This window comes from Acomys minous, assembly GCF_964271855.1.
Source record: "Acomys minous genome assembly, chromosome: 17".
Lineage (NCBI taxonomy): Eukaryota > Metazoa > Chordata > Mammalia > Rodentia > Muridae > Acomys > Acomys minous.
The window spans coordinates 71,894,896-72,028,586 of NC_140500.1; the positions used below are offsets into that span (position 1 = coordinate 71,894,896).

General features: G+C 43.0%; 2 protein-coding genes across 8 annotated transcripts; one reads left to right on the forward strand and one right to left on the reverse strand.

Annotated features, from left to right (window-relative positions):
• Positions 1 to 11,100: 11,100 nt before the first annotated feature.
• On the forward strand, positions 11,101 to 56,903 carry KDM3A (lysine demethylase 3A). 6 transcript variants are annotated; one of them, XM_084766867.1, is made up of 26 exons: positions 11,101 to 11,380; positions 12,253 to 12,468; positions 19,583 to 19,738; positions 20,941 to 21,051; positions 24,429 to 24,531; positions 25,779 to 25,903; positions 26,135 to 26,207; positions 26,305 to 26,393; positions 32,704 to 32,867; positions 34,679 to 35,190; positions 37,630 to 37,849; positions 40,526 to 40,740; positions 43,642 to 43,794; positions 43,936 to 44,031; positions 44,371 to 44,498; positions 45,617 to 45,812; positions 48,507 to 48,679; positions 48,951 to 49,187; positions 50,152 to 50,323; positions 51,195 to 51,288; positions 51,800 to 51,930; positions 54,009 to 54,128; positions 54,207 to 54,346; positions 55,090 to 55,266; positions 55,348 to 55,482; positions 56,222 to 56,903. In XM_084766867.1, exons 2-26 carry the CDS (start codon positions 12,283 to 12,285, stop codon positions 56,300 to 56,302), a joined length of 3,987 nt encoding a protein of 1,328 aa, XP_084622993.1. In that variant the 5' UTR covers positions 11,101 to 11,380; positions 12,253 to 12,282; the 3' UTR covers positions 56,303 to 56,903. The 6 variants fall into 6 exon arrangements, with proteins under 6 accessions (XP_084622993.1, XP_084622992.1, XP_084622994.1 ...); XM_084766866.1 differs by lacking the exon at positions 11,101 to 11,380 and adding an exon at positions 11,423 to 11,666; XM_084766868.1 differs by lacking the exon at positions 11,101 to 11,380 and adding an exon at positions 11,658 to 11,711.
• Positions 56,904 to 64,130: 7,227 nt separating this feature from the next.
• Positions 64,131 to 108,872, reverse strand: CHMP3 (charged multivesicular body protein 3). 2 transcript variants are annotated; one of them, XM_084766911.1, is made up of 6 exons: positions 108,698 to 108,871; positions 104,010 to 104,070; positions 88,202 to 88,381; positions 70,681 to 70,802; positions 67,590 to 67,704; positions 64,131 to 65,977 (listed from the first exon to the last, which is right to left on the reverse strand). In XM_084766911.1, the coding sequence occupies exons 1-6, from the start codon at positions 108,743 to 108,745 to the stop codon at positions 65,826 to 65,828; spliced, it is 678 nt and encodes a 225-aa protein (XP_084623037.1). In that variant the 5' UTR covers positions 108,746 to 108,871; the 3' UTR covers positions 64,131 to 65,825. The 2 variants fall into 2 exon arrangements, with proteins under 2 accessions (XP_084623037.1, XP_084623038.1); XM_084766912.1 differs by lacking the exon at positions 104,010 to 104,070 and having other exon boundaries at positions 108,698 to 108,872.
• Positions 108,873 to 133,691: the final 24,819 nt, after the last annotated feature.

The window sequence follows — 133,691 nt, forward strand, 5'->3', positions numbered from 1 at the left end:
AAGTCATGTCTTGAGTTCCATTAATAAATGTTTATTGCAAGAAATGCAACACTTTGGAAACCATTTCGGTTATTATTTTTTTTTAAGATGTATTTATTTATTGTTATGTGTACAATGCTCTGCCTGCATGTACACCTGCAAGCCAGAAGAGGGCATCAGATCACATCATAGATGGTCGTGAGCCACCATGTGGCTGCTGGGAATTGAACTCAGGACCTCTGGAAGAGCAGTCAGTGCTCTTAATTGCTGAGCCATCTCTCCAGCCCCCCATTTCAGTTATTTTAAAATATGCATATAATACACACACACATGGAATTTTAAAAATTGACTACAAAGTTGTAGGTAAAAGTAGCTCTTTCTCCTTTTGGAACCCCCACCTCTGAGACAATCCTTGTGCTCAGTAGATCATCACCTTATGGAAATGGGCCATTCATCAGTAAGCATAAGTTTACTGTATCTCTTATTTTAACTTTAAAAACACAGTCTCCTTTAAAGCAGGTTGGTTTTGAGCTCATTTGTAGCTGAAGGTGACCTTGAACTGTTGATCTTACCTCCCTCTCCAAAATGCGGGTATAAAGGGAGTGCACCACCAAGCTCGGTTTATGTAGCGCTGAGAGTCAAACCTAGCCGTGGTTCAATTAGCAAGAGCACACACTGTATAAACCATGAGGACCTGAGTTTCGACCTTCCAGAACAATGTTTTGTTTTTTTAAAAAGCCAGGCACAGGGTTGTAACACTGGCTCAGTGGGTGGCAGAGACAGGAGGACGTGTTGGCTGCCAGCCTCACTCCAGGTTCAGAGAGAGACCTTGTCTCAAGGGAATAAGGCAGAGAGTGACAGAGCAGGGCACCTGACATCCTCCTCTGCTCTCAATAGCTGCTCACAGGCACGCATGTACACGCCCCACCTACACACACACACACACACACACACACACACACACTCAAATAAAATATGATAACAAGTATTCCCCCAAAGTACTAAAATAACTATTGTTGTGCACTGTGTGCAATCCTTAGGACCCACATGGTGGAAAGAAAGAACTGAATTGTTCTCTGACCTACACAGCACACACACACACACACACACACAAAGATAAACAAATAAAATAGTGTAGTTTACAGTCATTTGAAGTAATTCAAAGAGCTGAAGGCGGTGGCGTATGCCTGTAATCTTATCACTCAGGGAGGCAGAGGCAGACAGATCAACATGAATTCAAGGCCAGCCTGGTCTACAAAGCAAGTCCAGGACAGCCAAGGCTACACAGAGGAACCTTGTCTCAATAAAATAAAAAAAAAAAAAGAAAGAAAGAAAGAAAGAAAAGAAAAGAAAAAAATTCAAAGAATTCAAAGAAAGTAGGGAAAAAAATATTTCAGGTGATTCCCAGGTGCACACAGAAAAGGAACCCAGAGGAAGAAGGCCCTTGGCCCTCAGCTTCGATCTCTGTGGGAGGCCTTTGAAGGCCAACCCCAGGGAGCCAGTGCTGCCATCCTGAGTCTCAGCAGGTGGTGGCTAGCGTCCAGCAATCCACTGTGCCTTCCAGGAGGTCCCTCACCCCTGGCACTTGCCTTATTGCCGCTGCTGGATGTGTGGGAGACTGGTGGCTTTTACCTGGCTAGCCACCCTGGGGCAGTTAGGGGCTGTCAGAGAAGGTCGGAGGTGGATAGGTCCCTGCACTGGCTTAGAAGACAAGCTCACTTCCTCACTATGCTCTTCAGAATATTCCTTTCTGTGCCTCAAAATTCTGAACAGAGATGCAGGAATAAACATATCCTCCTTATGCAGGGCATGGCGGCGCACGCCTTTAATCCCAGCACTTGAGAGGCAGAGGCAGGCAAATCGATGTGAGTTTGAGGTCAGCTTGGTCTACAAAGTGAGTTCAGGACAGCCAAGACTACACAGAGAAACCCTGTCTCAAAAAGCAAAAAAAAAAAAAAAAAACCAAAAAAACAAAACAAAAAAAAAAACAAAAACAAAAAACCCCACAAACAACAACAACAAAACAAAACAAACAAAAACCCATATCTTCTTTATACATACCTTCTTTATAATGGTATTTTGAAGATTCAGTAAGTTGCAAATTGTGTAATGAGTAATCAACAATTCCTATTAACTTGCCAAGATGGAAAAGTCCATTATAACAACAACAACAACAACAAAACCAAACAAACAATTTATGGCTGGGTGGTGGCGGCACACGCCTTTAAGCACTCCCAGCACTCGGGAGGCAGAGGCAGGTGGATCGATGGGAGTTCGAGGCCAGCCTGGTCTACATAGTTAGTCCAGGACAGCCAAGATAACAGAGGAACCCTGTTTCAAAAAAAAAAAAAAGCAAAAAATATAATAAAAATGAAAAAATTTATGATTATTTTAAATTTGAGTTCTTATTACGTTGTTCAAGCTGACTTCAAATTCACAATAGGCCTTCCTGCCTCACTCAGCCTTTAATCCCAGCACTCAGGAGGCAGAGGCAGGTGGATCGCTGTGAGTTTGGAATACTGAAATTACAGGCATGAGCCATTATGCTCAGCCGTCTCCAACTTTGTCTGTACAGTATGTCCGTGGGTGCGCCTGCTGTGGAGCTGAGGGTGCGTGTGTGTTCATATGGAGGCCTGAGGCCGTCCTGAGTGTCTTCCTCCATCACTCTCCACTGAGTCATCAAGGCAGGGTCCCTGGAGCACGCCGACATAGCTTTCTCTGGGCAGTCCCTGAATCTACCCTTCAAAATCTGGACTGACAGGCAGGCCTCCATGCCCACCCAGCATTTACCCGGGGATCCACACTTAGATATCACACTTGCACAGCAAGATACAGTGTAAGAATTATCTTGAGAGAGATCTGGGGCAGATTCAGCTACCCCACTCCCCTTGGCGTACAGCCACACATTTGATATCTCACAGTACAGGGGCTCTAAAGTCAGAGTGTTGGTAGAGCTATGTTCCTTCTGGAGGCTTCAGGAGAGATTGCCTACATTCCTTCAACCTCTCTCTCTGTCTGTCTGTCTCTGTCCACTGTGTGTGTGTGTGTGTGTGTGTGTGTGTGTGTGTGTGTGTGTGATGTGTGCCTCTCTTTAGCCTCATATCTTCTGAATTTGTTCCGCTTCTGAATAAGGACCTTGTAATTATATCAGAATAATCTTATCTCAAAATCCTTAAAACCATGCCCACACAGCCCCTTTATGTATGATGATGTATGTCCACAGGTTCTGTAGAGATCTCTGGGTTTTTCTTTTCTGCCTTCCACAGCCTCTATATGGATTAGCCTGATATTCATTATAATGTGTTTAGGTTTAACATATAACACTTAATACAGACCAATTATTCTGATGAGATATATTTCTTTCTTTTTTTTTAAACTTTTTAAAAGATTTATCTATTTATTATTATGTATACAGTACTCTGCTTGCATGTACTCCTGCAAGCCAGAAGAGGGCGCCATATCACATTACAGATGGTTATGAGCAACCACGTAGTTGCTGGGAATTGAACTCAGGACCTTTGGAAGAGCAGGCGGCGCTCTTAACCACTGAGCCATCTCTCCAGCCCCTGATGAGATATATTTCAAAGGACCATGTAGTAAGTTAGACTGCTGCAGTAAAGTAGGTTTCCCAAGGGCTGTGGATATAGCTCAGTGGTAGAGTACCTCCTAGCATGCTCAAGTCCCCGAACTTGATTCTTAATGGTGCAAAGAAAGGAAGGAAGGAAGCAAGCAAAGAAGAAAAAAAGAAAGAAAGAAAAAAAGAAAGAAAGAAAGAGAATTGCCCAGATGTCTAGCATTCAAAATTGAGCCAATCCAATGATAAATAGATCCCTCAAAAAAGTCAGTGTTTTAGTTTTGTTTTGTTTTGTTATGGGGTCTGCTCAGATCCAATATAACTCAAACACTAAGTCAATACAGGTGACAAAAGTTTGCTTTAATTAAGCCACTACTGACCAATCAGGGCTGCAGCACAAACTCAGGAGCTGAACTTTGACCTTGAGCCAGAATGTTTCAGAGCTTTTAAACTTGAAAACCACAAACATATCTGCCAAGTTACAGTTACATTTTGTTTTCCCACCAATCAGGATTTAGGGATAAGGGCTTTCCTTATATGGTTCATCTATGTCAATAGATAAAATGTTACAGGCCAACCAGTCAAATCCATTTGTTCTTTCCTGGTTAGTAATAGTCATTATGTTTGGGGAACAAAAGATGAATAAAAGCCGAGTGTAGTGGCGCAGGCCTTTAATCCCAGCACTTGGGAGGCAGAGGCAGGATCACTGTGAGTTCGAGGTCAGCCTGAGAAACCCTGTCTCAAAAACAACAACAACAACAACAACAACAACAACAACAACAAAAAGATGAATAACAGAAGTTGGTTAGCTACTGGGGAGTCCCTCAGCTCCTGTAGGGCCTGGGAACTTGAACTTAGTTTCACCCTTTGATTAAAAGGTAATCTGAAAACAAAGTGGCAGTACTTAGGACAAGTTTCTTTCACTTGTTCCAAATAGTTTGTGTTGTTATGATAAAAATACCCCAAGAAAAGCAAATATATTTGGCTTATTCCAGGCTATGGCAATTTTGAGGTACACACAAAATGTATACCCTTAGGTAGATCACTCTGTCCCCTGAGATTTTCCCACACATTATTGGGCCTCAGTCTATTTACTCCCTGCACATGATGGTTTGTTTTGATTGTCAGCTTGAGGAAATATAGGATCAGTTGAAAATGGAGTCACAGCAAGGAGCTGTCTAACAGGTTATCTGGTTATACCTGTGAAGGATCCCAGGTCCATCCATCCTTGTGGGGAGAGTCAAGGCGAGAACCCGAAGCAGCTAGTCATGCACACAGTCAGAAGCAAAAGCAGAATTAATGAATACCTGCCACTATTGCTCATCTTACTTTCTCCATTCTTTCTTGTTTGTTTGTTTATTTTGTTTATTTTTCGAGAGACAAGGTTTCTCTGTGTAGCCTTGGTTGTCCTAGACTCACTTTGTAGACCAGGCTAGCCTCAAATTCACAGAGATCCACCTGCTTCTGCCTCCCAAGTGCTAGGGTGTGCCACCACGCCCGGCACTTTTCCATGTTTATACAGCCTAGGACTCAAACCTAAGGAATGGAGTCACACGCAATATCACAGGTCTTATTCTACCTCAATTAACGTAATCAAGACAATCCTGCACAAGGAATTATGCTATTAACTATTTACCTAAAATACACATAATTCAACATATAAACATGCATGTATACTTTTAATAATTTTAATGAGCTTTTCTCATCTAGGCTGATGATGTTCCCTCTGAGAGCCAAAGATCACCTAACGAAACCCCAATACCAGACAGGAGAAGTTCTCCTTTGAGCTGTTGGCCAGGGCTGTCTAAGAGACTCATAACACATATAGCCTATTGTTGTTGCCCTTGGTTGCACCCCCCCAGGTGGAAGGTAGGTTCTTCTTGATGAAGACACCATACACTTAAGAAACAGAGTGCAGAGACCCCTGAGCTGGAACTGACCTGAATGCTCCCTCCCTGAGGACTAGCTTTCGTGGTACCAGAAGGACCATATAAGGTTCCAAAGGAGGGAGGCAACCAACAATCCTACCCAGTTATGATACCTATGAACCATATCAACCACCAGCATGGCATGATCACCCTAAGGGTGCAGTATTTGCATGCATACCATCGCAGTAACCACAGTCCTCCTAACTGGACTTAAGATCTGCTCACTAGAGAAAAACTATGTCTGGTACTGGAAACCTAGCTAACTATTTAGGGCTAGCAAATTCAAGGCAGAATATCTACAGCCACTAATTTACTAAACCAGCATAATACCTAGCAATAATCTATAAACATTTGTCTTTATAAGCACAGATAAGTGTAATATTCACCACTTGTCAAGAAAATTTATCAGCCGGGCGTGGTGGTGCACACCTTTAATCCCAGCACTTGGGAGGCAGAAGCAGGTGGATCGCTGTGAGTTCAAGGCCAGCCTGGTCTACAGAGAGAGTACAGGACAGTCAAGATAATGTAGAGAAACCCTGTCTTGAAAAAGAAAGAAAGAAAGAAAGAAAGAAAGAAAGAAAGAAAGAAAATTTATCTTTGTAACAGACAGAAACTACTACAGAAAACTAGAACCAATCAAAATGGAAAGTTGTGGAGCACAGTCCCAATGGATACACCTACAAAATACTTCTATACCTAAGGCTCAGGGAATATTGTGGAAAGATTGTGAGAGCTGGAGGATCAGGGAATTTCCTGTGAGATTTTGTTTATCTAGTAACATCAGAATCAGCCGGGTGTGGTGGCGCACGCCTTTAATCCCAGCACTTGGGAGGCAGAGGCAGGTGGATCTCTGTGAGTTCAAGGCCAGCCTGGTTTACAAAGTAAGTCTAGGTCAGCCAAGGCTATACAGAGAAACCCTGTCTCAAAAACAAACAAACAAACAAAAAGTAACATCAGAATCTATCCTCATAAAGTATCGGAACATGAACAGAACAGGGGTGACACCAATTGTCCTACCAAAATGGATGGGGGAAAGTCCATGAGGCCTCAACCCTATAGAAAGAACTACAGACAGCGGAGAAGATTTGGGAGCAGGAGAGGTGGCCTTCCCCAGGGAAGAGCACACCAATTGGCTGTTGAGTGCCAAACAGTCAGCTCCGAAAACATATATGCAAGTAACATTACATAGACTCAACATATTATATTAAACATATGCATATACATACATGTGATAACAATTAGTCAAAAAAAAAAAAGAGGCCAGGAACTTGAAGGAGAGCGGAGAGTGGTAAATGGGAAGCTTGGAGGGAGAAAAGGGAGGGGTAAGTAAAACAAATGTTATTATATTGTAATCTCAAAAATAAATGTCAAAAATTGCCTACAGAAGAAATAAATCATCAAAGGGGAAAAAATCAATAAATAAAAGTAAAAAAAAAAAAGAGGTTGGGCATGGCAGTACAGGCCTTAACTGAGCTATAACCCCAGCTTCTTTCTTTATTTTTTGAACATCTGATTCCCTCAAGCACTAGAGATAGAGAATTAGGTGGGTCTGAAGATCGACCTTTCTACATAGAAAGTTCCAGGCTAGCCAGGGCTACATATGGTGGCCCTGTCCCATAAGCAAATAAACAAAATGTTACTGGGCAGGTGACAGAAAGATTAAAAGCACTGGTTGACATTTCATAGGCTCTGGGTTCAATTCCTAGCATCCACATGGTGGCTAACAACTATCTACAAACTCGGCTCTAAGGGATCCAGTGCCTCTTTTGTTCTTCTCTGACAAAGTATACATGTGATGCATAGATATATATTCAGACAAAGCACTCACAGTATTAAATAAAAGTAAATCTTCAAAGGAAGAAGCAGCTGGGGTTATAGCTCAGTTAGGAGGAATGCTTGCCCAGCATGTGAGAGGCCCTGGGTTAATGCATTGACTAGGCGTGGTGGTGTATGCCTGAAGTCCCAGCATGTGGAAGGTGGAGCAGGACCATCGGATGTTCAAGGTCATCCTCAACTGCAGAAAGTCTGAGACCAGCCTGTGCTACATGAGACCCCATTTTTTAAAAAGGAAAGAGAAATGAAAAGAAAAAGAAGTATTTTTCTTTGGCAGGTATGAAATAAAACATGTGGCTGGCCGTGGTGGTGCACGCCTTTAATCCCAGCACTTGGGAGGCAGAGGCAGGTGGATCGCTGTGGTCTACAAAGAGAGTCCAGGACAGCCAGGGCTACACAGAGAAATCCTGTTTCGAAAAACCAAAACCAAAACCAAAACCAAAACCAAAACCAAACTAAACAAACAAACAAAAACCAAACAAACAAACAAAAAAAAATGTGACAGAAAATATAAACTATTTTTGTATATGTATTAAGTAATGATGTCAAATATAGTACTTTTTCTCAAAGTGCTTTGGTAATCTGTTGGTACACCTTGAATTTTTAAAATTCTTTTTTAATACTCTGAAACTTTTCAATATATAAATCACATTCCATTTTTCCTCTTATGTATTTTCCATTTTTTGTTGTTAACTTTTTAGACAGATCACAAGTAATTCTTACCAAATCTGAACTCTTACACACAAGGCTAGTCTTGCATTCCTGATTCTTCTGCATCCATTTTCCAGGTGCTAAGAGTACTGTGTAAAAGAAGCATCATACCTAGTTCCTTTTATTTATTGTATTTACTCATTTTCCAATTGAAGTGCACTTAGATTATTTCCACTTTTCTTTTCACATCCACTGAATGTGACTTGTACAATGCTGACGACTAAACTGAAAAATATTGTCATTTTTTCCAGTTCATATCTGTTAGATGTTTTCCCAGGATACACACACACACACACACACACACACACACACACACACCTTGGTTTCTAGGATGCTCATAAAAGTTAAGCTTGTGAACATTCAATTTACTTTTCCTATTTCCACTTTTCTAAGCAGTTCTTACTAGCAGGAATGATACAGAAAATAAGAGAGGGTGATATGGGAAAGATTATTATCAAAATAAATTACATGTGAAAATATCCAAATTAAATCCAATATTTTATTATTGTTGTTGTTGTTGTTATTGTTGCTGTTTTGTTTTTTTGAGACAGGGTTTCTCTGTATAAGAGTCCTGGTTGTCCTGGACTTGCTTTGTAGACCAGGCTGGCATCAAAATCACAGAGATTCACCTGCCTCTGCCTCCCGAGTACTGGGATTAAAGGCATGTGCCACCATGCCTGGCTTACAATGATTATTTTAATAGCAACAAACATGATTTTTTCAAATAACTCTACTAAATAAAATAATTTTCAATCTGTGATGGCTATTCTCAGTTGTCAACTTGACTGTATCTGGAATGAACTACAATACAGAACTGGAGGGCACACCTGTGAATTAAATCTTGAGAAAGGAAGACAGCATACCTTTCATCTGTATCTTGTGGCTGGAAGACTCAGGTTTTTGATCCAGATCTCAAGGTATACCTTTAACCTGGGCCATACTTTCTGCTGGAGGCCTATGTGAGGGTTGTTCTTTCTTTTCTGCTTCCACTCCTATCCATTGGAGCCTACTTCTTTGGGATTCCAGCTTATTCAGAAAAACAAGCTAAAATACCCAGCCTTGTGGGACTGAGCAACAGCTAGATTCTTAGACTTTCCATTCATAGCTGGCCATTGTTGGATTAGTTGGGCTATATTCTATAAGTCATTCCAACAAAACACACACACACACACACACACAGACATGAATATATATATATATATTCATTCCATTATTTCTCTAGATAACCCTAACACATCATCTATGTTTATAAGTATAGTTGTGTCACAGTTTCTTCTGCCACTGTTATTTTTTTGTTCAGATTTGATAATAGACCTTTTTAAGTTCATAAAGTATACTGGATATCTTTCCAAATATTTTGAGTTCTGGAGACATGGATAAAATTAAAATGTTTCTTGTGTCTTAGTAGAATTTATTCCTCAGCAATTACCTTTCAAAGTAAGAGTTAGTAATGTGACTGAAATCCTCCACATCTTCCCTTTTTTAAAATCTAAGGTGCCTATTTCTGAGATAGACTCATAGTATTTACTGTGATTAAAGTTGTCAAAATTTTCTTGTAGTTTAGTACTAGTAACTTAGTTCATATTTTGTTAGAATAGTTCAATAATAATTATTTTACATCTAGACCCAATCCTTTGTTAATATAACATCCTTTTTTTATGCTTTTACTTTCAATTAGTCATACACAAATAACAATTTGGCAAATGACATACTATATATCCAACAGTGATCCCCTAAGTTTTTCTCAGTGATATGATGGTCATGATAGTTTCTGTAAGCATACTATGTTATCATTGTGATGAAATCATCTAACAATATTTTCTCAGAATATATTCCTCTTGTTAAATAATACTGTGTAACTGGGCAGTGCTGGCACACGCCTTTAATCCCAGCACTCGGGAGGCAGAGGCAGGCGGATCGCTGTGAGTTCAAGGCCAGCTTGGTCTCCAAAGTGAGTCCAGGACAGCCAAGGCTACACAGAGAAACCCTGTCTCGGAAAAAAAAAAGCCATATATAAATAATATTGTACAGAGATGCTAACGTGGTCTTATAGTACAGTATTGTAGAAACTTTACCCTAATAGTTTCAAGCTGCTTATGCTGCAATTTTCTTGTGTCAAAATTTATTTTTTTAATACTAAATAACTTTTCATGTTTATGAATAAATTTAAGCCATTCATATTTATTGTAAATACAAATGGATTTATTCCTGTCATTTTATTTTTTATCATACTTTCTTCTTTCTTTTGTTTTTTCTTGTTCCCATTTTTGCTTTCTGTTGAAGTGAATATGTTTCTTCATTCCATTTCCCACTTCTTAATGGTCCGAATACCATAAATCCAACTCAGTTAATTCTTCAGGATTATTTAAGTTTTATCATTCTAATCTCATGTATTCATACCAAATACATTTCAAAATGAGCATCTGGCACTGATTTCATTGCACATTCATTTCCTAATACATTAAAAAAAACTTTTCCTGATTTCCCATTTTCGTATTTGTAAAACGGTAAACTTCCACTCATTTTATATTATGGATTAAATGTGATGATAGTTCAAGCACCAGGCTTCCTAAAGAAGTCTTCAGTTACTCATTCCGTTTCTTCATTCAACCAAGGATACTTTGGTCCAAAACACGTAATCATCTTTTTTTTCTCCTTTGTCCTTCAAAGTCTCCTCCTCTTCCACTATCACTTTGATCATCATCAACTCCATCTACTTTAATCTCTTTGTTAGTCTCAGAACATCTTCTATCTACTTTACGTTAAAAAGAAAAACACATCCCAGATAATACTGCGTAGACTGTTGGCCTCTAGATCTAATGAGCTTCATTTTCCAGTAGACCCATGCCTTTCTTCATGGATCCTTCAAAATGGCGGACCTAGACATTCACGCTCAGCACCACGTGCGCCTGCGCCTCCGGCGGCCATTTCACCCATGAGCCCATGCTCCCGGGCCCGCCCCTCCCGGCGCATGCGCAGCAGCTCCCCGAGCCCAGTCGCTCCTCCCCCTAGCTGCGTACGCCTGAAACCGCACGTCCCAGTGCCGTCCCTCCCCCGCAGGCTGTGTGCCGCCCCCGCCCCTCTCCCGTGAGATTCCTCCGCCGAGTGGAAGGGCCGTCTTCGGTCGACAGCCTGCGCGGGTGGAGCGCGACCCAATGGGCGCTCTTGGCCCTAGGTCTCCCCATCCAGTCTTAGCTGTGAGCCCACGCGATTTTTCTGCCTGGCCTCCAAGTCGATGACCGGTTCGGCGGGACTTTTTTGCGTAGCGCGAGGCAACAAATAGAAGAATGGCGCTGCGGCGGAGGGATCCTCGGGCTGCGTCCTGCGCGCTCTGAAGGGGGTCGGCTTCGAGTCGGTGGGTGGGGGGGCGGGGTGGGAGGAGGCAGCCGAGGAATTGTTTTTTTTTCCCTCGCCCCGCCCTTCTCCGCCTTACCAATAGAAACGGACAGTTTCCTCGGATGCCCCGCCCAGCCCCCGCTGTTCGTCCAATGGGCGGTGGCAGCGGCTCCGAGGGGGCGGGCCCGGGAGGCTGTGCGTGTCTTGTGAGAGAGAGCTCTTGAAACCAAGTCGGAGCTGGAGTCGGCTGGGCGGCCGGCCTCTGTTGCGGCCGTCGCGGGTGACTCAGGGAGGCGGGAGGCGGGGTAAGCGCGCCACGGGCCTCGGCTCGGGGAGACCGCGGGAGAGAGGTGAAGGGCCCGTGCGGGCGGCCGCCGAGGCGCCCCGGTTCGCGGCGGAGGCCGGGCGGGCGGGGGTGGGGGGTGCGCCCGAGCCGGGGGGCCCGGAAGCGGGGGGCGGGGGCGCGGCAAGTGTCGAGTCCGTGAGCGAGTCCGCGGCGGCTCCGAGGCCGCCCGGGGCGGGGGCCGGCCTCCGGGACGGGCCTTCGCCACCGGGGGAGTCCTTTCTTTGCCCGGGTGAAGGGACGGACACTTAGGAGGGAGCGCTGGTGCTGCGGCGCAGTCCTCCCTTCCCTCCCTTGGCGTCCAGCTTTGAAAGGTTTGGAAAAAGCGAAAGTTGTTGGGGCGACGGGGTCACGCGGCGCTCGAGCCGGTGTTTGCGGCGGAGGAGGGAGGGGAGGGCGGGGGAGGCGCGGGTGGCAGTTCGGGGTGCGGGGTCTACCTGCGGGGGTGTCATTCCACCGGTCCCCGTGGGCGCTTCGTCTCTTCGGGCCGCCTTCGACCTCGGCCGCCCCCCATCGCATTTTTTTTTGTTTTTTTGTGCTTTTTGCAGGGAGGAGCCCTTCCTGCTGGCGTGGAAACCATGGTGCTCACGCTCGGAGAAAGTTGGCCAGTACTGGTGGGGAAGCGATTCCTCAGTCTGTCCGCAGCCGAAGGCAGCGAAGGCGGCCACGACAGCTGGGACTTGGAGCGCGTTGCTGAGTGGCCCTGGCTGTCGGGAACCATTCGAGCTGTTTCTCACACTGACGTTACCAAGAAAGATCTGAAGGTAAAAAGAAAAAAAAAATCCAAAAACAAAACACAAAATCCCTAAACAAACAAACAAACAAAATCCATCTCCTGGGGCTGGGCAATCAGAGGGTTTTCTGTTACCTTGGTAACACGACAGTCAGTCTCCCTCCCTCCCTTTTCTGAAATGGGCCACTAGAAAGTTGGTATGTGATCTGAAGGTGCAAGAAAGCTAGACCTTGAAAGTCTTTGAAATGATGTGTAGTGTCAAGGTGTGTTTGGCTCCAGGAGCCTAAGATTAATAATGGGTTTAGGATTGTTCAGACACACTTCATTAATTCAGGCTGTGGGTCCCACTGGGACTGTCTGATTATGCCCCCAATGGGAAGAGTATTGTTTATTAGTAATAAGTTAGAGAAGTGGATCATGTTTGGAATCATTCATTATCAAGGGCTAGCTTGAAAATGCTGTCAGAAAAGATGATTTGAGGTGTGGGTGTTCCTCTTTATTTCTTCATTCAGCTTTCTAAACTTTACAACATGAAAACGTATGAATGTAGGGGGAGGGGCGTAGTTGTGTTTGGTTGGTTGGGGTGGTGAGTGTGTGGTTAGTGTGGCTGGGCTGGGTTGGTGTGGATATGACCATATATGGAGGCCTTGGGTGGAGCTGTCCCACACAAGGTGTTTGGGAGCTGGTGTGGCCAGTGAATGTGTATTATGAATGACACTCTGAAACCTTTTCAGTTAGATCTTTTGAAAGGAATGAATTTTCTTTCATACAAGTCTTCGTGTGAAAAGATAGTCTGGAAGCAACCAGTGAGGAAGCCATTGTGCCAACAAAGGCTCCTTGTGCAAAAACATCTGGGGGAAAAAAAGATTTGTAACAGGCTCCAACGTGGCAGTAACTTAGAGGAAGCCTGTTAGGACAGAAACTGTTTGTACCCCACATGCTCTGGAGTCTTTACTTCACTATGCTTTTTGCCCTTTTCTTGAAAGCTACTCAAAGAAGGCAAGTTTTAGCCACTGTCAGTTCAATATTGAAGCGCTTCCTTGAGCCCTAGCCTGACAGTGTATGCCTACACCATCGTGAGTCTTCAGAGCATCGCTGCAAAAGGATATTTAAATGGTTATGCATCTCAGAGGTCCACCATGTACCTTGTGCCCATGTTGCCAAGGAAGTGTGACCATTTACGCTGCAAGCATCATGGTGGTCGCGAATGCACTCTTTTTGGTCCTTAGAGCAGGGCTTAGACTGTTCAGTCCTGTTTGGTCCCATGTTGCAGATGAAGATGCCGTGCCTAGGGAAGAAAGAGTTGTACCAGCCATGGGCACCATCCTCAGGAGTGACAACCAGAGCGTTATCCTGCAGAGGCCTCTCCCTCAGCTGTCGTGCGGCTGCTCAGGGTGGTGCCACAGTGCTGCTGCTGCTGCTGTGTAGTGTGTGAAGTGTCGTTTTTCTCCTCTACTCTGCCAAGTCAGGTTTTAGAGATAGTGATTGTGTGTGTTTGCTTTAGGCTAATAACCTACTAAAACAAGCTTTGTGTACCAGATTTGATTTCATTGTTGCTGTGGTTTTTCCGCCTGCCAACTTAGAAAAAAGTATAGTACTTTATCTGATGGGAGCAATCCTAAACTTTGTAGCACTTAGTTCTTGGGAAGTTGATAGGAGACTACATACTAACTTCCCTACGGCTCAGGTCCTGCTGGATGATGTATGCAGTGTAGAAGGTCCTTAACGTGTATTATTTTCACACACACACCCAGCCTTTGTAAGGAGCTTCACTTTCAGACAAGGCTGTGGTCCAGGCTGCATAACTAGCTACTAACTGATGATGGGTGGACGTGAATCCGTGTTGGCAGTATGTCTTCTGGGACTTGAGTTCAAGAAAATTGTTAGGATTGACTTTGCCCTACTGAGAACCTTTTTACAACCCAGTCCTTCTGGAAGGTGCGCATTCCCTAGTTGAGTAGCAAAAGTAGTTAAGTTTATAGGGCATGTTGTATTTAACAAAAATGTGTCTTAAAACTCTAGAACAAGTTGGGCATGGTGGCGCATGCCTTTAATCCCAGCACTCAGGAGGCAGAGGCAGAGGCAGGCAGATTGCTGTGAGTTCGAGGCCAGCCTGGTCTACAAAGTGAATCCAGGACAGCCAAGGCTACACAGAGAAATCCTGTCTCGAAAAACAAACAAACAAACAAAAACCAAAAACCAAAAAAAAAAAAACCAAACCCAAAAAACGAAAACAAAACTCTAGAACAAGGTTGTACTTAATGATACTAAAGCAAGAACCAAATATTTTGGATCATGATTACATCTGGGCTTAGGGATAATGAGAGTTTGAGGAGGTGTCTCTTGCTGATGGGTAACTAGGCTAAATACAAGTGAGTTTCAATTTGTATGCAACTGTCCATTTACTGTTAGTGCAAATACTAGTCTTTCTACACTTGAAGTTGGAAGAAGGATAATAAGACAGCTCAACATCCTTTCATCTAGAAAAAGACTTTGTGGCAAAGAGATTTTAAAGGTTAGAAGAGCAATACATGTAGTAGTAGATTGTGAAGAAGTTAAGGTGAAGACATTGGTAAAGTAGGTAGGACATTGTTGAATGGTTATTATGTGGCAAGTGCCATTTTGAACCCTTCTGAGATTTAAACAAGTTCAATCACTTGCTCACTCTTCTCCCCAGACCTCAGTGGGCTGTAATATTGAGGTAGAACAGGGATAGGGTACTTTATCTTACCTGCTTCTTTGTATCTAACACCTGGGACTTTGCTTGGCAGTTAGTGTGTTCAAATAGTTAGATCAGTAAATGAAGGACTTAGGAGATCATTTCCTTTCTTATGGGGAAGCAGAAATAACTTACTGATGATGAAGCAGTAGCCATTTCCTAGTTTTAAGGACTTGTTTTACCCTGCTGTTTCTACTCAAGGGCATGTTGGGAATGCCCTCTGCCTTCACATAGCCTTTGTAGGTCTTTTTGTTTTGTTTTGTTTTCTTCAAGATAGAGTTTCTCTGTATAGCCTTGGCTGTCCTGGACTCACGTTGTAGACCAGGCTGGCCTCAAACTTACAGAGATCTGCCTGCCTCTGTTTCCCAAGTGCTAGGATTACAGGCGTGCGCCACCATGCCCAACTTCCTTTGTAGGTCTTTAGCTTCCTTTACATACAATTTCTTGAGTTTTCTGCTCCTTTCTTTGCCTATCTTTAGCAATTAAGTAGTATATACCATTTCTTATTGTCAGCATTTGGGTGCTCTCTGTCCGTTCATACCACTAGAACTGGAAGATTGTGAATTCCACTGCCAGTGAAGCTATGTAAAATTAGAAACGCATGGCACAGTGCAATAAACTGGTCACCTCTTACAATTGAATGTTAAGTTGTAGGATCTCTGAGTAGCCTTACACACACACACATATATGCACACACACTGCATTAAATTTATAGAGTGGTAAAACTGCTAGTGCTTTGTGCATTGTAGAGCTACACATGGAGTCTCTGTATCATCAAAACTACACTAACCACGCCATTCTCTGTGTTCCTGCTCTGAACACGGAAACATTTTCTTGGCATTTCCAATGGTTTTATAATTAAATACTCAAGTGAGATGAGGTTAAACCAAAATTGATAGGTTTGTAGAATAGCTTGATTAGATATAACATAGCTCCATGTAGCATAAAGATTTCTCTGTTGGGAGAAAATTAGCTTGAAATATTTGGAACTGTGCAAAATCTGATCAAGATATTTGATAGACTATTAGCTACCGCTTACAAATACTCTTAGTAAAAAAGCAAATTTGGGTAGTACAGGCCATGAGCCATAGTTAAGCATAAATAGCATCTCTTTGTATGCCCATGGAAAGAACACAATAGAAACCAGGTGGATTGATGAGCTCGTACACTGTGTGAGTTACTTTAGTCATCTTTGAATATGAATACCTTCTAATAGAAATATTGGCAGCACATCTTGAGAGGAGCGAGGACTCACGTACTTAACTTGCGTCTGAGGGAGATGTTGAGCTCCCGATCCCCTTGCTTTTCTAGCACTGTGCTTGGTCTGACTGGGACCCTGAGGCGTGCTGTGCACACGCCCACCACTGAGCTGAAACCCTAGCTTCCTAAAGACATACGTGGTTTTGATAGGAAGCTAAAAAATGTTGAGAGAAAGCTTACAGTTTTAGATTATAGTATGTATTTTGTGCAAGTCATCTTTTTTTAAGCCTAAGTTAATACGAATTTTAGCCACACACAGCCTAATACTTGAAAATCACGTGTATGTGTCCAGCCTTTGGCATGTGCCCCAGGATAGCTATAAGTGCAGCCCAACAAAAAATTTTTATAAAATGTTGGACAGTTTTCAGTAGATAAGTTTTTTTTTTCTTACTCTTTTTTTTTCCCTAAGTACCTCAAATTTGAGAGAGTTGTTTGATTTGAATTAGGTGATCTAAAGCTTCACATAGTAAATGGATAATAACTGTGGTTATTAGTTAAGGATCTTAAAGGAAACCCTTCACCTGTTTCTTTTGAGTATAGATAGATGCTATAGTCATGTGGAAGACACAGTCTAACTATGAGAGTTAGCATGGAGCCTTAAACTGGGCTCGGTGGAATGTAACTTTAATTCCAATATTTGGGAGGCAAAGGCAGGCAAGTCTCTTGAGTTTAAGGCTAGCCTGGTGCATACAATTGATTTTTAGGTCAGCTAGGCCTATAGTAAGACCCTGTCCCCCAAAACAAAAATGCTCTGTCAGAAATACTTATATATTATTTTTAAATCTAAATTCAGTGAGATATATGTTAATATTTTCATTTTGAAGCTAGTAAAAGATTCATACGATTAAATTTAGGATTTATTGAGTTTTTTTTTTTTAACCCAGTGTATTTCTTTTTCTTTTGCGTATATGATATGTTATATACATGTGTGGTAGAGACCAGGGGTGGATGTTGAGTCCCTTGCTTATCACTTTCCCCTTACTTCTCTCCGAGCTTGGAACTTGCTGACTAAAGACTGTCTGCCAGCAAACCTCCAGATCCTCCTGTCTCTTCCCCCAGCACTGGAATGACAGGCACATGCTGCTGTGCTCAGCTTTTTGTGGATGCTGGGAATATAAAATCAGGTCCTCATGCTGTACATCAGATTCCCGAGTCCTCTGTTATTATACATCGTACAAAATAATGGGTCCTTAACTAGGGTTCAGGTTAGTTGGTTTCCTTTCATTCTTACATTGCTTTTGTTCATGTAAAATCATCTAAGAAAGCTTTATCAGAGCTAGGAGTCAAGCCTAGATCTTTACTTCTATACTTTATGGTTACCTCTGCTGTTCCATATTTCTGATACATAGAAAAAACAAAAACAAACCTGTCACTGAAAGTTGGCTTAACCTTAAGACTGATGTGAACAGAGTCTTCAGCTAGGAGACTGGAGAACATGGCAGTCGTTGAACATGAAGTTGGTGTTAAAAGTTGTGTGCCACTGTGTGGGTGCTGGAAACCACATCCAAGCCCTCTAAGAACAGCAAGTCCTCTTAGTGTTGAATAGACTAGCAACGCCTTAGGATTGGAGTTAGCAGTATGAGTTGGAAACTCAATTGCCTTCTATCTAGTAGACATGAGAAACAAGATAGCTCAATTCAGAGAGAAATTGTTGATTTATTCATTTTAATAATTTGGTTAGTGATTAGAAATTGTGTTCCAGTGATACAAAAGCAGACACAGACTTCGACCTGCTCGTTTATATCTCAGTCTTCCACAAATAGCCGACTGTGCATGAGTTAGGAACAGAAGGTGCACATGCTCTCCTTCTCTTCGCCACAGCAGGTGTTGACTTTGGTAAGGAAAGCTTCTTCAAAGAAAATAGTCTCCAGCTTCTAGCACATCAGTGGAAGCAAATCAACTGGTAATCTCACTGTTGAGGAGTAAGAGTCATGAGTAGATTCCATAGATAAAGATTAATTAATCCTTGAAACTCAAGAGACTGGTTTATAGGAGGAAGAATTTTAAATAAAAATAATTGCTGGGCATCGTGGCAAACACCTTTAATCCCAGTACTCAGGAGGCAGAGGCAGGGGGAATCTCTGTAAACTCGAGGCCAGCCTGGTCTAGAGAAGGGAGTCCAGGACAGCCAAAGCTACACAGAGAAGCTTTGTCCCAAAAATCAAACAACAACAACAACAAAATTGATCTTCTCCATTGCATATTACATTATTTTATTGAGATCTGTTAAAGAAGATTAAAGATCTAGATGAAATAAATGCCTTGGAGAAATACAGGGTGCTGTTAACACATTTTTAATAACCTTTTAAGATTTTATGAACAATTCATGACTCAAGGGTTACTAATAGACCTACTTTGGGACTGTAGGATTTTTTTTTGTTTTGCTTGTATGTTTTTGTTTTATCTTAATATCTTTTGATATTTTGAGACAGGGTTTCTCTGTGTAGCTTTGGCTGTCCTGGAGTTACTTTGTAGACCAGGCTGGCCTTGAATTTACAGGCCTGCCTCTGCCTCCCAGTGCTGGGATTAAAGGCGTACTCCACCACACCTGGCCATGTCTTAATATCACAAATTGTAGTAGTAGTTTCAGCCTTAAGAATCTCAGATGTGAGCCGGGCGAAACTGATGGGCTGTGGATGTAGCTCATGAATAGAATACTTGCCTAAGCTCTTCCTTAGCACTGGAAAACACACAGGACAACAACAAACCTTTAGAGATACTTATTTCTCTATGAGTAAATGAAATAGTTTTCGGCTTCTAATTCTCAGGCTGGTTTCTGGGTTGGTTGAAAGGATGTTGACAAGTTCTGATCCTGGGAACTAGAGGTGGTAGTGGAAGTAACACTGACAGAGAATTACAATGCAGTGTGGTAAGTGTTGCTTTTGGGTTTCAAATTCCTTCTAGCGGCCCAAGATCACAGTCTAATTAGCATATGTAAAACCCTTCTAGTTGCGGTTTCTTTGAGTTCTGGCCTTTTTAGAGGTCATCTTGAGGGCACTGACCCTAAGTGCTCTGGACTTCTGAATCCCATAGTAGTTTGGGAGTCAAAGTTTGGACCTTGTATGATTATCTTTAATATATTAGGCCATGGATCGGAGAGAGCAGACCTGGTATTCAAGTAGGACAATAAAAAGCCTAGGACTTAAGTTTGCTCTGTTGCGTTTAGGTGTGTGTGGAGTTTGATGGGGAGTCTTGGAGGAAGAGAAGATGGATCGACGTCTACAGCCTTCTGAGAAGAGCATTCTTAGTAGAGCATAACCTGGTTCTGGCAGAACGAAAATCGCCTGACCTTCCTGAGCGAGTTACTCAATGGCCTGCAATAGTAAGTAACACTTGCTTTTCATTGAGCTGACAAGTAGAGAGGATTTACTCCATTTTGGATGAAACAAGGGAACTGTAAGGTCCCTTTGATACAATAGTGTCATGTGTGTGATGAGTTGGAGGAGTTAGAGCCCTCAGGATTGTCTGCCTACCCTGGGAGGAGTGCGGTGGCTCTGGCAGGCCCCATGGCTTTGCAGGGCCTTATTTTCTTCACTTAGAAATCTAGATGGAGGTAATGTCAGGGTCACAACTTAGAAAGTAACAGACATACATGCACACAGAACTGTGCTTTGTTCAGATGGTCAGCATTTGAAGAAAGTTGGTAGTTGACTGCATGTGGCAAGTACGTTCTAACGGGCAGAACTGGCTGGACTCAGTGGACGTGAGGTGGAAGCGGAGTGGAAAGAGGGAACTCAGAATATTTTGGAGGTTTTTGTTTTGTTTTGTTTTTCGAGACAGGGTTTTTCTCTGTTTTAACCCTGGCTATTCTGGAACTCGCTCTGTAAGACCAGGTTGGCCTCGAACTCACAGAGATATGCCTGCCTCTGTCTCCCATGTGCTAGGAATAAAGGCGTGCACCACCATCACCTGGTAATATGTTGGAGCTTTAAAGATTCTGTAAACCCCTATAGGATTTTGCTTTACCCACATTGTAATTGTAGAGCAGAAGTCATCTGTGAATCTGGACAGGACAGGGCAGACTTTATGGGACACAAGCTGGAGCTTAAAGGAGGAAGAGTCAGGTGTGGAGTAGTTGGAGAAGCTGGGAGACAGATGGAAAACTGCCAAATTGTGTAGGGTGCTAGCAAAAGTTCAGATTTTGTCTCTAAGTGGAAAGCTACTGGATGTTTGAGCAATATAGGGCTGTGATTGTATTTTACCCTTTATGTATTTTTTCCAGCTGTTAAGAATTTTCTAAAAACATACTCTGTCTCAGAAAAACATGTACACGTTTTTTTCCACATAAGTTTTTGGGAAATCATGGATCTGTAGACCTGTGAGTTAATAACTTCCAAATGTATATCTGGTTTAAATTACTGGGTTTAAATATTGTAATCTGGTGGTAGCACAAATGTTAGGAAATCCTTGCAGTAAATAAAAACTTAATGGTTTGCCACTTTCTTCATGTGTGGAAAATTGCCAGTTCTGATGTTGATAGCAGTTACAATGACTTAACAGTTTTTTTGTTTTGTTTGTCTTTAGATGTACAAATCTCTGCTAGACAAAGCAGGCTTGGGATCTATAACTTCTGTTCGCTTCCTTGGAGACCAACAAAGTGTATTTGTTTCTAAAGAGCTCTTGAAGCCTATACAGGTAATCCACGGGCGCAGCATTTAACATACAAGTACAAGTTATCTCACTGTGAGACGTAAAGTGCTCATAGTCATTGCTCTTGTGCAGATGCCTAATAGGGAAAAAAACTTACCAAAGGTTGTTCATTCTTTCTTTCTTTCTTTCTTTTTTTTTTTTTTTTTTTTTTGTGGATATTTTTTGAGACAGGGTTTCTCTGTGTAGCCTTGGCTGGACTCCTTTGTAGACCAGGCTGTCCTCAAACTCACAGAGATCCACCTGTCTCTGCCTCCCGAGTGCTGGGATTAAAGGAATGCGCCACCACCGCCTGGCTCCAAAGTTATTTCTTGTATACATCTCTTAGTGTTAGTCTGTGGCTTTCTATGCTTTGGAATTAAAAGGACAAAGTATTACATTGATATGGTGTGTGGTATGGAAAAAGGAAGGTGATATGAAAGTGATTTTTCAAAAGTTACTGTTTATATAGGAATACATATTATCCTTATTCATGAGTCTTCTGAGTTTGCCTGCTTGTTCACATAGTTGCTCCTTGTTGTTCGTGGCCCTGTGCAGTCCTGCACAGAGCAGCATTTTTCAGTTTTCTTATGCCAGTTCCAGCTGAAGTGACACAGGGGACAGGGCAGTGTCTTCTGCATTCATTGTGTAGCTTAGTGATGCTTTTTCCCCCTGCTCCATTTTCCCCTTCTTTGCTTCTTTTCTTTGTTTCTTTCTCCCCCCTCCTCCTCTTTTTTTTTTTTTTTTAAATTTCATTATCTTAACATTTAAGCCTCTAAATGTTACAGTGCTGTCTGATGCAAGAAAGTGTTGAAGAGGGAAATGTACAGTAGATACTAAAGTTGTTTAGCCATGAGGTTCAAGATCACTGGATCAGCAGCAATATATACTAAATAAGACATATGTCTTTTGTTTTTTGTTTTCCAAGACAGGGTTTCTCTGTGTAGCCTTGGCTGTCCTGGACTCGCTTTGTAGACCAGGCCGGCCTCAAACTCACAGAGATCCGCCTGCCTCTGCCTCCTGAGTGCTGGGATTGAAGGTGTGTGCCACCACGCCCAGTAAGACCTATGTCTTGACAGACAGACATATAAGATAAAATTGTTGCATGTTGATCAGTTCATGAAAATGTGACTTTTGAGGTTCATAAAACCCCTGCATGTCTCTTCCTAGCAGTTGTTCATGTTCCCTAGTTCAGTGTTCTTAGCAATTTGGTAGTCAGTTCTCATTATCAACAGCAGTCACAGTGCGTGTCCAATCAGTTTGGAAAACTCTTCAGATCTTTTTTTACAATGATTAAGCTCTTGGATCTTGCCCATAGGTGGTTGTTAAGAATTTGTTAGAAGGCAGGGACCACTACTTTAGGAAAAAATAGTCCTGGCTTCATAATAACATTCACCTTTTAGATAGCATTTTATTAAGCTTTACTGATTTCTCTTTTCCACTTCTGCTTTGTGCTTCGGGGTCTCTTTGTTTCTGTGAATTCATTAAATGTACTTGCCAACAGGCAGTTTGGCATCAGTGGTCAACAGGATTTCTAGGCCTGTATCAGAAAGCCTAGAGCACTGGTTTTCTCTCTACTTGCATCTCACTTTCCATGTCCTGGAAAACGAGGCTGAAAATGAATATGCTGTGTAGTGTTTTAAGTATTGGAACAGGAGCATGTTTGTTCCTGAGTTGGTTTCAGATGCAGGTGCCTGTGTATGCTAGGGAAGATCAAGGGCTGTTTCCTGCTATAAGTGAAGAGTGACTTGCCCGTGAGTAAGGATCAGGGGATTTTCACTGATACGGATGTTTTTCTTTCTAAGTAATAAGAGTAGTTTTTACTGGGCGTTGCTTTCAGAATTTACATCTTTCATACGTATGTCCTGGCTTTTCAGTGGAAGTAGAATTCTTAGTTCTGTTTCTTAAGACTGAAAAATCCAGATTGAAGTTTTTATTGTTCTTAGGAAAAATGCACTGTGGGTTGTTAGCAATGTGCATGTAACTACATGTTACTATCAAGGTATAATTAATTGAAGGGGCTATTATGTGTATTTGTTACTTTTTGTTGAAAAGTGCTCAAAGTTTATTTCTTTAGGGCATCATCTTGTAGCTAGGCATTTCTCTGTAAAATGACATGTTGGAGGATGTGATCACACAGAAACTGGATGAAATTCTTGGTCTGCCTTGACGTGGAATGTGATTATCTGTGAGTAAGAAAAGGATATAGAACCAACTGACAGGTTTGTTGGGCCCTAAAGCCTTCCTAGGTGGACGAGAGTTAGTTGGCCTGGTTGGAGAGCCCTGGTCAGCTGTCTTTGTTAATACATTGTTTCACTTTGTAGTAAGAAATGGAGAATCATCTTACTTATAATAGCAATAAATACATAAGTAAAAACAACCATATCTGAGTATTTAGGGATTGACTGTGAGTATATATGGAGCTTCTAGGTTTTATCTGCTACTTGCCAAAGAAATGCATTTTTTCTAGCATGGCCCCTTACTCTGAGACCAGTTGTTTTTAGTGGGAGAAATAAGCGAGCTGTTCTTGCCTACCAAGTCACAGAGAGAAGCCTGAAGGCCTGCTTCTGGAGGGCTCTGAGTTTAGCACTTTTTTCTTCACCCTGTTAGAAGTTGGGTTTGGCAAGTCACTCCTATTGACAGTTTCTATATAAATTTATCATGATTGGGTATGCACATAAAACCAGGGAACTCTGGAATAGTGCCAAGAATGGAGTGTCTCAAAAGACGCTTCCTCTGGAGTCCTAGGCTATTCATTGAGAATTTCTGTTTATTCCTCTACTTTTTATAACAAGAAAAGTGCATTTCGAATACTAGTTATGTTAAATGAGTTTATATGAATTAAGTTTAAAAAGAATTATTTTGATGAACAGACAGTGTGCATCTGTCTCATATTTTCTGGGTTTTCCCCATCCACAGATTTTGGGATGTAGAGCATTTTTTTATTTGGGTTGGTTAGTTTGATTTGTATATTATACTCATAACTAAATTATATCATGTTGACTCCTAGTATATCTTTTAAAAATGGATTGTTTTTATCTGTGTATGCCATGTGTGTCGGTGTCCTTGGAGACCTGTAGAGGGCATTGGATCTCCCTGGAGCTGGAGCTAACTTGGGTGCTCTGGATGAGCAGCAAGTGCTTTTAACCCCTGAGCCACCTCTACAGCCAAGTCATAGGTCATCTAATGCTCCTAACTTAGGTGGTGTAACTTTAGTTTGCTGAGGACTTATAATTGTTTAGTGATTTGTGACTTTCTGACCTCTTCAGTTCACTGGAGTTGGCAGTGGTTTAGTAAAGTCAAGTGGTTAGTAAATGCTCTATAACTAATCTGATTAAACCACTCTTAACTTTAATAAACAACTCTTCCGGTCTTTGACTTTACAGGATGTAAACAGTCTTCGCCTTTCCCTTACTGATAATCAGACAGTCAGTAAAGAATTCCAAGCCTTGATCGTAAAACATCTGGATGAAAGCCATCTTTTACAAGGTGTGTAGTTGGCCTGCTGGGTCAATTCATGAGTTAGCCAATGATGGGCCTATAAGAAGTTAGGGTTTACATTTTTCACTTACTCTTCATTGAAAGAAACTTTTTTTTTTTGATGTTGTAGATTGGAAATTTCTTTTTATTTTAAAAATTGTTTGTTGGTTTGTTGCTTGCTTGCTTTTTTTTTTTTTTTTGGTTTTTTTTTTTTTTTGGTTTTTGAGACAGGGTTTCTCTGGGTAGCCTTGGCTGTCCTAGACTGGCTTTGTAGACCAGGCTGGCCTTGAACTCCCAGCAGTCCACCTGCCTCTGCCTCCTGAGTGCTGGGATTGAAGGCGTGAGTCGCCATGCCTGGCCTTTTTTTGGTTTTTCAAGACAGGGTTTCTCTGGGTAGCCTTGGCTGTCCTAGACTGGCTTTGTAGACCAAGTTGGTCTCGAACACAGCAATCCACCTGCCTCTGCCTCCCGAGTGCTGGGATTAAAGGCCAACAGATTTATTATGCTAAGTCTCCTGGAACTGTGAGAGCTCAGAGGTGGTACTTGAAAAACCCAGCTATATTTTGAGATAAAGATTTGTTGTGTTTGGAATTTTTGCTATATGAAGTTGGTAAGACTTTATTTGGGAGCCAGGCAGTGCATGCTTTTGAGCACTTGGGAGGCAAGGCAGGCAGAGCACTGAGTTTGAGGCCGGCCTGGTCTGCATAGGGAGTTCCAGGATAGCCAGGGCTACATAGAGAAATCCTTTCTCAAAACCGCTTAAAAATTTTTTTCGGGGGAGGTTGCTTAGTTTTTTGAGACAGGGTTTCTCTGTGTAGTCTTGGCTGTCTTGGACTCACTTTGTAGATTAGGCTGGCTTCGAACTCAAAAAGATCTGCCCACCTCTGCCTCCTGAGTGCTGCAATTACAGGCGGGTACTACTGCATCTGGCCAGTTTCAAATCCATTTTTTCTTTTTTTAAAAAAAGCCATTATTTGGGAATCGTTTCCTTTCTATTTGCTGTTAATCTAGTTTCTCAGTCAGCTTCATAGCCAAATGCTTTTGCTTTAGTTGTTGTTTGTTTGTTTGTTTTTTTTTTTTTTGGAGCCTTAGCAGTTCTCTCAGGGGTTCCTGTATTAGATTATTCTAAAACTACAGAGGATAGAGAGTTCAGTTTTGATGAATTGTTTGGTACTTCTTGGCCCCATAGAATATGGTAGGGTAAATATAGTGCCAGTCGTAAGAGAGAGAATCAATTTCTTTCTTTCTTTTTTAAGGTGACAAGAACCTTGTTGGTTCAGAAGTAAAAATTTATAGTTTGGATCCATCTACTCAGTGGTTTTCAGCAACTGTTGTAAATGGAAACCCAACATCAAAAACTCTTCAAGTCAACTGTGAGGAGGTAAAAACAATAATAACTGATGCCATTTTACAGGGCAGGATACTGTATAGAGCAGCTATGATCTTGATGCTAAGCCCTTTTTAAATAAAATGTTAGAATTAGAAATAAAAGGCATTGCAATTGTGAAAAGTTATTTGTATGGTGTCCAGTTGCTGTGTTAGTTGGTTTTAATTTTCAGGTATTATTCTCAACATTAAAAAAATTCCCAGTATCATTTGTTTTATTTTTAAGATTCCAGCACTGAAAATTGTTGACCCAGCACTGATTCATGTGGAAGTTATACACGATAACTTTGTGACATGTGGTAAGACACATTTATTAAACCTTTCTTCTCCTTCATCTCTTTCTTCTCACATTAAGGGAAAGAAGGAAGCCTATTTACCTGCTGTTCTGTATTGTAGGCAATTCTACAAGAATCGGAGCTGCAAAACGCAAGTCTTCTGAAAATAACGGAAGTTTGGTTTCTAAGCAAGCAAAATCTTGCTCTGAGGTAACTGTTTTATTTTTGTCACTGTGAGAGTTTAACATTGCATGACTGGTCTCTAATAGTGACATAGCCGTTGGTTCCATTCTTCTCTGCTGTCTTGTCTGTTGTTTAAGTTCCAGGTCTTGGCTATAATTTCTATACTCAAGCAGATGGAGATAATATAAATTTCTGGTTCACTAATTTGGGGCTTTAAAAGTTTCTTTTCTTTCTTTTCTTTTTTGTTTTTAGTTATTCAGTTAAAATTCTCAGTATGTGACAGTTCTACCATTAGAAGTGATTCTGAAGGAAATTGAACTTTATAGTTAAATTAGAAACCTGCCTGGCTTGAGAGGAAGGGAAGAACCTTAGGATTGTGAGAAGGTTTTGAAATAGGACCCATAGCCTCATGATAATGCTAACTTGCATTGGTTATTTGTGAATAAGTGTATGGATGTATTAGCTTTTGGAATAAATGACTGATTAATTTTTGGCTCAGAAAAAAAGGAACTGACTTTTATGAGTGTTATGTGACTTCAGGTGATTGATTACTTCTCTTCTGAAATACTATTTGGGCTGTTTGTTATTTTGTCATTATGACCTGTTACAGGACGAATACATTTGACAGTTTAGGGATCCATATGCATATTGTTACATGAGTAATTTCCCATTATGTAGCACATATGCATCTGTGTTGGGATTAGGATGTTCTGGGTTAGAGTTTAGAATTCTAAAATTGATAAGAATGATACCAAGCAGACTGCTTACGGCATTTAAGCAAGACCCTTGAACATTAGGGGAATAAGGCAAGGAAAAATAGCACGAGTGAGTCAGTGGATGCGTCTAGCTAGCCTTGTGGATCAAGGGCAGAGTAGACAACAGGATCAGGTAGAACCAAAGCAAGTATTGTGCTACAGAAGCTCAAGAGACTGTAGTCGGGGAGTCTGGTGGCATTTCCTGCACCCTTTGCCTATGTTTAGACAAGAACTTTGACACATCACCTAAAGGTTTCTGAATCAAGATGATAAAAACTTTTCCTTGCAAATGTCTATCTAGGCTTAAACCTTCCTAGTGGGGGCTCAGATTATTCAGGAAAGAATGAAGAGGTCATTGTAGAAATTAATTAGGAATTAATATTATTTCTCTTCATTTAATTTCAAATATACCCATCCAGGAAACCAGAAAGATGGTGCCCTAGCTTTCTGGAGGACAAGAGAACGGAAACACCTTTAGAGGCAGAAGGGATGCTTTCGTTTAAGTTGAATATGTGGTGTGATTTGGGAGGCAGTGGCAGTGGAAACATGGCACTGGTTAGGTTGATGGTGTTAGCTACTGTAAGTGGTCGTGAGGTGAGGCAGTAGCCTTAGAAGATAGCATTAATTTGGCTTGGTGGAAGACTAGGTGTTCGGGCAGAGGAAGTAGAATAGTTGATACAGTGAGTGGACTGAGTAATTTGAATGTTGCACCATGGAACTCAGCAGTTCGAATTTACCAAGCTCAAGCAGCCGGGCCTGGTGGTGCATGCCTTAATCCCAGCACTTCGGAGGCAGAGGCTGGTGGATCCCTCTGAGTTCAAGGTCAGCCTGGTCTACAAAGTGAGTCCAGGGCAACCAAGGCTACACAGAGAAACCCTGTCTGAAAAACCAAAGCTTAACTGATATGGTCAGGTGGTAATGTGTAGTACCTGTGTAGTTTCTTAGTATAGGCTGTGTCTCAGCTGGTTATAGAGATCCTTACTCTAGAAGGAAATGGATAATAAGTCTTTCAGGAAGAAGTACTAAGGGACGATACAGAAAAAAAAATGATTGTAGTGCATCTTAGGATTAAGCTCAGAGAGGACCTTGCCAAGTAATTCAGTGTTAGAAGCTACATAAAAGTGGGTAGAATTATAACCGGTCAGATTCTGATTTTGGAGGAATTGTTAACATGTTGTTATGGAAGTACGTAAAGGCCATAGAGAATGCATAGAGATTGCATCAGCTCAAACAGTTAGAAGTGTGATGAAAATGAGAATTGTAGTTGGGGAAGGGGCTAGGGAATGGTATGCCTTCTTTGGACACTGGAAAACTCGTCCTGATAGGCTGACAGAATTGGCATCGTGGAGACCTCCTGGGGTTGTCAGTTCTTCAGAGTATGGAAAAAGCAGTTAAACCTGGTACACAGATATGTTTAAGAGGCACATGTAAGATGTGCTGATACATAGTGATCCTCTGCCCCACTCCCTCTGGTAGGGAAAGAAGCAAGACTGAATCTTTGAGTATGTCTGTACTGTCTCTTCATGCTTAATAAGTTTGTGTGCTCTTGAACTGATGGTTGGGCACAGTAGAAACTTTAAAAATTAAGCCCTGACTTTGGCCTGGATATAGTTTATTAACCTCTACATGGAAAAATGAGAAATGACACTCCATAAATAAAGTATTAGTTTTCACTGGACACTTTTGTAGTCCCAGTTACTTAGAAGTCTGAGGCAGGAGGATCACTGGAGCTTGGATTGTAGAATGATATGCTCATTGGATATCTGCATTAGGTTTGTCATCAATATGGGTGACCTAATGGGAGCAGGGGACTAATAGAAAAATAAAGGACATTGAAACTACAGATTTTTAGCTGGGCGTGGTGGTGCACGCCTTTAATCAGTCCCAGCACTCGGGAGGCAGAGGCTGGTGGATTGCTGTGAGTTCCAGGCCAGCCTGGTCTACAAAGTGACTACAGGACAGCCACGGCTACACAGAGAAGCCCTGTCTCGAAAAGAGAGAGAGAAAGAAAGAAAGTATAGATTTTTACCTGAGTATTAGAAGCTTTAGGAGTCTGGCGCCATTACTTTAATATTTATGATTAGTCAAGAAAAGTATAGTGAAGCAAAGAGAGATAGCCATTCCTCTGGCTTTTATGGTATCACTGAGGCCTGGTGCAGAATGTCTCTTTTGAAACTAAAAGATCACTCTCTCTTGTATCCTCCTTGATTCCTGGAGAATATTTTCCCATATCAGTATTATTTTATATTCTGGATGATTTTATAATTGAGAAGGTTTTGGAAACCCTGGCCTGACCTAGATTTTAGGAGAATTGAAGAGGGAAGGCAGGTACTGTAAATGTGAGTGACAGGTGAGTACAGTAACACACTTGGCACCATTCCCCCGAACCTGTACTTCCCAAATGCACTGCACTGGCACATGTTTTCTTTCAGGGTAGTCTTTGGAGGACAGGAGTTTGGGTAGGTGAGACATTTGGCTGTAGTGTGGTTAAGAGAAACATGTTTGCCAGTGACATCTGGCTCCTTGAAGGTCTTCTCTGCCTAGCAGACTATTCCTCAGAGTTATGACACTGCTTGGTTAACTGGGACAGTCTGCTGAAGAGTGTGAGCCAGCAGTGACCTTTTTAGAGTACTGCCGTACACTCAATTATATTATCTCCGTCTGCTGGCAGGGAGGAACTATTGCCATGACTGGTATAGAAGACCTTCAGGGAAAACTCTTCAGGTAAGAAGAAACTTTGACCTTTGTCAAGTCAGAGGCCAGTGCAGAAGTGTGTGCGTGAAGATGGGTTTGGGATCAGAAGTCCTGCCCCTGTTGAGTTGAGTCTTAGGCAGGGTATGGAGAGGTATTCTTCAGTTTCTTAAAGAAAAAGCACTGTCGGTTACTGCTGACTCTGTTACAGGGTGACATAAGTGAGAACATTTGCACAAGATTTTATTGTTGTAAGAGAGCTTCTCTCAGATTGATTTGCCTGTGTTCCAAGTACTGTAGTAAATGCTACCGTCACTGTATAAATAGGGACAGTAGCTAAGAGGTGCCAAAAACTTGATTGCAAACCAAGGTTGGACATCAGAATCCAGTGATTTTAATCCACTGTGCTACTGTTGTTACTCTTCCCCCAAATCTTTTCCTTTTTGTGGTGAATCATCATTATAAAAACTGCAGATTCTTTCTTTTTCCCCTCACTCCGTTTCCCCCTCCAATGAATACTACCTTAATACTGTGTGGCAGATTCTGATCTACTGTGGTGAGCATTACTACTGCCTGTCTTTTAAAGTAACTTCTAACACTTAGCGATCGCTACTTAAGAATATGAACTGCTACTGTGCCTGTCACACATCATTCCACCGGTGTAACTGATCATTGCTTTCTGTCTGGCCTGATGAGTTCAGACGGGATAAAGGAACGGACCTATGCCCCAAGTGTACATTGTGAGGATGCTGGCGACAGCTAAGTGAAAGAGACTTTAACGCCGGCCACACGCCTTTAATCCCAGTGCTCGGTAGGCAGAGGCAGGCAGATCTCTGTGAGTTCGAGGCCAGCCTGGTCTACAAAGAGAGTCCAGGACAGCCGGGGCTACACAGAGAGACCCTGTCTCAACAAAACAAAACAAAACGAGACTTTACAGGAGCTATGGGAAAGGAAGGAAATGGGGCTGTAATAGAACTAAGGAATGGCTGCTAGGACACTTATTTTGCAGTGAGTAATCTGAAATTCTGAGGACTAGCACTTTAGCCAGTTTATGGGTAAGAAAATAGAACCAGCCAGCCACCAAGAACTTAAGGCAGAAGAGATACAAGTACAAAACCCAGACTAGAAAAGGCTTAGGATGAAGAGCAGCCAGTTCAGTTGAAATACTGTGTTCAGTGAGATGGGAGTGGTAGTTGGCAGAAGACTGGACTACAGGGTGTTCTTGCGGGCAGTGCGGAGGTAGTCGTCCTTAATGTCTTAGAATTCTGGGTCTGCGGTGGGTAGGGGCATCAGGATTACGCTTAGCAAGAATGGAGGGCAGTCAGGCCAGCCTGGGAGAAATGCAGTAGTGTATCACGGAAATGGAAATGTTCAGCGGATACTTTGAAAATGGAGGCATGATTAATTGATTTATTGATTGGCTGTGGGAAATGGGGATGATAGGGAGTTTCTTGAACTAAGATAGATGGATATTGTACAGAGTAAAACTATAAAACTATACTATAGTTTACAACCTAAAGTTTGAAGTATGTTGGTTTTGGAGTATAATTTAAGGAGAAGTATTTGTACATCAGCTCCAGATGTATAAAAAAAAAAAAAAGAGGAGGTGGCAGATGGAAGAGACACTTGATAAAAATGAACTTTGAATAAGCATTTGTAATGAATTGATAATCAGTTTTTGGAGACTACTGATTTAATGAGGGATTATCAAAGAACTGTATTAAAGTATAGTCAAGCACCTTTTAGAGATAAACCCAAATGATTTCTTCATTTGAGAGAGTAGGATACAAAGTCGAGTGTTCCAAGAGTGTAGTCAACCCCCTGCCCAAACAACCAGGACAGAAGCAATAGGCAAACAGTGTGTAACCAAAGTTGAGTTGACAAAAAGAATGTCAGAAGTAATCAGTTTAGTACTTAAACATTATTTGAAACAATGTCAGAACTTTGATAATTAAAATTTTCTTAATTGGGTTCCTTAAGTTTTTATTCTGTGTTAGAAAGTCTTTTCAAGGCTGCCAGAGTCAATGAGGAAGTGGTTTGTCAGTAGACAGCATGGTTACAGGTGACTCTTTCTAGGTTTGGGTTTGGTGAAGTACAGAGGGTGTGGTAGTATGACATAACTGGGAAAGGCGCGGACTGACTGTAGCCGTACAGAAGTTGTCTGGATTTTATATGTTTTTTTTTTTCCCTCATGGTAGGACATTTTATTTCTGTGGCTAATATAAATATGTGGATCCAGTAGTTTTATTTTTGCAAAAGTAAAATTATGTAGAAAGGGAAGGGGGAGAGATGTCCCGGATTTTTCCCATAGGCCAGTCATGATTTAATATTTTTTCCAGCTTGGGGTGACCTTTGTGATTTGATGAGCCACATAAGAACAAGAACTGTGTCCTCAATCTTTATTGCATTGCCAAGGCTTATCGTGATACCCAGTAGGTTCCATTGCCTACAAGAGTCCTATGTGGTCTGGCCTCCTGCCAATCTACGCAGTAAGTGCGTGGCGGGCACTCAAGTCATGTCCCGATGATTGCATGTGAAGCAGCTACCATTGAAGCTGTCACTTAAAAGTTCACCTCTATCCATTGCATTACTAAAGCAATTGCCACATCTCTCTTCCTCATACAGCGGCAGAGTTCTGGAAAAGATCAGCTATAATCTTATAGGATCACTTAAATTTTGTGAAAAATTGAGTAATTTATTTACAGCTATCAGATAAGAGTCCTTGGTGTTTGATTTATCTCTTTGTTTATTCTGCTAGTCTTTATTTTGCAATGGTATCGTGCTTGCTTACTTGCTTAATATTAAAGGAAATTACCTTTAATTTCATTAACATATCATCATTTCCCACTAGGGACTTTTTATTTAATGTCTCTTGGTTTGGTATCTTTTAGGCCTCCCCCAGTATGGGTCCTGTACAGTCTGTTCCCACCGCAGTGTTTAAGGAGATCCTGCTTGGTTGTACTGCAGCCACTCCATCTAGCAAGGACCCAAGACAGCAAAACACTCCCCAGGCAGCCAACTCTCCACCTAACATTGGAGCAAAACTTCCTCAAGGGTGAGTAGTGTTTTGTTCAGGGTATTCAGTCACAGAAGTAAATTATTTTATTCATGTTCAACATTTCTGTCTCTGGTTTTTCAGGGGTGTTTTCATACAGGCTCCTCAGGAGCGATTGATAAGGGCCTTCAGAGGTGGAAGTATTAAAGGCACCCAGAACAGACATAGGGTTGGTTAAAATAGGTGTCTACTTCAGAGAAAAAGGGAGTAAGTTGGTTGTATATGGGAGACTCAGGTCAGTGGGGGTGTGGAGAGGGTGGCATGGCTGCAGTGAGGGTTAGCCTAATATGCACTGGACCCCAGTTATAGGTCAAAACACGGCTGTGGAGGAGAGTCTGAGAGTACATACCTGGAAGCAGTAGCTGTGCCTGTCAGCTCACAGGTGAAGGCAACAGTGTGACGTTTAGAATTTGAAAGTCGACGGAGGGAGGGGTCTCTTGTGAGGGAGTGCTGGCTTGTGCAGGTGATACAGACTTGAAGATATAGGTCAGAGAGACTTTAATGTAGAAAAGTCAGTTTGGAAGACAACTCTAAAAAATGTAAAGAATGGCAGAACACATTGGTTCACTAGGAGAAAAGTGGGTGGTGGCCTGGGATGGAGCTTGGGGAATAGTGACGTAGCTATCAAATGCAGCAGTGTTGGCATGTGGACAGGTGTACACATACACAAAGATACACATATATGTGCTACCATGCATGCAGATGCATGGAGGGTGGCATAGTAGGAAGTTTAGTGCTATCTAAACAAAGATTTCTAATGTAAATGAGAACTACTTCTCCAAGATGAAATCCTGGATTAGAAACAACAACAACAAAAATAAAATAAAATGAAAGTAAAATTAAAAAAAATAAAAGCTTTGTGGTTGGCCAGCAAAGAACTCTAGTATGAGTTCCCTAGTAAGAAAGAAGTAGTGGGAGAGGCCAGGAGAGGTGGCACAGCAGTTAAGAGCGCTTGTTCTTGTAGAAGTCCTGGGCTCAATTCCCAGCACCCACATGGTGGTTCAGAACCATCCATAACTCCAATTCCAAGGGATTCATTGCCCTCCAGCCTTCAAAAGCTCCAAGAACACAGGTGGTGCACACACAAACATTCAGGCAACACACACATAAAATCAATAAATCTAGCAAAAACAATAACATTGAATAAATGAATAGAAATTCAAGGAATTAGCTTGTCCTGTTTGCTTTGTGTCCTGGCCATTCATGGTGGCTTGTTGCTCATGGCAGGCTGCTGGTGGTTTGCAGTATTAAATTTATGTTTCATATTTGAAAGGACGTCTAATGTTTCTGATATACATACAAACTTTAAAGCTTTTATTTTGGTACATCTGCCTGCCTTGAGATTGAGTTTTCAAGTTGGTAAGCAAGAATTCTTTTTTCTCCTTAAAATTTAAATAAAATTTGTTTTGTTATATAAGAGTCTTTAACACAGGATTTTCTGAGATAGAAAAGAAGAGATTAGGTAATTGGCCTTGTGTAGACTTCTAATTTGACACGTTAAAAACTGCTTTATGACTTTCCTGGTTCCACATGATACTGTTTGTTTTGAGGGAAAGCTAAGATTCATTATGCTGTAAGAAGTGGCTTGAGCAAGCAGGGAGCGTGTAGATCAGCTTTTTCCTGAGTGTGTAAGGTACTTTTTCAGAGCCATGGATGCATGGGTCTCAATTCACAGAAACCTTTCAAAATTTTCTATTTTAACAATTTCCCTTTTTCTTTTATGCTGGTTGCCATAGCAGCAAACTGAATTGTTGTAGTGTGATAAGAGATAAGAGAGGCTTGGTGCTACTTTTCCCTACTGTGTTTTTCAGATGCCATAAGCAGAGTTTACCAGAAGAACATTCTTCCTGTCTAAACACAGAACCCGACGTCCTGAGAACAAAATCAGATGTCTGCAAAGCAGGATTGCTCTCCTCACAGTCTGCTCAGGTTGGAGCTGGAGACCTGAAAACCCTGAGGGAGCCCAGAGGCAGCTGTGTCCAGCCTAAAACACACACTGACCAGGACAGCAGGCTGCAGTCTGCTTCACAGCCGGTCGCTGGCCTGCCAAAGGAGTGCTTGCCAGCAAAGAATTCTTCTAAGGCAGAGCTGGACACTGCCACTACTCCTGAACTGCAGAAGCATCTAGAACATGCAGCCTCCACATCTGATGATCTTTCAGATAAGCCAGAAGTGAAAGCAGGTGTCAGTAGCCTTAATAGTTGTGCAGAAAAGAAGGTCGAACCTTCAAATTTAGGTTGCCAGTCACAGAAATTAAAGGAAACTTCAGTAAAAGTAGATAATGAAACCTGTTGTACAAGAAGCAGTAATAAAACCCAGACTCGTAAGTGTTTCAAAATCTTAATTGGTAAATGATATTTTTCTTCCCTTGTGATAAAAATATGAGAATGACTGTAGAAACAAGTTCATAGAAGCCATGTTGTACAAATGAATTCTTTTCACCCTGTGGGTTAGTATACATTTCTATTAACATTTTAATGCATGTAAGGATTCTGTACATGCATTTACCTTGTGACTTAAAATGGTCAGATGATTCCTAATTTTTGCTTGTAAGAAAAAAAAAATTTTTTTTTTTTTTTAAGCAAAAAGGATTACTTTTGTCCTCAGACTGTTGCTGACTTTGTAGAATCCGGGTTGGGTGGTAGCTACGGGGCTTTGTGCTCACACGGGTAGTTCATAGTTCATGTGTGTTGGGGGAGTCTGAGACGGTGATGGAAACACTGAGCACAGTTGTTAAGGGTAGATCTCAATATGCTTAGTTTTCAAACTAAGTGTTCTTGGTGCAGATAAGATGGTATACCATGGTTCACACTAACAAGTTGAATATTCCTAATCTAGAAGTGCTTAACTATTTTAAAATTACAAACTCTTTGAGCCACCAACAAGATACCACAAGCAGAAAATCCTACTCCTGAGCTCAAGTGATGGCATTGTAGTCACAGTGCAGGCACACATAACACACTTGAATTGTCTTTGTTCTTGGGTCCCACCCCCAAGGTATTTCAATTAAGTATGTGCAATAATCCAAGTCCCAAACCAGCCGATAGACAGCGCTTCTGCTCTCAAACATTGGGGAATGAATTACTCACGTTAAGCCGTCACTCCATTCTAATTAGGGCAGTAAGCAGAAGTGCTGTTATCAGGATTACAAGACTGAATAAAATTTTGCATAAAATAAATAAATAAAATAAAAGTTTACATAAAATTAATTGCATGAAATTCATACTTTTTCTTAGGAATTATGTAACTCCAAAGAGAAAGTGAATATTCATAACCATATATATGTTCTGTTTATTCTTTTTGAGTCATCAGTCCTCACAGCCAGTTTTTGAAGCAAGTCATTTTAGTTTAGCTCTGTGAAGAGCTAGTGAAAATGCTAGTTGAGTAAACACATGACAGTACCTGAATGAGTTCTGGAGCCCAGCGTCACCTCACTGCGGTGCGGCTGCCCCTTGTCTGGCCTGGCACGTGCTGCCACTCGGATCTCTGGGCTGTGTCCCCTACAGTTGCTGGTGGATACAGAAAGACGCTGGAAAAGGATTCTGTTTCCTTGCTCCACTTAGGGGCTAAACACAGCAAAAGCCACCTAGAATCAAGTACCTGGCTTTCTGTTCTATTTGACACCTCAGAAATGGACTTTGGCACTTTTCTCTAGGCTGTGGCCTGAGAGATTACTCTCCTTACTGAGCTTCATTTGGACAGATTAATTTGCTAATCTGTAGCTACTTCCTCTTTTAAGCCAGCTTATATAAAATCACTTTGGACTTCACCTACCTGTAATATGTGGAAGCCTGGTCCAGATGTCAAACAATGGTGCCTTTCAATATCTTGAGTAATTAAAATTATATCACTGTGCTACTATGTTTCCATCACTCTTAATAAAAATGTTCACTGGGTGGAGGGCTGAAAGCCTTGTTCAGCATTTTATAGTGTGCTTTTGTTTTGGGTCTATTTTTGTCTAAGAACCCACCCACTCCAATTCCATTTGGACACCTAGGCAAAATCTGTACTGTGAGATGCTCCCTTGGGCTCTTGGTTATGGATAACTCCCTCCTGCACTGTTCGGGTGGACACAGGAATTGAATCTCTTCGCTGTGACATCTCTACCTTCTCTCTCTCCCTCTAGAATCTACATTACTATTTCCTTTATAAATCTCTTACCAATTACCACTTAAGACATAGAACCTGAGTTAGCGTCTTGATTTTAGCCAGTGCTCTTAATTCTAAAAGGAGGTTGTGTGTGCGGCAAGTGTAAGGCGTGTTGAGAGAGGTAAATGGTGCCTTTGGAAGGCATTTGAAAAACAGCTCTTATTTTATAGACCCAACAGGAGAACAATTGCGTTTTTACTTAGAATAGCTTCTGCTAAGGGTGTTTTAAGAAAAATACCTTAAGCTAGTTTCTTTTTGAGCATGAAAACCACCAAGGCTGCCATTTTCAGAGGCAGGCAATGCCTGCGCTGAGTGTGACTTGGAAGAGCTTTTCTAGCGCTGGGAGGACACAGATACACTCACTTGCATCCAAATGGAGATTTATTTTCTTTCTTTCTTTCTTTCTTTCTTTCTTTCTTTCTTTCTTTCTTTCTTTCTTTCCAAAGGGAGCAAAATTTTACTCTGCTATTCTGAAAATGGAGAGAAGTGTCCTTTCTTTGGGAATGTTGACTTTCTCTCTCTTTCTCTTTTTTTTCTTAAATTAGAATTCAGTCAAATGTTGTAGTTGTATTCAGAAACTTGAGGTTTCATTTCCTTTCTCTTACTTTCCTAGCCCCAGCCCGGAAGTCAGTTTTGACAGACCCAGATAAGCTCAAGAAGCTTCAGCAGAGCGGAGAGCCCTTTGTTCAGGACGACTCCTGCATTAACATCTCCTGCATTAACATCGTGGCGCAGCTGCCCAAGTGTCGAGAGTGTCGCTTAGACAGCCTTCGGAAGGATAAGGAGCCGCAGAAGGACTCGCCTGTCTTCTGCCGCTTCTTTCACTTCAGGAGGTGAGGTATTTGTGAGGAAAGACTGAGGAAATCTGGGCTCTGTTTGCATACTTCTTCTCCTATGGACAGGCCATCTAGAATATACAAACTGTATTTTTACTATGTGTTTGGCAATCTAGACCTTTCTGTATTTTATTCTTTTGTGTGTGTATGTGTGTTTTCGAGACAGGGTTTCTCTGTATAGTCTTGACTGTCCTGGAGTCGCTTCGTAGACCAAGCTGGCTTATGTGGTGCTGGGAATAGAATCCAGGACAAACTAAATAAGCACGCTACGAACTGAGCTAAATCCCCAGCCCCAGTTATCTCCCCCCACCCCCCAAAAAGAGAAAAAAACCTCAAAACCTGTTAAAAGTACAAACTTAGCCGGGTATGGTGACACATGCCTATAACTCCAGGACTGGGAAGCAGAGGCAGGTGGATCTCTTGAGTTGGAGGCCAGCCTGGTCTACAGAGGGAGTCCAGGACACCCAAGGCTACACAGAAAAACCCTGTCTCAAAAAAAGAAAAATGCAACAAACTTTTCAGATAATTATAGAAAAATGTTGAAGTTTCTGGAAAATCACAGGTAACTTCTCTTCATAATGCATTTTAAGTGTTTGGTCAGAAAGTCTGACTGGGCACAGCAAGTTGGTGTGTTGCATAGACTGTTTGGAGTAGTCAGCAGAGCATAAGGAGTGTCCTGGTCATGTCCATCATGTTCTCCAAATACTTCCTGTATTGTATGTATTAGAACTATAAGGGCAGTTTGTCTGAGTTTGCCACACCTCTGACTACTCTGAAGGGATGTCTAGCAGTGCCATTGCCGGGCCAGGTGTGTGTTCAAGCTGCTCTGCCAAAGGGCCCCCTGCAGGAAGGTGCGCTGGTGCCCACTGCAAGGCCAGGCATGCCTCTGTGCTCCTCAGCCGGCGTGCAGAGGCATGCCTATAATTTCTTGTTTTCGTTCATTCAGATGTGTTCACATTATGTAATTTGTTGACTTTTCTCCTTGTATGTTACCTCTGTTTTGTTCCACTCCTATTTAAATTTAATTAATTACTAGGTAGTGCTCCAGGGAGATAAAGTAGACACGTTCACTGTTTACTTTGATGAACCCTAGAGTGACCAGAAGAAATGAGTCATTAATAAACTGATAGAAAAAGTAAACAAAAAGAAATAAAATTGCTGTTGCTTTTCCTAAGCCAGTATGTTAATGATTAAAAATAGTTTACAGTATTTCACTAGAATGACACAAGCTTTATTACAGAAATGTCCAAAAATCAATTGCCCTAGGAGTATAGATCAGTATCTGTTTATGCTTTAAGTCTTAAATGTCTTCTTAACCTTCACTCCTACTCTACCAGTATTATCTTGCCTTTTCCATTATCATTTAGTCACTGTACAAGCATATGAATTCACGGTGACCTTTTCATACATGGGAAATATACTCTGTTTATCTCCTGATTAGTCCCTCGAGTCCCCCCTTCTTTAGTCCCTCCTACTTCACAAAGAGCCCCTCTTCTTTGATGTCTTTTTCAAATTTAGGGCGAGAAAACTTGGTGATACAGTTCATTGTGCTCTCTCCACTTTATTCAAATCCTTTTGTCCATAATGAAGCAGCTTTGTTTTCTGTTTTGTTGAGACAGGAATGAACGGTGTTGTGGGTGTAAATGAAGGTTAGATAGCATAGCCTCTCAGGCACTGTGTGGTTAGCTAGTTTTCATTATAAGCAAGCGGTGCTTTAGTCTCTTCTTGTTGTCTTTGTCTTTTGTTTTGTTTTGGTTGTTTTTTGAGACAGGGTTTCTCTGTGTAGCCTTGGCTGTACTGGACTTGCTTTGTAGACCAGGCTGGCCTCGAACTCGCAGTGATCCACTAGCCTCTATCTCCCGAGTGCTGGGATTAAAGGGGTGCACCACCATGCCCGGCCTGTGTCTTTGTCTTTTAATGCAGTTTAAAATACAATTTTAAATGTAAGTTGACAATTATTGCTGAGCTGGATACAGGTCTTTTAGATACTAAAATATTAGGAGTGCATTCTGAGAGTGTGTTCAGCCTGCAAGTCTGTTTCTTAGGTTCTGAACTCTATCTTAACATTTCCTTTTGAAAGTCTTAGGAGTTCACACTGTAATGTATCTCCAGAGTACCTATGGACAGCAGACACCTTCAAATCTGCAAGGTCCTCAGATCTAATCAGATACCTTTCACCTTTCAGTGGTTGTTGGTTAACTTTTTATTTGTTAATGTCTTTGCTATTAAGATCCAATTTTAGTAGGTGGAGATTATCTCTGGAGACTACATGATAACTTTGTTTAAGTACAGAATAGACATCTCTCTCATATGCTCTAATAGCTAGCTTGCCTTTTTAAGAGGGAAACAGTGATTATTGTTTTGGTTTGTTTTACTTAATTTTTTAAATCTTTCCCAAGTCACTAACAAGTAATTGGTGCCATTAGCCATGGGGGAGAACAGAAAACCAGGAGGGACTTTGTTAGTTGAAATAGTATTTAAGTGGTAATTAGAAGTTACACATCAGTTTTGTGAGCGTGGAGGTGGTGGCCCATGCCTTTAATCCCAGAACTCGGGAGGCAGAGGCAGGTAGATCGCTGTGAGTTTGAGGACAGCCAAGGCTACACGGCGAAACCCTGTCTCAAGAAACAAAAACAAAACAAAAATCAATTTTGTTTGTTTTCCCACTTTTAGGTTACAGTTCAACAAACATGGTGTGTTGCGGGTAGAAGGCTTCTTAACACCAAACAAGTACGACAGTGAAGCGATTGGCTTGTGGCTGCCTTTGACCAAAAATGTTGTGGGGACTGATTTGGACACAGCAAAGTATATCCTGGCCAACATTGGAGACCACTTCTGTCAAATGGTGATTTCTGAGAAGGAAGCTATGTCAACTATTGAGCCACACAGTAAGAGCATCTCTTAGGGGGTAGGATGTTTGAGTCCAACTTGATTTTTGTTACTCTGTGATACCTAAGTCCCAGTTGAACGGATTTTATTTTCATCAGAAGCCTAGGTGGATGGTATAATGAATTTGCCATCCTCCTTTTATGGCGGGAGTCTTCTGAGCTGTTCTCACTGTGGAGTTTGTTGTGGCACAGTTCAAAGCAGTAGTAGCATTCCGTTTTGTTCTGAAAGGTCAATGTGAGGTGTTAGTGGCATCTGCACAGCTTCACCGGATGTATTGGCTCACCAGAAGGGGATGAGACCTCAGGTTGGTTACAACAGAAGATTCTTAATTCCCAGTACATTTTAAAGACAGGAAGAGTGGATAAGTATACTCTAAGTCTCCGGAGTCTCACTCTGCAGGGCTAGGTCCTAGGCCGGAGAGTAGAGCCAGCTCAGATGGAGTCAGTTCTTCCACATGCTGGTTTGGAGGGACAGCTGCAGCTGTGTAAGGCTGTGCTCCACTCTAGAGGAGCACTGTTGTCACTAACAGGAAGCCTGGTAAGCTTGGTGACATATAAGAACTGGACCATAACTTTGTCTTGTCTCAAGGTAGGGTGTCTATAAGAATACAGTTTTCTCCCTGTCTACATGCTCTGGAGAAATGAGATGATCAAGCCAGAAGCACCATGGGACTCCTGTCATATTTCCTTCAGTCATTTTATCTTCCCCAAGTGACTAAAAGACAGCATTGATGTCTTTCCATTCTTTTAGTGTCTTTATCATTTTGGATTTTGAATAACCAAATATGTTGGGATGGCAGCGTCTGTACCAGTCTTAAGAATTTTGATTGTACTTGCCAAACACTGTTGATAATTGTGGATCCTGTTATTTTTTCCATGGGACTTGAAAAGTGTTATTGTATGTCTATGAATGGTTTTGCCTACATACATGCAAGTGTACTACATACATGCCTGGTGCTCATGGAGGCCAGAACACATCAGCCCTGGGACTCTATTACAGATGGTGCAGGCCTTGCCTCTGTGTGGTGCTGGGAACAAGGTTCTCCACAAAAGCAGAACGTACTCTTTTGTTTGTTTGTTTGTTTGTTTGGCTGGAGAGACGGCCGTGCATGCTGGGAACTGAACTCTTATATTTTTGAATGTGACCTAGCCGATAATGGCCGAACCATCGCCCTAGCCTACAGAAAGTGCTCTTAACCGAAGAGGCTAAGCCATTCTCCAGACCTCCGTCTTAGATGTAAGCAGTAGAGTCCAGATGTGTGCCTGGGGCTGCTGGAGTTACTTGGAAGGGAGGAACAACTTTAGAATTATGCTTTTTATCTGCATGCTCAAAGGTCGGAGGTCTATTAAACTTTTCCTCCGTGCTCTGTGTAGGATAAGTGATGCAGATTTCCCATGTATACTGATGGGTTTCTCTTAACATTCTTACATTGCTGTTACTGCAGTCTACATCTGACTGCAATGCCTAGATAGACTCCTGTCTGAAATGTATTACTTGCTTCCCTCCTGATTTATCCAACCCGCTTTAGATTCTGAGCAAGTGATAATGTTTTGTTTGATTTTTTTTGTTTGTTTGTTTTTGCTTGTTGCTTCTTGTGTTTTGTTTTCCTGGAAAGAATAAAATATATAGGGAGTTGTCTTTTTCAAGAGTATAATGAAGGAATTCTCTTGTGAACACTTACATATAGTAGACCTTTCTTGGTTTTGTGATTCTCTTTACTCCTGTTTTTTATGTAACAACCTGGCTGCATTAGAGAAGGAAATGAAATACCATGAGTGATAATGAAAGCCCCCACCCTACAGGAAGGCTTAGCCAGCCCTTAACCCCAGTTCTCATAGCTGTCCTTCTCTAGTAAATAGCGGCTAGGAGGTCTAAATATTTTCTAACAAAATAGTCAATCCAAACAAACCAGGACAAAGCTCATAAGACCTTATAAAATGTCTCAAGCTCTTGATACTGTGCCTGGCCTGCTTCTTTCTCAGTAGTTGGAATGGGTCAATGTAAACTGAAATGTCATTTCGGATGTGTTCAGGTTAAAGAGTTAATTCACCACAGACTGAGTTATGAAAAAATACATGTCTCTGTAGAAAAGTCAAGAATGCAGCTGAATTTGGTTCAGCAACATTGGGCCCCCTGCCATTCAGACCAATGTTCCCCCTTGTTCCTACCCCTGGAAGCTTTCTGGTACTTGACGTGGCCACCTTATTAGATACTCGCTCTTTGGTGGTGGGGGTGGGAGTTGTTCCAGTTGGTGTGTGGCCCTGAAACCCCTTCCTTCAGTCAATCTGGTCTTGGCTCCTGGAATGGAAAATGTGGCTTTGTAGAGTCCTGGGTTGTTTCTTATCTGCTGGGTATTTGGGTAGTGTGGGTCAGTCCTGTGTACCATTTTTGGCCCTGGCACCATCAAGTTTCTAACTGACAAGTGAAGGAAATGGCCTTGGTATACTGTGTCTCACAGTAACTTCATATGCTGCTCCCTTCAGGATTTTTCAATGGGTTTTCAGTCTTTGTGAATTGAGGGCGTCTGTGAATAATGCTGATTATTGGTTTGTAATTTGATACATTTTCTCCTCTTGGAGAAAGCATAGCCATACAGCCATGAGATTCTAAAAGAATTTGTGAGGTTGGAACTGTGGGATACCTGTGGCTGCTTAAGCACAACGTAGCTTCTTCCAGCAGGAAGAGCAATGTCTGAATATGTCCAGGTGCAAATAGGCCTGAGTGGGTGACGCCAGCATACTTGGACAGGCTACAGGAGAGCTTTATGGGGCAGCAGCATCTGTGGTGAAGTTGAACAGACCAGCTGGGAACTCTAGGCACAGGGAGGTTTTATACCCCCACCTATGTTTGGCTTCAGAAACCTTCTACCTCAGGACTAAATGGCGTATTGATTTTTGCAGGGCAGGTTGCTTGGAAGCGAGCTGTCAAGGGAGTTAGAGAAATGTGTGATGTGTGTGACACAACCATTTTCAACCTTCACTGGGTGTGCCCTCGGTGTGGGTTTGGAGTGTGTGTGGATTGCTACCGGATGAAGAGGAAGAATTGCCAACAGGGTGAGTGAGAACTGATTTGAGTCTCCTCCAGCCCCTGAAACACTGGATTTAAGTGTTTGGTTGGTTTGTGGTTGATGGTTTCTAGAGCACTGGGGCTCTGACGTTCATGGAAAGCAGTCACCACAAGTCCATTGTTTGCAGGTGCTGCCTACAAGACTTTCTCTTGGATAAGGTGTGTGAAGAGTCAGATACATGAGCCTGAGAACCTGATGCCCACACAGATTATCCCTGGCAAAGGTATCGCCTGTGGGGCCGGGACCTCCCCCTCCCGCAACATGTCTTGGGTATCTCACAAGGGCTCTAGTTTGGTTTTACTTTATGTATTCTGATTACCTGGTGACTCTTAGTATTGTCCTAAAAACACTCAAGAGACGTGTTAAATAATGTCCCTGTGCTTTTTAAGCTCCCTGGGACAGCTTTGTAGAAGGAAATAAAGTGTGTATTTGGAAGGTGGGACAAAAAGGGATGAGAAGAAACATGACGCTGAGAAAGGCGTTGCTGTGGGAAAGTCGTCGTCTGCTCCGTTGAGAGCATGAACGGTGCCTGTCTGCAGCACTTCTCTGTCCTCTGTTTCAGCCCTCTACGATGTTGGAGACATTGTGCATTCTGTTAGAGCAAAATGGGGTATAAAGGCCAATTGTCCCTGCTCCAACAGGCAGTTCAAGCTCTTCTCAAAGCCAGCCTTAAAGGAAGACCTGAAACAGGTATTGCTGCCAAGGCTCACTTCAGCAACCCCCTTTCACTCTTCATGTTACTTTGCGTACTTTATCTGTGACTTCTTACGTTTTACAGTTTTGTTTCTTAAAAGCAAAAACAGAAAGCTTAAATTCTTAAATTTCTGTATTTTACCTATAAAATATCAGAGGAGTTCAAGGAATTCTTGAAAATGAGCCCTTCTGAGCTGGGTGTGGTGGCGCACGCCTTTAATCCCAGCAGAGGCAGGCTGATCGTCGTGGTCCACAAAGCTAGTTCAGGACAGCCAGGGCTTCACAGAGAAACCCTGTCTCGAAAAACAAAACAAGAGAGGGGGAGGCGGGGGAGGGAGGGAGAGAGAAACATGAGAATAAATGAGCCCTTCTCTGCCCAATACTTGGTTCCCACACACCTCTTCCTGGTGGGCTCCTTCCCATCACACCCATTCCTAAGCCTCCTGTCCGCCTCATCCAGTAGCCATTAGCCTACATTGTGTGCAGGAATCCAACTCTTGGGGGTTTTGTTTTTTAGTTTTTCAAGACAGGGTTTCTCTGTATAGCTTTGGCTGTCTTGGACTGCCTTTGTAAACCAGGCTGGCCCCAAGCCCACAGGAGATACTTCTGCTTCTGTCTCCCCAAGTGCTGGGATTACAGGCGTGAGCCCCGAACCCGACCTCTTATGAATTTTCTAAAGCTGTAGCATGGGCTTAGGCAAGTTGTGGTAAACTGGGCTGGCTTCAAACTCAGACAGAGATCACTTAACCTGGCCTCTCTCGTGCCAGGATGAAAGGCCTGGTGAACTTGAATCAGTCATTTTAAAGCCACTTGGTAGATGGGGCCATAGGGATATATGCAAGCCTGGCTGGTGAGTGAGGACAATACCAAAATATTTGTTACCGTATCTTGTGTTTTCACTAGTAAATACTTGAAAGCTAAAAATGAAAATCTCTGTCTTGTTCTTGTTGTTGTGTGTTATTACCAGAGGACTATTACAGTTATGGTAGCTGGGGCTATTACGTGACTTTGTGTCAGCTAGGTATTTCTTACTGGCAGGCTGTGAGGGAAGAACCTTTAAGAAAAGGAAAATGTCAGTCTTCAGCTTACACCTAATTCTCCTTTTACACTTGTAGACATCCTTACCTGGAGAAAAAACAACTCTCGGGACCATGCTGCAGCAGAGTTCCCCTGGGTTGGAGCCAGCAGCTATGGGTGGGGAGGTAGCCTGCAAGCCGGCCAGCAGTGTGAGGCCTGCCTGTCCAGCTAACACGTCACCATTAAACTGGCTGGCCGACCTTACCAGTGGGAATGTCAACAAGGAAAATAAGGGTAAGTGTTCCCACCTTCCTGAGTACTTGAGCCATTTCCAGAAAGGCTTAGCATCTGAAATGGCTGTGTGAGCAGGACTAGGAATGCGGCAAGATGGGAAGTGTCCCCTGCGGCCATCCAAGTACACAGCACCAGTAAGCCTGCTGAAGTATGGCTCCCCAGACAGGAGCTTGGCCTCCTCATAGAGCTTAGGCGGAGCTGAAACCATGTTTAGCACGAATGGCGTGGTGCTGAGACTTCATTAGTACTGTTTACAGTGCACATGTATAGTAGATCCCTTCCTGCCCTACCAGTCCTGTTTCTACTTTCTTTAAATGACTTTTTGTTCTGTGTCCTACAGAGTTTAACTAGGATCATCTATATAATCGTTGGTTTGGAACTAGCTGTTAGAAACCTGCGGGCTCTCCAGTGGGTGCTCCACTGAGTACTGTGCCTCACTTTCTCGCAGAATCTTTTAGTTCACCAGTGACTGCCAGTGCCCTCTGAACCCATAGCTAATTGTTGCGTGGGCCGTACCAGTACCAGTAGCAGGCATAGGCTGTGTGGGGCTTAGACTGCATTTCGTAGGCCTCCTTGGTATTTTCTGGTTCTATATTCCTTGTGCTCCCTCTTCCTTCTGTGTTCCTGAGCCTGGAGTCAGGCTTACTGCAGTGTCGTCCACTTCCTGCTGTCCTGCCTGTCCTCAGTGTGCTCTCTTTTCTTGCGTCCTGTCTTAGAACAGCTGGACTTTGGGATCGGATAAAGTTAGACAAGAATTTAGGTCATTTTGCTTTCTTCAAAGAGAAAAATTGCAACTTAGTTCTTTCATGCAGACATCTTAGGTTTTGTTTTGAATCATTTAATCTGCGTGGGAGGCAGTCTTCGGTGGATCTCTGTGAGTTTGAAGCCAGCCTGGTCTGCAGAGTTGAGTTCTAGGATAGTCAGGGCTACATGGAGAAACCTTGTCTGGAAAAAACAAACTAAGCCAGGCGTGTAGTGCATGCCTGTAGACCCAGCACTCGGGAGGCAGAGGCAGGTGGATCTCTGTGAGTGTGAGGTTAGCCGGGTCTACAAAGTAAGTCCAGGACAGCTAAGGCTACAGAAATCCTGACTTGAAAATCCAAAAAAGAAAAAAAGAGAAGAAAAGAAAAAGCAAACAAAAAATTGAAACAAAACTAAAATCTGAATCAGATTTGAAACCATAAAGGATTTGTATGAATGACCATACGCAAATAATTAAATGAAATTGAGCATCTAAAATTTGAAGATGAAAGTCATGTAATGAGATGTAGAAAACTGTGTTGGTTATCATCTATAATTTTTATAAAATCTTGAAATTAAGAGTAGGAGATGGTATTAAGGGTGGGGACAGGGTTATCCAGTCTAGTCTTCATTCTTAGGCTTAGTTGATCCTTTATCAGCCTCCTAAGTAGCAAGGACACAGGTGGACATCACTAACTACTACACTTGGTTTGGCTTGACTCATTGTGATTTTTTTTTTTTTTTTTTCGAGACAGGGTTTCTCTGTGTAGCCTTGCCTGACCTGGACTCGCTTTGTAGACCAGGCTGGCCTGGAACTGATAGTGATCTGATCCCCCTGCCTCTATCCCTGCCCCCCCCCACCCCCCACCCCAGTGCTGGGATTAAAGGTATGTGCCACCATGCCCGACCAAGGTGAAATTGTTTTAAGAGATTCCTTCTGACCCAACCTGCAGGGTTCGACTAAAACTCGGGAGGAAGTTCACCTGTTGAGAATGCAAGACACAAGGAAGGAGAGCAAGTCTGATTGATCAAACTCTCAAACTTTATTAGTCAGGCAGCAGCTTTTATAATTCAGAAGGCAGGGAAGCATATTGCTATAGCAACCCAGCTGCAGGCTTTTCTCAAAACATAGGGAATTCCAGGCAGGGTCATAATGTCCTGCCACACAGGGTATCTGGCTCCCTCTTTGTCTAGTCTAACTGCTAAACCATAACAGGGTCCATCTCTATCTGTCTTTAGTCTAACTGCTGACCCACAACAGGGTCAGCTAGTTTCTGGTGAAAAGCAAGTTCTGGGAAAAACAGAGACTTAAAGGTGCAGACTTGGACAAGATGGCTGAACATTGGCCATATGGCCTTTTGTCCCCAACATCCTTCTGTACTTGGGAGTAAGATGATGGTTCTTATTTGTTTTAAGCATTCTAGAAGAGTCCTGACCAGTGTGAAAGGCCATACACAATAAAAAGTAAAACAAAACAAAACAAACCATTTTGGTGTTAGAGAGATGTCACGGGTTCAGAGTGATTGCTGCTTTTCCAGAGGACCTGGGTTCGATTCCTCCCATTCATGTGGCAATTCACAACTCTTGTAATTTTAGTTTTAGTGGCTCTTACACCCTCTTTGGCCCTCCATGGACAGGCAGAACAGCTATATCTATAAAATGTAAAATAAAAGAACCACCATACCATTTTCTGGTTTCACCTGAGTATTTGATGCTGAGATTTTTTTTTTTTTTCTTTTGAGACAGGGTTTCTTTGTGTAGCCTTGGCTGCCCTGGACTTTCTCTGTAAACCAGGATACTGAGAATTCTTAACCTAACACACCATTAGTGGTTTTCCTTGTAGATTTTTTTGATTTTAGGAGAGGAAAGCTATACCATGAAGTCAATCTGCTCATAGAAACTAACAAGGAATTTGCCTTGAATGTACATCTGAATGTTTTGATTTTGATTTAGAGAAACAGCCGGCTATGCCAACTTTAAAGAATGAAATCAAATGCCTTCCACCACTGCCCCCTCTGAGCAAGTCCAGCACGGCCCTCCACACTTTTAATAGCACAATTTTGACACCTGTAAGCAACAATAATTCTGGTTTCCTTCGAAATCTCTTGAATTCCTCCACAGGAAAGGTATGTGCTTGTTTTATTGTTTGTCCCTTATGAAGTAGAGAGGATGACATGAGCCATGTGTGCTCATGTGTGTTCATAGGGATGGGCGCTTTACTTTGTTTTTCTGGTTTCCACTTTCTGAAACCCAGGTGGGTGACTTGAGGCCTTTGCTTTGGTTCTCTGGTTTGGTCTCTTGTAGACAGGTGATGTGTGCTCATCGTACCACAATAGAGAGTTTTTTTAAACAGTAGAGAATGACATATCTAAGATTTGTGTTCTTTATCAAATTCAGACAGAAAGTGGACTGAAAAACACACCCAAAATCCTTGATGACATCTTTGCCTCTTTGGTGCAAAGCAAGACTTCTTCTGATTTATCCAAGAGGCCTCAAGGACTGACAATCAAGCCTAGTATCCTTGGCTTTGACACTCCTCATTACTGGCTGTGTGATAACCGCCTACTGTGTTTGCAAGATCCCAACAATAAGAGCAATTGGAATGTGTTTCGGGAGTGTTGGAAACAAGGGCAGGTAATACAGGCTCTACTCCTCTCTGCTCTTTGGCAGACTTCTGGCAGTCCCATCCCTTTTTTTTTTTCACTTTCCCTCCCTGCTGGTGGCTGTTTTCTATCTTCCTCCCTGTTTTTGTATTTGTTCGGGGTGGATGTAATTAGAACTGGGTGTGGCTGTGTCTTAATTGGTATAAACTGACTCAACTGCTTTCTTGCCCATACAGAATTTGAGTGCTTTGAGGCAGCTATTTCTTGGGGTTTGATGAGAGAGATAGGCCTGAGTTATCCTGTGTGATCACCCTCAACAGAGCAAGTGAATGTGACTAAGACACTGGGATTTGAGGGATTTGACAAAATGCAGTTTTAAAAAAAAATCACATCCCACTTTCATGGATTAAAACCTGTGCTGGGGGCTAAGAACACTTGCTGCTCTTGGCAGAGGGCCTGCGTTGGTCCCCATGTTTGGCTTGCAACCGTCTGTATCTCCATTTCTAGTATATCTGACACCATCTTCTAGCCTCCAAGTGCACCTGAACACAAATGGCAAGACATGAACACAGGCACACAGGTATAAATAAAAACAAATCTTATTTTTAAAAAGACAGAAAAACCCCTGTGCTCTGAAGGCAGTTCTGCATGGGTCACAGCCATATGGTGTCATCTTGAAATCTGTGTCATCTTCTATGGTACCTGCTATCGGGGGCAGCACTGTTGGCTCCTCAGTTGTGCTTGGTCATTCACAGTGTTCATGGCCTTACGAGTAACACTTGTTGGCGTCTGTGTCATTTTTATAAATCACTAGCCTGGTGCTGTGCCTTGGAGGGCATCAGAAGTAGCAGATGAGTAAGGGGAGGGTATAGCCACTGTGGAGGCTCAGGGAAACTGTCATGTGGAGGCTCAGAGAAACTGGAATGAGGACCAGCTGCTTGAAGAAGGACCAGTCTGGTAGTGGTCAGTCTTATATCTCCTCCTCCTTCCTTTAGCCAGTGATGGTGTCGGGAGTACATCATAAATTAAACGCTGAACTCTGGAAACCCGAATCCTTCAGGAAAGAGTTTGGTGAGCAGGAAGTGGATTTAGTCAATTGTAGGACCAATGAAATCATCACAGGAGCCACAGTAGGAGACTTCTGGGACGGATTTGAAGATGTTCCAAGTATGTATTACAGATTACTCAAGGGTTTGAGGCTGTGTAAAGAGGGGAGCAGGAGCCTAACAATTTAAGACTTCAAAATTAGCTGTGCCCCCCCTCTCTCTTTCTTTCTTAAGCAAGTTTATGATTTTGAGCTAACATACCAGGCTGCTGCTGCTATTGCTGCTATTATGAGAGGGTAGTTGTGACTACCCTTGACATGTGTAGTCCAGAGGACAGGGCATAGAGAAGGGGCCACTGACTCTTCTTCTTTTGAGGAAGAACCTGGGCAGAGCTGGAGGTGGTCTCAGCCTCTTTCCAAACAAAGCAAGTCGGTTTCTGTTTCATACAAACCTTAGAAGATTGGGTTTGAGCCCCTGAACGATTGATGCTGAGGGAAAGGGTGTAGTTGGGATGGCGCCGGACTTTAACAACACTGTGAAAAAGGCAAAGTCTTGGGGACAAGTTTTGTATGTTTAAAGACAGGAACCCAATAGATCATAACTAACAGTCTTTATCTTTTGTCTCCAAGGTACAGCTTTATTTCTTGATGCCATAAAAATAAGAGCTGGCAAGCCAAGCAGAGTGGCATATGCCTGTAACCCCAGTACTTGGGGAGGCAGAGGCAGGTAGATCTCTGTCAGTTTGAGGCCAGCCTGGTCTGCAGAGTGAGCCCAGGACAGCCAAGTTACACAGAGAAACCCTGTCTTGGGGATAGGGGGTGGAGCTGGCAACTGGAAGCAAAGAGATTGCAAAGTTGTGTTTCTATGCCAAGTGGATTTATTTAATTATGAAAACTTTTATAAAAAATACTTCATTTGTATTATGGTATTAGCTAACTTTTGTATGTGTGTGAATTATGAATAACAATTCTTTCATTCTGGTTAATCTCCAGACCGTTTGAAAAACGAAAAAGAGAAAGAACCAATGGTGTTGAAACTTAAGGACTGGCCACCAGGAGAGGACTTTAGAGATATGATGCCTTCAAGGTATGCTTTCAGATGAGGTTGAGCTAAATCTGCCCTTCACTTGGCCAGTATAAAGTCTCTCAGGTAACTAGAAATTTTTTAAGGAAGGAAAAGACAGCTTCATGGTTTTATTGGTTCTGACGTTTTTACATTATGTCTGTACCCTTAGGAGATGTGTATATTTCTTAAGGTCTGGCTAATGAATGGTCTGCACATTGAATGTGGAAGTGCCCTGCCCCGGAGACGTGCAGACTGGTTTTCAAGCAGTTCTGGGATCAGACACACCAGAGTGAAGTGTCATCCCTGAGTCTAGTTGCCCTCAGCAAGCACGTCTCAGCATTGTCGCCTGACACATTCCAGATCATTTGGACACAGCTGTGTGGCACAGGGCGCAGCTTGAGATACGAAGGCTAGCCATCTGTGTCTTGGAGTCTCAGACTTGCTCTTTTTTGCATAGAAGGAACAAAAGAAATCCTAGAGTACTAGAGTAGAAAAGCAAGCTTGCTTTGCAAAAATTGTTTTCTTGTTGTAGATTTGATGATCTGATGGCCAACATTCCACTGCCAGAGTACACCAGGCGAGACGGCAAACTGAACCTGGCCTCTAGACTGCCAAACTACTTTGTCCGGCCAGACCTGGGCCCCAAGATGTACAATGCTTATGGTAAGGAAATGTCTGATGGATAAAACAAAGTGTGTGAAAGAATGATAGAGATAGAAAAATGCTGGGCCTGCCTTTGTTCTTGCACAGGTCTCTATTTCTTGTTGACGTGTATAGGTATTTTCTTTCCATAGCAGTTTTAAGGCAGATTGCAGTTTTATGTTTTGTCTTATAAACCTAACTATAATTGCAGAAGCTTTACAATGTGTGGTCATTTCAATTTTGGTGGATATCTAGGTCAGGTTGTTTTTTTTTTTTTTTTTTTTTTTTTTTTTAGCATTTTCAATATTTGTATTTAAGATTTACTACTTGCCACGCATGGTGGCTCACACCTTTAATCCTAGCACTCGGGAGGTAGAAGCAGGCGAACCTTTTTGAGTTTGAGGCCAGCCTGATCTATAAAGAGAGTGCCAGAACAGGCAGGGCTATTATACAGAGAAACCCTCTCTCAGGAAAAAAAAAAGCATAAATGCAATGTTTCCCACTGACATTACACAGTATGTGTATGCTCTGCAGAAGCTGTGACACTATAGAAAAAAAGAAATGAGTATCTGAGGTTCAGTATCAGTTTCTGGCTTGTTAGCAGCAGATAGGGCTGTTCTTTCTAGATACCAAGAGGTGGCAGCGTCTGCAAATGCTTTTCTTGGGGGAAAAAAGTTGTCCTTAATCCCAGCATTTGGGAGGCAGTGGCAGGCAGATCAGGCCAGCCTGGTCCACAGAGTGAGTTTCAGGATAGCCAGGGCCACACAGAGAAATGCCTCCTCGAAAAACACAGAAAAAACTTTGGGAATCCTGATGAGTTGATGATTTTGTTGTAGGGGTTGTTGTGTGACCCTGCTTCCATCTGAATTGAGGTTTCCTCAATTTAGAGTCTGTTGTTTCAGCATAGTAACGTATGGCTGGAATTGGGTGGTTGGAGTAGGGATCAGTTTGCCTTGTTTTGTTGCAGTGTGCTGGTTACAATAGCCCACAGTCCCAGCTACTGTTCTCTTTGGGTGCTCTTCTTCCCAGCTTTACCCCCACCCCAGTCTCTTGTCCTTAATCATAATTTTTGGGGGTCTATGCTTGTCATCATTTTAAAATTTTATTAATACATTTTTGGAGGGCTAGAGAGATGGCTCAGTGGTTAGGAGTGGTGTTGCTCTTCCAGAGGACATGGACCAGTTCCCAGCAACTCTGTCAGCAGCTCTAGAGGATCTCATAACCCCTGACCTCTTTGGGCACATGCACACAAACCCAAAACATAAAATATTTCTTATATATTAATTTTCTGTTTATAGCCTTCTCTTAAACTTCATGCTAATCAGAATCTGACTTTTAAAATATCCTTTCATGTGTTCATACTTAACTCTTTCATTCATCTTTTTTTGGCATGTTAATTGCATTTTAAACCCATGTTTTATACTTTCTACTGGAGAAATACCTGTTAAACTCATTGAAAACTTAAGTGCAGAGGCTCATATGCTCACCATCCAGTGTAAACTTGTTAGCTGTTTATTATGATTGCTTCATTGTATCTTCTCTTTTTAAAGCACATCTTAATTCCATGATTTGAACCAAATATCCAGGGCTTTTCCTTGGGCTGGTATTTCAGCAAGGTGGGAACAAAGTAAAGTGTAGCTGAGTTCTAGGGTCCTAGGTTGGCACATAAAACTACCATCCCTTAGGTTTAGCCTCCCTCAGATAGCAGCCACCAGCAAGCCAGAGATGAATCTGTCTCCAGACAGTACTGCCCTTTTTCAGAGGCTGCCAGGCCTGTGCCTGCTATGCTTAGTCTCCTGCCTAGTACAAGAGGGAGACTGCTGGTGTCAGTAGTGGCAGGTTGGCCACTGAGCAAGGGGAGCCTTCTCCTGTGGATAAACTGCACACTGGAGGGGACTCCATGCACTGGACAGTGTTCCCTCATGCTGAGTGGAGCTGCCTGGGGTTATAGTGTGTGGAAGCAACTACCAGTGGACTCCTTGAGTGACCTCAGCTGATGTCTTTTATCCCTAAGCCTTCATTGGTTATGAAGCCACAGCTTGAACCATAGCTGCTTCTGAAAACATCCTTTGGTACACATAGGCATCTTATTTTTACAGGATTGATTACTCCAGAAGATCGGAAATACGGGACCACAAATCTTCACTTAGACGTATCTGACGCAGCTAATGTCATGGTTTATGTGGGAATTCCCAAAGGACAGTGTGAGCAGGAAGAAGGTAGGGCCTGAAACATGGAAGCTGGGCTCACTGTCTGTGCCAGGGTCTGCACTTCACACTCACTTCCTCTTGTTCTAGAAGTCCTTAGAACCATCCAAGATGGAGATTCTGATGAACTTACAATCAAGCGATTTATTGAAGGAAAAGAGAAACCAGGAGCCCTCTGGCATATATATGCTGCTAAAGACACAGAGAAGATAAGAGAATTCCTTAAAAAGGTGTGCTGCTTACCCTGTGCCATGTGAGGAGAACATAAGAATAGCAATACTATAAATTACCACATGGTGCAAACCCTCTATCAATTCAGTGGTTGCTAAGAAACAGAGATTCTAAAAAGGGAGGCCTTGTCTTCAGTTTTGTTTTTATTATAATGCACTTGGAGATTTTGCCTTCAGTTGAGTTTGATCATCATTTTTGCACTTTTTAAAATACTGCCTTGAAAACGTGAGCATTTCATTAGTTCATGTATCAGTCTTTGGCCCTAAGTTCTCATGTTCTGAATAACAAGTTTGTTCTCACGTGGTGAGAGACCCCGCTTGTCATTTAGGGGAGCAGGAGCTGGAAGGACTCCCTTTTCTCTGTAGTTGCAGGACATTATGTGGAGGTTCTCACTACGGGCTGTCTCTTTAAACTTGCTCAGTGTTGAGGCCGCTGGTTACAACCCAGGCAGGTTTGACTGACATTCTTTAGTCATACCTGAGTCACAGGATTCCTAGCCCATTTGTTGTTGAATTGGACCTAAAATCTTGTCCAAGAAAGCATACAGAGTGTAGGAAATGCTAGCAGGCAGGCCAGGTTTTGTGATTCTCTCAAACCTTTCTGGCTAATGAGCCTGAGTGCTATTTCTGTCAGTGGGAACATAACTTGAAGTGGGTCTGATGTTTATTGGCTGATTGTGTTTTGAGAAGGGAAATTGGTTTTGGCATTTGCTAAGTCACATGCTGTTTTTAATGTATTGTAGGTATCAGAAGAACAGGGTCAAGAAAACCCTGCAGACCACGATCCTATTCATGATCAGAGTTGGTATTTAGACCGATCGCTAAGAAAGCGCCTTTATCAAGAGTATGGAGTTCAAGGCTGGGCTATTGTACAATTTCTTGGGGATGTGGTGTTTATCCCAGCAGGAGCTCCACATCAGGTCAGAACCAGTTACTAATTCCTGTTGATTGCCTTTCTGCTGTGGCCTTGTGGCTTGTTACAGATGTGGCTTGTTTTCCAGGTTCATAACTTATACAGCTGTATCAAAGTGGCTGAAGACTTTGTGTCTCCAGAGCATGTTAAACATTGCTTCTGGCTTACTCAGGAGTTCCGTCATCTGTCACAGACTCATACCAACCATGAAGACAAATTGCAGGTAAAAATAGCACCAGTTCCTGGCATTTACTGCCTATGGTTTTATGACCCATTAGTGACCTTATAAAGAGAGCTAATGTATTTGGCCATGTCACAGTTGGAATAGTGAACTAGCTTTTTTTCTAGTCCTGCCATGCACTTGAGTGGCAAAGCTACAAGCCCAGAGAAAGCCTCACACCCTGTTCTTATTGCTTAGGCAGAAATGAATAGATTTTTTTGGTCCCTGGCTTTCTTAGCCTGCAGCCAGGGGCCTGGAACACAGTGCCTGGCCTTAGTGCTGCAGTGCTCTTGTCGTGTGATGGAGCAGGACTGAGTAAACTGAACATTGGGATCAGAAGGGAGTGTTGTTTTCAGAGACTTTGGGTTTATGTTCACACTGCAGTCCCAGCTTCTCTAGTCCAGGGCTGAAGGCCGCTCTGAGCCACACACAAAGATCAGAACGCAAACCAAACTAACAGTGAGCCAAGGCATGGTGCTCCAAGTTTGAAAATTACAGTAGTTGTTAAAGTCTGATATAACACCGTGTACTCACCTTGGCTAGAACCGGTAAGGGAAGTGCTTTGTAAGTTCTCCAGAGAAGGTGGTATGTGTGTGACACACTGGTCTCCAGGAGCTAGAAGCCGTTGCATTAACATGTTGAGTATTGACTTAAATTCTGAGAGAAATTAAAGTTGATGTGTATGGTTAAGTTGTTGTTACTGAGGGATTTAATGACGCAGTCATGTCTTCCTTTTCTCTAGGTGAAGAATGTTATCTATCATGCAGTGAAGGATGCAGTAGCTATGCTGAAAGCCAGTGAGTGCAGTTTGGGCAAACCGTGACTCCTCTCTGCACATTGGAGACGAATTATTGGCAGCTGATCAAACTCTTCAGGCAGGATTCCTGTGGACTTTGAGATTTCATGTTACCTCATCTTCTTTTTTAAAGTACACCCGCCTTGTGAGGGTACTGTCTCTAATGTATATTTCTAGTGTTTATAGACACTAAGTGTGTATATGTAGTAATTATTTACAGACCACGCATCCTTATACTGTGACTTCACCTAGTGCAGATCTTCTATCGAACTGAAGACCTGTTGGCTCTGAAACAATACTTGCAGTTATTCCCCAGCTGTTGGTTTGGACAGCTCATTCAAATGGGTTTTTAACTACTAGGGATCACTGCAAAGTTTAATTGGATTTTATTTTATTTCAAGTCCGTTGGAGCACCCTCCCCCACCCACTAGGGTCCAGAAGAGCAGTGGAGGAAGTGACAGCTAATGGTGCAGTTCTAAATGTACTTCCTAGGACTGGCATTATATAGCAGAATTAACTACTGTATAATTCTTGGGGTTAACCATCTTTAGCTAATAGAATTTTAATTTAAACGAAGCTTTGCTAATTTTAAGTGGTAAGCATTTTGCATTAAAATATTCATATAATATTTTGGCTTGGTTCACAGGCTTTCATTCTTTTAGAAAATGTAAGTTAAAAATATTGGTACAGGAACCTTTCTTAAAAGCAAAGGAACTAGATAGTCATCATTTCATTTTGACCAATTGAAACCCAAATGGTGACTGGTAACAGCTTCTGAACAGTAAGAGGCTAAAATACATTCTGTCTTCATGGTCCTGTGTGTACACTGTTGGAAGGGTTCGGGCAGTCGCACCTAAAGTCCTCATCTCAGAAGGGGCAGCACTGATAAGGAAGGTGCCTTTCTGTGGTCCACGCCTGGGCTGCGGTCACTCTAGAAGGAATGTATTGATTGGTGCTAAGCAGACAAGGCTGTGTTACCCTGTGGGCTGCATGGAAGGTGAGTGATGAATTTCTAAGTCTATAGGCAACATTTTCTGAGGATTTCTTAAAGGCTCCTTTATAGATGTGGATCTAGAATGCCCGCTGTTGCCTGGGCAGTCGTGTGGGGAAGCCACCTTCAAGACCAGAGCTATTTCTTAATCACAAAGAGCTACGAAAGGCAAGAACTTTCATATCCTCATACACACCTGAATAAGTTGTAAGAGATTATCAGAATGACCAGGTTTGGGAAAAGGCTGCATATAACTTTAAAGTGAAGCAGCGTGGTTGCAGTTAGAAATTCAATGTGAGAGGCAGGGAGATAGCGTGGCGGTTACATAAAGGTGCTTCTCAGAACCCATGTTAGAGTAGGAGGGAAACCAGCTCCACACATGCTGTATAAATTAAAACAGTAACAACAAACTTCTGTGAGCCAGATCACCGGGGAAAGATATCTAATACGGAAGACACAGAAGAATGTTTAGTGACAGAACCTGTTGATGTTGGCAAAAACCTGGACATGGCAGTCTGTATCTGTGGCCCCAAGTTCACTGACATACTCATGACAAAAAGTCATTCTACAAACTGGATATATGAAATTCTCCAAATAGATGAACAGAAAGCACTTGTTCTCGTAGAAGACCCACAGAGCTGCTTGCAGCTGTGCAGTGACATTTCTTTCAGCCCCCACAGGCGTCTGCATGCACATGCAGAGAAAACACTCAGCACATAAAATAATTTTTAAAAACTTTTTAAGCAAAGTTTTTAAATTTAAAAACAAAGTGGTAAGAGACTGAATGAAGAAGATACCCAATAATTACATAGCTCTCACACATGAAGGAACATCTACTTTACACAAAATAAATATAACCTTAAAATGGAAACGGTTCCCAGTGATGCCCCAAAGTTGGAAAAGTAGTAGCCATTCTGTAGAAACCAGTCTCAAATGCTATTAACATATGACAGAAGGCATCAATTAAAAAAAAAACAGTGAAAGGTATTTTCAACTGATACATAAAAGTGCAACTCATGAATACGATTCAGTTAAAAGAGTATTTAGAATTTATAATATAAATTAGCCAGGTTCTCCACAGAAATAGGACAGAATATATCAACTAAAGGGAGATTTATCATCAACAATGGCTGTTTTGAACTGTGACAGAAAGGCTGGGAATCTAGTGTGTTTTCATCCACAAGGCTGGGTGCCTCTGCAGTCACGAGCTGGAGCTGGAGTCTAGAGAATTCCTGGAGAGTTGCTGGTCTTCAGTTTCCGTTGAGATACCAAAGAAGTTGGATGTAATACTGACTTAAGCAAGAGTGACGCCACGTACTCAAAAGAGCAAAGCCGCTTTCTACATCCTTTTTGTTTGGGCTGCCACCAGAAGGTGTGACTCAGATTTAGGGGTGAGCCTTCCTGTTTCAAGTAATCGTAATTAAGGAAGTCCCTCACAGGCCAGTCCAGCAACTTAGGTTTTAGTTGACATCAGCTGTTACAAGATTAGCCATCACAGACATATGAGAAGACTAACTCTGTCAAACTTCCCCAAATAATAATAATAATAATAATAATAATAATAATAATAATAATAATAATAATAATAATAATAATAATAATAATAATACTACAATAATGAATATTTAAAATAATGAGAGGATAATGCTGGGTGCAGTGGGGCACGCTTTTGATCCCAGCACTTTGAGGAGGTAGGTGGATCTCTGTAAATTCAAGGGCAGCCTGGTCTGCATAGTTCCAGGACAGCCAGAGCTACACCGTGAGACCCTGTCTTGGGAAATTAAAAAAATAAACTAAAACAAATGTGTTCTTTGCAAAAATGAAAATCGTTAAATCTCTGAAGACTTTAAACCATGAGGTTGAGAGATGCTGGGGACAGTCTGGTAGCCGAGCTTGCCCTGGGAGAGGCCCTGGGCTTCCCAGCTCAGGAGCCTGCAATACAGTTGCTGTGTGTGGATTTTCCTTCTGGCCCAACCCATTACAGTGGCTCAGGACAGGGACTTGCTGATGTGGATGAAAATGGAGCTACTGACGCAGAAATCTAAAGACTTAGAAGCCACTAAGGTCTCTGAACTGAGACTGCTTGTAGAACACAGCTGAAAATTAGAATCCATACAGACCTAAACCCTTTTACTTAGTTATGTAGAAATGTTTAAAGAAATCACCCAGAAAGATAAAGTCATCCTAAACCCCCACCCTCCAAGTGCTGGGATTAAATGTGAGCCATCACACCTGTTCATCTTCTATTGGCGGATGCTGTATTCTCCAAGTGGGTACTTTATAAAGGAAACGGTTATTCAGCTCAGTTTTGAGGACTGATGCCATGGATGCCTGGTAAAGGTTTCCATGGGAGATGGCAGCCATGACAGTACTGTGTGGAAGAAAGGGAGAATAGCGAGAAAGACATTAACAAAGCAGACAGACTTCTCAAAAGCTCCACAAAAAGTATAAAAAGGAAATTACAAGTTAATACTACTGAGTGTGTGTGCTAAGTCAGAATATAGACAAGTTCAAATGCAACAAGATGTTAAAAATGGGATGAAAGGAGCCAGGTGTGGTGGCACACGCCTGTAATCCCAGCACTCACAAGTTAGAGAGAGGCAGGCCTGGACTACAAAATGAGTCCAGGACATCCAAGGCTACACAGAGAAACTGTCTTCAAAAACAAAACAAAACAAAAAAAGGGGAGGGGGGAGAAGATAGAAAAACTAAGACATGCAAGACCACAAGACCAGGTTAATATCAGAATATCCACATAAACCAGTAAACTGTTTGTTTCTGAGACAGTTTCTCTGTCAACCCTGACCATCCAGGAAATTGCTCTGTAGCCCAGTCTGGCCCTGAACTCAGAGAGATCCACCTGCCTTAGCCTCCCAAGTGCTGGAACTAAAAGTTGTGTGTCACCACTGCCCAGCTTTACACATTCTTCTTGAGACAAACTACAGTTGAGGCTGAACATAGACTGTTGTTAATCTCTCTCTCTCTCTCTCTCTCTCTCTCTCTCTCTCTCTCTCTCTCTCTCTCTCTCTCTCACTTGGTGAGATAGGTCAGTGGATGTAGCATTATTATTATTATTAATTATTATTATTAAAATTAAACTATTTGGGTTTCTTATACCTCTGCCTCCTTCCAACCTGTGTCCTCCCTAATGCTAGGTAGGAGACAGGTTAGTGGGGAGAGGGGGCACTGAGATCTTTTTAAACTTTGCTGCTGATTAGGGTTGTTGGGTTTGGGTTCCTTGGGACAAGTCCAATTTTCCTAGTCAGGATATCTTCTACTTCTCATCAAACCGTAATAGCAACCAACCGCCGCCGCCGCCACTGCCGCCGCCGCCTTCTTGGGAACAGGCCTCCCGTCTCTGGGTTCTGGCATTTATTCCCTCTGTAGCTGTGCTAGTGCACAAGACAATCATAGTTAATGGCTATAGACAAACTGAAACAGCCCCAGATCCCACACCTGGGTTTAAAACAAAAACATGCCGGGCGGTGGCTCACGCCTTTAATCCCAGCACTCGGGAGGCAGAGACAGGTGGATCTCTGTGAGTTTGAGGCCAGCCTGGTCTACAAAGTGAGTCCAAAACAGCCAGGACTACACAGAGAAACCCTGTCTCAAAAAAACCAGCCAAACAAAACATAACTGGGTTGGTTCTTTTTGTTTGTTTGTTTAAACAAAGTTCTCACTACAAGTGGGTAACCAAACCTGACAACCTCAATTCAATTCTTGGAACCCATTGGTGGGTGGAGAAAGCCAAGTCCTGCAAGCTATCCACTGACTTTCATATGTGCCCACACAAAATAAATGTTAAACTCCAAGTCAGAACCTGTAACAGTGTTTGCTGCTTTGAACAAAAGTATACAAGTGGCAATACATGTAGTATTGTGCAGTAAACACTATTTCTTTTTCATCACTCCATACAGAAGCTCTGTACTACCCCAGTCTTGAGACATAGTCTCTCCATGTACCTCTGGCTGTCATGGAACTTGCTAGGCAGATTGCAGTGGCCTTGGACTGAGGTGCACCTCTGGAGTGCTGCGGCTAAAGGTGTATGCGTCTGGCCCAGTCCTGTTCAGGCTGGTACATTCCTCCCTTTTCTTCCCCTCTGCCCAAGTTACGTGTCATTTCAGCCCAAGAACTTGACATTTCTTACACAGGACATGCAGAAGTACCAAACCTTTATCTTTTTTTCCAGGAAATGTTTAGCTTCTCCTTTATTCTGAAAGGACTTACTGAACAGGGTTTTTTCACCCCTTCCCCCCCCCCCCATTTTTTGTATTTAAACACCCCAAAAGTGTTACCCTACTGTCTCCTGGCCACAGTGGTTTGTGATCAGAAAATATGTGTAAATCTTAACGAAGATCCCTTTACCTAAGTCATTTCTATTTGGGTTTAGAGATTCTTTTTCTTTGGAGGCTTCTGTTACATGTCCCAGTATAAGTCCCTAAGAGTTTGGCCTGCTTTTTGGAATAGCACCCCAAAGCCAGTGAAGAGCAGATGACATGTCACCAGTGGACCGATGCAGGGGCAGCTACTGAAAGGCCACAATGCCAAATCCTCTTTAAATTACCAGTTTATGCTCTAAAACCACAAGGTGGGGTGGGCAAGCAAGCAAGAGTTGTCAGGTTGTTAAGGGCAATGACCCACTGGGCTATTTCTCCAGGTCAGTCTGCTCTAGGTAGCAAGAGAAGCCATGCTTGGTAAGAGGCAGAACAAGCTGTGCTGTAAGCAAATCGCTAAATATACCAGCAAGTCAGTATCTGATAATTGGTCTTTTCTACCCTACTCTTTCAACACTGTGACTCTGCTTCCAGAATGAGCTTTTTCTCACTTGGGAAGGTTTCTGGCATTCTCTCCAAATACTGCCTCTATTGAGGCTGCCATCTGTAATGCTGAGCTCAAGGGGCTCACACTCTATGACTTGTCTTCATTGTCTTTTAAGCAAATACATGAGAACAGAAAACAGGATAGTAAGTTTTTGAAGTCTTTTTCATCTGCCTGTGTGACAGAGGAGGCACCTCTGGCATGAGACACAGCCTGGGGCAGAGGTCAGGGAAGGGCATGACTACCTGCTTAGGCTGAACAGTGCGAGCACTTTGGGCTGGAGAGCAGATGCTTCAGAGTATACGTTAGAAAGTGAGTGGGCTGGGGGTATACAGTGGTAAAGTGCCCTTGGATGAAATCATTTTATCAGACAACAGTGGGTCCTGATGGGATGGCAGAAAAGCCATCTACTTTAAGCTGTGCCTAGTTTAAGCACCTGGGATAGAGGGACAGGTTGCAGATATAAACTCTGGCAATGCCACCTAAGCATATGAGAGAAAAAGGAATGTATGGCAGACAGCTAAAAGTGCTCTGCATAGTGTGGAAACGGGGATGTGAAAACATTGACCTGTTCACTGAGTGTCAGTGTCCTCTACCTGGCTAAAGTTTGATTGTGAGCATACCGAAGTCCCCACGGATATGGGCAGGCTAACGCCAGTGTCTCTGTAACAAACTCACTACAAGCATTGTGGCATCACTGCAATACATCAGTTCTTCCCAACAGAATCTGTAGATTCAATCCAATCCCAGTAAAAACTAGCAAATTGATTTTTGAATCTCAGTAAATTAATTCTAAAGTTTATATGAGGAGGCAAGAGACCCAGAATGACCAGCACAACTTAAAGAATACCAGGCATTGTGGTGCATACCTTCAATCCCAGCATTCTAGAAGCCTAGGGGAAGATGGGCTTCTTTCAGTTTGGGCCAGCCTGGTTTACACAAGTTGTAGGCCAGAGGGCTACATGGTGAGACCCTGTCTCAAGTCAAAGGGTGATGTGACCTAGAATTACTGTAATGCTGCTTTTGTCATCAAGACACTTGTTTTCTTTTGTGGCCTGGGAACTGGATCTTTTGTGGCTAGGTAACTGCTCCACTGAGCCACACCACCAGGATTTGTTTAGCTGACTGGCTTGTTTGAGTCAGGGTCAGTTATGTAACCCAGGCAATCCTTCTGTCTTTGCCTCCCAAGTGCCAGGGTGGTGTGTGTCTGATCTTAGAGTGGAAGAACAGACCACAGGACAGGGAGCCCAGAAGTAGATCCACACAATACAGTTGATTGGTTTGGGCAACAAACAAATACAGCATGTGTTATGTATATCATTTGAGACCCCACACAAGACAAAAATCAATCCAAAGGAGGAAGGACACCTCAGCCCACTCTGAGCGCGGGCTGGGGCTGCCTTTTCCCTTTCATTCCCCCTATGCTCCCAACAACAGCAGGCAGATCTTCCACTGTGGTCCTTCTCTCTAGAAATGCCCAGTGGTGTCTCTCAATCCAAGTACATAGGATAACCATCATATATGTGTACACACACACACACACACACACACACACACACACACACACACACACAGAAAACAAAACTTACAATACAGACTTTAACATCCTTCATAAAAAATAACTGATACTGGAGTATAGACTTCAATATAAAACACAGCATAGGGCCAGTAAGTTGGCTCAATGAAAACCAGGCTTACCTCAAGCCTGACCATATGAGTCCAATCCCTGGACCCCACATGGTGGAAAGGGATCCAACTGCTGCAGGCTGTCTCTGACCTCCACATGCACACTGTGATGCACACATCCCAGCACAATAAACCCATGGAACTAAAACAGGACACATTACCAGGTAACATAATTTTAAATGACCCTAGATTGGTGCAATTGCGAGTGTGTGTGTTTTCATATACATGTGTGTATTTGTATGTGTTGGTGTTTGTGGACGGAACCAAGGACTTTGTGCATGCCAGGCCAGTACTATACAACTGAGCTACATTTCTAGGAGTGATTTTTTTTTTTAAACACCAAAGGCATAATATACAAAATAATTGAGAAGCAGGGTTTTATTAACAGTAAAAAACTTCAGCTTTGAGAAACTCAACAATGAGAGAACAGACCAGAGAATAGGATAAAATCTGATAGATGATTGATCCAAAATATGTAAGAGGACCTTAAAATTGAGTAATCAGAAAACAAACAATCTGGTTTATAAAATGAGACACCAACAACTAAGAAATACAGGTGGCAAGCTGGGCGGGATGGTAGAGCAGAGGTCATGAGTTCAAGGCCACTATTTCAACATTTTCAAACAAGATACAGAGAAGGCAAGTATAAAAACAGATACCCAGCACACTTCACAGGGATTACAGATTGAGACAAGGTACCAGCACAACAGAAACCCCTCATCACAAATGCTGCCCAGGACACACAAGGGCAGAACTCTCCCTCCTGGGAAGTGGACAGGATGTGCTCTGCAGGGCTGGCTTAGCCTCTTTCAGTACAGATGTGTGCTGACCACATGATCCTGTGGCCGTGCTCCCTGGTATCCGCAGGCACAGCTAGAAAATAGAATGCTGCTCAAGAGCCGAACAGTCAAGTCATGAGCCCACAGAGGAAACGCAAATGCCTGTCACTACGTGAGGGAAGACACTGAGAGGCTGGAAAAGCAAAGCCCACGGAGACAGGAAGCAGGCCAGCAGGCCAGCGATGCCAAGGGATTAGAGAGGAAGGGATGAACCGCACATAGGGTTGTTTGGGGTAGCAAAGCCATTCTTTACCACGATGGTGGGCACAGGCCACTGTACTTCAGCAAACAGTGATTCTCATCTGAGGACTGAGACCATGCAGAGCTGAAAGCCTTTCAAACTGTCACACCCAGTGCTAGGTGGGTTATTTCTCAATGCATCTAAAGCATGCCCAGTGCGCATGTTTCAGTGTATAACCCTAACCTCTCATGGGTCAGCTCCTGGTGTTCACGGTTACCTGTCTTCAAGACACTTAGCTCCACGCAGCGATGACGTGTGAATAGTCCTGATCCCAAAGCTGTCCACTCTGCATGACGCTTACAGTGAGGAAGGACTGACAGCTGAAGAGCTACCCATGTACACACCAGTGCGCGATACGGTCGCCCAGCCAACACGTGCATTATAACACCTGCTGGGTAAACAGATGGCAAAACGCACAGGAGTGGCTCCCACCCCCGTCTGTGCCAACCAGGAGCAGCAGCAGCTCCTGAGCAGAAGGCACTTCTGCTGAGCTCCCATGTCCGGATGCCCGGAGACGGCACTTCCTCTTTCCAGGGCCAATACTGAGTCGATCTGGGAGATCAACACCTCGAGTTCACTGCATGTCACATTTACAATGAGATCAAGAGCTAAAGCAGAAGTTTATTGACATCCACTCATATAGTATTTTATACATACACACCAGCACAGTCCTCAGCAGTCCATCTGCTCTTCTCAGATTGTTTGATGAGAGAATGGGTTTCTTTGCCCTCCCCGTGGAAGACACTTCTGCTACTTCTGCTCTTAAAAATAATGCATTGGATCACCCCACCTTCATAAAAACAATCCTTAAATCCTCTGCAGACAGTGAAGATGTCCTAGCATAGACCCCTCTCCAAAATGTAATGCTTCACAACAGAGGTGTAGTGCAAGAGATACAGGAAACGGTGACTCCCCAGAGGCTGTGCCCATACCTAAGGGAGGACACCAGAGAGCTGAGACCCCCACTGGGTGGCCCTAGCTTCGGAGTGTGGCCAGCCGGGACTGCATGGCCTCCAGGTCTTCTTCATCCTCATCCTCCTCTCCTTCTTCTGAGGCAGCCATCGCTCCTGCAGGTTCAGGCTCAGGAAGGGCGTCGGTTACTTTACTGGGTGCTTTGCCCAAGGCTCCTGAAGGGAGAAGGAACAGCTTAAAACCCGCTGTTTAAGGAACAAGGCCCCTGCTTTTCCAGCCCCTTGTCACTGCTGCACCAAGGCAGTGCAGCTGTGGTCCAGGGAGACCGGCTTACTCAACACGACACACCTCAGCTGAGAGAGAGAACAGCGGGTGACCCTCCTCCTGCCTCACACTTCCAAGTAGCTAGTACTACAGAAGTAATACCAATTCTATGCCCCAAAATCATAAAAGTTTTAATTTCTAGAATATTGGACATGGTGGTGCATACTTGAGTCCACATGCTTGGGTGCAGAAGTGTCATTCTAACTCAGGATTTTGGGGCCATCAAGGGCAAAATAGACCCCCATCTCAAAAAAAAAATTTTTAAAAGTCATAATTTTGAAGTCCCTAAGTCCTACTGGAAATCTAGTATTTATTTTCTCTGAATAAAGTTTAAATGTTGAACCCAGACTAGGTGGCACAGGCCTATAATCTCAGCTAACTGGGAAGATGAGACAGGAGGATAGAAATCAAGGTTTATCCAGGCTAGAGAGAGTTCAAGGCCAGCATGAGCAACTTAATGCACCCCTTCCTCAAAATAAAGGCCAGGCATATAGCTCAGCAGTACAGTGCTTGTTTCATGTGTTTGAGGCCCCAGGCTCAATCCCTGGTGCCACAGAAAACAAAGCCAAACAGCCACATTGTTAGCCAGGAGTCGGGGTGCACACCTGCAGTGCAGTACTAGCCAGCCTCTGAGGACTCTGCCTCCACAGGAAGCAAGAAGAGTATTTTAGGTCACTGCCGACTATAAAGCTAGATACTTCAAACACCAAAAGGTTGCAAATAAGTAAATAAACAGGAAAACCTAAACTACTTCCAAATTTTCATAAAATATTTTCTCAAATATCTTTTCTCCCAACAATTTAAAACAAATAATAATTAAATTCCACCATTTTATTAAGCATAAAACTCAGAAAACTCCAAAATTAAAAATAAAAGTTATAAAGTACTCAGAAATATCTATTCTTATTAATACCTACATTTAACAAAGACATGTTTTACACTGCAGTCCGGTCAAATTCCTAACAGCTGTTTTCTTTTTTAATATTTTATTTAGTTTTTAACCTATGTGCATTGGTATGAAAGTGTCAGATCTTGGAGTTACAGACAGTTGTGAGCTGCCATGTGGGTGCTGGGAATTGGACCCGGGTCCTTTGGAAGAGCAGGCAGTGCTCTTAACCACTGAGCCATCTCTCCAGCAGCTGTTTTCATTGTAAAAATTTCATTGTAAGCCGGGCATGGTGGCGCACGCCTTTAATCCCAGCACTCGGGAGGCAGAGGCAGGCGGATCACTGTGAGTTCGAGGCCAGCCTGGACTACAAAAGCGAGTCTAGGTCAGCCAAGGCTACACAGAGAAACCTTGTCTTGAAAAACCGGAAAAAAAAAAATTTCATTGTAAAAATCCTTCGTTTCTTGAAAACTGGTTATACAGCTTTACTGTACTTTTTCCTCAAGAAATATTTTGCACACTCCAAATGCAGACACAGCCATTGCTGGCTGACTGTGGGAGGAAAGTGTGTGGGGTGGGGTGGGGTGAGGTGGGGTGGAGGGCTCTCCTGGTCATACCTGCTGTGATTTCAAAGAGGATTCTGTCGATCTCCATTTCTGCTGCTTCTTCCATTTCTTCCTGATCATCCATGCTTTCAAATGTGTCCTCCAACATCTCCTCTATGATTCCAGCCTAAACAGAGAACAAAATGTCACCTCCCTCAATGGCACATTCGTTCCCACCAACACCCCTAGACAGCACCCAGAGAAAGTTCTAGTATCTCTGAGCTTAGTCCATCTTTCCCAGGTGACAAATGAGGCAGGTAGCTGGACAATGGCCTCTTTGCAGTCAAAATCCAAAAGGAAAGAGCGCTCTAAATCCGCAGGAGGATTGGAGAGTGCAGCCGCTGTGGCAGCTCCTGCACAACGCAGACTACACAGCAGTTCCCGGGGACCCCTAACCAGGACAAGCAAGTGCCCTAAGACTGCAAATACGACCTGAAATACAGGATGAAAGCTGGCTGGAGCCATGAGCAGGGACGGAATCCAGCTACTGCTCAAAACCATCCCAGCATGTCAGGTCACAGCTGCAGGAGTAAGGTTAATCTGGGGGTGGAGGGGTGGGTATTGAGTGTCAAATCAATCACCAATGCTTGATGGCTTCCGCTTAAGGGAAGCCCAGGGTTTCTGACCTACAAAGCAAAGCCAGTCACTTTACTGGCAGCCTATGCCTGGCAGCCTGGTAGTAAGCTTTCTTTTTTAGAAAGTGCGAGGAGCTGGGGAGACGGTACCCAGCACCTGGGGAGGGAGGGTGCTGCAGCAGCAGCAGGGTGACCTCTGAAGCTAACTGGCTAACCAACCTTACCAGACTGACAAGCTTCAAGTTCAGTGAGATTCTGTCTCAAAAAAGGAAGACACCTGACATCAACCTCCGCGTCCACACACACATCCATACAAATGTGTGTGTCACCGTGCAACAGTGCTCATCCATGCACACACACAACTTTTAAAAAGAAGAAAATAGCAAGGGACCATTATGAGGCACAAACGGCTCTCCGATGCCCTGCAACTGTCCTGTTTAACAGTGTCCCTAACTCTGGGTGAGGCCATTCAGTGTCTGTTAGCACAGCAAGGTCAGAAAAGCACCCTCTCCCATCAGAAAGGGGCCCCAAACAAGCAGCCAGAGAAGGGAACCCTAATAGCCTTGCAAAACAGAGAGGCACAGCTCCTCTGCACAGCCTGGAACAGGGAGCTGTGATGGCTCTAGCCCTTACTGCTGTCCCAGCAAAACACCCACTTCCCAGTCTTTGTGCTTCCAGTCCCCTGAGGTGACTCTCCGTGACATGGATCTGGCTAGTACCCAGCCCAGTTTTAGCCACTTTCCCAACCCAAATGACTAAACGCATATTCATGGTCACTGAGGTAGAGCCCTACAGCTGGCTGGAGGAGGTGGCTTCCATGCTGGAGTCTACTGCGCGATAAACAGCACTTTGGAAGCTGCAGCCTGAGGACTGAGTGTAGCCTGGGCTGCACAGCACGTTTTAGGACAGCCTCAGCAACTACAGTCAAATTCTGTCTAAAACAAAACAAAACCCCACAGACTAAGCAAAACCAAAACTCATCCAAAAAAGAGGATCAGAAAATAGTTGTTAATTGGTTAAGAGAACTTAGCAGAATCCAAATGGTAAGAGCCCCTCTCATTGTGGAGAGAGAAGTCAGCCGTCCGCAGCCATTCATCACATTCCTGGCCTCTGCCGCAGAGCCAGGCACTGGGGACAAACGCAATGCCTAAGTCCCTGCTCTGTCAGCACTGGGTCACCATGGGCAGCCTCAATACGCACCTAGCATGCATCACTACTAGCGTTAGTCCCAATGTACAAGCTTCCTCCAAACCAAACTTTCAGTGCTTACAAACCATTGTGAAAAAGAGTTCGGAGGTTTGTTTTAATAAACTCATTGTCTCGTATCTTGGTGGCTACCTAAGTTCAAACGTGCAGGCCTGGCTGGCCTAACTCCAGACCGCTCCATCATTGCCCCCTGCACGCATGGCGACCTCGAGCCTGGGAGCCGAGGACACAGCCTCCTGACTAGTCCCTGCTGACTGCTACGGCTCAGACATCTTTCTAAAGGCGAGGCCCTGAGCTTTAATTTTTTCCTGTCTGTTCTTCAGTCCCTCCATGGCCCTCTGCCTGCCCCAGTGGCCACAATGGTCACAGAAACATCCCAGGTGGTGTGAAGAGACCCACACTCAGGAATTTGAGTTGTATACTCTTGGCTGTCAAAGCACAGGTCTCAAGTACGAAACAGCACTCCTACAAGATGCCAGCTCAGATGATGAGGGCAGACACACCTGGCCTCCAGTTCCAGACTTGCTTATATGCTAAAAGACCCTGCCTGGGTTGCCTGGCAGCTTCAAGACTCAATGCCCTGTGTAAAACAGCTACTACAGCAGAGCACCTGGAGGACAAAATAGGCCAAAATGTCTATTACTTGTGGCTCAGTAACAATGCCCTCCACTCATCCCCGCCCTGTCTGGATATTCCCGTCACATCCTTCTCCTGAGCATGGCAGGCACCTACTACTTCCCGTTTGGTTCTCAGATTCTCCCTTTTGTACTTAAAAAAAGCCATCAGCCTGCAAGCCAGATGTGGGGCTCCCAAACAAAGAATCTGGCCCATCGTTACCTGTCTCAATGCTGTCTGGGGCTGCGTTCACACTGACAATGGGGAGTGGGTACAAGAATGAACACAAAGCCTAACACAACGTGTTAGCCAACACTGTAGAAAACGTAATCACCTTCCTTGCCAGCTCCACCAATACCCTCATGACAGACCGTGAAGTTAATGTTTCTGTGTCTTCCCTCCGGCTGGAACCCACAGACCCCAACACTGGATGTTCCCAGTCTGGAGATCTGGGCGTGTTTGTGCTTCCTCTCAACACTTACAGTCCCACCAGCCTCTGCTGTGCTGTGCACAAAAGTGGTTTCAATCAGATAACATCTGCTCCTCTTCTCAAACACTTCTCGACAGACAGACAGACAGACAGACAGACAGACAGACAGACAGACAGAGACACACACACACACACACACACACACACACACACACACACACACACATACTCAGAGGACCTCAGTGGTCTGGAAAGAAAGCAGAACTAGCCCAGTCACCTTCATCATCTCTTTGGACAGCTCCCGCATGGTGGCCTGGATTTCTGGAATCTTCACAAGACTCTGCATAGCCTTCATCACTTCTGTGCTCTTCTGCAGGGAACCGGCTACTCTTAGGACCGCTGAAAAGGAAAGGCTGCATCACCAGGACTATCCAGACACAGAGTGGAGAGCGCCCAGCTCAGGGCTCGTGCACGGAGGTGGCCTGTCAAACTTACTGCCATACCTTTACGATACATTACTGTCTTAGACATCATGTTTTGAAACTGGACAGTTTTATGTCATCTTGACACAAGCTAGTCACCTGAGAGGAGGGAATCTCAACAAAATGCCTCAGCTGGGTGGTGGTAGCGCACGCCTTTGATCCCAGAACTCATGAGGCGGAGGCAGGCAGATCTCTTGTCAGTTCAAGGCCAGTCTCGTCTATAGAGACAGTTCCAGGACAGCCGGGGCTACACAGAGAAATCCTGTCTCAGGTGAGGGGAGCCTCCGTAAGACTGGGCTATATGAAAGCCTGTAGGACACTTTCTTCATTAGTGATTGATGAGAGAGGGCCCAGCCCACTGTGGGTGATGCCATCCCTAGGCTGGTGGCCCTAGGTTCTATAAGAAAACAGGCTAAGCAAGCCAAGCCGGGGAGAGAGCTAGTAAGCAGCACACCTCCACAGCTTCTCCACTAGCTGCTGCCTCCACGTTCCTGCCCTGCTTGAATTCCTATCCTGACTTCCTTAAATGGTGAACTATGATGTGGAATCCTAAGCTGAATAAATCCTTTCCTCTCCGACTTGCTTTTGGCTGTAGTGTTTCATCACAGCAACAGAAACCCAACCTGAGACACTGGATATTACGGGGTGAACTCTGAGCATTAACATCAATGGGCCACTGTGGAGAGTGGCCTAACGGCTGCAGCTGACCATCAGGGAGGGAGACTTAGGATGACACTGGGAACAAGTCACAGATGAAAGGCAGGACCACAGTGGGAAACAGAAGGTTCCAGCTGCCCAAGCAGAGTCTCCCACCCGCCTGAAGATGGACTGTGTCTGCTCTGTGAGCAGCCTATTGCTGCTGGTCCTCAGAAAAGTGAGATGAACAGAGGTAGAGTAAGTTATGTGGGTCAACACTGGGCTACAGCTCCTTGCTAGGGAAAAGCCTTCTGTGATCTAACACTGTGCACATCTTTCCAAGAAACTGTCATAGAAACAAATGACCATTTCCCTCTCTGTGTCCATTGTTAACACATCAAGTAACAAGTGAGCAACCCTGCCAGTGTGTTATGGAATCTCATGAAATTTAAAGTTCCTAGAACCACTCACTTACTAGATAGAAAGCAAGCTGTTCACCGACACTGACACACACTTCTCCTGTACTGCAGTATCTGGTTAAGCCAGGAGGCACTGAAAATTTAATTTTGGCAGAATCCAGACCCTAGGAAGCTTTCTTATCTAACAGAAAATAGGAGTGAGCAGGAAAACGCGTGTCTAACACACACTGGGCAGCGTGTGACTTTCCTAGATAAGGACGTGTGCTAGTGCAGAGCACTTCATGTCTCACCCGCTGGGATAGAAACGGCTAACGCTCATCTATGACAAGCAGCATAGGATGGATGTGTGTGGCTGACATAAGGCACAGAGCACCTGTGCAGTAGCAGGCTATGAAAAGACAGGTATCAGGAACACTGAAGCTGCTGTGTAGGCGGTGCGGCAGGTGAGAGCATCTGAGTTCTAATCCCCAGATCCCGCGTAAGGAGTGGAGCACACCTGAAACGTGCTGTGGGTGGAGACAGGAGGACACCTGGGCTTGGTGGCCACCAGCCTAGCTCCAGGGTCAGAGGGCATACCAGCTAGTTTGTGTCAGAGTGTGACACAGACTGGAGTCAACTGACAGGAAGAAGCCCTCAGTTGAGGAAAAGCTTTCATGGACTCCAGCCCTATGCATTTTCTCAATTGCTGACCAGTGGGGGAGGGCACAGCCCCCTGTGGCTGGAGCCATGCCTGGGCTGGCGGTCCTGGCTTCTATAAGAAAGCAGGCTGCCGAAGTCAGGGGAAACAGGCCAGTAAGCAGTGCCCCTCCATGGCTTCTCCAGGACAGTGCTGTTTGAGCTCCTGGCCTGACTTCCTTCACTGAGCATTGTAAGAGTGTGGAAGTGTAAGCTGACTAAACCCTTTCCTCCCCAGCTTGCTTTTGGTCACGGTGTTTGCTGCAGCAATAGAAACTCCAAGGCAAGAGACCCTGTTTCAAAGGGATAGGTGAGATGTGACAGAGCAGGACACCCAACCTCCTCCTCTGGCCGCTGCTCACCCACAGGTGTGCGCACCTGCACACATGTGCACGCGCGCTCACATATATACCCAAGTACACACCCACAGGTGTGCGCACCTGTACACATGTGCACGCGCGCTCACATATATACCCAAGTACACACCCACAGGTGTGCGCACCTGCACACAGGTGCACGCACGCTCACATATATACCCAAGTACACACCCACAGGTGTGCGCACCTGCACACAGGTGCACGCACGCTCACATATATACCCAAGTACACACCCACAGGTGTGCGCACCTGCACACATGTGCACGTACACTCACATATATACCCAAATACACAAAAATAAAGAAAATGCCGAAGTCATCATTGCTTATTGTTAAAATGCACACAAAGGGGGAAAAGTAAAAGGTGAATCCCGTGTGGTTCTGTGAATTATAAAACATGGTGTCTTTATTGCTGCAATTTACTTTGCAGCATGGAGTTCAGCAGCACTTACGCCCATGATTGTTGGTGTTGAAATGTAAGGAAGTGGAAGATGTAGCTGAGCTGGTTCAGGCAATGGGGCTGGGTGAGGTGATGGAACCTCAGTGAGAGCCATGGGCTGCACGGGCGGGCACTGCTGGCCTCACAAAGCAAATTAGTTCTCAGGGTCAGTTAGTGTAACAAGAGCAGGCCTGGCCCCTGAGCCTCTCCCTGGGACTTTCCTGACATGTGCTGCTTTTAGGAAGCCACTCACCATGAGGCCTTCCCAGAGGCCAAAATGATGGGAGTTTCCAAACACCTCACCTGCAAGCTACATGAACCACTTTATGAAGTGCCCACCTCAGATATTTTGTTATAGAAATAGAAAATGGACTAAGACATGTATAAAAATGATGTGACTAAGGCCACAGAACCTGAGGCTACATGGGTGTGCCATCAAGCCGTAATGGCCTGAGACTCACACATGACTAAGTCCCATGAGTTCTCCTCTGACCTCCACATGTGTGCAAAGACACATGCATACGCATGTGTATACAAACTAACAATATTTTTTAAAATTACAATGAATAGAAACACTGAATAATTTTTTGAGAAAGTTGTAATTATGTGGTTATAAGGAAAAGAAGAAAGTTAATGTAGCAGGGAGGGAAAAGATAAGAGATGAGCTTAGAAATAAAACCTAAAAGGACAACTTCAAAACCACAGTAGATTGGAAAAGGTGCTTTCTTCGTTTGTGTTTAATTATGTTGATATGTGTGTGTGCGTGCGTGTGAGTGATGGTGTCTGGCATCTGTGGAGGCCGGAAGAGAGGATCAGATCTGCCACTTGCCACCTTGGAGAACACTCAGCTTCATTTTTATTTAGAGCAGACTCTGGCTTGTTCTCGATGCGCATGCTGCACAGCATGCAGCAGCTAACAGTCCAAGTTCCAAACCCAGCACTCCAGAGCACAGGCAGAGTGCTGGGCGCGAGTCTAAGGCAAGCCTGGCTCACACGGCGAGTTCCAGGCCACTACCTGCCGCGTCTCTCAGGAGAGCTGGGTTTTGTTGTAGTGCTGGGATGGAACGAGAGCCTTGACCATGCCAGACAGGCAGCAATAATGATTTACATCTCCAGTCCAGAGCACATGTGTAGAAGGAGGCAGGGCTCTCCTTCCGGTGGCTCTGAGGATGAGCTCAGGGCACCAAGCTTGTGCAGCACGCACTGATGGCTGGTGAACAGTTGGGAGCACTGAGGCACAAGCTATTTATTGGAAGTGCGTACCAGCACCCCTGCAGGGTCTTGAAACCCGGGAGACAGTAGGTTCCTAGACACATTTATGACCTACCAAGAAGATTCAATCAGTAATGAAGTGTCTTTCACTACAGAAACCCACAGGACCAGGCAGTTTAACTCCTAAGTTCTACTAAAGAGTTAGGTGAGTGAACTGTTTTCAAAGTTCCATAAAATTAAAGTGACTAAGTCCAAACACATTTTTTAAGGCTAGCATTATCCAGATAATACAGTCAGGCTAGGGCACTACACAAAAACTGTAAGCTTATCTCACTAGTGAGCAGAAATACAAGATTTCTCAACAAATACTGTAAATCAAAGTCAAGCATACATGAGCTAGAGGAGAAGAGAGGAAAAAGTAAGGCGAGGTGATTATTAATGAAGTCCCTCACCCTGATCAAGTGGAATTTATCCTTGGGATGCAAAGATATTTCAGTATATACGAAATAATATGACACCATGGTAGTAAAACAGATGGTAAAAGTGGACTTACGTCAGTGGATGGAGATGAGCACACCCTTCCACAGTAAGAAACAAGACAAACAAAAAGCTGGAAGAGATTCAGTAGAGGGGACACATCTCTAATAAAGTCCTGTATGCAGGAAACGGAGAGGGCAGGCGGGGAGCTTCGTGCTGCCAGGCTAGGGCTCTGCTCCTGAGCTAGAGCTCCAGCACAGTAAGTACTTCCTTTGAGGGGTTTTGGTTTTGCTTTGTTTTTACTCATAGACAGGGTCTTACTATATAGCTCACACTGGCCCAGAACTCACTCTCCACAGAGGGCAATCCTCCTGTCTTAGCCCCCAGGCGCTAGGGCTATAAGCATGAGCCCCATGCCCGTTTACTACTCTTCAGCACAGTACTGAGATCCTAGCCATGCATCTACTCAAGGGAGAGAAAGAAATGTATCCCAACAGGAAATAAAGAAATGAAATTTCTGTACACTGATGTCATCATCTTAAAAAAAAAAAGATTTATTATTTATACAACATTCTGCCTGCATGTATGCCCACAGGCCCTAAGAGGGCACCAGACCTCATTATAGACAGTCGTGAGTCACCATGTGGTTGCTCGGAATTGAACTCAGGACCTTTGGAAGAACAGCCAGTGCTCTCAACCATCTCTCCAGCCCCCTGATGTCATGATCTTATGCTGAGAAATTATTAACTTAAAAAAAACCCTATTAGAATTAATGAATTCAGTAAACTTGATGGATAAAAGAAAAATCATAAAAATCAGTAGCAGCTCTTTCTCTTTGCTTCCTGTCTTTCAGCCAATATTTTATCTCACCTAACGCTCACAGCAACAGGGCCAAGTATCCAAGGATGAAAACCTCTAGAACTGTGACTCAAAATATACATCCTAGTAAAACAATGTTGTTTCTACATAAATAATGAACTACCCAGAACAGAGCCAGGCTACAAAGGAAGACTGTCTTGTTAGGGCTACTGTTGCTGTGATGAAACACCATGATCAGAGGCGACCTGCTGAGGAGAGGGTTTGCTTGGGTTACATATCCTGAGTCACAGTCTGCTAAGGGAAGCCAACACAGGAGCTCAGGCAGGGCAGGAACCTGAGGGAGAAGCTGGCGGACAAGCTGTGGAGGAATGGTATTTACCGGCTGATCCTCATGGCTCAGGACGCTTTCTCATGGAGCCCAGGAGCGCCAGCCCAGGGACAGAACCCATCGCGGCCTGGGCCCTTCTCCATTAATCACTAGTTAAGAAAATGCCTCACAGGCTTGCCCAGTCTTATGAAGGCATTTTCTTAATTGAGATTCCCTCCTCTTAGATGACATTAGCTTGAGTCAAGTTTGCCAGGAGCTGTGCAGGGTTGGCAAAAGCAGGCAGGTGAGCTTCCTGGAGGCAGCCATCGTGTCTTTGCATGGCCTACACTGGGTGTATTCTGAGTAAAGGCGAGGCGCTTGGAAACTTGCCCCAGAACAGCGTCCTGCTGCTGCTGTGCTGCTGCTGTGCTGCTTTCTGTGCTGTCTCTCTCAAATCTCTGACATGGCGTGGAGAGGCTGCACAACCTATGCATGACGTGATCACAGATACTACCTGCTCTGGCCGAGCAGGCCTCCTGCAGAGTTAATACAAGGATGTGTCTTCTTGAAATGATATTGTGTAGACAAATTAATGGTTCCACAATTCCTGATAATGATTTTGTAGGACTTCTGATTTGACACAAGAATTCCAAGCACCCCTTTGCAGCACAAGAAAGCTGTGAACCTCCAGATGCCAAGTACATAAATCACACTAGAGAGAGGGACAGACAGGTCTGTGACAGATTTATGGTTTAAGATTAGCAGTTCACCCTGGGTTAAGTCCTGGTATGCACCATAAAGATAATTATTAATGCTTTAAACTCTTAACAAACCCAGAAATAATGGGCAGCTAAGGAATGTCTAATTAAATACAAATCTTGATGGCAGAATATATAAATTGTTTCATTTTAACTCTTTATACCTTGTAAACCTTTGTCATTGTGAACTTACTCTGAACCTATGTAGGAGACACATAGGTAAGAAATGTTTAGTTTTAACAGAAAAACATGTAATCTATAATCCTGCTTTGTAACAAATTTTATGATAATTGCTTTTATGGCTATGAAAGTAATTCTGCTTCTGATGTAAAGACTTTATCTCAAGATGGTATAAATAAAGGCTAAAAACAAAAAATAAACGCTGGAAGTTAGAGGTTGAAGCTGTTCAGCTTTTCCATCCAGCCAGTTGTATATAAGTCGGCACGTTTGTCTGACTGTCTGTACGCATGTAGGCTGGAGGTTGGAATCCACTGGGATCTACTCCATCCAGATGTGTATATATGTATATATCTGTGTTCTAACTGCTAAGTTGCCCATATGTATATATGCATTTATACCTGTAGGTCTGCATGAATGTGCATGTGTGATGGGGATCCCTTGTCTATTTGTTGAATGAATGTGTATCTGTGAATGGACGAGAATCTTCTTTTTCCTTTCTCTTTCCCAGGGAGTTAATAAACCCGGAGCCCACGCCAGCCAATTTCTTTGAAGTGAAAGAGCTCAGGATTGTTCCTTTGGCCTAAACTGCTCTTGCAGCTGTCAGGTGAGAGATTAGCTTGAGAAAGCAGCCCTGGCCCAGGGGAGCAAGTGACCATGAATGCTTAGTCCACGGTTCAAGCCCTGCTCTCTCTTTCCCATCGCCAACAGAGGTTACGAGACTTGTTTCAGAGTTTCTCAACTGCTTGCTACAGGGGAAGGCTACTTGTTCTCACCTAAGTCCACCTACCTCAGTTTCTCCCCTGGACCCGTCTGCCAAAGCTGGACTTTGATACAGATTGACATAAAAGTAGCCAGCACAGACTCCATCTCAAGCAATAAGAAAAACATGGTAAAGTGGTATAAAGGTTCTTAAAAAAACATGAAGAGCACGTGACCTAATAACCCACTCCCAGCTATATATTAAAATAAGTGAAATGAAAATGTCAAAACAAAAACAAAAAAAACCCCTGAAATTCCCATGTTCACTGCAGCCTTACAATAATCAAGACACAGAAACAAATTTACATGCTCATCAAAAAATGCGTGGATAAAGAAATTACAAACTTGTCTGGTTTGAATCTGAACCTCCACCCCAGCACCTATCTGCTTGGCTCAGTCTGAAATGCTCGGTGCCCAGTAGCGTCACCATTTGCAGTTAGTTACCTGGAAACTGTGAGGAGTGAGGCCTGCCTGACGGGAGTGGTGACTAAGAGGTCCTCTGCAGGCCAGGTCCAGCCCTGGCTTCTGTCTCGCGCTCTGAAACCTTTCTCTTTTGATGTGTTTTGCCTCGTCCTCCCTGCCTTCATGAACTGAAAAGTCTCAAAGAGTCAACACAAACCTGTCACCCACAGAGCGGGCATCCTGGTGGGAGTGGCACCCAGCTAACGCAGCGCACGCAGCCTCAGGGAGGACACGGATGGGAAACACAACACCAGTTCAGTACGGTGGACCCGGGAAACATGACACACACGCCATCTACACGTACAGAAGGTGGAAGCGCACAAGTAGAGAACAGTGGTTCCATCTAAAGGTTTACGGAAGACGCCAGGCAGGAGGGACTTTGAAGGGGATAAACGGAGCTGCTGACCAAGGGTAGCAAGTGTCACAGTCAGGAGGAATCACTTTTGAAATGTACTGCACAGTAGGGTGACAATAATGAATAATAACATGTATTTCAAAGTAACATGGAGTGGGGCCAGGGGCCCGGCTCAGTGGCAGAGGGCCTGCCCAGCACAGCATGGGATTCAATCTTCAGCGCTGTAACACTGTTAAAAGGCCAGGCAAGAGAGATGAGGAAGAGCTACTGGCCTAGCAGAGCAAAACTACACTTTATCCTGCAAATATGTGTAACTATGGTCTGCCAATCAGACAATAAATAAATGCATGCCAAGTACATGGGAAAGTATTTTTTTTGAGGTTCTGGACTCACACACACACACACACGTGTGTGTGTGTGTGTGTGTGTGTGTGTGTAAAATAAAATAATGTTAGACTAAGATCAAAATACTGCGGGATGGTATTCTAGAAGGAAGTATGGTGAAGAAGGGGCTGTGGCCCCCACAGGTAAGATTCTGCCAGGAGTGCAGGCATGCTGCATTTCAGAGAAGACAAAGAACTACACTGCGACATGTGCTGACAGAGCTGTGACTACCCAGGAAACAGACAAAGCTGCACCTATTTCAAAACCACACAGGAGCTAGAGAAGCTCAGCTCCCAGGACAGCCCATGCCAGAAGTGCAGGCACAATGACGCAGCCATCTTCCACTCAGTCCTCTCCCCAAGGCCAAGGAGACCATGAGCATGTAGCATATGTGCTTTATCCTATGATGTCACCCCAGCTGGACAGAGAGTCCCCATCCTCCTCTCCTGTAACAACCGCCAGGTTCTGTATATAGAAAATGTAGGGAGTCAGCTTTGGTGCCTTCTTCTGGCACGCAGGCACACATACAGGCAGAACACCACATAAATAATAAATAAATAATAAATATTTTTTTAAAAAGGGAGAGAATATGGGGCTGATGGCAAAACAAGGTATGAACACTTCATTTTATATATTTGTTATATTTTTAAATAATAAAGCCACACTCTAGGTACTTAGATATGTGCAACTGTTCTCTAACCTTTGTTAGGAGGTACATTTAAAACTCATGCATTATAACCTATGTCAGAGCTTTCTCCATTTTAAAAGATGAACATTATTTTGAATGCCCGTGGTATATATCTTCAAGTACGTGCACTGTGTATGCCCTGAATACAGGAAGAAGTCAGAAGACACTGGGTTTTGTCTCAATTGCTATTCACTGTATTTTTTTGACACAGGGTCTCTCACTGAGCATGACTCTTAGTGTTTTGGTCAGGTTGGCTGGCCAGGGATCTCTGGGATCTCTGTCTAACCCCTCCACCCTATGCTAGGGTGACAGGAATTAGTGGCCATGGTCAGCTATTTGATGGGTGCTGGGAATTCACGCTCATGTCCTCTTGTTTGTACAGCAAGCACTTTTACCCACTGAGCCATCTCCCCAGCCCCAAGGCGGAATAATATTTTAACGTGTATAAAACATTATTTATCTCTCCATCTACCAATGGGCACTTACACTGCCTCCAGCCCTTGGCTATTAGGAATTACTAGGGCCATAATAGTGCACGATCTGTTTGTGCCCCTGCTTCTAATTCTCCAGGATACACCAGAAGCAGGACTGCCAGATCATATGCTAATTCCACTCCTGCCCCACCTTTGAACCTCTTCCTTAACTCTTGCCTCTAATCAAAACATGCTCATCATCGTCTTTTTCTGCAAGCAGCTGCTGTCAGAAAGCTGTTGCTTGCCAAGTACCTGATCATGACAATATATTAATAGCTGGCAAGGTTTAGCGTCACCCACCTGGGGACAGCTACATTTAACAGGAGACCATCTTACGGTCAGTCTTCAGAGCAGCCACAGGCTGGGGCCACAGCTGCCTGGCAGTGCTGGGGAGCCCTGACGCCTTCCTTGTCTCCACCCCTAGAATGGAGACTCCCCGCTGCTCCCTCCTCAGGTTTGCTCCTGTTACCCTCAGCTGTATCAAATCTCCAACAAACAACACTCACTCCAGCACAGTCACTGATGTCACAGAGCTAGGCTGGTCAGTTCCAAGGAAGCCTTTCTGTTGTGGAGGCATGGTTTTCTTCTGAGCTCTGTGTCCCTCATTAGTGGCTCTGTGGGGCTCCAAAGCTCCCTCCCTCCTGCTGGTGTACCCCTCACTTAGGCTTTTCACTCTGCATCCGCATTCATTCTTCCACTCGCACACTGATTCAGACCCTCCTTCCATTCCATTTCCTCAAAGGCCCTAAGGCCTCCATCTCTGGCATCACCCTGTTCCTGCGGTCTGTGCCGGCAAAATGAAGTTAAACATCTCTTAACCTAACTCTGAGAACTGACTTCAACCTTCCTTTCCAGCCCTACTTTCCAACTTTCTCCCTAGTGCACTCCTGTCAAACTGTCTTCCTGAACCCAGCTTGAACTACTGCAGCTGCCTGCACAGTTACTCCTTCCACTCATACCCGCCAGCCTCCCCAAAACACCTCGCCCCTCACCTCCCACATCCCTTTATCTGCTCTGTCACTCTAGCATGCTTCACTCTGAGCTGGTCTTTAACACCCGGTCTCCCAACAGCTGCAAGAACAATGTTCTGCACTTCACTGCCCATCCTTTCCAGGCACCTCTGCTCCATATCCCTAACCCCTGGGTCCTCCTTCAGTGTTGCAAGCATCCCGCTCTCTCTGACCCAGGCCTTACACATACAGTCCTCTGAGTTTGGAGGCGCCCACCACAACATGATAACCTGACTCCATCCCTGGGATCCGCATGGCAGAACTGACTCCCAAAAGTTGTCTTCTGACCTTCACAGGTGTGTTGTGGCATGCATGTTCCCCCAATACATGCACAGTAAGTAAATATATTAAAAAGTAAATGTAGTACTACTTCTTGCTGCTGTTTAAGGAAAGAGGACTGAACAGATGGCTCAGCAGTTAAGAGAGTTAAGAGCACTTGCTGCTCTTGAAGAGGACATGGATTTGGTCCCTTACAGCTACACAGCAGTTCACAATTGTCTTAACTCTAGTTAAGACACCACATCAGATACCCTCCTCTGGCCGCCATGGCATGAGGTACGCCATGGTGCACTCACAACACACAGGCAAGCAAAACACTCGTGCATATAATAAATCTTTCTTTTAAAAAAAGGAAAGGAAAGGAAGGAATATAGGAAGAAAGAATGAATCTTGCTTTCTAGTCCATCTGCATGGAAAGACCAAGTAGGGACACTCATGAAGCCAACCCTTAACCAGCCCAAGCCACTCTCCCGCTCGGCCGTCCACTTGTTTGTTTGTTTGTTTGTGACAGGGTCTCTCTATGTAGTCGTGTCTGTCCTGGGACTCTATGAAACCAGGCTGACCTCAAATTCACAGAGATCTTCCTGCCTCTGCTTCCTAAGCGCTGGGATAAAAGGGCTGCACCACCACAGATCTGAATATAATTATCTTCAAAATTAAAAATAAAAAAATGAAAGAAAATTAAAAGATCAGTCTGAAAAATCCAACAAATAACTAAAATCACTTGCTTTCAGAAGCAAAGACAATAAAAAGGAAACATACAAAAGAAATTGAAAGGTTCAAGTTCCCAAATGAAAATAACCACCCAGGAACAGCTACGGAACTCCTCCCCTGAGGACCCGTGGAGAACAGACGCAATGGTGTCTTAGGTTGCCAGAGGGAATGCAGGAACTAGGCTAGGACACGGTCAAGCAAACCAGCAGGAACGACATACACCTACTACTCTATCGGGCTACTTACTACATCTAATTTTGCAGAACCTCACATTTTACCATAATAAAGAACTGAAAAGTACACAATTCAGAAAGACGCAACACACTGTACTCTTCAGAGCAAGTGAAACTGCCCCGCCAGCCCCTCAGCTGGAGCACATTTCCTGATATCCTGACCCGCTTATACTCCTTTACACACTTGCACAAACACATACTCGATATACGCTCAGAGTACACTGCACACACACTGCCCACGGCCTTGCTTTCTTATGAAAATGGCGTCCCTAGCGTCCTCCTGTTGGCTGAGTACCACATCAAGGTGGAACATGCCATAATTTATCACTTCAGTTCCTCATGGAAGAAAAACAAACTGCTTTCTGTTCCCTGTTAGCAACGTCTTTCCAGTGCTAGCTTTAAATATATGCATTTTACTGAGTAAATTTTTCTGTTTACAAATATGTACAATTACAAAATGAATGCAAAACAAATGAAACATCAAAAAAGTTCAAAACCAAACAAGTTTACATTAATGACAAAAACTTTACATAATGCGTCACTGAAACTGTTACTTAAAATGTGGTGATATTATGGGCAAACACTGAAGAGTCATGTGTCTACACAAGGTCTTGTATGTCTGACAACACTTTTTCTCTATTAACACTAATGACATCCCAATTTGGATCCCTTCTCTAACAGATGTCTGGGAAACTATATTCTGCCTTTGACTCTCCTTTAGGAATCTATACTTTATCTATAGATAGTTGCACTCAATGGGACTTACTTGGCAAAGCCATCTACACAGTGTCTCAGCTCCATTTTTTCTTTCTAATTGTTGCTGTTTTAAAAGAGGATCTTACTATGTAGCCCTAGCTGACCTGGAACTGGCTATGTAGACCAGGTAGCCTCCAACTCACTGGCATCCACCTGCCTCTGCCTCTGAAGTGCAGAAACTAAAGGTGTGCATCACCATGCCTGGCCTGGACGTTACTCTCTCCACATTGCACTGCCATGGTTAAATTTGGTACCAAGTCAGAAATGCAAATAAGGAAGTTAAAAATCTCATGAAAGTAAATGATTATAACATGACCCATAGACACGTATGTCACGTTTATAAGCAATAATGAAAGATGACTTAAAATTTTGTTAATTCTTAAAGAAAAATCCAAGAAAAAGAATATATTCTTTTACTCCTTTGAAAAATTTGCCAGAATGAAAATGGCTGGCCTTGCTGGGAGTGGTGGCACAGACCTTTGATCCCAGCACTGGAAAGCAGAGGCAGGCAGAGCTCTGTGAGTGCAAGGCCAGCCTGGTCTACACAGTGAGTTCCAGGACAGCCAAAGCTACATTTTGAAACTCAAAAGCAGCAACAAAAGAAAGAAAGAAAGAAAGAAAACAAAATGGTTGGCCCTGAATTCACTGACTTGTCTCTACCTCCCAACTTCTGAGATTTACAAGCATTATGCCATTGTGCCAACTAACAATTCCTATAAACAAATACTTTGGTGCTTGAGAGCATGCTTCGATATTAAAAGAAATATTCAAATTCTGATATGATCAAAATGACTTTCAAGTTTTTTGAATCAATTATTAATTACACGGAAATGAGTAAACACAAACTTCAAGTGATCTTTTGTCAGTTTTGTTTGGGAAGTCATGTTCCATATGAGTCTACTTTAGGGTTGCTATACCTTAAAAATGTATTTATTTTGTGTAGGGAGGTGCAGGGGAGGCAAGCATGCATGCTGTGTGTTGGATGATGGAGGAGTGTGGGCCCGTGTCTGTAGGCCAAGGAGACAGGTGAGTGTACTTCCCGCCCCTCCCAACCGCCCCCCCCCCAACTGGCAACAACCCTCAGGCCCCAAATGTGTTAAAAGGCTAGTTCCTTGCAGGGACACTTCCAAAGCACAGACCCTAAACCACACAAAAGGTGTCTCATTGAAGAAATAGGTATCAAAGCTGCCCTGGAGACAAACCCTGGGAGGTGTCCTCGTCCTGTGTCCTGCAATTTAGTTACCCTTGGTTTAAATACCCAAAGATCTGGAGTGGGGGCGAGCATGCCCCGTTTCTCCTTCTGTAGTTCCAGTTTTTTGTCTTTCTTTCATCACTAAGCTTAGGGAATTAAAATCTAGCTCTTTGACTCCTGTCTTTATTTTACCTAAGTGCGGTTGGTTGGTTGGTTATCTGGCCTTTTACAAGTGTCAGAGGCTCCCCACACCCCTCCCCAAGGGGCATGGACTCCCACTGTTTCAACCCTGGCTAAGCAAGCTGGCTGCCTTGCACTCCCTCAAGCTGGGGGATCTGGCCAGAAAGCTCCCTTCCTGCCCAGGAGGCCTTCTTTGTGACTGGTTTTTGGGACAGAGCCTTTCTCAGCTAGCCTCCAGAAGGCTGAAGAAAACTCTGTGACCAGATTCTCAGCCTAGCCTCCCAGAGAGAGGAACTCACAGAGGATAATTTGCAGAAGTCAACTGTCTCCTTCTACCATGTGGGTGGGTCCTGGGGATCAAGTTTTTCCTTTTGGCCAGGCGGTGGCGGCACACACCTTCAATCACATCACTTGGGAGGCAGAAGCAGGCAGATCACTGTGAGTTCGAGGCCAGCCTGGTCTACAAAGTGAGTCCAGGACAGCCAAGGCTACACAGAGAGACCTTGTGTCAAAACAAAACAAAATAAAACAAAACAAACAAATACAAAAACCCAAAAAACTTTTCCTTTTGACTTTGTAGGGAACAATTTTGAATTTGTTCAGAAACAGTAATGTCTTATGCTGCATTTATCAACCTTTCCCTTTGTAAGATTTTATAGTTGACTCTGAAAACATTTTTCCATTTCATCTTCTTATAAATGTTAAACATACTTTCTTCTTGTGCTTTTGTGAATTTATTTTTTAATCTTCTTTGTTTGTTTGTTTGTTTGGTTGGTTGGTTTTTTCCAAGACAGTGTTTCACTGTGTACCTCTGGCTGTCCTGGACCCCCTTTGCAGACTAGGCTGGCCTTGAACCCACAGAGATCCCGCCTGCCTCTGCCTCCCAAGTGCTGAGATTAAAGGTGTGTGCCACCACCTTCCGGCTTATCTTTATTTTCAATATTTAGTCCACTCAGAAATTATTTTTGTATAAAGTATAGATTCCTAAAGCATATTCAAGTACAGAATATAATTTCCCAGATACCTATAGGTAAGGGGTCTAACTGAGATACCAAATACTCTGCATGTGCTGAGGGCTTCCTGAGATTCAGGAGTTCTAAGATCAAATGTGGATGTGGGAAAGAAGAAGAAAAAGGAAAATAGGGAAAAGGCTATAAAAGCTAGCTGGAAAAAAAAAACCCTAATAAACAGGACCGGAGAGATGGTTCAATGGTTAAGAACAACCACTGCTCTTGAAAAACTCTCATCAGTTAGGGAACAACCGTCTCTAACGCCAGCTCCAAGGGGACCAGAAACCCTCCACTGGTCTTTGCCAGTGCCCACAAACATGTGCACACACACATACACATGAAGAAAAATAAAATAAAAACAGGCTGGAGATGTGGCTCAGTGGTGTGATTGTAGAGGACCTAGGTTTGATTCTCAGTACCCACAGGGCAGCTAACATATGGGGCACAGACGTAGATGCAGGCAAAACACTCATACACATAAAGAAAAACCAAATAAATAAACATTTTAAAAATATATAAAGAAGTCTGTAAAAAGTGAACTAATAAAGGATTCTGCTACATGTTTACTATTAAGAGTATATACAAACACAACTACATACTACAGAGAAACAGTCACTAGCATCTGAACCTGCTTGTGCGTGTGCTCTTCACAGATGCTACACGACCAGACACTCTTTTATAACCCATGGGTTGGATAGGCAAGGTATCGGTTCTAGTAGGAGGACACAGTGTATGCATTAGAAATACATGTATGGGGGCTGCAGAGATGGCTCAGTGGTTAAGAGCACTGTCTGTTCTTCCAGAGGATCTGGGTTCAATTCCCAGCACCCACATGGCAGCCCACAACCATCTGCAACTCCAGTTCCAGGGGATACCCGACCCTCACACAGACAACACCGCAATGCAGATGAAATCAAACAAACAAACACATGACTGTTGGGTATGGTGGTCCATGCCTTTAATTCCAGCATTCAGGAAACAGAGGCAAATGGATCTTTGTGAGTTCTAGGCCAACTAGTGCTATATATTGAAACTCAAAAATACTAAACAAACAAGCAAGGAATAAGGATATAGCTCAGTGGTATATCACTTGCCTAACCAGTATAAGGTTCAATGTTCAGTTCCTAGCACTGTTTAAAAAATTAAAAATAGCCAAACAAGTTAATTTCATTAGAAATTACTTAGAAGAGTTATAAGGAAACTGGGCTTGGCAGCACAGGCTTTTAATCTCAGCACTTGACAGGCAGATCTCTGTGAGTTTGAAGCCAGTCTGGTCTATAAAGAGAGTTCTGGGACAGCCAGGGTGTGCGCAGAGAAACCCCGTCTTGAGGGAAAAAGAGAAAAAGAGTTGTAAGAAAAAATAGTTTTTGGTTTTGTTTTGTTTTTTGAGACAGGGTTTCTCTGTATAGCCTTGGCTGTCTTAGACTCACTTTGTAGACCAGGCTGGTCTCGAACTCACAGTGATCCACCTGCTTCAGTCTCCCGAGTACTGGGATTTACAGTGTGCGCTGCCACACCCAGCTAGTAATAAGGAAATTCATGGCATGGTCATGTGTTGAGAGAAGCTTTAGAAAAGGCTTTAAAACCAACTTCAGTGGCCCATGCCTGTAATCCCAGAACTTGGGAGGCAGAGGCAGGAGGATGGCTGTGAGTTTGAGGCCAGCCTGGTCTACAAAGTGAGTCTAGGACAGCCAAGTCTACACAGAGAAACCCTGTCTCAAAAATCCAAACAAAAACAAACCAAAAAAAAAAAAAGAAAGAAAAAAAGGAAGGAAGGAAGGAAGGAAGGAAAGGGTTTACTATGTGCCTCACTGAGACCTGTAGGACAAGGACCAATCACTTCAAGAGAAGGGCTCTGTGTACACGCAGCGAGGTCATCAAATGTGAAGGTTCTTAGATAAGAACAAGCTGGTCCCGTCCCAGGGACAGAAAGAGCAGGTACAGATGGATGGATGCAGAGAAGAACGGAGATGAGGGAAGAGTATACAGGTCTACAAGATCAAACAGAACCTGAACTTTAAAGCCATAGTATTTTAAATAGAATACTCAAGCACATGTTCATTTTATGAAGAACATTCAAGCATCAGTTGGAGTATGGACTACAGCTGAACATACACATTCAATTGTTCTAACTTCTAAAAGAAGATTTCTAGCCAGGTGCTGGTGGCGCACGCCTTTAATCCCAGCACTTGGCAGGCAGAGGTAGGTGGATCTCTGTGAGTTCAAGTCCAGCCTGGTCTACAAGAGTCCAGGACAGGCAAGGCTCCACACAGAGAAACCCTGTCTTGAAAAACAAAAACAAAAAAACAAGGCAAAACAAAAAAACAAAGCAAAACAACAAAAAAACAAGATTTCTATGTAGATTCATTATTTCAAGACCCCTGCCAAAAATGTAAGAAAATAATAGTAACAATTATATTTTACATTTATAGAGTACCCTAGTTAGGACAATGTAAGGAAACCAGTGTTGACAGTAACAATGACAGCAGCATTACTGGGGTACGGAAGGTACCTGGGCCTTACCCAGCTGGTTCTTCATGCCCATGAGCACAGAGTTCATGTGTGCTTTGGATGCATAGAGCTTGCTCACAGCCTTCCTTGACCTGATCATCTCCTTGGCCAGAACCACACAGACTTCCTTTTGGCCCTTCTTGGCTGCATCTTTCACAGACCGTTTTACTTTCTCTTCTTCTCTTTGGATATCTAAATTTAGAACAGAATATCAATACTTGTTGCTCAATCTTGAGACCAGAGTTCAGACCCAGGATCCACAGCAGGGGGCTCACATTGCCTCTAACTCCAGCTGCAAGGAATCTGAAACCTTCTTCTGGCTGCTTTGGCCACCCACATACATGTATGCAAACACACATACACACACACACGCACGCACGCACACACACGGGAAAATTAGGTTTGGTAGCACTCAAACTATTTTTATTATAATCTAAATGTATCTGTAAGTAGAAAATTATCAGAGGATATAAATTAAGTAAAAATAATATAAAGTATCTATTATTTCCTGAAAGGAGACTAACACAGTTTGACAATAAACAGAAATATAATCCTATTGTACTTGAGAATCTTTAAGAACCTTCTGTGAGCCGGCTCTAACACTGCTTGGTACCTATTTATACTAAGGTGCTTTAGCATGATGTACATGCATCCCAGGGCTTATTCTGACAATCAGTATGCAGCTTTCTTACAGGTATGAGAGTACAGTCTCTGAACAGTTGTTGAAAACCTACAAGTTAAGGAAAAACCTGAACACGTTAAAGCATTGTATCAACATCAACTAGAGTTTAGACATGTCTATTATTATAAGCTTTATAACCAGTAAAAACTTTTGAATTTTAAAAGCTGCGGCAAAATATGCAAAACCCAATTTATCACCTTAGCCATTCATAATTCTACACCTAAACAGTGCTCTGGGCAGCAGGGTGTTCTTCCACGACAGGGTCTTGAGAGGGAGGATCAGGAGGCACTGCACAAGCTATGTCTTACGCCAACCAAGCTTATTAAAAGTACAGCATCTTATATTCTATTTTAAGGGGAGAAACGAAAGAGTCCGCAGAAACTACAATACACTGGACTAAGTAGGCAAGAAGCTAATCAAACAGTGTTGCCTACAGGGAACATGGGTATCTCAAGGACACTAAAAACTGAGCATACATGGCTTGGAAAAGATAACCACAGCCGCTTGATGTGGGAAGAGTTGGTTTGTCAGGATCTGAAACCAAAGCTCCCTCAAGCGCCCCCACAGTGTAGGTGTTCTCCCTCCTGTAGGCCTCCCCTGACAGACTGGCCCAACAAACTTAAGGCTGGGTCAGGACATGCTATACAGGTGCGGGTCAATCAACCACCCTCTTTCTTCAAAGTGAGCAACTCTAAATTAGGGGAGGGAAACTCTTGAGAGACTTCAAAAACTCCAACCCTTGAGGAGAAACTGGATTTTTTTGGCTTCCTAAATGGCACCTCAGCTTTGCAGAAGGTCTTTCTCCGTGTGTCTGTCTGCTGCTCTCTGCAGTGTTTGGAATTCCTCCACTGCTGCCTGTCACCCTCCAGATTTCTTCGGCATTTTAATTCTTTAACTGGCAGAGAAAATGAACATGATTGAGATCCCTAGATTGTAAGATTGGAAGGGCATTCGACTTCATTTTGGGAGAGAAATACCACAGGAATACCTAGTTTTGTATTGGGAAAAGGTTGGAAAAAGAGATTTCTACACTGGGCACCACACAGTGGCAACTTACTGTCTAACACTATGGAGACTTGAAGGACATTCAAGTCATTTTCAGGGTTTACGTACAGTGGTACACACCTGTACACCTGCACTCACAAGCCAGAGGTAGAAGAATCACGATTCTTAATCAGCTTGGGCTAACTTACCCCCAAAAAAAGTTGTCTGGAAAAATCCAGGTGTAGTTGTTTTGTATGTTGTGAAAATTAGAAAGGGTGTATGAAGGACCCCTACATTCTCCATCTTCAGACTGTCCTGAAACCCTGGGGTCAAGAAGCACCATTTTCATTTCTGTTTCCTAAGATTGTTAACAAACACAAAGAGAGAAACAGGAAATCTTATATTCTAAGGTAAGTCTCACATGGCCAGGAGGTAGTCATTTGAAGACGGTATTGAATTTGACTTCTTAGTACTGTATTAAGTACTTTTACATACTGTTTACAAGGTTTAATGAGAGAATATTTTGTGTATTATATGAACGTATTTCCTGTCAATTAAAAAACCTATGGCCAATGGACTAGGTAGAATAGGTGAGACATCCGGCAGGCAGAAAGGATGCTGGGATGGAGCCAGGTGCAGGAGATTAGTGAGGAGGGCAAACACGGTACCCGAGCACAGGTAACCAGCCACATGGCAGAATGTAGATTAGTGTAAATGGGTTATTTTAAGTTATGAGCTAGTCAAAGAAGACTATGGCCTAGGTGTGAGTAAATAATATTTTGAGTCTCATGAGTCTTTGTTCTGGGAGTTTGGGGCTGGGAGGAAAAAAACCACTACAACAATCTTTGGCTTTGATTTAAAGATATGACGGCTTACCAAATGAGTCAGGAAGTCTTCTATGCATTTTTATAAGTTCAAGAACTGGTATTAGCACTTCCTTGAATTCATCAGTGAAGCCTTAGATTATTTTCTGGTTGAAATATTCTTTGATCATTGACTCAATGATCAAAGTTGACTGAGACTTGATTTAGGGGAACATATAGTCTATCTGGAGAATGTTCCATGCACACCTGAAGAAAATGAACATTCTGCTGTTGGTGGCAGTTCTGTATATGTCTAAATAAATGTAACTGGTCTCTTCCAAACACTGAAGTCTCCAATTATTACTGAAATCCTACTAATTCCTTCTATTCTTTTTTCCTTTTATACTTTAAGGATATATAGTTAGATGGAAAATGTATACGATGAGGTAGAAATTATATTAGAACTTTTATTAACATAATATGCTCTTTGTCTGAGGAAGCTTTTGTTTTAAAGTTTGGTTTACCTGACACTGGTACAGTTACATCCATTCTCTTGGTTAACACTGTGATGCAGTATCTTTTTCTATTCTTTCACTCTCCATCTATTTGTGTGTTTGGATTTAAAGTGAGTTTCCTATAGACAACATACAGTTAAAGTGTGATCTTCAACACATTCTGACAATCTCTTTTGATTAGAGAGTTTAGCCCTGTTATATTTAAAGATAAATTAAATTCAACACCCAGCCTACCTCAAAGAGGATGATGAGCATCAAAGAACCTCCTTATGGAGATGGCTTCAAATGGACAAACAAGCCACTGGGCAAAATGTCCTCATTTCTACCACAGACAGAATTCTGCCTAAAAATGGGCAAGCTTGGATGCAGGCAGAGTTGACGACCAAACTCTGCCAAGACAGGATAAGCAAGTCCTCAATAGCTCCTGCCTCACAAATATGTCTGTCAGATATATTGGGCCAGAAGGCTAAAGATGATGCTCCAAAGTTATAGAGAGTTTTGGGTGACTATTCAGGTAGAAAACTGTCTCTGTCATCATCCCATTTGGAAAGTTACTAACCTGTACTCCCGGCATACTCAGGTAATCAAGTTTATTCCTTCCCAAGTCTCTGATGGAGTTGAAGACCAGGTAGCTTAGTTTTACAATGAAGCTTAGTTGTTTAGGGCTTAAGATGTTTTTGGGTTTAGATAGATGTTTTAAGTTGATAATGACAAGATGTGATGGAGGCTGATTTACATTCAGAATTTTAGACACACCAAGATAGGAAAGATGTTTCCCTCAAGACTGTCAAATACAAATAGCCAAAACACTAAGAATGCAACATTTATATAATTCCTGATTGTGTCATGGTTCTTCTTGCTATAGGTAGTTTATTGTATATATGTTTTTAATAATATAAATGTATATGTAAAAATAAAAGTGTTTAATTAAAAAATAAAAATTAATTAATTAAATCAAGACATTGGATTCATGCCTATAATACCAACCCTCTGGAGGCAGAAGTCAGATAGGCAAGCATATGGAAAATTTAGCAAGCTGAGTCTCTACTTTGCTTGGGCTATGCACATACAGATCCTTCTCCTAACAAAGCACCTAGCAACCTAGGACCCTTATCTGCATCAAGCTGCACAAACACCTGGTTCCAAACAGTAGAGTCTCACCTCCTTAGCAAGCTTTAATAACTCTGCTTCTGTGAACAGCTTCCATTCAAATATGTTCCAGAATCTCGCTGGCACTGAAGGCATGGTCCAGAACTAGTTTTGGGTGCAAGAATAGTAAGACAAACTGCCTACTAACTGAACTTTTAGGAAAAAATTTCATGCCTACGTATGTTCGGTATGAATATAATTAAAGACCAGCTGCATCACAGGCTATATACGATACCATTGAACTATTTGTGCTAATATCATATATTTCTGCATGTTACATGCCACAATGCATATTATAAACAATTTTAATAGAAATAATGAAAGGAAGAAAGCACTGATTATTTGCATATTACTATATTAAAAATGCTTTATTTTTTGTGTATATCTAGGTTTGTATTTGGCATGATATTCCTTTTGTCCACAATTGTTTTCTTTTCTTTTTTTTAAGATTTATGTATTTATTATGCAATGTTCTGCCTGCATATATGCCTGTGCACCAAAAGAAGGAACCAGATCTCATTACAGATGTTTATGAGCCACCATGTGGTTGCTGGGAATTGAACTCAGGACCTCTAGAACAGCCAGTGCTCTTGACCTCTGGGCCACTTCTCCAACTCTGGCCCACACTTTCTAAGGATTTATTTATATTTACATATATGTGTGCTTGCCTACTGAGTTTATGTGCATGTGCAGGTACTTGTGGAGGAGAGAACAGCACATCAGATCCTGGAGTTAGTGTTATTGCCCAATGTAGATGCTGAGACCCTGTCTCGGGCCCTGTGGGCGCAGTAAGTGCTGTTAGTCTCTGAGCCATTTCTCTAGCCTCAGCCTAGTTTCTTTAGCATTTCTTACTCTGGCAAGAGGGTCAGCTTTTACTTAAAAATATTTAACTTCAATTTTATCTTTATTTTTGCATGCTATTTTCTCTGGATAGAGATTGATGGATTGATTGATTTTGTATTTTCAAAACAGGAGCTTCTTTGTGCAAACTCCACTGTGCTGGAACTGTGCTGTGACCTGGCTGGCCCCGACCTCAGAAACAAGCCTGCCCTGCCTTCCAAGTGCTGGGATTAAGGTGGTTCTTCACAAGCACCACCCAGCTTAAATACAGAAATTCAGGATAAAACTTTCTCTTCTACCATAAGAAAGATGTTCTGATTTACATTATTTCTGGTAACTTTTAGTCATTCTTACTGTCTTCTATGTTTATTTATGTAACGCTGTTAGAGGCTGAACCCAGAGCCGCACACACCTCAGGCAGATGCTCTGCCACTGTTTCCTATAACCAATGTGCCTCTTTTTAGGCTGTCTCTCCTATGCCTCAGTAAACTAAACATGCTGTGGCTCAATGATGTTTTCTCTAATTGATTCAGCTTTGGGTTACTTATTTATAACCTTACTAAAAATAGTGAGCTACAATTTCATCTGATCTCCTGACTCTTCTGATACTCAAATTATACATATCAAACCACTTAACATCACTCTGCAGGTCACAGTAGCTCTGTTGGTTTTGTTGTCTTTTTTTATTTTTCTAGTAATATAGTTTGTGCTATTATCTTCAATTTCTCCAGTCTTACTTTTTATAGTGTCTAATCTGTTGTTTTATCCATTTAGTGAAGTTTTGCTTTATCATAGGAGTTTTATTTTCTTTTTTGCTTATGGCTTTAAAAATTTTTTTAAACAGTTTTTCTCTTGAAATACTTTTTTTTTAAACATCAGAATAGGAGCTTTCCCTCCCTCTTCTCCTCTTAGTCCCTCTTTCTCTTCCCCAATGCCCCCCTCGCTTTCTTCTCAGAGGAGAGACGTCCCGTGGATGCCAACCTTCCTTGGCATATCAAGTAGGACTGGTACATCTTCTGCTATTAAGGTAGCCAGTTCGGGGAAGTCCAGTTAGGGTAAAGGAATCCAAAGGCAGGCAACAAAATCAGAGACAGGTGCTGCTCCTGCTGTTAGAGGTCCCACAAGAGGACCAAGCTCTACATGTGTGAGAGGCCTAGATCCATCCCATAAATGTTCTCTGATTGGTGGTTCAGTCTCTATGAGCCCCTATGGGTCTAGGCTTGTAGGTTTTCTTGTAGTGTCCTTGACCTTCCTGGCTCTTTCAATCCTTCCTCCCCCTCTTCCATAAGATACCCTGAGTGCCGCCTAATATTTGGATGTGGTCTCTGTGTGTTTTCATCAGCTGCTGGGTGAAGCCACTCAGATGACTCATGTTAGTCTCCTGTCTGTAAGTATAGCAGAATATTATTAATAGTAGTCAGAAGTGGCATGTGACTCAAGGTGGGCCAGTCATTGGTTGGCTGGGTTGAAGGTTTTGTGTGTAGGTTAATGTCCTCCTCCCCCACTGGAAGTCCCAAATGGATATAAGAGGTGGCCACTTCAGGCTCCATATCCCCTGCTGCTAGGAGTCTCAGCAAGGGTCACTGTTGGGGGCCATGCAGGAGGAACAGCAAAGCCCTAGAACTCAAATACAGCCCACTAGTTAGCAAACCCATGATGGGTGTGTCTTGGCGAGGCATAACCCTGAGAACTGCGTGTCCTGAGGACTTTATGCTGTTATGGAACATAGCTGCTTGTTACCCTTGCGGTCCTTATGATCCCCCTAATATGTGGATTGTGTGAGCACTATAAAGGGGGCTTCCAGCCCCTCACTGGGCAGTACCACTGGCATACTCAATCTCTTTCAGGCATTGCTGCTGGAGCAGATTAATGATTCAACCACCACCCTTGAAAAGAACCTGCAGAAGTAGATCCCTAACAGTGACCCTTAGAAAGAATTTGGAAAAACAGATTGTTCAAGGTTACGTAAAGACGTTTTTGCTACTGGTTCTGAAGCAGAAAATCTTAGGGAACAATCTGAAGTTAAGAAAAAGTACACTCAGGCTAGAGAGATGGCTCGGAGGTTAAAAACAGTTTGCTCTTCCAGAGGTGCCGAGTTCAATTCCCAGGAACCGGATGGTGGCTCACAACCATCTGTACTGAGATCTGGTGCCCTCTTCTGGCAGGCAAGCACACATGCAGGCAGAAGAGTGTATACATAATAAACAAATAAATCTTAAAAAAAAAAAAGAAAGAAAAAGAAAAAAGTACACTTAATAGTAAAGCTAGGGACCTTTTGAGGTTGGTGACCAAAGACAATACGTCACAACTAGCTGACGTGACTCTCTCACTGAAGCTGAACTTCAAGGTGACAATTTGTTATACTTATTTTTGCCTTCAGCTTCCTGATGATTTAATAGAAATTATTAATAAGTAGATGAACACTTTTAGGATTTAAAGTAAAAATTGATGATTATTTTATATAGCAGTTTAGATTTGTGCTTCTTTTAAGATCTTTATAAGATTACTTTTTAAGATCATTGATTCTTTCTTTGGAACCGCAAATTGTGGCCCGCCAGTTATGAAAAGCTGGCTTATACTCTGTTAATACATAAACAGTTGCTTAGTTACAAATGTGTGTGGGTTCTTGGAAATAATTTGTTTCTCACCCATAATATATAAAACATTTGATCATGTGAAAGTATTGAGGAACATGTTTTTCTCACTTATACTTACTGTAATTATTCACTTAAAGAAAAACAGAATGTAACCATATAGTGATTTTTGTACTGCTTGAAAGATCTTGGGAGGATATATAAGCTGTGAGAGAAATAAGAAAGTTGTTGGAACTCTCTCTTCAGAGTTTGTTCCATCCACCAAAGTATGTAAGCTGGTTGGGTTGGAACTCACGCTTTGGACTCCATCCACCAAGGTGTGTGTGTGTGTGTGTGTGTGTGTGTGCGCGCGCGCGCGTGCGTGTGCGCACGCGCGTGTAAATGTGTAAAGTAAGAGAAACCTGAAAGAGGAAGCTTGTTGGAAGATACCTGCTGGACTCTGCCTTATTTCATCAAGTGGGGTGTGTGTGTGCATGTGTGTATCTGTGGGTTTTGTCTCTCCTTCTTTTTTAGGTGCTTTGCTACGCTCAATGGAAGCCCCCACTAGGAGCCATCAGCTCTAGTCCCAGCTTGCCACACCAGTGGAAGCCATATCAGTTCCAGCTTAGAAGGTACCCTCAGAGGAAGTCTGCAGGGTCACCAGCAGCCACAGGATCCATGCCTTGCCTTAGTTTCCCCAGTTGATGTTGAAGTTGGACTTAATTATTCCTCAATATTCTGGCACCTGAACAGCAGTTCCTCAATAGGTCACCCCCACCCAACTTCCATTCTCACTCCCACCCCACTCTCGTCACCCTCCCCCACCCCTCTCCCATGCTGTTCCCTTCCTCCATCTACTTCAGATGTCTACTTTCTGAGTAAGATTCTCTTAGTCTCCCTTGGGCCTCCTTGCTTCTTAGAGTCTTTGAGTCTGTGTACTGTAGTGTGGTTATCTCATATTATGTGGCTAATATCCACTTACAAGTGAGGACATATGTTATCTTAATAAGTTTGGATTACCTCACTCAGGATGTTATTTTCTAGTTCCATCCAAATTTATCTAGCCTGCAAATTTCAAGATTTCCTTGTTTTAATAGCCGAGTACCACAGTTTCTTTATCCAGTCTTCAGTTGAGGGACATCTAGGTTGTTTCCAGATTCTAGCTATTATGAATAAAACTGCTATGAACATAGTTGAGCAAGAGTCCTTCTGACATAATAAAGCATCTTTTGGATATCTGCCCAGCAGTGGTATAGCTGGGTCTTTAGGTACACTATCCCCAATTTTCTGAGAAATGGCCAGATTGATTTGCAAAGTGATTGTACAAGTTTGCACTCCCACCAGCAATGGAGGAGTGTTCCCCTTGCTCTACATCTTCACCAGCATGTGTTGTCACTTGAGTTTTTGATGTTAGCCATTCTGACAGGTAGAAGATGGAAACTCAGATTATTTTGATTTGCATTTCCCTGATGACTAAGGATGTTAAACATTTCATTAAGTGCTTCTTGGCTTAGACATTCCTCAGTTTGAGAATTCTCGCTTTAGCTCTGTACCCTACTTTTTAATTGGGTTATTTGGTTTGTTGGTGCTTAATTTCTTTTGTTGTTGTTGTTTTGTTTTGTTTTTCAAAACAGGGTTTCTCTGTATAGTAGCTCTGGCTGTCCTAGACTGGCTTTGTAGGGCAGGAAGGTCTCCAACTCACAGACATCTGCCTGCCTCTGCCTCCCAAGTGCTGGGATTAAAGGCGAGCACCACTATACCTGGCTAAGTGTTTATTTCTTGAGTCCTTTATATATTTTGGTTATTACCCTATGTCAGATGTAGGGCTGGTGAGGATCTTTTCCCATTCTGTAGGCTACCATTTTGTCCTACTGACAGTGTCTTTGCCTTACAGAGGCTTTTCAGTTTCCTAAGGTCCCACTTATTGATTGTTGATGTACTGCCTGGGCTGTAGGTGTTCTGTTCAGGAAGCTGTCTCCTGTGCCAATGTTCATTTCCTCTTCTATTAGATTTAATGTATCCAGTTTTAAATTGGGGTCTTTGATCCACATGGGTTTTAGTTTTGTGCAGGGTAATAAATATGGATCTATTTGCATTCTTCTACATGTAGACCAGCTTAGATCAGTTAGACCAGCACCATTTGTTGAAGACGCTCTTTTACCCATTGTATGGTTTTGACTTCTTTGTAAAAAAAAAAAAATCAGGTGTCTGTAGGTGTGTGGGTTTATTTCTAGGTCTTTGATTTGATCCCACTGATCAACCTGTATATTTTGATGTCAATGCCATGCAGTTTTTATTACTATTGCTCTATTATGCTCTTTAAAATCAGGGATGATGATAACTCTAAAGGTTCTTTTATTGTACAGGGGATTGTTTTAGATATTCTGGGTTTTTCCCTCATAGGAAGTTGAGAATTGTTCTTCCCAGGTCTATTAAGAATTGTGTTAAAATTTTCATGTGACTTGCACTATATCTGTAGATTGCTTTTGGGAAGATGGCCATTTTTACTATGTTAATTCTAGTGATACATGAGCATGGGAGATCTTTTCATCTTCTGGTATCTTCTTCGGATTTATTTATAGACTTGAAGTTCTTATCATACATGTCTTTCACTTGCTTGGTTAGAATTAAACCAAGATATTTTCTATTATTTGTAGCTATTGTGAAGGGTGTTGTTTCCCTAATTTTTTTCTCAGAGCATTTATTGTTTGCATAAAGAAGAGCTACTGATTTTAGTTAATTTTGTATCTAGCCACTTAGCTGAAGATGTTTATCAGCCATAGGAGGAATGGTGGAATTTTGGGGGTCACTTATGTATACTATCATATCATCTGCAATTAGTGATACTTTGACTTCTTTCTTGATCTCTTTGTCTTTTGCTCTAGCTAGAACTTCAAGTACTATACTGAAGAGCTAAGGAGACAGTGGACAGCCTTGTCTTTGTTTTAATTTCAGTGGAATTGCTTTAAGTTTCTCTCATTTAATTTGATGTTGGCTATAGGCTTGTTGTATATTGCCTTTATTGTATTTAGGTATGTGCTTTGTATCCCCAATCTCTCCAAAACTTTTAATATGAAGGGGCATTGGATTTTGTTAAAGGCTTTTTCAGCATCTAATGAGATGATAGTGTGAGTTTTTTTCCCCCTTCAGTTTGTTTATATGGTGGATTACATGGATGGATTTTGAACGCTGAAACACCCCTGCATCCCTGGGATGAAGCATATTTGGTAATGGTGGATGCTTTTGATGTCTTCTTAGATTGGATTTGGGAGTATTTTATTGAGTATTTTTGCATCAATGTTCATAAAGGAAATTGGTCTATAATTCTTTCTTTGTTGAGTCTTTGTGTGGTCTAGGTATCGGGGTTGACTGTGGCTTCACAGAATGAGTTTGGCAATGTTCTTTCTGTTTCTATATTGTAGAATAGTTTGAGTACTATTGGTATTAGCTCTTTGTTGAAAGTCTGATAGAATTCTGTTCTAAAACCATCTGACCCTGGGCTTGTTTTTTGTTGTTGTTGTGGCTGTTGTTGGCAGCCTTTTAATGACTGCTTCTATTTCATTAGAGTTTATACAACTATTTAAATTGTTTACCTGATCTTGATTTAACTTTGGTAAGTGGTATCTATCAATAAAATCAGCCGTTTCCTTTAGATTTTTCCAATTTTGTGGAATATAGGCTTTTGAAATAAGACCTAATGATTCTTTGGATTCCCTCAGTTTCTGAAGTTATGTCCCCCTTTTTACTTCTGATTTTGTTAACTGGATATTCTTGCTCTTCCTTTTAGTTAATTTGACTAAGGGTTTGTCTATCTTGTTAATTTTCTCAAAGAACTAGCTCTTGGTTTCATAGATTCTTCGTATTGTTTTCTTTGTTTCTAATTCATTGATTTCAGCTTTGACTGTTGACTTTCAGTTTGACTATTTGCTGCCATCTACTCCTCTTGTGTATGTTTGCTTCTTTTTGCTCTAGAGTGTCAGGTATGCTCTTTAACTGCTAGTATAACAACTCTCCAGTTTCTTTTTCAAAGCACTTAGTGCTATGAACTTTCCTCTTAGCTCTGCCTTCATTGTGTCCCTAAGTTTGGGTATATTGTGCATTCATTTTCCTTGAATTCTAAAAAGTCTTTAATTTATTTCTTCCTTGAGGATAGAGTTGTTCAGCTCCCATGAGTTTGTAGGACTCCTGTTGTTTCTGTTGTTGTTGAAGTCCAGCTTTAATCTATGGTGGTCTGATTAAGATATAGGGAGTTATTTCAATTTTCATGTATCTGTTGAGATTTGCTTTGAGTCTGAGTATATGGTCAATTTTGGAGGTCCCCTGAGGTGCTGAGAAGAAGGTATATTCTTTTGTGTTTGGGTGAAATGTTCTGTAAATATGTTAGGTCCATCTGCACATGATCCCCTTCTTTTGGTTTTGCTGGTGTGAATTTATTTCCTGTGTTTTCTTGGCTGTAGATGTAATCTCTTTATGTTAAGAGTTTTCCTTCTAGTATCCTCTATAGGACTGGATTTGTGGAAAGACAATGCTTAAATTCGGTTTTGTCATGGAATATCTTTTCTTCATCTATGTTGATTGACAGTTTTGCAGGATATAGTAGTCTAGGCTGGCATCTGCGGTCTCTTAGAGAGAGACATTTGCCCAGGCTCTTCTGGCTTTTAAAGTCACTGTGAGAAGTCTAGCCTAATAGGTCTGTCTTTATATGTTATTTGGACTTCTCTTGAAGCTTTTATTCCTTCTTTGTTCTACACATTTAATGTTTTGATTATTATGTGGCAGGATGATTTTCTTTTTTGGTCTAATCTATTTGGCGTTTTATAAGCTTTCTGTACATTTATAATCATCTCTTTCTACAGAGTAGGGGAAATCTTGATATTTTCTGGGCCTTTGAGTTAGAAATCTCCTTCCTCTATTCCTATTAATCTTATGTTCTAAATTCTTTAACATATTTTCTATCCCCCTTTTTACTTAACTGCTTTTTTGGTTGTTTTGTTTTGGGGTTTTGTTGTTTTTATTGTTGCTGTTGTTGGGGGGCATTGTTTTTTGTTTGGATTTAAAAAAAATTTCTACTGTCTAATTTATTTTACACATGTGGGCCATTTTCCTACTTCCCTGCAGTGGCCTTTTCACTTACCACTAAGAATGCCTCCTTGTTAGGTGTCATAACTTTGTAGTTCTTTAAAGAGCATTAAGCTTTATTTTGACTAGCAGCTAAGTCACTTGCGGATCAACTTTAAAACCTGTTCATAAGCTTTCCCCATAAATATCTCTTTATTCTACCCTTAGTACTAAATGTGGCCCTTCTCCAGTCTGTATTGAGTGTCCAAGATTTTAACAAAATGTCTTTACAGTGCTTGCAAAATTAAACCATCTCCAAACCCTTTTTAGCTTTGGGAACCGTTCAGCTTAAAATTTCCTGGTATTTGTTCGGTTCCTATTAATTATTCTTTGTCAGTCTCTGCAGATGTCACTCTAAGTAAGCACATAGCAGTATTTAGCCACAGACTCAGGCCTGTGGAGATACATGGAGTTCTTCCCCGGTTACATTCCTCTTCTCTTCCTTATCCTGATCTCCAAGTCTTCAGTTCAGTAAGACCATCATGGGTTTTTCTTTCTTTCTTTCTTTCTTTCTGGAATCCTTTCAATGTGCCACATTCAATAAAATATCTCAAGCAGAAAAACAGGGCTATGAGGGTTCTCTTTGTTTCTTCTGTCAGTGCACACACACAGTCATTTGTCCAGTGTGGAAAGCAGTTGTTTCATATTGACTTGTTCAAACTTTCATTTACAATTAAGTAGAAGTGTAAGACCAAAATCAACTATCACAGCTGGGAGTAGATTCTCATCTCTAGTGCATTTTTTAAAGTTGTGATACTGTAATCCTGGGATACTTTTCTGGTATTACTATTTTCTACTTGTGAAAGTGATTTTAAAAAAATATCCTTGCTAGGCGTGGTGGCACACGCCTTTAATCCCAGCACTTGGGAGGCAGAGGCATATGGATCTCAAGTTCGAGGCCAGCTTGGTCTACAAAGAGAGTTCCAGGACAGCCAGGGCTATTATACAGAGAAACCCTGTCATGAAAAGTAAAACAGACAAAAAAAAAATCCTCCAAGGAGGAAGAGGATGGTAGAACCCCTATCACATAATAGTAGAGATAAAGGACTATTGGAGGCTAAAGATGTAAGAAAGGATAGGGAAGGACAGGAAAGAAGCAGAGTGCAGCTGATTAGCCAAAACTAAGGCTACAAAAACCCTATGGAAGCTTTGTAAGCTAACTAAAAATTAATTCTTAAGGAGGTGAAATTCAGATAGCCCGCATGGATGGACAATACTTCTCCCAGAAGATATGGGATTAGTAAATAAAAATCTCAGTGCCTGGCTTGCTTGTAGCAACAGGGAGACCCCAGAAGCACTATATCTAACACAGGCTATTGCCATTGCCTTTTCACAGTCCACCAGAACTAAATAGTAAGTCTCTACTACTGAGGCAGGACGTATTTTTGCTACAAGACATAGAAGAATCAAGCTAGAAGTGACCTGAAAACTTCCTCTCCTCTGGCTAGCTTCACAGTGCTGGAAAGTGCTATACAGGCCCCTATAGGGTAGGAAGGAAGCCATCAATATTATTATTCAGCAGTAAATCCTACTATAATACTGACCTGCCAAGCAAGACATATTCACTAGTTTAATAATGGCACAGATACTGGAGTAACCAATAGCTTTTTGGTTGGATTTGACATCTGCATAAGAAGGAATTCATTTCTGATACTTTAAACCTGGGCAAATAACTACGGCTTAGGATGTCTAGGCTCTACAGGGTAACCTACTACTGATGGCTTGCTAAATAGTTATGTTACTAGATTACTGCTGCCCTCTACCTTGTAACTGGGACTCAAAACTGGTCAAAGTGCTAAAAATAAATGACTCTTAAGTGCTCAGACCTAAATGGGACAGCTATAGCAACATCCTAGCCAAAGTTCAGAGAACATTTCAGAAAAAGGGGTGGAAAGAGCGTAAGCATGTGGAGGAGTACCATGAAATATTCTCTTCTGGACATGACACAGCATTGCATACATGAACTCACTACAGCTATGGGTACCGACACAAGATCAGGCCAACAAACCAATCAACGTTTCAACAAACAGTGTGGGAGGCCGCGCTCACATTCGCCATCACAAGATGGCGCTGACATCCTGTGTCCCATGCTAACAAACAACTAATCTGCGCATGTGCGAAGGGATTTTCCACTCGTTGTGCTCTGCCTCTCCCGTGGCGTCATCTCGCCCGATGAGCAACAGCCAATCAGGGACTGACACATCCTAAGCGGAGGACAGTTTCCTATATAAGGGATGGGTTTCTGCTGTTTGGGGTCTCCATTTTACTTGTTGTAAGCTTATGCTCTCCCTCTCAAGATGCATTAAAGCTTTACTGCAGAAGGATCCTGTGTGTGTGTGCAGCGTCGTTCTTGCTGGCGAGACGGTAACGCTAGCCACAAAACAGCACTAACTGGACTCCATGGATTACAGGGCAGAGGGTTGTAGGTATGAATATGAAGTGGGAGAAGAGACCATGGATTGCCTGAGGGGAATGGGAGGGTAACCTGGGCTTGGATATAATCAAGATGCATTGCTTATATGTATAAAATTGACAAAAATAAATAATTTTATACTAAAAAACTTAGTTTCAGCACTACCATTTCTTGGCCACTCACCTTAATTTCAAATGAAACTAAAAAAAAAAAAAAGTAACTTTTATTTAGAAATATATTGTTCCCAATTAAAGTTATATTAAAGCATGCAGACAGTAGAGATAATGGGATTGTATTGTTTTCTTATGCACAAATTATTTAATTAAAACTCCATAAAAGCTGGGCCTGGCGGCACACACCTTTAATCCCAACACTCGGGAAGCAGAGACAGGCAGATCACTGTGGGTTCGAGGCCAGCCTGGTCTACAGAGTGAGTCCAGGACAGCCAAGGCTACACAGAGAAACCCTGTCTCGAACAACAAACAAACAAAAAACCCAATTCCATAAAAGAGTTTTGTTTGCAAGCACCAAGAGCTTTCTTTTGCTCTTACAATTTCATCTGTTTTAACCATTATCCTTTTTTTTCTGAGTATAAAATTAGAAAACAAAATAATATGAACATCTACACATAATTATTATGGGAATAAACTGTGTCTTTTAAAGTATAGGTAAGTTTACTTTGATGCACTGAAATGAAATATAGCATTAGAGTATAGAATAGAAGACATAAAGTAATAATTTACCTCTTATTTGCCTGTCAACAACTCTCATTTCCTTTCTGATCTTCAATGACCATTCATTGACCTACAGACAATTTTAAATAGGGAATTATCAGAGAAGCAAGCACTCTCAGTCAATTTTGTACATTCTTACAAATTCTATTAATTCTGCATTGAATTTAGACACATTTTTTTGTTTTTTAATTTTTAAGAAAGACCTCTATAGAGACTTTGGTTGGTTTGGTTTTTCACGACAGGTTTCTCTGTGTCACCTTGGCTGTCCTAGAACTCACTCTGTAGTCCAGGCTGGCCTCAGACTCACAGAGATTCACCTGCCTGTGCCTCCCTAATGTTGGGATTAAAGGTATGCACCACCATTGCCCAGAACTAGGACTTTTTTTTGAACCAACTCTTTTATTCACAGTACACAGGAACTGCAAACTGTTTAAAGCAGGGAAGAAAAACATTCTATAGAAGACTCTTTGTGTATACTAGTGCTTTTCACATGGTGTGTGGGCAAAGACAAAGAACATCAGAAGATTTTCACCTATTACACATAATTATTTTAAAATCTACTCTGCCTGTGTATTGAGAACTTATCTTTACGTGTTACTTTTCTTCCTATCTGGTTACAATCTCTGAGGCACTCAATAGCCAACTGGAAACACCGGTATGGATAACTCTTCTAGCCCATTCTCATGCAAGTGAACTCTTTTCCTAGTTTTTTCAAAAGTACTGAAGAAAAACCTGAAGTGACATCTGATGGGTCATTAAATTTCTGTTTATATTAAATTTATATTAAATTTCTGTGTGATTTTGGCACATGAGTCAGAAAAGCTGACATTCCCACTTCAATGCCCTTCCATTACCAACTATTTAGTGAGAGGTTTTTCAGGAGTTAAGTTTAATTTTAAAATTCTATATTAATTCTACAGGAATAGGATACTAAACCCTATAATGTTCATCCACAGGTACACAAACTGAACTGCATTTAAAATTCCTTTCATTGGAAGGTGTAGTTCCATCACATTTCAAGTTTAACATTTACCAAAATCTGCAAAGTATTTACAAAAACAATCCCACTGAAAAAACGTTTCAGTACTTAAAGGCCAGACATGACTTATAACCCCCAAGCAGGGGTACAGAATCCCCAATGTTCACTGGCCAAGCCAACCTAGCCAAAATGTGAGCTTCATGTTGAATGATCTTTTAGGTTTAGTCCCAGGAGAATAAGGCACAAAGTGGTAGTACAGGATCCCTGATATCTTCTTCCCGCAAATGTACAGGCGTGACATCTACTTACTCACACATACAAATAAAAAACACAAAACTATAAGGTAATACAAATTTTAAATAATCAGGCTGGATTTATGTGCACGCTAAGTAAAATTCATATAATATACAACTAATCATGTTAAAATATATAATTGATGGTGAAATTTGTTGTCAATCCTTAAAACCTTTTCATCACCTTGGAACACCGTACACATCTTAAATAATCTTGTATCTCCCCATCCACCAATAATTTGCTTTCTGTCTTTACAGAACTGGTTATTTTAAATATTTAATATAATGTGTGACCTCTGGTTCCAGATTCTTTCACTTCATAGCATGTATTCAAGGCTCACTGATGTAGTGGCATGTATGAGTATGCTATCTTTTTTATGTCTTTCTTTCAACCTATCGTAAGCATATACCACAAATTTGTTTCTCTCTTTATCTGTCGATGGCCACTTGAGTTTGCCACTACCTTTCGGCTATTGCTAATATTTATGTGTAAATTTTAAAAAGACCTATTTAAGTCATATGGTGGTGGCACATGCCTTTAATCCCATCACTTGCGAGGCAGAGTCAGGTGGATCTCTGTGAGTTTAGAGGCTAGCCTGGTCTACAGAGGGAGTTCCAGGACAGCCAGGGCTACACAGAGAAACTCAGTCTTTTGTTTTGTTTTGTTTTGTTTTTTTGAGAAACTCAGTCTTAAAAAAACAAAACAGCGAGGGGTGTGGTGGCACTCGCCTTTAATCCTAGCACTTGGGAAGCAGAGGCAGGTGGACTGCTGTGAGTTCGAGGCCAGTCTGGTCTACAAAACAAGTCTAGGACAGCCAAGCCTACACAGAGAAACCCTGTCTGGAAAAATCAAACCAAACCAAACAATTCAACAGCACTGGGGCAGCTCAAATGACACTTAGCATATTTCTTTAGGGTTAAGAGACACAATTCAAGATCAGGAGCGCGATAAAATGCATCAAACAAGTTTCATAACAGTAATGAACGGTACAGCAGAGAAAATTTAAAACAGATAGAAAGAAATTTCAACAAGTATTTACTTAAGTTGCAACAGTATTTTAAAAACACGTCAAGCACACATGCAGGCAGAACATCTTTTTAAAAAACCAAATCAAAGGTGAAATCAAATAAGTGAAAGAGAATGTAAGGAATTCAGTAATAAAGTCTTAAAATCAATTTTTAAGTTAGACTATGCTGTGAAAACCATAAGGAACCTACAGAAAATTTCCGACCAATAAGATAAGTGCTTTATTCAAATTTATTCACTAAGTCTATTATATGCCAGACACAAATGAAGTGAAGGGAACTGAAACCAGCAAGAAGGCATCACCTACAACCAGTGCTGAGACAAATGACACGCAGAAAACAACTGTCCAAATCCCTGTCCCACCAATCCCTGGAGCTAACTCCTGGTGGACTGAAAATACAAGTGTGAAATGAAAACTTATTACACCAGTGACAACTGTTAGACTAGAGATGCAGCTCAGGGGTGGAAGGCTTGCCTGGCTACAGGGGGGAGGGGCCGAGCAGGGGGGAATGTCCCAGCTAGCGTCACCCCCTACTCCTCGCAGGAGCCTATCCTGTGGTAGGTCTCCAGCTTGTCTCAGATGCCCCGCCCGTGGTTTCTCCTGCAGCAAGCCCTGTCTCCCCACCCCCAGAACACACCTTCTTGATCAAGAATAAAGTTTGCCTTGTCCAGACACAGCAAGCTGCAGCTGGGGTGGTAGTCTGTGGTTTCCACCGAGAACATATTCTTTTTTTTTTTTTTTTTTTTTTTTAAGAACATATTCTTAACATCGTGACCTAGTACGAAGTTCACACTTTCCTTGTGAGGCACTCTGACTAAAATTGTTTAACTTGGACTTCATCAAGTTTACATCCAACTTCCATTTCGCAGAAAATGGCACAGAGGAAAAAGTGAGCACAAGACATGGTCAGACCAGGCAGAATGCTGAACAGCCAACTCTAAAGTCTTTACTTTTACAACTTTTATTTTTTAAGGCAGGAATTAAAATTTTAAAACGAATGAATGTATGATCATGTCTCAGAAACTCTACAACACCCAGACTACTTCTTAAAATCTTTGTTTTCTGAGTCGCTGTCCAATCTGGCCTCTAACTCTTGCCTTCAGGAATATTCCTTCCCAAACCACCCAAGTAGTTGGACTACGAGCACACCCCGCTGCACCTCTTAAAACTTTTTTTATTGGGCTGGAGAGATGACTCGGAGGTTGAGAGCGCTAACTGTTCATCCGGAGGTCCTGTGTTCAGTTCCCAGCAACCACATGGTGGCTCACAACCATCTATGATGATATCTGGTGCCCTCTTGTGGTCTGCAGGTGTACATGCAGGCAGAACACTGTATACATAATAAATACATTTTTAAAAACTTTTCTTATTAAGGGCATTCATCGATTTTACTGCCGATTTTGTGATATATTATACTCCCCCCCCCTTTTTTTTCCCGAGGCAGGGTTTCTTTGTATAGCCTTGTCTATCCTGGAGTCACTTTGTAGACCAGGCTGGTCTCGAACACGGGAGATCCTGATTCAGTAGGTACGGAACGGGACCCCACAAGTCCAACATGCTCGGATGCTTGCACTGCTATTGCGGCTGCTGGCGGTCTATGTAACAAGGCTGCTGCGTAAAGAGCGCACCTCCACCACCACTATGAGCTCAAACTTTACAACTTTTTATTTGTTTCTTTGTCTAGGACAGGGTTTCTCTGTGCAGCCTTGGCTGAGACTTTACATCTTTTAAGGGTCAATTTCTGCAATGTCTTCTTACGCGACAGGTGAGAACGTGGCTCGGACAAGTCTCGGAGGTCACAGTGCCGAGACGTATTAAAGTAGTACTCAAAACTGATTCTTGGTTCCCAGAATAACACAATGTGTATAGGCAGATCTAAGAATGCGGAGCAGGATCAGAACTACTGTCGGTAGCAATCAGCTTCTGGAATAAACAGAAGTCGGGCTTCCCTGCACTGAGCGGTGACCGAGTAAGGAACCTGCCTGGCAGGTGCCTGGACCTTCTGGAGTTCCTGACCCCGCTCAACGCGCACACACCCTTCCGGTCTGGAGCAGGTCCCCCGGGTGGTCTGCAGAACGGCGTAGGGGCGGGGACTGCGTGAGAGAAAGGTTCCGGGCGGCCCGTACCACCGCGCACAGGGGAGAGTGGCTTCTCCGGGCCGGCTGTGTCGCGCCTCAGAGCCTTGGGGACGAGGCCGAGGCGCCCTTACCCGGACCTACGCACCCTGGCCGGGCGCCAGTCAGCGAGGGTGCGCTCGTCCCCACAGCCCGATCCTAAACTCTTCCCTCGGCCCCTCCGCGAGTGGAAGGCCCCGGAAATGGAAACCAGCCCGAGAGCGCAGGCAAGCCGTTCCCACCTCCGCTGCCCAGCGCGTAGCTTCCCCGGTTGCTGACCTACCAGCTCTTTGGGAGGCTTCTCCTGGGTTTTTCCGAACAGCCCCATCATGGACCGAACTCCTCTTACCGCTTCCGACTTTCCCGTTCCCTGCGCCCAGGCAGGTCGCGGGCAGCCGCCTGGGCGGGGCTGAGGGGAAGGGAATCCAGACGCCCTGAAAAGGGCGCGGCGGCAGCAGAGGTTGTACGCATGCGCGCTGCGCAGGCGCAGAGTTGAGCAGGGAGGGGTTCTACAGTCCTGGTGACCCCATTGCGCATGTTAAGTGTGGTTATGTGAAGTGTAGCAGTGACTATATTTATTGACGATACCCGAAATCTGTCAGTTATTCCAGAAATGTGTATCTCCACGTTGTCACGTTTATTTACAACCACTTCCCAGATGTTGGTGGGCGGCTTCCTCTTTGTGTCCTGGAGGCACCTCACAGGCTGCAAACCTGCCCTCTTAGCACCGACTCAGAAACTTGACCTTCGTCTTTCCCCTTTTTAGGAAGTCTTAAAAGTTCTAGCAGAGATCTTATGCTGAAGTCTTAGGAGAAGAGTGCATAGGCATCACAGATTATAACACTCCTTTCACTTCTAAGATTAACGTTAAGCAGACCTACAGGACTCAGAGTTGAAGATAACTTCTAAAGCGAAGGTAACAAAAGACCTCCATTCTGCCCCTATTAAAGAAATGGACTCAGACAAGGAACTATGCAAGGGAACTTGGGCCCCCTGGAAGAGCAGGAAGCGCTCCTAACTGATGAGCCACTTCTCCAGGCTCGCCTAAAAAAAAAAAAAAAAAAAGGAAAGGGGGAAATCTTTAAAATCCTATTTTATTCACTGAAACTTTAATGATTAAAAAAAAACAAAACATTGTTCTCTAACAGAACAGAGGCAACCTGGGGCCAAGATCTATTTCCTCTGTGAAGGGACCAGTTAGTGTATCTTATAGTTAAATCTGCATATGTTCTAACTTTAGTATCATAGCTTCCTGTAACGTGCCAACGTGAGGAGGAAAACAGACACCTCCCGTTTTGCCAAACTTTTTTTTTTTTTTCTGAGACAGAGTCTCTCTGTGTAGCCTTGGCTGTCCTGAACTCACTTTGTAGACCAGGCTGGCCTCGAACTCACAGCGATCCGCCTGCCTCTGCCTCCCTAGTGCTGGGATTAAAGGCATGGGCCACCATGCCTGGCTTGTTTGAAGATTTCTTACATGAATATGAATATAACGTTTTGTTCAAACTTATTCCTCCAACTCCTTCCTTGGCCTTTACTGATTTTTGTCTCCCAATTTCTTTTAAAATACAAAAGAACTAAGCTGTCAGGTTTATGGGCCCAACTGCAATCCACTTTCTCCATTTTAATTTTCACTTCCACAGGGATGGGCACCAGATAGCAACAGAAAGTCTTTTGTGCCCTTCAGGTGGATGTGGAGTTCTTTCTGGGCCTTGGCCTTGCTTGTGTTGTGTCAGTGGTCCCTTGGTTTGTTCTGAATTGCTTGGATACCCTGTCATTCTGGTTTCAGAGCACTTGTTTTTTTGTTTTGTTTTGTTTTTGTTTTTGTTTGTGTTGGTTTGGTTTTTCATGACAGGGTTTCTCTGTGTAGCCTTGGCTGTCCTGGACTCACTTCGTAGACCAGGCTGGCCTCGAACTCACAGTGATCCACCTGCCTTTGCCTCCCGAGTGCTGGGATTAAAGGTGTGTGCCACCACCGCCCGGCAGAGCACTTGTTTATTTGCTAGCACTTTGGCCTTTTCCTCCTGCCACTCCTCCAACAACTAATTCTACTTGCTTATAGCAAACCTGCCTCTTCTACTTTACAAAGTCTATCAGTGCTGCTCAGCAAGTCACTAAAGAAAGAGGCAATTGTTCCCTCCAGCCAACAAGGGCATGGGCCAGATGCATCTCCCCAGCACATGCAGTAGCCTCCAAGAGAAGCCTAGACCAACGAGTTCCAACTCTGATTAAAGGGACCATGTCAGCTCATCTGGGAGGACACACGCAGGCATGACTACAGTGTCTGCAGCCCCTCCGTGTTCCAGTAACTCTACAGAGAAATCTGAGACACAGTGGAAAGAGCTAACCTTGGGGTGAGACCCACCTGAGCTATTCTCACAATCTGTACAGAAATCTCATAAAAAAAAATTCAGGTCAGTCCGATTAGCATAAAGGATTTTAATTTTCAGGAAAGAAAAAAATATACTAAAATGAGAAGTGGAAATTCAAAGAAAGGAAATATTTGGATAAAAGCTGACATTTGGTACTCTGGTGGGGGGGGGTCGTTTACATTTGATTGTTACATTAATTTAAAGCAATTGTTTTAAAAAGTTGAGGAGTGAGAGAACACGTGATAGTCTCTCCCGATTTCTTTTCACTCTAAGCTGGGAGTCCTAGGCAATAGAACTAAATACAGGCAGACAGGCTGCACTAAGGAGAATCTAAAAGCATCCACAAGAGGAAATGGTGGGATGCTAAATATAAGAGATTCATAGCAGAAATCTGGGAAACGGTCAAATCGTAGCCCTAGTAAAGGACAAGAAATTAATGAGACAAAATTATACAATGTGTCAAACCTTAAAATTGCTTTCACAATTTTCTCATTATTCGGTATAATTGAAATGTTTAAGTCTAGTTTCTAAACTGGAAAAAAAAGTATTTTAAATCTTACCCCCAAAATTCTTATTTTTAGTCCATTAAATTTTTATGTTTATTTAGTGTGGTGTGTGTGTGTGTGTGTGTGTGTGTGTGTGTGTGTGTGTGTGTATGCTCATGGGCTAGCTCTTCACTTTGTTGCTTCCTTTATTGTGAAGAAGCTCTTTTCATTGTATGCAAGTCATTTGCCAACATTTACATTGTTCTGCGTCTCCTTTAGTTCTTTACATGTTTTCATCAATGTCAATATTTATAGCTCTATGATTCTATAGAAAAATATATAATAACCTAATTATTTCCCTGCTGTATACCATTATTTCCATTTTTACATGACTAAATACTGTTAAAAAGGTAGAGACTGCTGAAATTTTAAAATGTACTACATTTTCTTTGAGGGCTTCAACATAGGATCACTGTTACAGGTATTTTTTGGAACAGAGGTAGCCTGAACATGTATGTGCATTGCACTATTTTGAACTCCTATAACTAGTGCTTGAGATGCCTTCTTCCCTGAATCCTTGCTGACAATGAATAGAATCAGTGTTTGTTAATCTGGGGCTGGAGGGATGGCTCAGTGGTTCAGAGCACTGACTGCTCTTCTAGAGGACCCAGGTTTTATTCCCAGCTCCCACATGGTGGTCCCAGGGGATCTGATGCCCTCTCCTGGCCTCTGGGATACCAAGCATGTGTGCACAAAATAGATACAAGCAAAACACCCATTTCAATAAAATAAAAATAAATAAAGCCTCAAAAAGCATTTCAAGATTTGCTAACCCATGAACATAACTATTATTTTGTCTCTTTATATTTTTAAATTAGTATATGTGCATTTTACAGAACAGTGAGCTTCAGTGTTATTTTCTCATGTGAATGGACCACAAGAGTTGTTCCTGTTCCCCCGCTGTCCTTTCTTGCCTTCTCTGCCTCAAATGCTTCCTTTCCGACTGAGAGGACTCTGGCCAGCTCAAACGTGGCAAGCTTGTCCTCTGGCAGGTCTTGTCCTTCTACCCCATTCCCTCTGCCTGCCTAAAACCCATTAGATTACATCTCTACAGCAGTCCATCAAGGTCCAGCTGTCCAAGCATTGACGTGTAGCAATCAAAAGCCCCCTTTGGCTCACCTAACTAACATACCCAATCAAAATTCAACATCTCATCCTAACACAGGGCTTCTTTTTGAACCTTTATAAATGGCCGTTTTCCTATGGGCCATGTCTGTCTCCTTTCTATCCAGAGGCAGTCTCTTGTCCCACTCTCAGACAAATACCCCTTCTGCCTCTCCCTTGTTCCCTTCCCCTTGTCCTTTGCCCTATGTCTCCTGTCTTTGTCTCTTGTCCTTGCCTTCTGTCCCTCCGTCTCCCTAGTGCTGAGAACTTGGTCTTACGGGTCCCAAGCCAATACTTTCCCTAACACACCTACCCTTGGATAGTCTCACATGAAAGTAGTTTCATGTCATGTGAGAGTGTAGCGAGAGAGAGAGACAGAGACAGAGACACAGAGAGACAGAGGGGGGGGAGAGAGAGGGAGAGAGATTGTGATACTTGTGTTTCAGAATCTGTTTTTTGGTCCTTTTGAGATGGGATTGCTTGGTTTTGGTTTGTTTGTGTTTGCTTAAGATGAAGATTTAAAATTTGATACATTTTCCCAGCAGATGATTTAATTTTCTTTATATCTTTATGGCTGGGTAAACTATACTGAGCATCTATACCACATTTTCTTTGTCCGCTAGTCTATTGGTGGACATCTAGACTGACTCTGTACACTAGCTGTTTGAATATTGCTACAATATATATTAACACAAGCATCTCTGTGGTACGATGGCTTAGATTCTTTATATATGTAATGGTGCTGGATCTGTGGCACTTGTATGTTTACTTTCTATGGTTTCTCAATACTGACTTCAGTAGTGGATGCTCTGTTTCTTCCCCAGCTCTGTGGATGTGCGCGTTCCCTGGCTGCAGCCATGACAGAGGGCCTTCCCAGCCATAATCTCAGTGTTGTTTTAATTTGCAATTCATTAATGTCCAAGGATGTTGGCATTTTTCTCCCATGTGAGAACTCAGTGTTCAATTCATTTGCCCGTGTGTTTTGTTTTGCTTGGTTTGGTGTGTGTGTTTAATTTTTGAATTCCTGTTTTTGTTTGTTTGTTGAGATAGTCTCACTAATCATGGCTGGCCTAGAACTCACAGAGGTTTGCCTGCCTCTGCCTTCCCATTACTTGGATTTAAGGCTGTTGTCACCATGCCTGAACTAATTTTTTGAGTTCTTTATATATTCTTGTGTAAAATGACCAAGATTTCTCCCATTGTGTAGGCTGTAACTTCCGTCTGCGTCTCCTATGTTATACAAAAGCTTTTTCATTTCATGGTAATTTCATTTGTCAGCTATTGCAATTATTTCCTGGGTGGTTGGAGTCCTTTTCCGAAAGATTTCTCTGAGTGTTTTGAAATGTTTTTTGTATATTTTCTTCTAGAAGTTTCAAAATTTCAAGTCGTATGATAAGGTCCTTGATCCATTTTGAATTGGATTTTGTGCAAGGCAAGAGATAGGGATCTCGTTTCATTCTTCTGCTTGTGGCTATCCCGTTTCTCAGAACTGTTTGTTGATAATAGATGAACTTTTAACCCAGCATGCTTTGGGCGCCAGGTAACCATATGTGTGTGTATGCACCCTTCTGCATCCTCTATTGAAGTCATTGCTCTGTGTGCGTGGTTTTGTCCCAGGGCAAGGCTGTTTTAATTCGTAGGCACCTGTAGTGCGATTTGATTTTTTGCTTTGTTTTGTTTTTTGTCTTTTTTGAGACAGGGTTTCTCTGTGTAGCCTTGGCTGTCCTGGACTCGCTTTGTAGACCAGGCTGGCCTCGAACTCACAGCAATCTGCCTGCTGGGATTAAAGGTGTGGGCCATTTGAAATTCTGTAGCAAACACTTCTAGCTTTGCTCTTTTTATTCAGAATAGCTTTGACTAATTCAGTGTGAGTTTGATGCTGGATAACAGTCTCCTCCAAGTTTGAAACATTCCATCCTGATTAAAAAGTAAACAACTTTAATAGGCAGGTTAAACGATTCAGTATAGCTTCAGGAAGTCCCTGAATCTGACCAGATTCACTAAGCAGCTCCTTGCCGGAGAAAGCTGTAAAAGCTGCACAGACTTTCACTGTGAAAACTTTGTGATGAGAAGAGCTACTTGGAAGAAGCAGAAACCAGCCAAGCTAACTAGAAGAGGTTGAGACCAACTTGGCCACCTGGAGAGGACACTGTGCTACCTGTTGCGCTGTAGGCTGTGCGTTGGCCTCCACGTTCTCGGCTTTATGTGCTGTCACCAGTGCTAGGGTGGGCTCTGGTAATGCAGCAGTCTTTGAGTCATTGCTTTGCCTGGCTGCCTTACAGTTTCAGAAGGATTGTCCATGGCCATCATGGTGGGCAGCATGGCAGGACACAGACAGGCATGGGGCTGGAGTGGCACCTGAGAGCTCATACCTCACCTTCAAGTTGTAGGCAGAGAGTAAGCTAGATGGGGCCTACTGTGGACTTTGTAACCTCAGAGTCTACCCCAGGGACACACTTCCTCCAACAAGGTTACACTTCTTAATCCTTCCCAAACAGTTTACACTAAGTGGAGAGTAAGCACTCACCCATGCGCCTATGGGGATTACTCTCATTCAAACCACCACAGAGTGCTTTCTAGGTGTTTGACTTTTAAAGCCACTGTGAATTGGAACTTTTTCCCCTAAGATATTTCTCAGTATGTTTGTTATTGTTATAGAAAAAAATGTACCAATTTTTTGGATGCTCATTTTGTATCCTTTTGTATTTCCGAAAGTGTTACCTAGATATAAAGTCTTTAAAGTCTCTTAAGTATAAGATGCTATCATCAGCAAATAGGGATACTTTGACTCTTTTCTTACTTGTGTCCATTTCTGTTGCTTTTATGTCACTGCCTAAGTCTTCAAGTGCCATATGTAGTAAGAACAGACAAAATCATTCTTTGCTGCTGTCTTCAGATGATAAGGCTTTCACCTTTCTCCCATTTAGTATAATACTAGCCACAGGTTTGTCCTAGTTAGCCTTCATTGTGTTCCTGATTTCTTCAGGACTTTTATTATGAAGAGACACTAACCTTTGCCTAAGGCAACCTCTATATCAGTTGAGATGACCATGTGACCTTTAGCCCCCAGTCTATTTCTGCGCTCTCTTACCCTAACTGATTTGCATTAGTTGAAGTTTTCTGGTATCCCTGGAATAAAAGCAACTTGATCTTGGCACATGACCCCTTTAATGTGTTGTTGAATTTGACTTGCAAGTATCTTCTGGGGCAATAGTACATCTATGTTCATCAGGGAAGTTGGCCTATAATTTTCCTTTTTGTTTTGTCCGTATCCGGATTTGTTTCCAGGGTAGCACTGTCTTTGTAGAATGAATTCAGTAATAATCATGCTCTTTCTGTCTTAGGAAATAGGGAGAAGGGTGAATGTTAATTTTTCTTTAAAGGCCAAACAGAATCCAGCACTGAGTCCATCTGGCCTTGGGCTTATCTTAGTTGGGGAGTTCTTACTTATTGCTTCCGTGTTCTCATTCATTGTAAACTGATTTAAGTTGTTCACATCCTCTTGATTTAATGCTGCTCGTGTGCTTGGGAATTTTCCCAGTCTGGACATTGTAGTTGTCTGCGGGGAGCACACACGTGCTCAGCATAGTCTCTAGGGAATGACCTGCTGGACTTCCTTTTCTTTCTCGGATTTTGATGCTGTGTGTTTGTGTGGGGGAAGGATGTGCATGTGTGTGCACATGCCTGGGGAGGCCAGAAGAGGGTGCCAGACTTGCTGGAGCCAGAGTTACAGCTCTCCAATGTGGGTGCTGGGCATGAAACTCAGGTCAGGGCAATGTGTGCGCTTAGCCACTGAGACATCCTCCAACACAAACCCTCTGGATTTCCTTGCTGTATTGCGTCCTGTTTTATTTGTTATTTTATCAGTTTGGACCTTCTTTATCACTTTTGGCTATTTTGGACACAGATTTTTTTTAATCTTGCCCATGTTTTCAGAGAACTAGTTCTTTGCTTCTCTGATTTCCTGTACTGTTTTCTTATTCTCCACTTCCTCATTTTCTGCCCTGATGTTTAGTGTTTCTTCGCATTTCCTGCTTCTAAATTTAACTTGTTTGGGTTTTCCTAAGACTTTGAGGCACATCATTAAGCCATTTCTTTGCATCCTAGTTCTATGAATTCTAAAAATCTCTCCTGTGTGTTCTGTGTGATCAGTCAAGATGTATTGTTCTGTGTTTTGATAGTTTCTTTTAGTAGTGATTTCTAATTGTAAAGAACTCAACTTAAGTATGTGCATGTCTGTGTGTCTGTGTCTGTGCACACGAGAACAAGTTCCCTTGGAAGCCAGAGTAAGGCGGCAGATTACTCAGAGCTGGAGTCAGAGGCCTTTGTAAGCTGCCAAGATGGATGCTGGGAACCAAACTCAGGCCCTCTGCAGGAGCAGTGCATACTCTTAGCTGCTAGTGGTTCAGTATCAAACCCTGGACAAGCAGCTGGGGTGCCTATTTAACATGTCAAAAGGGACCTGCTTCTAGGTTCTCCCAGCATCCCTCAGTCCCTACCTGTTACAGGGCAAGGCTGGCATACCCCACCCTCTACTCTGAACTCTCCACCAAGGTGATGGGCTACCCTTCCCCCAGAGGTTCCTCCCTATATAACCTAGACATTTGGGTTACCTGCTCCTTTTGTACCTTTGGCCTCCTGGCTGCTGTACTTGGTTCAGGGTCATGACCACTCTGGTCATCTCCCAGATGTGTCTGCCTCTGGCTATTGGGAAGAGAATGTAACCTTGCCTTAGTCTGGGCCCAAGGTGAAAACAGTCTTGGGATGCTTGACTTTGTCTCTAGATAGACTCAGAAAAAGAGGAAGGATCAGCCCAAGACAAAAGGCAGGGGCTGGCAATTCAGGGCAGGGTATTGTATTGCCAAAAGGAGGGAGAGGGAGAGAGAGACAGACAGACAGACACAGACACAGACACAGACACAGACAGCAAGAGACATTGGGGACCCGGGAACCGGAGAGAGAAATCGGAGGTTCGGGCGCATGGCTCGGGAAGTTGGAGGATTTGGCAGCAGTGGCGGTGGGTCCACGATGGTGCGGCTTCTTCTGTCAGATAGATGATCTGCTAGACTCCAGAAAATTATGCCAGAGGAATTACACCTCAGAACTGATACCCAGAAAGTTTCATTCTTTTTTCTTTCTTTCTTCCTTTCTTTCTTTCTTTCTTTCTTTCTTTCTTTTTCCTTCCTGTTTTTTTGTTTTGTTTTGTTTTTGAGACAGGGTTTCTCTGTGTAGCCTTGACTATCCTGGACTTACTTTGTAGACCAGGCTGGCCTCGAACTCACAGCGATCCGCCTGCCTCTGCCTCCAGAGTACTGGGATTAAAGGCATGCGCCACCACGCCTGGCTCGGAAGGTTTCATTCTTATTCTCCTTAATCTCTTTTCCTTCCTCTTTAGGGTACTCGGGTTGTAAGGAAGATACATGCCTTTAATAAATAAATAAATAAAGTAGAATCATTAAGGAATTGGAGCTAACAGGCTATGTCTCCCTTATATCTATAATAAACTGTTTCCTCCACCTTACTGTTCCTTTTTATTCTTCTTTTTTTAATTCACTCAGCAATTTCTCCAGCCTTGATTTCTAGTTTTATCTCAATATCTGGTAAGATACAACATATCCCTTCATTTTGATGTTGTTGTTAAGACTTGTTTTGTGGCCTGAAATGTGATTTATTTGAAAGAAAGTTTCATGGGATGCTGAGAAGAGCATGGACCCTGCACTGTTGGATGAAATATTCTATGCATGTCTGTTAAACCTGTTTGATTTATAGGGCACTTTAACATTTCTCTATTGGTGTTTTTAAAAAGGTGTGCGCGCACGCACACACACACACACACGCACATGTGCCCACAGAGGCCAGAAGACGACACTGGGCCTTTTGGTGTTAGAGGTTATAAGTATTTGTGAACAACCAAAAATGGGTGCAGGGATCTGAATTCTGGTCCTCTGGTAGAGCAGTAGGTGTTCTTAACAACTTAATAATCTTTCCAGCCCCTCACTGTCAGTTGTCTTCCATCTCATCCTAGCAGTCTAGAAATGTTATTTACAGTTTCATTTGTCCCCGTTTGCTAGTCTTTTGCTCACTCATTGGCCACTTGAACGTCTTCACTGCTCTGCCTCTTCATGCCACCCCCTTCTCTGTGGAGTTGCCTGCTTCCTTCCCTTCCTTCTATTTTCTTATTTTTAATGGGAAGGGGGTGGATTTTAAAAATGAGCTCTATGGGGCTGGAGAGATGGTTCATCAGTTAAGAGCACTGACTGCCCTTCCAACGACCTGGGTTCATTTCCCAGCACTGAGATGATGGCCCATGGCCGTCTGTGACTGCAGTTCCAGGGGATCCTACGCCCTCTTCTGGCCTCTGTGGGCCCCAGACATGCGCGTGCTGCACAGACATACATGCAAACAAAACACCCACACACATAAAATAAAGACAAGTCAATCCTGAAATAAAACGAAATCTGAGGAACTGTTGTATTTTCTTTCACTTCCATATTTATTTGTTTTGTATGTATGTGTAGGCATGTGTACAGTACAAGACATCTGTGGAGGTCAGAGGACAACTTGCAGGAGTTGGCTCTCTCCTTTCTTCATGTGGTACCTGGTGGTTGTATTCAATTGCAGGGCTTGGAGGTGTTCGGGATGGTCCAGTGCTCTGTGTATTCAAATGCAGGACTCTGGGCCTGAGATCTGGTTGCAGTCAGGATGAAGGCCTTTGCTTCCCAAGTATCTCTGGTTGGTTGATTAAAAAGCTGGACAGCCTGTAGCTGGGCAGAAGAGATAGGTAGGTAAGACTGTCTTGGGGTCTTAGGTAGGGACCACAAGAGGGAGGAAGGAGAGAAGAGAGAGAGAGGAGAAACTGACCTGATGGAGCAGAAATGGCACAGACAGGATAAACACGGCTGGGAGACAGTAAGACCAGTGTAGATAGAGGATTAATGAAAATGCACATCTGCCCAGTTATTGAGCTTGGAGTTTATTAATAAATGTAATACGTCAATGGAAAGATACAAATGAGGAGATAACAAGTGAGATATAATCTGAATAAATTATTTAAATTTTAAAAAATTAATACATCTCTGTGTCATTTATTTGGGAGCTAGAGCATGTGATTAGAAAACACCCCCCCAAATATACATTTTCACCATGAAGGTAAGTGCCTTTACCTACTGAGAGATCTCATCAGCCCAGAAAGTCTTGTTCTTTTGAAACAGGGTGTCTCTTTGTACCCCTGGCTGACCTGACACCTGTTATGTATACCAGGCTGACCTGGCACCTGTTATGTACACCAGGCTGACCTGGCACTTGTTATGTACACCAGGCTGGCCTGGCACTTATTATGTACACCGGGCTGGCCTGGCACTTGTTATGTACACCAGGCTGGCCTGGCACTTATTATGTACACCAGGCTGGCCTGGCACTTGTTATGTACACCGGGGTGGCCTGGCACTTGTTATGTACACCAGGCTGGCCTCCAACGCACAGTTCTGCCTGCCTCTCCCTCCCTAGTGCTTGAATTAAAGATGTGCACCACCACACCCATTTAAAGAAAAAATATAGCCCTTTCTTCTTTTTTTCAGGAATAAGCCATTTTCTAAAATAAATAAATGAATAAATAACCATAAGCCAATAATGTTCCAAGCAAGATATCGACTCATATGTACCAGGCATTCCTATGGGCTTCAGGAAAATGACAATGAACTCCCCCCAAATCCTCATTTAACCTAGTGAGAAAAAGTAGTAAACAGCCACAACAAACAGAATGTACGACATTCTAGACTAAAAAAACAAACAAAACCTATAAGAACCGTAAGGAATTGGAAATTGGGGCCACCAAGATGGTGCAGTGGGCACTTGTTGCCAAATCTCATGACCTGAGTTCAATCCCCAGGATCCACATGCCCGGAGAAATCCTATTACTGCAAGTTGTCCTGTGACCTCCACACCTACGTTATAATGCATGTGCGTGTGAGAGCACACACACGCTAATGTAAATAAAGAGGGAACAAAGGAAATCAGTGACTGTCTCCCGGGCAGTTGGTATACAGCCTGAGACCTACCGCCTATGCTAGCAGAGAGATGAAGGGTGTCCCAGCCAGAGGAACAGCCTTGCAACTTTTTGACGTTTCAGATGCTAAAGCCACATTTCTGTTGGTCATCAAGAGCAGAGAGGGCAGAAAAAGGCTGAATTTAGAACTTGGCTCTCTATGGAATGGAGAGACTGCAAGACTAATGGAGAGCCAGGAGCACAGCAGCACAGCTGCTCACTGACAACAGGAAGGAGACCTCGCAGCTTCCTTCTTGGGGTCTTCGGGTCCCCCTTTGATAACACATACTCTCCTCTCAGGCCCTGATATTGGCTCCATTCCTAGCTATGGCTGTGGCTGTAGTCTGTCCAGCTTACATGCACTTCCGGAAGCATGCCAGGTGTCCTTCCTACTAAGGCTCAGCCATCTAAGGGGCGGGAAGAACTAAGTGAGCAGACATCTGAGCTCTTTTCCTCCCGCCAAACACAGCACGAGCTCAGCGGGCTCTCTCTCCCCCGCCATATGCTCCTGCAGACACTCAGTCACACGCCTTTGCAAAGGCTTTCTATGCACTTCCCTCTTGTTCCCTGTAAATATTAGAAATAGATGAGTACCTCGGATTCAAGGCATACGTCTAGGCCTATGCTTTTCACCCTTCTCTGAGTTTGACATGAAAATGGAGAAAATACAAAGTAACAAGAATCATTTTCCCTTTGCTTTCCCAGCTTGGCTTTGCTCCTTTTGTAAGACACTCATCTTAGGAGCCTCTTGGCCATGGTCTCCCTGTTTATGACTTAGACTGTTAAATGAAATGTTTGGACAAGAAACCTCAATCAGCTGGGCGTGGTGGCACACACCTTTAATCCCAGCACTTGGGAGGCAGAGGCAGGTGGATTGCTGTGAAATTGAGGCCAGCCTGGTCCACAAAGCAAGTCTAGGGCAGCCAAGGCTACATAGAGAAACCCTGTCTCGAAAAACCAAAAAGAAAAAAAAAAACACACAAAAACAAAACAAAAAACCACAGTCCAACTGCTAGTAGGAATTTTTGGGTAATAAAAACCAAAATATACCTTGTAGATTTCCTTCTAATGCATGTTAAATATAACCCAATTTCAGGAAGTAGAATTTTCTTAGATGACATATAATAATGTTGAAATGGATTTATCTTTGTTCATTTTTTACATTTATTTACTTATGTGTGTGTGTGTGTGTGTGTGCACATAGGAGGCAGGGAGCCTGTGCCATGGCATGCATGTACAGGTCAGAGACCAACTCTCAGGAGTCAGTTCTTCCACATGTAGATGCTGGGGATGAGCACAGTCTTGGCAGAAGCATCTTTATCCCTGAGCATCTCGCTGGGCCCAGGATTATCTTTATTTCTGACCAGTTTTCAGGTCTAAAGGCTGTGTCTCAAGAGACCTGGACTCATTTCCTGAGCATTTTCAGCCTCCTACCACCAATATCATAAGGACCACTTAGATAATTATTTTTAATGTCCTTTTTATTAGTGTAAAAAGAAATAGATGTTAATACAGCATTTTCAAACTCAATTTGTTTTTGTTGTTTTTCTTCTCCATTTCCGTCCTTCCCTTATGCCCTCTTACCTCAGCCATTATCTATTTTATTGATGGACACACTTGACTGAGTGCATTTCCTCGCTAATGTGAATAAAGCAGTAATAACTATGGGTGTGCAAGTTGAGTCTTTTGGGCATATTCCCAGGAGGGCTTAGCTAGGTCATATGCTACTTCTATTTTTAATTTTTTTGAGGAAAACTCTATACTGATTTTTCACAATGACTGACCTAGCTTGGATTCCCACTAGCAGAGAATAAGAAAAGCTTCTCTTTCCCCAAATTCTGTTCTCACTTCCTTTTTTTTTTTTTTTTTTTTTTTTTTTTGGCTTTTTGGCTTTTTGGCTTTTTGGCTTTTTGGCTTTTTTGAAAGAGGGTCTCACTGTGTAGCCCTTGCTATCCTCTAATTCACTTTGTAGACCAGGCTGTCTTAGGATACACTGTGTGAAGGCGTGTCTCTGTATTCAATTGTTGATTGATAAACCAGCAGAGAGCTGAGTACTAGCAGGATCTTGGTGGATCTTGGTATCGGCCCATCACTGGTCTTCCATTTTGTAATTATTCATTCTTCCTCGGTTGCCTATTAGATTTAATAAAGAGCTGATGGTCAATATCTGGGCAGGAAATGGAGGACAGAACACACACACACACACACACACACACACACACAGAGAGAGAGAGAGAGAGAGAGAGAGAGAGAGAGAGAGAGAGACTGAGACTCTGGGAGAAGAAGGCAAGAGAGCTGATTGACCAGAGAACAGGGAAGAGAATGGATAACCATCAAGAGGAAGTAGAAGCTAGCACATGGTGGGATGGGCTAGCCACATGGTGGGACGTGGTGACAGTCCAGGTAAGCTAGGGCAGCTGCGAGGCTGCCCTAAGCTTTAAAATATTTAAAAAAAAAAAAACCCTCTGTGTTGGGGTTTGGTCTGGTTGTTGCCCAAATGAGCAGACTCATGTATCCCAAACTGTTTGTAAACTTGCCTAAGAATTTATTCCTGTTTGACCAACAAAAAGCCAACCTGGCCAGGGCAAATGGGATAGGTGTGGCTAAGGTTTCCAGGCTGGCCGGACAGAGAGGTTCTTGGGAAAGGAAGGGGTGGGAGACCGGATGAGGATCGGAGAGAGCGGAGAAAGAGAAAGGAAGGAAGGAGGCTGGTGCCATGGGTTAGGTGGAGGAGAAGCACATGACCGGTGTGGATGAGGAATTCAGCTCAGACAAAGAACATTAGCAAGTATTTGGGATTATGGATGGAAGGTATCTCAGTAGAAAACAGAATATCAGCTCCAGCATGGTAGGTAGTTTAGAGGATTAATATCTGCCCTGCCCCAGGTGGACCAAGGCTATTTTAAAAAACAACAGGTATCTGTGTCTTCATTGACTGCTAGCAGATTAGAAAATACTGTCGTAATAATAAATAGCCTAATAATAAACATTTATTAGATCCTACTTTAAATTAACCACAATACTTCTCTGTCATTATTTATACTGCTGGTGGGTCCGAAAGCTCCTCAAACTCACAGAGATCTGCCTGCCTCTGCCTCCCAAGCGCTGGGATTAAAGACATGCGCCACCAGGCCTGACTCACTAACCCATTTTTAATTGTTGGTTTTGTTCTTGGTGTTTAACTTTTACAATTCTGTATATAGTCTACATATCAGCCCCTTATCTGAGGAAGAGACTGTTTTCTCCTTCTGTAAGCGACTTGCCCTGCTGACGATTCCCTTCATCACGCAGGGACCACACAGCCCACTTGTTGGTTCTCGGGACTATCCCACGGTTAGCTCTGGCCAGTCTCTATAACGGGAAGTGCATTCCCTGTCTTTCTCTAGCAGGTTACAGACTTTCGTGGGAATTTGCTTGTTTGTTTGTTTGTTTGTTTGTAGGTTTTTTATCGTTTTGCTTTTGTTTTGTTTGAGAGAGGGTTTCTCTTTATAGTCCTGGCTGTCCTGGAACTCCTTCTGTAGACCAGGCTAGCCCCGAACTCACAGAGATCTACAGGCCTCTGCCTCCCAGGTGGTGGGATTAAAGAGTTTCATGTTTTAAATTAAAGTGCTTGATCAGTTTTGAACTGGTTTTTGTGCAAGGTGAGAGATGTGGAACTAATTTCATCCTCCTTCATTTAGACATCTAGTTCTGGCACTATCTGCTGAATAATCTGTGTTTCTATTCAGTATAGGGTTTTGATGCCTTTCTCAAAATTAAGGTGGCCTTAGTTGTGTGGGTTTATTTATAGGTCAGCTATCCTACTGGTCTACTACCTGTCTGTTTTTTAGTTAATGCTGTCTTAGTTAGGGTTATTGTTGCTGTGATGAAACATCATGGCCAAAGCAAATTGGGGAGGAAAGGGTTTATTTCATATCATTGCTCATCATCAAAGGAGGTCAGGAGAGGATCTAACACATGGCTGGAAGCTGGAGGCAGGAGCCCCATGCAGGGGCCACGGAGGGAGGGTGCTGCTTACTGGCTTGCTCCCCATGGCTTGCTCAGACTGTTTTCTTAGAGAACTCAGGACCACCAGCCTATGAGTGGCACCACCCACAATGGGCCCTCCTCCGTCAATAACTAATTAAGAAAATGTCTTTTTTTTTTTTACAGGCTTTACCACCTGGGCCAACTCAACTGTGTTGCGCAGGCAAGGCACAGGGCCCACTCTTGAGTGCTACAGATGGTGAGAGGCAGGGTCACTCTCCGGCTCTCATATTTTTGGGGCCAGCTCCCCCCCCCACAAACACAGGACTACAGGTGGTGAGGAGCAAGGTGAGGAAGGGCATCATTCCTGTGGCCATGCGACCTCATGGCAGACAAGTGGCTGGACCAGCTCCTGCTTCCTGTCATCCAGGGGGATGTCTCTGATAAGCCAGTAAATTGCTTTCAGTGAAATCCCAGACCTGTCTGCTGTCTGCTTTTCTTCAGTCTTAACACCCTGGCCTGGGTCTGACTCACTGGTTTTGTTTTTTTGTTTTGTTTTGTTTTGGGTTTTTTTTTGTTGTTGTTGTTTTGTTTTGTTTTTTTGAGACAGGTTCTGTCTGTGTAGCCTTGGCTGTCCTGGTCTCGCTTTATAGACCAGGGTGGCCTCGAACTCACAGCGATCTACCTGCCTCTGCCTCCCGAGTGCTGGGACTAAAGGCGTGTGCTACCACACCCGGTCAGGCCTGACTCACTGGAATTGAGTCATTCAGGAAAACTTTCTCCAAATGAAAGATGATGAAAATAAAGATAGGCTTGAGAAAACCTAACGAGATACCAAAAGAATCCCGCAAAACACAGATCAATACTGAAAGAACACACTATAAAAATAGTAACAATGATCTCAAAGCAAGCTCCGTGCTTATGCTCTTGACTAACTTCACCGCCCCACTAGAAACCTCTTCTTACTCTTCTTCTCCAGATAGAGTTCTATTAGTGGCTGGGGCGTCAGCATCTGAATTTTGGGAGATAAAACTCAGTCTATAATCTCCACTAACTCAGATGGAAATGTTGATAAATTAGGAAGACACTTATTTGATCAAGTGTAGAATACCTACTTGATCTGTCCTATCTTGTACACTGCAAACAGGAAGTTACCACAGATGAAACTCAGCACAGTGTATGACCACAGCTCCATAGGCTTAGAAATCAGCAACCCGTGTAGTGGCGCACACCTTTAATCCCAGCACTCGGGAGGCAGAGGCAGGTGGATCTCTGTGAGTTCGAGGCCAGCCTGGTCTACAAAGTGAGTCCAGGACAGCCAAGGCTACACAGAGAGACCCTGTCTTGAAAAATAAAACAAAAAAGAAAAAACAAAAAGAAATCAGCAACCCAGGCTAACTGTGTACACCTAATCTGAAGATTCGAAATTCCAGGTTACCCTTTGTTACACAGAGTGACTTAGAGACCACCCTGTCTCAAACAAACAAACAAACAAACAAACAAACAAACCAAACCAGTCAGAAAGAGAAACCAATGAAGACCCAGGCATTGTGACACATGCCTGCAATCTTAGCTCTGGGGAGGCTGAGGCAGGAGAATTCTGATATGAGGTCAGCTTAGCTACATGGAGAGACTGTTTAAACAAAACCAGACAAGACGGACACCCCTCCTCCGCTCAAAGAAATCAGTGATTAAAAAGAGAAAACAAAATGGAAATGTAAGAACCTGTTTCCAAACTACTGCAGCCCCACCGCTTAGCCACAGGGGGTGGGTGCCAACACCCCTGAATGGGCGTAATGTGGATGGAGAAAACACTACACATTCTGTTTTTTAACCTATCCACTCATCTGTGGTTTCTCTTCCTACACTATTTTCAGTCATCTGTGGCCAATGGCAATCTGAAAATGTCACATGGAATATTCTAGAAGCAAACAGATCAATGTTTTAAGTTTCACACTATTCGGAGTACAGTGATGAGGCCGCGCACCATCCCGCCTGGAGTGGGAATTGTCCTTCTGTCCAGTCTCTCCACATGGCAAATGTCACATATCGTCTTGGTGACCAGCTTGTCATAGGCGAGGTTAATCTTAAGCAACATTTATTTACGGAGGAATGGCCGCCAGGGTAAGAGCCTTGATGCTATGGGTTGGTGCTGCCCTAAGCCTAGGACACAAGGGTCTCTCTGCAGCAGTCAACAGCTAATGCAAAGACTGGTACAGGTACAAGTAGTGAGAACAGGCGTCCGTTGAGTGACTGTGGGGAGGCGCAGGCGATGCCCTAAATGGGACATGTACTACAGCCCCTCCAGCAAGGCTCAAAAGCAGCAGAGTCCAGGGGAAAGTATGTTAAGAGCCAGAGGATGGAGAAGAGCGCTGTGAAGTGCTGTCTTCTGGACATCATATGGCCATTGTGCCCATGAGCTCACTGTAGCTGCGCAAAATCCAGTCAGCATTCAGCAGTCAGCGTTCTAGCGGACAGAACTAGTTAGACCCAAAGGGAGGATGCAAACAGGGGAGGGGAATGTATCGGAGGTGCGAAAGGAGGAAGTTTGGGGTGCTTATAATCATGTTGTATTGCTTACATATGTGGAATTGACAAAGAACAAATAAAAGATGTTTAATTTTTTTAAAATAGTGGAGATGCCAAAAATGTTTCCTACAAATAATTATTGTTAATCACTTCCTGTACCTGATTTATAAATTAAAATGTATCATAAATATGTATGGAAAAATCAGTGAGCACTGGGTTTGGTATTTTCTGAGGCTTCAAGTATCTGATGGGTCTCGTAATAATGAGTTAAGGAAAAAAAAATCAGTGTTTACCAACATTGGGCATAGGAAAATGCCATAATGCAGAAATCTGACTCTACGCAAATATAAACATGGAAACCAAAGTCATATACAAGAATATTCATAGCAGCATCGTGTGTCACCACCAAGCACTAGGAAGAAGCTATATGTCACTCAGGGTGGAAAACATAACTAAATTGTGGCACATTCGTACAAAATACAGACATCTGCCAAGTAATGACACGTCAGCCAATGACAGATCACATAAATGATGATGTGCCTATGAAATTACACTGCCTAGTAATCTTTCAGCCATGTTAGTTTGTACAAACACACTGTGAAATCACCTAATGGTATTTATAAAAATGATTCCTCCCCTTCCTTAAAAAAAAATGCTTTGAGGATTTCATTATGCAGTCCTGGCTGGCCTAGAATACACTATGTAGACCATGCTGTCCCTAAACTCACAGACACCCCCGTGTCTCTGCCTCCTAAGTGCTGCCACCATGCTCAGTAAAGTGTGTGTGTGTGTGTGTGTGTGTGTGTGTGTGTGTTGTGTGCACATGTGTGTAGGCACGCACATGCATGTATTAACTTTTATTAGTTTTTACATGTATGGGTATTTTGCTTGCCAACACTTCTGTGTACAACATGCATCCCTGTTGTTCTCTGTGCTCACAGAGGCTAGAAAAGGATGTCAGATCTCCTGGAAGTGGATTTACAGACAATAGTGAGCCACCATGTGGGTGCTGAGAATCGAACTCAGGTCCTCTGGAAGAACAACCAGTACTCTTAACCCCTGTACCAACTCTCAAGTCCCAATACGTATATTTTTAATCTGAGCATGGTTTACTGGTTATTACTTTTAATAATCTTGTTTGTGATCCTGCTCTAGGAAGGGAGTATAATGTCTGTGTGTAATTGCTGTGTGGGGCAGTCACTAGTTATCTATGCTGAAATTCTTCATTTAGTCAACAAGAGACATGTCAAATCTAGGTAGCAATCTAGTTACATGAATGGTTTGACTTTGTAATAAATTAAAATTTTAGCCAGGTGTGGTGGCACAGGCCTTTAATCCCAGCATTTGGGAGGCAGAGACAGGCAGATCTCTGTGAGTTCGAGGCCAGCCTGGTCTGCAAAGGGAGTTCAGGACAGCCAAAGCTACACAGAGAAATCCTGTCTCAAAACAACAACAAAACAAAAAACAAAAACACAAATTTAAATGTGCACATTTAATATATTTTTAAATTTTATTTTTAGTTGTGTGTATGTTTGTGTCTATATGTGGGTTTGTACATGTTAGTGCAGGTGCCTACAAAAGCCAGAAGAGGGTGTTGATCTCCCGGAGCTGAATTTAGAGGGTTGACATGAATGCTGGGAATGGAACTTGGGTCTTCTGACAGAGCAGTATAAACTTGTAAGCGCTGAGCCACTGCCGTCTCTCCAGCTTCCTGTTGCTACTTTTATGGAAACACATTGCCTTTCAAAGGAATTACTAAAGAAAGAAAATGACCATATGCTCCTTTGCTTCTTTGCAGAGGTGGGGCAATGGTGTGGGGTGTGGCTTTGATGTTTGTGCGGGGGGTGGGGCAATGGTGTGGGGTGTGGCTTTGATGTTTGTGCGGGGGGTGGGGCAATGGTGTGGGGTGTGGCTTTGATGTTTGTGCGGGGGGTGGGGCAATGGTGTGGGGTGTGGCTTTGATGTTTGTGCGGGGGGGTGGGGCAATGGTGTGGGGTGTGGTTTTGATGTTTGTGGGTGTCTGTACAGGTGGTTTGAATGAGAGTGATCCTCATACAGCTGGTAGACTGTTCGGGAAGGATTAGGAGATATAGCCCTGTTGCAGGAGCTCTGTCAGGGCGGGGGGATGGGGGGTGGGGTGGGCTTTGAGGTTTCAGAAGCCCATGAGTGACTCAGACTGCTATCTCTCTGCCCGAGCTTTTGTGGATAACATGTAAGTTCTCAGCTACGGTCCTAGTGCCGTGCCTGCCTGCCTGTCGCCATACTCTCCGCCTGTTCGTCGCAGACTACTTGCCTTTTCCGGGAAGGCCCTGTGTATTCTAGTCCAGCTGGCCCATGAGCTTCCGAACTATAGGGATGCTGAGATTACAAATGTGTGTGTGCCACTGCATCTGGCTTTTATGTTTTTACCCACCAAGTCTAGTGGTCTCCTGGCCTAGTATTTCCCTTTGCTGTCTGGAAATGGTTAAATAAAGAGGGGGAAAATACTATTTGTTCCAGCCCTCTTTTTTTTTAAAAAATATTTTATTAATTTATTCATATTACATCTCAATGGTTATCCCATCCCTTGTATCCTCCCATTCCTCCCTCCCTCCTGTTTTCCTCCTACTCCCCTCCCCTATGACTGTGACTGAGGGGACCTCCTCCCCCTGTATATGCTCATAGGGTATCAAGTCTCTTCTTGGTAGCCTGCTATCCTTCCTCTGAGTGCCACCAGGCCTCCCCATCCAGGGGACGTGGTCAAATATGGGGCACCAGAGTTCATGTGAAAGTCAGACCCGACTCTCCACTCAACTGTGAAGAATGTCCTGTCCGTTGGCTAGATCTGGGTAGGGTTTGAAGTTTACTGCCCGTATTGTCCTTGATTGGTGCCATAGTTTGAGCAGGACCCCTGGACCCAAATCAGCCTATCATAGTGTTCTTCTTGTAGGTTTCTAGGACCTTCTGGGTCTTTCTATTTCCCCATTCTCCCACACTTCTCTCATCTAAAGTACTAATAGGATGTCCTCCCCTCTGTCCCACTTTCCTGGTAAGTGAAGACTTTCATGGGACATGCCCCTTGGCCTAGTGTCCAGATATAAGTGAGTATATACCATTTGACTCTTTCTGCTTCTGGGTGAACTCACTCATTATAAGCATTTCTAGTTCAATCCATTTGTCCACAAATTTTGGGAATTCCTTGTTTTTAATAGCTGAGTAGTATTCCATAGTGTAAATGTACCAGTTTCTTTATCCATTTTTCTACTGAGGGACACTTAGGCTGTTTCCATATTCTGGCTATTATGAATAATGCTGCTATGAACATGGTTGAGCATATGTCCCTGTTGTGTGGTGGAACATTTTTCCAGCCCTCTTTTTAGCTGATGAATATATAGGACAGAGCATATAAAACCCTTCCCACTTCCCACCTATAGTTCTGCCTCTGGGAATATTCCTTTAGGAAACACTCGAGCTGCGCTCAGATTGTGCATTCTCAGATGAAGAATGTAATCTATACTTAACACCACCTCTGGGGCGAATTGAACAGATACTGTCTGGATGGGTTCATTTGCTCCACCCTCACTTAGGGTAAAGGAATGCAAGTCAAGGGGTTTCTGTGGGCTTTTCTAGTCCTTAGAAAACCAATATGTCTTTTCTCTGTATAACTCCATCTGGTATTGTGCTAAAAATTGCTTTTGCTTTGGCATATTACTCTTCTTCTTCTGCACAGCCAGGAAAACACAGCAGGGACCATAAATCCACCCTCACCCAGTGTCAGCCAGAACCTGCAGCCTGGAGTGAGAAGCTGCTCCCGCGGCTCCCGCGGCTCCCGCGGCTCCCGCGGCTCCTGCTCCCTCTCCTGGGGGTAGATGTTCAGGGGGAGGGGATGGGTTTGATGCTGAACGCCCAGGAATGAAGGTCCCGGTGACATAGCTGCTGGTTTAATATGTGATGGAAATGTATTTCCAAGAGAGATTACAGCCGGACTGGGTTTTTCCAAAGATGAATGGCGTTATCTTCCTTCCCAAACACAGTGGCATGGCAAGTATCCACCGTCAGCACCGAGGCTGCTCTGGTACCGGCTAACCCCGTGCTTCTCTCTGAGTCCTTGGCGGGTGGAACATTTATAAATGTTGTAAGGGTACGGGTGCCAGGTTTAACAAGGCCATCAGTAATCTAAATTAAGGCAGAAAGACTGGACTGAGTGACCACCACATGATTCTGATGATTTTAAGTAGGACAACATATAAGAATCACACACACCCGTTTTCTAACCCCTTGTCAAACAATATTAGGTGGAGTCTAAATAAAGCAGCATCCACCGAGATGGGTCACAGAGCACCACATTCAGTCCTAAGAAATGATTTGAACAACACAGTTTTAAAAGCCTAGGATATGACTATTCAGTATTTTAAGAGGTTTCTCCTACCCAAGAATCTGTCAACAAAGACAGGAATCAGCTTGGTGGGTTTTTTTCCCCCAGAAACCTACTGTTTGGCCACTTGGCTCAGGAGTTAAGTAAAAACAAACCAGAGTGTGTGGAAGACAAATACCAGCCTCCTCTACATGCCATGTTCTGGGTGTTCTTTACTGTTGAACATCCCACCAGTCGGTCTTTCTGAAAAAAAAAAAATCAGAAAGCTCCAAGTAAGCTACCCATGCAAAAATGTCACCAGTCCCTGAATTGTCAACTAAGAGAAAACATTCTGAAAATACGCCTCCAAATCAAAGAGCTTGCAGAATTTTGTAATAGCTACAATGCTGATACTCTGTAGACACTGTTAGGAAAGTCAGTTTTGGTGCCTGTAGGAATTAACCCAGGCCCTTGTACATATCAGGCAGAAGAGCTTTGTACCTCTGAGCTAAGTCTCTAGCCCAAATTCTCAGTTGTTTCTGCAACGAGTTTACTTCTGAGAGAGTGAACATGACAGAAGAATCCACAAACAAGCTAGAAAGGTACAATTCTACCTAGACGCCACCAGCGTTTACAGGTGCAGAGTGGGTTGAGACATTCTTTTGACCATAAAGGGAGAACACGCATGCAAACCGTAGCCGCACCATCCTGGACTTGAGCCCCGAGGACATGTAGATCTGAAAGCTGTGTCCCAGACTCGTTATTTCAACCGTCCTGAATTCGTGGCTGTCGCACATCAGAACTTTGTCTACTCCAATCCTGCAGAGGATACTATGAAGGGAAACGTTCCCCACTCCAGCTGGAACCCAGGGCCTGGTGCGTTCTGTCACCGAGTTACAGTCCCAGCCTGAAATGACCTGACACATATGAAATATAAACTTAGGTCAGAAGAGAGGAAGACTTTTGAAAAGATTGCCTGTACCAACATATAGTCATTGACAACCAAGAACAGACACAGAATAATTACAACCCACACGATGGGCAGCTGAGGTGGCTCAGCACGTGAAGGCGCCTGCCATGAGGCCTGGATATGAGTTGGAATCCGAAGGAGCCACATGGTAGGAGAAGAGACCCGAATCCTGTGCGTTGTCCTAGGACTCCAGGAGTGCCATGGCAAGCATCCTGCCCCTCCCCGGGGAATATATAGATATAGTTTTTACAGTTAAAAAAAACCACAAATGATTTTTAAAATATCAATTTTACAATTAATTTTCAGCATTGGTCTTAATTTTAAATCAAACCAATAGCAAACAGGGTCCAACATTTTACCTTCTTTTTAAAAAAGATTTATTTATTTAATGTATATGAGTGCTCTATCCATGTACATGCCCGCCAGAAGAGGGCGTCAGTTCTCAGGATAGATAGTTGTGAGTCACCATGTGGTTGCTGGGAGTCGAACTCAGGACCTCCAGTGCTCTTAACCACTGGGCCATCTCTCCAAGCCCCATTTTTTCCAGCAATTTTTTTTATTGAGACAGGGTTTCTCTGTGTAGCCTTGGCTGTCCTGGACTTGCTTTGTACACCAGGCTGGCCTCAAACTCATGAGGATCCGCCTGCCCCTGCCTCTGGGATTAAAAGCATGCAGCACCACACCCAGCTATTTTTCTAGCTTTTATGTCCGTTTGGCAGAGTGTTTTTGTTTTTGTTTGTTGTTGTTGTTTGTTGTTTTTTCTTTCCTTTTGTTTTGAATGTGTATGGGTGTTTTGCCTGCATGTATGTCTGCATACCACATGCATGCCTGGTCCCCAAGGAGGCCAGAAAACAAAATCAGCTCCCCTGAAATCGAGCTACAGATGTTTGTGAGCTTCCATGTGAGGCCAGGCACTGAAACCAGGTCCTCTGTAACAGCAGCTAGTGTACACAACCGCGGCGCCATCTCTCCACCCTCCTCCTTAGGCAGAGTTTAAAAGAATAATGAAATGGAAAAACACAGGTGAGCACAGAGAAAGATTACAAGAACAACTCACCAGGCTGCCAAGTAATCTATAAAGTAAATAGAATCTTTTACCTTTCCTACCTACAGTAGATGGGTAAAGGGTAAAACTAAAATGCATCCTTAAAATTCAAGCCATCAACTATTTACTGTGTATATAGATACGGATATATTGGATCTTACCCCTTCAAGGAGGTGAGGATATCATAACATTATTCCATCCCTTGGGGAGGTTATCAACTTTATAGAATGAAAAGATTTATACACAAAATAATTTAGATGTAACATTTTATGTGCCGTATTGCTACCATTAGTCAGGGGTTCCTGCAACTGCAGAGCCTGTGCCTGAGATTCCTTACATACAAGGTTCAATTTTCCTTTAAAACAAGTTGAA

Excerpts from the sequence above, each read along its gene's own strand:
- CHMP3 (XM_084766911.1), bottom strand. The coding sequence starts at position 108,745 with ATGATGGGGCTGTTCGGAAAAACCCAGGAGAAGCCTCCCAAAGAGCTG. Across the intron at positions 88,382-104,009 it reads TGTTGACAGGCAAATAAGAG|ATATCCAAAGAGAAGAAGAG; the intron begins GTAAATTATTAC and ends TTCTAAATTTAG. Across the intron at positions 65,978-67,589 it reads CCTCTTTGAAATCACAGCAG|GAGCCTTGGGCAAAGCACCC; the intron begins GTATGACCAGGA and ends TTCTCCCTTCAG.
- KDM3A (XM_084766867.1), top strand. The coding sequence starts at position 12,283 with ATGGTGCTCACGCTCGGAGAAAGTTGGCCAGTACTGGTGGGGAAGCGA. Across the intron at positions 40,741-43,641 it reads GTCAACTATTGAGCCACACA|GGCAGGTTGCTTGGAAGCGA; the intron begins GTAAGAGCATCT and ends TGATTTTTGCAG. Across the intron at positions 55,483-56,221 it reads ACCATGAAGACAAATTGCAG|GTGAAGAATGTTATCTATCA; the intron begins GTAAAAATAGCA and ends CCTTTTCTCTAG.